This window comes from Vulpes lagopus, chromosome 4 (assembly GCF_018345385.1).
Source record: "Vulpes lagopus strain Blue_001 chromosome 4, ASM1834538v1, whole genome shotgun sequence".
In the NCBI taxonomy this organism is placed as follows: domain Eukaryota; kingdom Metazoa; phylum Chordata; class Mammalia; order Carnivora; family Canidae; genus Vulpes; species Vulpes lagopus.
Window position 1 is genome coordinate 107,553,361 of NC_054827.1, and position 144,179 is coordinate 107,697,539.

General features: G+C 46.0%; 1 protein-coding gene across 1 annotated transcript; it reads left to right on the plus strand.

The window, feature by feature from the left end:
* The first annotated feature begins 37,309 nt into the window (after positions 1-37,309).
* On the plus strand, positions 37,310-80,212 carry FAM174B (family with sequence similarity 174 member B). Its single transcript, XM_041750967.1, has 3 exons — positions 37,310-37,807; positions 63,705-63,836; positions 78,498-80,212. The coding sequence occupies exons 1-3, from the start codon at positions 37,464-37,466 to the stop codon at positions 78,499-78,501; spliced, it is 480 nt and encodes a 159-aa protein (XP_041606901.1). The 5' UTR covers positions 37,310-37,463; the 3' UTR covers positions 78,502-80,212.
* The last annotated feature ends 63,967 nt before the right edge of the window (positions 80,213-144,179 follow it).

Consider the following 144,179-nt stretch of genomic DNA (forward strand, 5'->3'; position numbering starts at 1 on the left):
GATTGATGACTTGGGATGTGGTCTGTGTCCAGTGGTAGAAGGCAGACCTTCTCGCCCATGCTCCTAGACGATACTGTCAATTATGTGTTCCTGATAATGTGCATAGGGGCATCTGTTCAAAACAACACTGGAAGCAGGAAGCAAGAAGCTGATGAGAGGAATTCATCACCCAATGTGGAGATGCCCTCAGAAGACACCTTGACTCCTCTTTCATCTTCCTTGTCTAATACATGTAGAATTGGCTGAGAGTAGGGCTGGCTCCTCCTGCTGAACTCCAAAGGGCAGGAGGCCCAGTGAGTCTGGGTCTCCTAGGCTGCTAGCTTAGAGGGGTGGTGCCAGAAAAGTGAGTGCCAAGATAAGTCATCAGGGGAGGATTCTGTGTAGGCCATGGAATTGGGAACTTGTAGAATCCCAGCCTAATGATAAAGGTGGGAAAAGGAATTCCAGACAGAGATGGATGCCCGGTAGTTATATGGTTACTTAAATGTACCATCTCACATTGTTCTGTATAATTTTCTATATTGTATCTTCTCACAAGATTATTACAGTTTTGAAAGCAGAGTTCTTTTAGAGTGAGTGACTCTTACAGTTTTCTGGTGTGGTGATGGATACATGGAATGAGCTAGATAAAGATGTGTACACTGATTGGCTATGCTTTATTCAGATGGTGAAATGTCCTTCCCTCTAATTATAGCTGACCTTAGTTTTGACCTGTTGGGGCCAAGCTGCAGCCAGGAACACTGTTAATTGATTGCTTTTCACTCCAACTGCTCCTGTGAGATGGACCAGGAGCATTTTATCTATTATAAACCAATGTAGGATTCTGCTGCTTTTCACCTTCTGCTGCTGAGCAGTTGTCAGGCGCCACTGACTCCAACTCAATTGCTGGGCCTCAAATTTATTGGCTGAGTCATTGGCAACCTCTGGATGATTCCCAGTGAGCCAGTCACCCAGAACATGATTTCAAATTAAAAGTTTATATATTGCTTGGAAGGAACATGGTAGTTGTGACCATAGAGGCAGAGAGGGAGAAATGGTAGAGGTTGGCTTCTGGTGGTGATTGGAGTGGGGCATGCAATAGAAATCTTTCCAGCTAGATGGAAGAGCAAAGCTCAGCACATAAATATTTCACTTTGATGCTCATGTAAGATCAAGCTGCAACCCAGAGTTCTCTGATTCCTGGGATAAGCTAGCAGGTGGTGTGCTTTTCAGCGTTGATATGTTTGACTTAGAATATGGGGGATGGAAATGAACCCAGAATGCCACTCTGAAGAGTTATGGGCTGCTTAGGCAGATCTGAGCCCTCTCGAAATCACACTTGCAATGGACACTGTTGGCCATCTTGTTTTAGGGGTCAGCGCTAAGTAAATGGAAATTTCTGTGGTGTGTAGGAATTTCACTTAGTGGAGATTAATTTCTTAAGTATTGCCCTGTCTGAAAAGCCTCTGCTGAGGAGACATGACATTGTAACCAGTGCTTAGTATCTCAAAGAGAATTAACTTATCTGATCACTTTTATTCCTTGGCAGGGCAAGGAGATGGTGGGAGGTGGAGAGAATAGAGGGAAATTAATATTTATTATGGACCTTTGGTGTGCCAGGCACTGTGCCAGCAATAATAGCCACATACTTCACTGAATCCTCAAAAATATGTAGAAGAACTTTTTATGAACTCAGAGGCAGAGGGTTGAGTTAATGACACCTTATTGTTGCTCAACGCAATGTCCCTTTTTGGTTCAGTTATTTTTATACCCTTCTATTTTATCCCCTATGTCCACTCCCCAATCTTCCTGATGGCAACCATTTTAATATGTTTGACATATGTTCTTTTATTTGTATTATTTTTTTATGTTTATATTTTATTTCATTTTTGAGATTTTATTTATTTATTTCAGAGAGAGACAGCATGAGCTGGAAGAGGGGCAAAGAGAGAGGAAGAAGCAGCCTCTTGGCTGAGCAGGGAGCTTGACATGGGGCTTGATCCCAGGACCCTGGGATCATGACCTCAGCTGAAGGTAGATGCTTAAACGACTGAGCCACCCAGACACCCTGGTGTTTATATTTTAAATTTACATTAATGGGTGTGGTAGATAACCTCTTTCATTCTTTTTCTGAGCATTATTTAGAAACCTTTTATTGTGCAAAAATTTCAAAGAGTTTCAAAGTAGAAGAGTGTGATGAACTTCATTGTACCCATCACTCAAAGTGAGATATACCACTTGTGAACAGAGTCAAGTTCAACTGTGGCCAGTTTTGTTTCATTTGTACCACCACCCATTCCCACTGCCCACAGATTACTTTAAAGTAAGTCCCAGCATCGTACTATTCCACTGATAAATATTTTGTATATACCTCTAAAATATAATCATTAAATTATATAATCAATACATATTATCATACCTAAAAATTAGAAATAATCACTTAATATCATCAACTATTCATCATTGTTCAAAAATTTAAAAAATTGAATCAAAATTTGAATAAGATTTTTACATTGTGATTGGTTGATATATCTCTTGTCTCTTTTTATCTATGGTTCTCCCCTCTGTTCCTAAATAGTTATTTATTGAAGATCAGAGTGTTTATCTTCATGAAGTTTTCCAAAGTCTGGTGATTGTATCCCTGTGATGTTGTTTCATGTTGTTCTGCCCTCTGTATTTCCTGCTGATTGGTAGTGAGACCTAGAAACGTGATCAGATTCAGGGGAGAGATACATATATAATATATATAATTATATATATAAAATATAATATATAAATATATAAAAATATAATATATTTTATATATTAAAAATATATATTTTGGCAAGAAATACTTCATAGGTGAAGTTAGGGACTTCTATCAAGAGGTACCTAGTGGGGGATCTCTGGGTGGCGCAGCGGTTTGGCGCCTGCCTTTGGCCCAGGGCGCGATCCTGGAGACCCGGGATCGAATCCCATGTCAGGCTCCCGGTGCATGGAGCCTGCTTCTCCCTCTGCCTGTGTCTCTGCCTCTCTCTCTCTCTGTGTGACTATCATAAATAAATAAAAATAAAAAAAAAGAGGTACCTAGTGTCTAGTTGTCACTGTAATGTTAGTGGTGTTGGTGGGCAATGCCTAGGTCCATGTTTCCTTAGGGATTTCAAAATAATGATAATCTAATTCTGTCATTCTATCTTTGTTTATTAGCTACACTATTTCTGTAAAGAGAAGTTTAACTATCTTGAGATACAGTTTGTATAGGAAAAGCAAGACAGTGTTTGATCCTTTCCTTTTATTTATCAATTTTCTTTTTAAAAATTTTTATTTAAATTCAATTAATTAACATATAACGTATTATTGGTTTCAGAGGTAGAGGTCAGTGACTTATCAGTCATATAACACCCAGTGTTCTTCACATCACATGCATTCCTTAATATTCATCACCTACTTACCCCATCCTCCCATCCACCTCCCCTTAATGACCCTAAGTTTGTTTCCTACAATTAAAAGTCTCTCATGGTTTATCTCTCTCTTTGATTTTGTCTTGTTTTATTTTTTCTCTCTTCCTCTATTTATCAATTTTCAAAATAATGAGCTATTCCCCTAAATATAAATCAATCAAGTTTTAAAAATAAGATTATAAACTCATGTATTTAAACATATTTGATTATTTCATTTGTTTGCAGTTTTCATACTGATATTCAAATTGTCCCATCTTTGGCAAATGGGAGCCTCTATGAGATTTCCTTTTTTAGTCATTGGTGACACTACCTCATTAGTCTTTGAAAGTTCCTTGTTGTCTGGTATGATAAGCTATTCCTGGATCATCTTATATATATTTATTGCCCCAGTCCTGGAGTCAGCCATCTTCAAGGAGCCCTTATTCTGATTAGTGGGAGATTGTATTTAGAGCCCACAGCCTGGGTACCAGGCACATTACGTTTCTATACTTTATCTAAATTGTTGTGCACATCCAGTCTGCTTTTTCCAAGTGCTGTACCATATTCCATAGTGTGTATTCTCTGTGTAGCACAAACCCATTTCTCCAATGTTGGATGGCTGTCAACTTCCTGCTACCACAAAACAACACTACAGTGAGTGTTTTTGAACATGTTCACTCATTGACCTGTATGAGAATCTTTTTTTTTTAAGGCCAATGTTATGATCCCTATTTAATTAGGGAGGTCACCAAGCAAGTAGGAGTGATAAAGAACGTGGGGAAAGAGGAAAGAGGGGGTGCAGAAAGGGGATATGAGGCCTAGGACAGAGTGGGACAGCTCAGGAACTATATTTGCCTGTGTGTCACTTGAGTGGAGGCTTCTCATTCTCCTGTGGTCCTGGTGTCATGGGTTCTAGAGGAAGGACAGAGCAGGGGATGGACCAGCCTTCTCCTGACTCCTCATGGCTGCTCCCCTACCTCTCTTCATTAGTGAAAAGCTCTTAGTGCTCTAAGGCTCATGCCATTGGAATATCTCACAGTTCTATGGCTGTGTTTATCGTCTGTACTTTGGGGTTTCTTCTGTATATTCACTGAGGCCTTGGGCAGGTGACCCCGAGCCTTCTGCAGTCCACTTCTTACCATCATCCTGGCCAATTTCATTATCCATATGGATGACCCACTCTGCATGGTAGCATCTCAGCAAATGGGTCACTTCTGTCCCAACTCTCTTCACTCTCTTCCACTTCAGGTGCCTGTTCTCATTTCCACTCCAAGGGCAGAGGGAACAAGGAAAGCTTGGTGACTAGAAAGACGACCCTTATGGCTACAGCATGGAATGTAGAGCCCATAATGCTAGATGAGGCCCCAGAATTAGACAGGAACCCATCAGTCAGCTTTGTAGGTTATTTTTTTAAAAAATATTTTATTTATTTATTCATGAGAGACATAGAGACACAGGCAGAGGGAGAAGCAGGCTCTCTGCAGTGAGCTTGATGTGGGACTCGATCCCGGGACCCTGGGATCACAACCTGAGCCAAAGGCAGACGCTCAATGACTGAGCCACCCAGGTGTTCCAGCTTTGTAGTATATATTACAGATTCTGGCCTAAAAGAAATAAGAAACTACTGGAAGATTTTACATACAGCAGACAGGGTGTTATGAGTTGGTGATGGTGACATGATCAAATTTTTAGATTGAAAAGATCTCCATGGTTACTGTTGACTTTAAAAGTGAAACAGCTAGTTATTTTTCTCAGCAAATGGGTTTATTTGGGAATAGCAGAGGAATGCAGTTCAGGACAATCAAGCTATAGCAAAAGCCATAGGCAAGCCCAGAGATCAAAGGAGAGGAATGTTACTTTGTAGAGAAAAGGAAGAAGTTGGAGAGGCTAATTTGAATAAAAGTCCATTGGAGGAAAGTAGGAGTTCAGGATGGTGACTATTTCTCATTGGCTGAATTTGTTGCTGGGCAAGGAGAAGTTCTTTCTCCTGCTGAAGGATGAAGTTGACTTCTTCTTCTTCTCCATTTTTTTTTAATTTTAAAAAATTATTTATTTAGTTATTCATTCATTCATTTTTAAAAAGACTTCTTTATTTGAGAGGGTGGGGGCAGAGGGAGAAGGAGACAGAGAATCTTAAGCAGAGTCCTCACTGACTGAGGAGCCTGACTTGGGGCTTGATCTCAGGACCCTGAGATCATGATCTGAGTTGAAGTCGAGTTGGATGCTTAACCTGAGCCACCCATGTGCCCTTTTTAAAAATTATTATTGAAATATTTTAATTCCAGCATAGTTAATGTACAGTGTTGTATTAGTTTCAGGTATATAATATAGTGATGCAACAACTGTATACATTACACAGTGCTCATCATGATAAGTGTATTCTAATCCCCATCACCTATTTCACCCGCCCCCTCACCTCCCTCCCCTCTGGTAGCCGTTAGTTTGTTCTCTATAGTTAAGAGTCAGTTTCTTGAATTGTCTCTCTCTTTTTTCCTTTTACTCATTTGTTTCTTAAATTCCACATGTGAGGGAAATTGTATGGTATTTGTCTTTCTGACTTATTTCATTTAGCATTATGCTCACTGGATCCACTCATGTTGATGCAAATGACAAGATTTAATTCTTTTCTATGGCTGAATAATATTCCATTGTATATGTACCACGTCATCTTTATTCATTCACCCATCAACAGAAACTAGGGTTGCTTCCATAATTGTATAGTAAATATAAATGATGCTGCAGTAAACACAGGGGTGCATGTATCTTTTTGAATTAATGTTTTTGTATTCTTTGGGTAAATACCCAGTAGTGTGATTACTGCATCATGAATATTTCTATTTTTAAGTTTTTGAGAAACTTCCATATTGTTTTCTACAATGGCTGTGCCAGTTTGCATTCCCACCAGCAGTTCACAAAGGATCCTTTTCTCCACATCCTTGCCAACACGTTGTTTCTTGTGTTTTTGACTCTAGCCATTCTGACATGTGTGAGGAGGTATCTCATTGTAGTTTTAATTTGCATTTCCCTCCTAATGAGTGATATTGAGCATCTTTTCATGTGTCTGTGTGTCTTCCTTGGAAGAATATCCATTCATATCTTCTGTTCATTTTTTAATTGGATTATTTGTTCTTTTTTTTTTTTGGTATTGAGTTTTATAAGTTCTTTATATATTTTGGATACTAACCCCTTATTAGATTTGCTCCTGACTCCATTTTATATTTTTAAAAAATATTTTATTTATTTATTCATGAGAGACACACAGAGAGAGAGAGGCAGAGACATAGGCAGAGTGAGAAGCAAACTCCCTGCAGGGAGCCTAATGTGGAATTCGATCCCAGGACCCTGGGATCATGACCTGAGCCAAAGGCAGACGCTCAACCATTGAGCCACCCAGGTGCCCCTCTTGACTCCATTTTATTTTTATTTATTTATTTTTAAAGATTTTATTTATTTATTCATTAGAGACATAGAGAGAGAGAGGGAGAGGCAGAGACACAGGCAAAGGGAGAAGCAGGCTCCATGCAGGGTGCCCTACGTGGGACTTGATCCCGGGTCTCCAGGACCACACCCTGGGCTGAAGTCGGCTCTAAACTGCTGAGCCACCCAGGCTGCTCTTGACTCCATTTTTTTTTTCTTTTTTTTTTTTCTTGACTCCATTTTAAATGAAGTTTCCTTTATTTGGTTTCATACCGCACGTAGAGAATAGGCTGGAAGAAGACAGACAGACACTGCTGGCCAGTGAGGAAACTATTGCCATATCCCAGTGAGAGATGAGGGTGGCTTAGAGCAGGACAGAGATGTTGGTGAACTTGTGGGATCTCTAGGGGAAAAAATCTCCAGGGCCTTTTGCTGGTTTCGAAATGGAAAGAAAGAGTGAGGGAGCAGTCAAGTGTGATTCCCAGTTTTTTAGCTTACCTGACTGGATAGACCAAGGGCTATTCCCTGGGCAGGGGACCACAGGGAATGGGCCAGGCTTGAAGTGTGGTGGTGATGGAGAGGAGTGTTTAGGGCCTAGGGGACCATGGGCACTCTCTGGGATTTTTTGAGTACAAGAAGCCTTTGGAACAAACCATGAAGATTTGTGCCAGGGGTGGATGCTCAGGTCTGGAGCCAAAGGAGAGGTCTGGGCTGCTGAGGGGGAAGTTGGGTATCACGAGCATGTAGTTGGAAATTAAGCTTTGGGTGTGGCTGAGGCACCCTAAGGAGAGCCATCCGGTGAGTCAGCAGAGGGTCTGGGCCCAGCCTGAGGACACCTGTGCTTTGGGGTTGAGTTGAGGAGAAGAATATGCTCAGGGGACAGAAGGAGCTGCCAGAGAGGTAGGGAGAGAGGCAGAGAGCACTGTGTCATGGAGGCCATGAGAAGAATGTGTTTCAAGGAGGGAACCTTGGTCTGCTGAGAGAAAGGGAGAGGTCAGGGCAGAGGAAGAATGAAAAATGTTTACTAAATTTAGCCATGTGGAGTCGTGAGTAAGCTGAGAAAGAGTCATTTCAGTGAGGGGATGGGCCAGAGCCACCGAGGAGACAGAGGGAGGTGAGGAGCCCAGACCCTGAGAAGATTCTGGAAAGGTTCTTGGAGGGTGGATGACTGGAGTGAGCCATGTCCTTTTGTCCTGCCTTAGCCCACCTTCCGACTTCCTCCTGGGGCCTGACCATGACTGCTGAACATCAGCAGTCGCCCAGGGACCTCAGCTGCCCAGCGGGTGCCAGCTAGCACCCCCCTCTGGGAGTTTCCTCACGGGAGGAAAGTACAATCTCATGCACGTGTTCCCAGCCTGAAAGAATGTATAACCCACAGAGAGTATCACCTCCATCATCTCATTTAATCTCCACAAGGGCCTTTTGAGGTAGCACTAGTATCATTCCTGTGTTACAGACAAGGAGACCAGAGCATAGACAGGTTGAGGAACCTGACTTGAGTGACATGCCCAAGTGGCAAAGCTGAGACTGAAGACAAGGTTTCTTACTCCAGACCATGCTCTCAACTGTGGGGATGTGCTTTCTCGTAGCTGCATGGGTGATTTTGTCATGGTTACTGCTGTCGGCCATCTGCAGGGTCACCAGGAGATGTCCTCTTGTGTGTGTCTCCTGTCCTGTCACACACGACCACCCACACAGTACTTCTGACCCCAGATGTGTGGGGCTTCCATCACCAAGCAGGTTTGTGTGACCCCAGTGGGCTGTCCTACAACTTAACTCAATACTGACATGCTCCACAGGGAAACAGGTCCACGGGTTAGGGGCTTAGCCCCATAAGACTGCCCCTTACTTCAGATGTTAATCACAAGTGGTAGTCCTCCTGTTACCCACATCTTTGTCTGACTTCGCCACCAACCAGAGTTTCCTGTGACTTCTTCCCACTTTGGATCTGATTATTTGCTACACCGGCTCCTAGACCTCACGGAAACACTTATGCTTATCAGTTTATTAAAGGACATGATAAAGGAGAAGATGAACAGCCAGATGAAGAGATGCGTAGGGTAAGGTCTGGGATGGTTGAGAGCACAGGGACTTTGTCCCTGTGGATTTGGGGTTCACCACCTTCCCATGGGGAGGTGTTTGCCAATCTAAAAGCTCTCTGAGCCTTGTACTTTTGGGATTTTATGGTGGCTTCATTGCATAGGCATGATCGAACATTGACTCCCATTTTCAGCCCCTGTCCCGTCTCAAGAGAATGAAAAGTCCAAGCTTCTAATCATGGCTGGCTCTGATGACTCCCACCCCTGGTTTTACCCAGGAGCCTACCCAAAGTTACCTCATGAGAACAAAAGACACTCCTATCCCCTGTGGAAATCACAAGGGTTTTAGGAGCTCTGTGCCAGGAACCAGGGGCACAGACCAACATATACATTTTCTATTAGCTCACAGGAGCATTAATGATACAATAATGTTAAATCCCCTTTCAGTGTGGTAGGCATACGGTAGGTACTTAATACAAGCTTTACAATACCTAACAATTCTTTGTGTACTTCATTCAATATGTGTTTTGTGGAGATGGTGTAGGTGGTACGGATACAGATAGTTGATATGAAAGGGAATTTCTAAAACTGTAATTCTACAGTTCCACTTGAAATGCACTGTGGTAGTTCATATACAAAACAATTTTCCAGCTTAGGATCACAGGGGAAAAGTGCTGAGATCAGAGAATCAGACAGCCAGTGTAGGGGAATCAAATTCCATTTCCACAGCTGTAACCACCCGTCAGCCGCAGTGAGGAATGAGCACACTGGGAGTGAATTGTATTTATTGCTGTTCTGTTCAGCGTGATGTCACTAAGGGGGATTGCGAAATCACCCAGTTCCAAGCAGAATAGAAAATCTGTCCAAGTTGTGCAAATGTTATTTAAAATCCTTGCCATCAGTGATGAGATAAGTCCCTGCAGTCACATCAAAGAATAGGATAGTTTTCAAAGATGGTTTTTATTGCTAAGTTGTTACTACAAACATGCTTTCACCCAAATAGAGCAAAGAATATGCAATTTTCTGAAAATCAGGGCTTTGAAAATACATCCCCAGAATATTTATAATTACTGTTAGTGATCTGTTTGTCAGCATTTCAGTATGCATCTTCGGGGGAAAGACCAACCTACCAGCAGAAGCATGTATCAACAATTAGTGGAGCTACTAATTTTTCTTAATTTAATTAAAAAAATCTAATTTAATAAAGAAAATTGCCTGATGGCTTGTACCATTTTTTAAGGATTGAATAAAACTTAGAATTTATTTATGCACTTACATTATCATATTTTAAGCACTAATCTACTACATTGATTAAAACTTTACATATGATGAATAACAGACAATTGTGTTTTCCTCACCAAAATATTGGGGTTAAATAAAAAAAATTAGCACACTGCTATTTTTTCTTAATAATTGCCTGTTAATAAAGAAGATGTGGTTTATGTATACAATGGAATATTACTCAGCCATTGAAATGACAAATACCCACCATTTGGTTCAAAGTGGATGGAACTGGAGTGTATTATGCTGAGTGAAGTAAGTCAATCAGAGAAGGACAAACATTATATGTCCTCATTCATTTGGGGAATATAAATAATAGTGAAAGGGAATATAACGGAAGGGAGAAGAAATGTGTGGGAAATATCAGAAAGGGAGACAGAACATAAAGACTCCTAACTCTGGGAAACGAACTAGGGGTGGTGGAAGGGGAGGAGGGCGGGGGGTGGGAGTGAATGGGTGACGGGCACTGAGGGGGGCACTTGATGGGATGAGCACTGGCTGTTATTCTGTAAGTTGGCAAATTGAACACCGATAAAAAATAAATTTATTATAAAAAAGTCATTGCCTGTCAGTTTAGAACACAGGAAATTCAATTTATTCCAGAGTCTCTACCACCATCACTGTGATCTTGAGAGCTTATTTTAAAATGTGTTGATAATTGCTGACACATACATTATGAAATCAGAATGAAAAGTTGGGGTGATCTATACCTCTCTAGTGTTGCTATTGCTAATATACTTAGTTATACTTAGTTAATACTATCAGTGAACAACTGCAGTTGGTAGGGGCTGAAATCCTTTCTATCAGTCTTATAAAACATTCATTTTAGATTCCAGTAAAAATAACCATCTCTCTACTTTAGATATCTGATGTTTGTTTATTTATTTATTTATTTATTTAATTAAAAAAAGATTTTATTTTTATTTATTCATGAGAGACACACTCATGAATAAATGAGTGAGAGGCAGAGACATAGGCAGAGGGAGAAGCAGACTCCCTGCGAGAAGCCTGATGTAGGACTTGATCCCCAGACCTTGGGATCATGACCTGAGCCAAAGGCAGATGCTCAACCACTGAGCCACCTGCTGTCCCTATTTCATTATTTTTAAAAAGATTTTATTTATTTATTCATGAGAGACACAGAGGCAGAGACATAGGCAGAGGGAGAAGCAGGCTCCATGCAGGCAGCCTGATGTGGGACTCGATCCTGGGACTCCAGGATCATGCCCTGGGCCAAAGGCAGGCGCTCAACTGCTGAGCCACCCAGGCATCCCCCTATTTCATTATTTTTAAAAGGTTTTATTTATTTATTTGAAAGAGAGCATGAATGGGGGGAGGGGCAGAGGGAGGAGGACAAGTGGACTCCCTGCTGAGCACAGAGCCCATTGCAGGGTTCACACACACCCCCATCTCTGCCCCTGCTCCATCCCAGGACTCTGAGATCATTACCTGCCCGAAGTCAGACACTTAATTGACTGAGCCATCCAGGTGTCCCTAGAATACCTAGGTATTTTAAGTGGTACACCTCCTTGTAACATGGCATACAAGGAATGGATGGCTCATGTCTTTATTAAGGGGATTAGTAAAGCTATACTCTATGCTTTAACACCCACTGAGTGCCAGTAACTTGGGTTTACTATCACAATCATCACAACTCCATAAGGAAGGTTTATTGGCTGGGGAAACTGAGCATCAGGATGGGTGAGGAAATTTGCTCAAGATTTCATCACTAAAGTATTCAGAGATATTACTGTAAGATAATCCTACTCTGCTGCTGTTTAACACAGAATGGAGGGGCACCTAGGGGGCTCAGTCAGTTAAGCATCAGCCTTTGTCTCAGATCTCAGGGTCCTGGGATCCCAGGCTTCCTGTTCACTGGGGAGTTTGCTTGTCCTTCTCTCTCTGTCCCCCCCCACCACTATATCTCTGTCTCAAATAAATAAATAAAATAAAAACAGAGAATGGAGCTATTAATCAAGTTGATAAGAAAATAAGAGAAGAAAGGATTGGAAAGGAAGAAATAAAACTTTATGTATGATATAAGTATCTATTTAGATAATCCAGCAGGTCAACCAGTAGTACTAATAAGTGGACTCAGTAAGATTTTGCTGGATAGAAGATCAAATTAAAAAAAAAAAGGTATTTCTCTATACCAGTCATATCCCATTAGAAGTTTCAGTAAGAATAAGATATCATTCATAAGATCAACAAATATCTAAGTATTAGCATATCTGAAAAAACACATGATGTTTCTGGAAAAAAATCATAGAGGATCTTCTATGGAGACACAGTCAGTGCTCTGGATGGGATAATTTAATATTACAGTGATGTCAAATTTCTCTTAATCTGTAAACTCAGTGCAATGCTAATAAAATGCCAGTCAGATTTTTGATTAATTCAATAATCTATAAATGTAAATTTAAACTAATATAAATCATAAAAATTTAAAGAAGAATAAGAGTCCACAAAAAAATGAAAAAGCTCTGAAAAAGAGCAAAGAATGGGGAGAAGTTATGCCCACCATATGTTGGGACAACTTCAAAACCATAATAAAGACAATATGGAATGGAGTTATGGAAGAACAGATAGACTACTGGAACAGAGCGGAAAGCTCTAGAGGGACCCAGGTGTACAGGTTTATTTGGGAACTTAATCCACGAAATCAAGGGGAAGAGGATCGGTTGTCTGATAGAAGGTATTGGAAAAACTAGCTCATTACATAGAGAAAAAAACTGGATTGCACATCACATCACATACAAAGATAGACTTCAGATGAATGAAATATATACTATTTAAAGGTAAAATTACAAAGTTAATAGAAATTTATGTTGGAGAATATTTTTGTGATTCAGGGGTAGAGAAGGACCTTATAGTTCAAACTTTCCAGCTTAAGACATAGCTGATCGTATCAGACTAAAGGACACCACTATAAAGTTAATAGATATCAGGGTGAAGGGAGATATTTGCAATGCCTAAGGGTGACAATGGATTAATATCTAAAATATCCAAGGAATTCCTACAAAACAATAAGAAAAATATAGGAATTTCTATAGAAAAATGGGAAAAGGATCCAAATGCGCAATTTATAGAAGTGGAAGCCAAAAAGGCTACTATGAAAAGATGCTCCAAATCATTAGTTACAAATGTAAACTAGAACAATAAAGAGCTGAAAGTGAGAGAAAGGGGAACACTCTTACACTGCTGGTGGTAATACAAGCTGGTGCAGCCACTCTGAAAAACAGTATGGAGGCTCTTCAGAAAGTTAAAAATAGAGCTACCCTACAACCCAGCAATTGCACCACTAGGTATTTATCCAAAGGATATAAACATAGTGATTCAAAGGGGCACATTCACCCCAATGTTTGTAGCAGCAATGTCCACATTAGCCAAAATATGGAAAGAGCCCAGATGTACATTGACAGATGACTGGATAAAGATGTGGTGTAAATATACAATGAAATATTACTCAGCCATCAAAAAGAAATCTTACCATTTGCAGTGACAGATGGAGCTAGAGTATATTATGCTGAGTGAAACAAGTCAGTCAGAGAAAGGCAAATATCTGATATCACTCAAACGTGAAATTTAAGAAACAAGACAGGTGATAATAGGGGAAGGGAAGGAAAAATAAAATGAGACAAAAACAGAGAGGGAGATAAACCATAAGAGACTCTTAACTATAGGAAACAAACTGAGGGTTTCTGGAGGTGAGGTGGGGGGGATGGGGTAACTGGGTGATGGGCATTAAGGAGGCCATGTGATGGAATGAGTACTGGGTGTTATATGGTGAATCACTAAACTCTACCCCTGAAACTAATAATACACTATTCATTAATTAAATTGATTTTAAATAAAAAAATAGAAAGAGCTGAAAGTGGACATCTATTTGAGGCAAGATTAGACAGCTAGATTATGCCACCTGTTAGCAGGAGTGTGGGGACATAGAGACTCATGCCATGTTGGTGGGAGTGTTAACCTGACAGTCTCAACCAAGGTAAGGCTGTGCATTCCATATGTATATAAATGATCCCACAAGTCCACATGGGGACATGGACAGCAGAGTTCATGATGGTATTGTTTGTGGTTGTGGGGAGCTGGAGGCAACATCCATGGAGGTATGGATGATGCAAAGTGGAACATACATCATGGAATTCTATGTCACAGCCAGAACAAACCAACTAGATGCACATACAGCAACATGGATCATTCGACTTAGATCTGAATGAAATAAAAAACTAATTGAAATCTGTAGCATTATATATTTTTAAAAATTTTTATTTATTGATTTGAGAGAGCAGGAGAGAGAGCATGAGCTGGGTGGGAGTGCAGAGGGAAAGGGAGAAGCAGACTTCCCGCTGAGCCAAAACCCTGACCCATTAGGGGAGGCGCTAGATCTCAAGATTGTTGAGAGGCCCAACAATATCATTAATACACCCTCTCTGCCTTCCCCTGCTGTCCTCACTGTAATGGCTTGTGTCCTAGGCTAGTCTCCTGCTATAGCTTCAAGGGTCCCATTCTCACCTGCTTTCCAAAGCAGGAAAGCAGAGAAGGGGTCAAAAGCTTTTATCTCACAAGCCTGTCTCTTATCATGGAGGGAGAAAAACCTTTCTCAGAAATCCTCTGAGGCCATTCCAGAACCAGATCAAGTGCCCACATTTAAACCCATTGCTGGCCATGATTGTTTTAGGAGTGGGTGTATGACCTAAGTTTATCTACAGAGATCCGATTTGGGGACTTGTGTTAGAGCTCTTGGAGATTAAAGAATTGCTCTTTCCAGTAGGGTTGCTGAGAGGGTAGGATCTCCCAGTTTGGGGGTAGAGCTGTGGCCTGCTCTCTTGGTGGCAAGATGGTGGGCAGAGCCTGCTGAAGAATACATCCAATGTGGAGGAAAGCAGAGGTAAGAGACGGAGTGGGATTTCAATGGTGACACAGTTGGACCTCCTGAATCCAGAAGCGCCTGATGCCTTATTTTCTCCTGGACTTTCTTGTGTTTGAGCTAACAAAATCCTTTTGTGCTCAAGCCCAAGTGAGGGAACTGCTAGGACTCGCTGACTATTGCTCTGAGTACCAAGGATGAAGACCAAACAAATAAAAACAGGACTTGGTATTCTTATAAAAGGAAGCTTACTGTAAAATTAACCCCATGCTAATGTAATTCTAATTATTGTAATATAGGAGTACTGCAATTGAATATCTGTCTTAGGGTTCTTCAGAGAAATAGAATAAAGAGGAGATTATCTATCTATCATCTATCTATCTATCTATCTATCTATCTATCTATCTATCTATCTATCATCTATTGATATCTCCTGTTGAATAGGGTGAGAGACAGATTCGTTGTAAAGAATTGGCTCATGATGAAATTGGCTCATGATGAAGAGCCAATGGCTTGTGGTAGATGAAGAGTCTGACATTCGCAGGGAGGGCAAGCTGGGAGGCTGGAAATTGAGATGGGAGGAGATGTTTAAATCTTGAGTCCAAGGCTGGAAACTCGGACAGAATTTTTGTGTTGCACTCTGGAGGCAGAACTCCTTTTTCTTTGGGGGGATCTCAGCCCCTGCCTAAGGTCTTCAGCTGACTGGATGAGGCCCACGTTGTGAAGGCTAATCTACTTTACTCAAAATCTGCCGATCTAAATGGCAATCCCATCTAATACCTTCAGAGCAGCATTTATGTTGATGTGTGACTGAACAACTGGGCATCAGAACCTAGCCAAGTCAATGCATAAAATGAACCTTCACAGTATAGGCTGAATTGTGTCCCTGCACCCCCGCCACCCGTCATGACCTCCCAATTCCTATGTTGCAGTTCTAACCTCCCATACCTCATTGTCTCCAACCATACTTGGAAATAATGTCTTTAAAGGGGTAATTAAGTTAAACTGAGGTCTTTAGGGTGGATCTTCATCCAATATGACTGGTGCTCTTATAAGAGCATTTGGACATGACATGTGCACACACAGAGGAAGGACCACACTGTGAATACAAGACGAGAAGGTGGCCATCTGCCAGCCAAGGCAGGAGGCCTCGGGAGCAACCAAACCTACTAACATCTTGATCTCGGACTTGTGGCCTCCAGACTGTGAGACAATAAATGTATGTTGTTTGAGCCACCTGCTCTGTGGTACTGGGTTACGGCAGTACTGGTGAACTATTACAATAGCTTGCAGAAACTGAACAGAACTGATCTTTTATGTAGGATTTCTGGGAGCAGCTGGGAGGAGTTGAGAAGAATAGGAAATGGGATTTGATATTCCAGAGCCACTGGGTCCCCTCAGGAGTCTAGGTGGCAGGAACTCTTTGTCAGGGAGGAGGACTCATAGTCTGGGGGTTCTGTAAACCCTGGTTGAATGGGAAGCCCCTTCTTACCCAGCTACCAGGTGCTGGGTAAGAAACCTGGGCTCAGAAAAATCTGGGGTTTTTGGGCTTAGGGCTGGGGCAGCCTCTTGCTTTTCAGAGTAGTAGAAGTTGCCTCTCTTGCCTGAGATAGTAGGAACAGAGGATTTTCCCCATCCCAAGACTGACATTTGGGGAGGGACCCAGTAAATAGTGCTCCCCCTGACCTTGTTTCCTGGGTGGATTTGGGAGTCCACTAATTAGTTTCCCACAGGTGAAAAAGCATGGCAGATGTGTGTGTTTGACCAGTCATACCTTACTAAGATCAAAATGCAAATCTGGTTTGCTCAATTGCAAGTAATGAAAAGCGCATGCTTGGGTGGCTCAGTTGGTCAAGTGTCTGACTTTTGATTTCAGCTCAGGCCATGATCTCAGGGTTGTGAGATTGAGCCCAGCATCCAGCTCTGCACTCAATGTGGAGTCTGCTTGAGATTCCCTCTTTCTCCATCTATACCTACCCCTATTCGTACATACTCTGTCTCTCGCAAATAAATAAATGAATCTTAAAAAAAAACCCCAAGAAACAAGTGGCTGTAAAGTACACAGGAAAGGAGGGCTTCACCTCCAATGGCCTTATGGTAGGACAGGTCCAAACCCTCCCTGTTCCTGAAGGGGGCTTGCTGTCTCCTGCCCTGTGTAGCAATAACAGGGCCAGCCCTGGGCTCCATCACTCCCCAGCTTTAGCCTGACCACTCTCCTCCCCATTTCCCAAGATACCCCATCTCCCTTTGTGCATCCTGTGGCTACATATTCAGAAATCTAGAGAAGTCTCAACCTCATTTGGATGAAAGGAGGTTATGGGCTGAGGTTAAAAACCAAAAAACATTCTCCTTCCTGGCAGACCCAGAGCCCCCTGGAGATTAGTGGGAACTCTAATGGCAGCAAGGAACATTCCCTGAGTACCCCACTGGAAGGAGCATGTTCTGTGGCTCCCAGATGTTTCTCATCTCACTCAATCTACGTACCACCTCATGACAATTGCATTCTTCTCTCTGTTTTACATCAAGGAATCTGAAGCTCAGAGAGGTTGTGTTCAAGGTAAGACAATGTCTGGGTCAGAATTCTCACCCTGCTCTGATCCCAAGCCTTGCTATGGTTTATCCTCTACTTAGAGTTGCTGTCACACGAAGTGAGAGGATCACAGAGCCATGGAAAGGTGGAGTCAGAGGGATGGTAGACCTCAGGGAGATGGGGAGACTGAGATCTGGGGGGGTGGGGTAGGGTGAAGGTGGGGTGAAGGTGGGAAGAGAGGGATATTGGTGGTGGTGAGATGACTTGGCCATTAAGTGACAAAGTAGTCTCCACCTGTGGTGACAAAGCAGACCTGGTGCCCAGGGAAGTGTCTTCTACTCCAAACTGCTTTCTTGGACCTCTGCTTGATCAAGGCAAGACTTGTCAGTATCCCAGATGGTTCTGATCTATAACCAGGACAAGTGTCCAAACCAAGAGGAAAAGACCATTGAGGACTGACAACAAAGACTAGAATTATTTTTGTCATTTTTAAAAAAAGATTTTATTTATTTATTCATGAGAGACACAGAGAGAGAGGCAGAGACACAGGCAGAGGGAGAAGCAGGCTCCATGCAGGGAGCCCGATGCGGACTCGATCCCAGGACTCTGGGATCACACCCTGGGCCGAAGGCAGGCACTCAACCACTGAGCCACCCAGGGATCCCCTGTCATCTCTTAATTAGGCATAAAATAAAACTAGATATAAGTTGTTTATGTTTACAGCTCTTATGCACCTATAAAACCAAAAAAATATAAATTAAAAACAAAAGAAAGTGCATAGGCACAACATCCAAATAAGTTGCATTACTTTGATGGGATTTACGTAAGGCTCTACTACAAATAAACCACAGTTTCTGGCTTAACAATGGAAAGATGTAGTGTTGGGTCTAGTTCTAGAATCTGTTTCTGTATTTTTACTTTAATATTACCCATGCAAAGACTCTCTCCTCATAAAAGCAAGTCACAAATGGTATCAATCACATCAAGGCTGTATTAGCAAATGCTAATTACAGCATTAGCAAATGCTGGCCAATCAGACACTATATAACTAGCCAGTGAACAATTCCCAATTGCTGATTTTAATGAGGTGTTACTGGGTAAATCTGTAGATCCCTCACAGTCACTAAAAGATATGGTTAGCCTTATTAAAATCTCCTTTAAGTGGGATTTCTCTACCCATTTTTGGAATTGTTTTTGGAATGGGAAAAAAATATCCTAACTGTATCATTGGTGCTAATTAGATGCTACAACTGTTGTGAAAAACACAAACTGCAATGTTTCTACAGCTGGTTCCATACTAAGGGTACTTGCTGGTCACTTTGAGCCTGTTCTGCTTCTACTGCCTGGTGCCATGGGAGGACTCAGTTTCCCACCGATCGCCCTGTTGGACTACTTCTGTATCTGTATGTGTGCACTGCCTTTATGTTACAAAACACAAACGCATTCAGTTCTTGCAGTAGGTCTGCACAATAGTTACATCTTAGATTATCAACAGATAGAGAAAGCAAACAAAACTTTTCTCATGCGGAACTGGTGGGTTAGTTGATTAAACATCTGCCTTGGGCTCAGGTCATGATTCCAGGGTCCTGGGATTGAGTCTCGCATGGGGCTCTGCTTCTCCCTTTCTCTCTCCCTCTCTCTGCTGCTCCTCCTGCTTGTGCTCTCTCTGTCAAATGAATAAATAGCATCTTAAAGAAAGAAAGAAAAAAAAAAAGAACTCATTGGTCCTTGACAAGATGTTTGTGGAGCCCAGTTTGAGAAATGCTGGCTAAGAAAAAAACCCATCTGTACCCTTAGGGCAGACATGGATAAAGTGATCTCTTTTTCACATCTCTAAATTCCTGAGAGATTGGGGCTTTAGGAACTGGGGTACCAGCCTGCGCAGGGTAACAGGAGAAGTGATTGTCGGCTCTCAGGTCAGCTGAGAATCTTCCAGGTCTTGCCCTGAGGACAATGGAGGGGTACAAGGGGAATGGAGCACTCTTGACTGCTGACGACAGCTACAGTTAGGGATACTCATTTGGAAAGACCTAGCACAGCTATTAAGAGTTTTAAAGAGTGATGAGCCAGGTGCCCTAAGGCAGAGATTCTCAACTTGGCCACCTATCAGCATCTCCGGTGGAACCCTCTAAAGGGGCTGATGTGTGGTTTCATCACTGGAGATTGGAATTAACTGGTCAGAGGTTGGGCATCAATCTTTATAAAAGTCCCCTGGGGGGTTCTAATGTGCAGCAAGGTGGCTGACCACTGTTTTAAGGGCTGCTTTTTCTGTGTTATAATTACATTTAAGGCCACCTGTATTAATTTATTTAATGGAGCGGAGGGGAGGGGAAGTTGGAACAACCTTTATTGAAGGCCCTGTGTTAACCCTTTCCATGATAATAAATAGAACAATAGTAATAGCGACTAGCATTTATTGAAAGCTCGCTGTGTGCCAGGAGCTCTGTTAACCCCCTTACATCCATTTCATCTTTGTAACATCTCTATGAAATGGATATTATCTCCGTTACACAAATGAGCAAACAAAGGCTCAGCAAGACCAAGGAATTTGCCTTAAATCATTTAGGGACAAATACATGAGTAAAAGTGATAACCTGCCCAAGGTCGTGCAGGAAGGGGGACAGGATTTGAGCTACAGCCAGTAAGCTCTTCTGCTGCTCCAATTAACTGTTATCTCAATGAACAGATTCAACAAATATTTATCGAATATGAACCATGTTATGTGTCTGACATGAGGTTAGATGTTTGAGGATATGAAGATAAGCAAGACAAAATGTGTGCCCTACAATCTTATCAGAGAGACAGCTAATTCCCAAACAATGTGATTGATGCTATTAGGGTGACCAGACACTATATCTGCCCAGGACCCTCTGGTTTTGGCACTAAAAGTCCTGCATTCCTGGCAACTCCTTAGTCCTGGGCAGACCGGGACAGTTGGTTGCCCTAGCTGTCATAGAAGAATGTAAGCCGGCTGTAGTAAGTTTGCACGGGATGATGAGGGGTATGAAGAAAAGATCAGGAAAAGCTTCACAAAGGAGTTTATGTCTATTTGTAGAATGATTAGGAGGGGATTAGTGTCAAGAAAAGTATCCCTGGTTGAACCAGAGAATAGCTCAGGCAATAGCTTGGAGGGGAAGGGACAGCACATGGATTAGTAGAGTTCGGGGTGCATGGAGTTGTGGGTAGATGAAGCTGGGGATGGGGAAGCTAAGGCCAAACTATGGAATTCAGACTTAAGAGGTGAAGTTTACAAGGTTACTCAGCAAGGGAGTGTTATGCTCAATTACATTCGTAAAGGTCACTCTGGTTCTGAAAGTAGAATGGAGATTCACCAGAGGGCAGGAGTCCACCAGATGCTGAGGAACCAGTTGGGAGGATGTTCTGACACAGGTGGGATCTGAAGACAGGAAGGAATGATGACAACATCAATCCTATCTAAAGCCTGTTGATGCCTTGATGTGTACCAGGCACTGTGATGAGCTCTTTATATGTGTTCCCTCATTTAACCCTGACAATGAACTCTTGAGTCATCTGCTGTTTTTATGGTCATATTATAGATCAGGAGGTTCAGACTCAGGTTAAGTTAATCTAGTTTAAAAAGTCACACAAAGAGTAAATGGCAGAGCCGAGGTTCAAACTCTTGCCTCCTGACTTTAAATAGGTATGCTAAACCACGATGTTACCTGATATAAACTCAGTGCGTATCTGTTCATTCAGTTGAGCGACATTTATTGAGCACTCGTTATGTGCCAGGCATATTTCTGGGTGGGGGGGATATAGCTATAAACAAAACAGACACAATTCCTGAATTGATGGATTTTGCATTTATGTATGTGTGCACGTTTGTGTTGGGAAGACAGATAAGCAGATGAATGTGGATGGCTTTGGACTTCATTTTGAGGGAGAAGAGAAGGGGCTTGGCAGTGTGGCAGTGAGGAGGGGGAAGAGTATGGGAAATCCCCTGTGGGTTTCTAGCTTCAGGGAATCCTCAGAGACAGGGAGGTCAGAAGGCAGAAGAGGTCTGGGGGAAAGATGAGAGTCTAGCTTTGGACATGTTTGAGGTTTTTAGAATCAGAAGATCTTAAGGATGGTCATAGGGAAAATTAAGAGAGTCATTTAATGCTCGTGCCATGATTGAGGACCCAGGGAGAGGGTGTTGGGTAGAAACCTTGCAGATTGAGCCACAGGCAGAGGTGCCAGCTCCAGAGAGGGAGACAAAGGTAACAGGGAAGATGCGAAACCTGGAGAGAAAGAGGTCTCAGCCCTCCAGGGAGCAGAGACTTCCAAGAGCCTCACATCCTCAAATGCTGCTTAGAGGTTCAGGGAAGGAGCAACAAGAGATGTTGAAGAACAAGGAGGGAGACATTCAAAAATCAGGGATTATTTTTTTTTTTTTTAAGGCAGGAGTATCTAGCAGAGGACTGATGATCCTGGAGAAAGTGTAGGCAGTTGGTAGAACAAAGCTTTTGAGGGCACGGAGGAGACAGGATCCAGAGTCAAAGTGGAGTGGGGCTCCTGAGTAGGATGGCAGAGCCCTGAGACCCAAGGGGAGCCAGGAAAGGTGGGCGGGGATGGAGAGTAGTTTGGAGAGTAGTTTGTAGAGTAGTTTGTTTGGAAACAGGTCAAAAGGTTGTTTTGAAGCTAGAAGGGTCCAGAGTGCAGTGAGGGGGCATCCATAGAGGGATGGAGGTTTGGAATTCACGCTGTGGGGAATGGGAGAGATGCCACCTGGGACCATCTCAAAACTGATCATTTCCCTGTCCCTGTCCTTCAAATAGCTCTGCCTGGGAATGGAAAGAGGAACTTTTGCAAATGTGAAACCTCATTCAGGCATTCACTGCGAGGTCGCTGATGCCAGTTGTGGGAACCACAGTGAGATAGGCATAGCGGGGTGTCTCTGGATATGGGGGGGTTACTCCCACTTGTAGACCCTGAAAAACACAGAGACAATGGCTGGTGTGTTCTCATCAAGCAGGCTGGAGTCTGCCCCACGGACCCTATTTATTTTATAAACAGTCACCCTGAGGGTGCCCCCCCTGCCCCCCTGCTTTCCTGGCTTGTTCAGTTCTGGCCAGCTGGTCTTCACCTTCCAAGAATCTTCATTTTGAGAAGAAAACAAATGAGTGTGACCTCGATGTGTATGAGACAAATGCTGAACTGCAAAAGGAGCTGGGGACAGATGGTCCAGCACTGGCTCAGAGGTTGGGGCCCTCCCCACATCATGCACCTCAAGACTTTGTGTCCATTGAAGTCCCATAAAAAGTTTCTCTGTGGGTGGCACTCTGTGCTGCAGCATGATTGGCCGGGGGGGGGGGGCAGGGCAGCGGGCGGCGGGGACCTCCATCAGCCAGTATTATGTCATCACTGGTTGTTGGCGGTCTCTCCTAGGGGACACTTGAGAAACTTTGATAGAAATATTTCTCTCTGGCAACAGCCCACTGTTTCCATGGTTTGACAATACTAACCAGATGTAGGCCAGCAAAGAACAGACCTGCCCCAGGGGAAGAAGGCCCACACATGTTCATGTCCAACTCGGGGCAAGTTAGATGGCCTCCCTAGGCCTCTTTTCTCTAATCTTTGAAATGGAACAACCATGTGAGCCCCACTTACCTTCTGGTGTTGTGAGAATGAGTATTTACAGAACTTGGCAAAATGTTGAGTTGCTCCCCCCCCCCCAAGATTTTATTTATTTGACAGAGAGAGAGAGAGGAGAGAGAGATAGGGGGAGAGCACAAGCAGGGGGAGCAGCAGGCAGAGGGAGAGGGAGAAGCAGGCTCCCCACTTAGCAGGGAGCCTGACTTGGGACTCAATCCCAGGACCCTGAGACCATGACCTGAGCTGAAGGCAGATGCTTAACCAACTGAGTCACCCAGGTGCCCACAAAATTTTGAGCTTTTAAGGTGAATAATGATAAAATCCTTTGGAGTATATATTTTAGGCACTAATTAAATAATAAACAAAGCAGAACTTACATGTGATGATGTTAGTTTTGCAGGGGTCTCATACACTCTCACTTGCCATTCTTGGAGGTACACTCATTTAAGAAAAACAGCCCTCTCATCTGATATTAACAGAACTTTTTTTTAAAATGCTATTAAAACATTTTGATCACATGTCATGATAGCGCAGACTGCTGTGTGGGGAAAATTGGACATGTAATAACTGTTGGTTCATTCATTTATTACCATAATATTTAAGAGATCCAGACCCTGTACTATTTTCTTAACGAAAGTGGTATCAAAACATACATATTTTGCAATCTGCTTTTAACATATTTATTATTTATTGTATCATTTAATATATCAGGAACATATTTCAGGATGAAAGATTCTTCCAAAGCATCACTTCAGGTGCCTGGCTGGCTCAGTCAGTAGAGTGTGCAACTCTTGATCTTGGGGTTGTGAGTTCAAGCCCCACATTGGGGGTAGAGATTACTTAAAATATAAATCTTTTTTTTTTAAAGATTATCTATTTATTTATTCATGAGAGACACACAGAGAGAGGCAGAGACATAGGCAGAAGGAGAAGCAGGCTCCTGGTGAGGAGCCTGATGTGGGACTTGACCCCAGGACTCCGAGATCACACTTTGAGCCAAAGGTGGACACTCAACCACTGAGCCAACCAGGCACGCTTAACGTATAAAATCTTAAATAAAAACCCAAACTTTATATTATTTATTTATTTGTTTTACAGATTTTATTTATTTATTCATGAGAGATCACACACACACACACACACACACACACACACACACTCACAGGCAGAGACACAGGCAGAGGGAGAAGCAGGTTCCATGCAGGGAGCCTGATGTGGGACTCGATCCTGGGATGAAGGCAGACGCTCAGCTGCTGAGCCACCCATGTGTCCCAATATGAGGCTTTATTTTTTTTATTTTATAATTTTTTGGGGGGATTGACCTCTTGATACATTATTTTAAATATCAGTCATAAAAAAGCCAGAGTTTGGAAGTCCAGCTATGGCTTATGTCATCTTGCATATTTTATTTTATTATTTTTATTTTTATGTATATTTTTTATTGGAGTTCGATTTGCCAACATATAGCATAACACTCAGTGCTCATCCCATTAAATGCCCCCCTCAGTGACCATCACCCAGTCACCCCATCCCCCTGCCCACCTCCCCTTCTACTACCCCTTGTTCGTTTCTCAGAGTTAGGAGTCTCTTATGGTTTGTCTCCCTCTCTGATATTTCCCATTCATTTTCTCTTCTTTCCCCTATAACCCCTTTAACTATTTTTCATATTCCCCATATGAGTGAAACCATGTAATGTTTGTCCTTCTCTGATTGACTTACTTCCCTCAGCATAATACCCTCTAGTTCCATCCACATTGAAGCAAATGGTGGGTATTTGTCATTTCTAATGGCTGAGTAATATTCCATTGCATATATAGACCACATCTTCTTTGTCCATCAAAAGATGAATGGATAAAAAAGTCTTTAAAATTGTTACATATTAGGGGTGCTTGGGTGGCTCAGTTGGTTGAACATCTGATTCTTGATTTCTGCTCAGGTCATTATCTCAGGGTCGTGGGATTGAGTCCTACATTTGGCTCCACACTGAGAGTGGAGCCTGCTTAAGATTCTCTCTCTCCCTCTGCCCCGCCTTGCCCATCTCCTGCTCATGCACTCCTGCTCACTCTCTAAAAAAAAAAAAAAAAAAAAAAAAAAAAAAAAAAAAATTTGCATATTATTCTACTGTCCTGGTATTCTATTGTTTATTTTAGCAATCTGCTGCTGTTAAACATTATGTTGTCTCTGTCTCTTTATAATCACTAATAGCACTGCCACAGATGTTTTGGTTGCTAGATATCTGTGTTCATTCTTATTTCCTTATCACAAATTCCCAGAGGTGGAATGATATAATGTGTCAATGTTTCACCTGGGGTCAGATTTAGAGACAATAGCTTCAATAGATGTCTCCCAGCTGTTACTTTTTGTGGTTTTGGGTTTAGTCCTACCTAGCTGCATGGATTAAATTTGATCAAAGGAGCACATGCCATGGGCCGGACTTCAGTGGTCTCCACTCCTATGGCAGGGTGGAGGGTATCACCTCACTGTAAAACACAGCCTGGTGATTAGTTCTCAACAGAACATTTTTAACTTATTTTTTTTGAACAAGTCATAAACTCACAAGGTTCAATATTCCAAACATGTGAAAGGGCATAGTCACCATTTTCTCCCCTGCCTCTGTCCCAGCAATCCAGAATCCCTCGGCATAGGTAGGGTGACCAACTAGTCCTGCTTTGCCTGGGACTTTCTAGTTTATACCTGAGAGTCCCTAGCAAACCAGTTGGTTGTCCTAGGTCATAGGCAACAACATTATGAGTCTTGGTGTGTTCTTCTGGAGATAATATGGCAAGAGGGATCTTAGTATTTTATTTTTTAAAAGATTTTATATTTTTCATGGGGGGAGGAGGGACAGGAGAAGAGGGGGAAGGACATGACTCTCACAGTCATGAGATCATGACTTGAACCGAAACCACGAGTTGGACACTTGGGATGCTTGGGTAGTTCAATGGTTGAGCGTCTGCCTTTGGCTCAGGGTGTGATCCTGGAGTCCCTGGATTGAGGAATCAGAGCATCAGGATCAGGGATCCTGATGTGGGCATCAGGCTTCCTGCATGGGGCCTGCTTTCCCCTCTGCCTATGTTTCTGCCTCTTTTTCTGTGTCTCTCATGAATAAATAAATTAAATCTTTTTTTTTTTTTTTTAAAGTTGGACACTTAACTGACTGAACCACCCAGGCGCCCCACATTTGTAGTGGAAAGATCATCACAGGTGACAAGGACCTTGTAAAACACTGTTGTATGACTTCAAGGGGAAGGGAGAACCCATCATAACCTGGAGGCTCAAATCTTATTGTCTATCAGTTGTTTCTAAGCATTTCCAGCTCTGGGTTTGCTGTCATTTTGCAAAAGAAATCTCCCTGTCAGCTTGGGAAAAAGACTCACGGAAACATTGACAATCCGTGGCCCCATTTTCCATAGCTGTGGTTGATCCTAGACTCCATTATCCTTTTGTTTATAATTTATTTTTTTGGTGGAGTTAAAAAAAGCATTTGTGTACCAGGGGCTCAGATTTTATAAATACTCTATTGGCCAAGTTTTCTTTTAGAGTTCCCTCTGTGAATGTAACTGATTTGGGAAAGCCCACATTCAGAGAAAGCATAACACTGCCCTTATCAAGTGTGAACTGAGAAAGACATCGGAAGGCCTTTTCCAGGCTAAAAATAGACCCAGAACTCCGTGTATTTTAGCTTCAGGACTTTCACAAACTGTCTGGCAAAGCAGCACATTATTATTTTATGAATAAGGCACCAACGTTCCTTTTAAATGTTCTAGCTTCAGGCTGTTTAACTTTCATGCAAAAAAAGATGAATTATTTATAAAAATAGGCATGAATATCATATGATGATATGCTCGTTTCTAGGGGGGAGTAAAATGAGCTGCAGCTGGTGCTCGGTCAGCTCCACAGGAAGCGGAGTGCAGGGCAAGTCGAGGGCTGGGCTGCATCCTCCGGAAGGGACTGCCCAGGTGGAGCATGTTCTGTGGGAGGATGGTCAGGTGTCCTCATTCACGCATTCTCTCTCTCTCCTCCCTCTTCCTCTCTCCTCCCCCTCCCCTTCCCCCCTCCCCCTCTCTTTTCCTCCCTCTCCTCTTCCTTCCTTTCTTCCTTCCTCTTTGACTTCTTCCTGTCCTCCCTCCATCACTCTGGCAAACTTCAGAAAGCAGAGTTCAGAGCCCCTTTCTGAAATTGATCGTGGGCAGAAGCTGTTTTATGGGGCTATTTGTAGACACCTCGTTTCCCTGCCTAAGTCTCAGTTTCTCCATCTGGGAAAGGAGGTGATCATTGTAATTCTCTTGTAGGCCTATGCCAAGATGAAATGAGACAACTGGGAAGTGACCTTAGCTTGATTTTATTTAAAAAAAAAAAGTTATTTATTTGAGACAGAGCATGAGTGTGGGAGGTGGGGCAGAGAGAGAGAGGGAGAAGCAGAACCCCCGCTGAGCGGGGAACCTAAAGCTAGGCTCGGTCCTAGGACCCTGGGATAATGACCTGAGTCAAAAGCAGATGCTTCATCAACTGAGTCACCCAGGTGCACCCCTTGCTTGACTTTAAAATGCAAAGTCTTGCATGCTGGGAGCCCTTTTAGAGGCAGGTACTCCAGAGAGCTGCTCACCCTCCTGAGTTAGGTTGGGTGCCCACTTTTATCCTCCCTCTCTTCTCACCTGGGGACTGTAACCATGCTAGAGCTGTGGCATACATGCGTTATCTGTTCTGGTGACCTGCCCGCCCAGTTTCGAGGACACTAACTGACCTGGCATACAGAAGTGAAGGGGAGAGCCAGCTAGTGTGCTCTCTGCCCCTCCTGGCCACTTGGTTGTGGGGTTCTGTGACAGAATGGCTGTGAAGCCAGCTCCCTGCCCCCTGGTGGGGTTACTGCAAGCCTCCCAGCCCACCCAGGAGAAGTGGGAGGAAATCATGCAAGGATGTAACAGTGGGGGTACCTGGGTGACTCAGTGGTTGAGCGTCTGCCTTTGGCTCAGGGCATGATCCCAGGGTCCTGAGATAGAGTCCCATATCAGCTCTCCATGGGGAGCCTGCTTCTCCCTCTGCCTGTGTCTCTGCCTCTCTCTGTGTCTCTCACAAATACATAAATAAAATCTTAAAAAAAATAAAAAGGATGTAACAGCAAGAGAAGTACAGTTCCTTTTATTACATGGGTGACAGAAACTTGTATAAAAGAGCCCATTGTTGAATATGATTTGAACATGACATTTGCGGGTATTCCAGGAGTATGTTTTATGCCAGTGACTGAGACCTGTGCAGAAGGGGTTTTGAACAGGATTCCAGATCCTTCTCCCACTAAGCCAGTATTGCTCTGCCACATGCACTCTGATATTCATGGCACCATGGAGGCTCACAGGACATTTCTAATTGACTAGCAGACAATCTGGAGAGTCTCAGCCTTGGTTAGGAGTGGGACAGACCGGTGCGGGCAGTAGATCAGGCTCTGTCTGCCTGTTGGCACCAACTGGTGTGGCTTCAGACGGTTGCCCGACCCCTCTGGGCTTCAGGCCCCAGGGAGACCGCAGACCACAGAGGTGGCTGCGAGGATTGGAAGACACTGCGAGTGAGGCGAGTCTTACACACAGTAAGCACTCAATAATTGGTTTCCTGTTCACCTCTTGCAGTGGTTGTCTACTGCACTCGAAGCCTATGATCCTCTCTCCCTCACCCCTTTCTCTTAGGTCTGGAAACTTCATTCACTAGTGATGAGATTAGTGACCAAAAGGTCTCATCTGCAAATCAGAATGGCTTTCGTTAAGACCCAAGGCCACATGTCACAAGCTTCTTCATTCCCTACAGTGGCTGGCTCATCACAGGAGCACACACAAATCTACTGCTGTGGAAAAAAGCCTTCCAGATGACATGAGCTCTGCTGGCAGAATAAAGAGAAGGGAAAGCCTGGCCTAGACAGTGTGGGTTGCTTCTCTGGGTTTTTGGCTGAGCCGCATTGGCTTCCAGTCCTTTGTTGTGCATGCCTGTCAGGAGGACGGCTGGTGAGCTGCTTCTCCAAATGGGAGTAGCAATCACTCCCCAAGGCCCACAGGGGACCCCTCCCCAAGCCAGAACTTTCTCCCACAGCCCAAGTGTACGTACCCCTCTCAAGTGCCTAAATTGAGAAACTGAGATGAGGGTAAAGAAGTTCAAGATGATGAATCACCATCTGCAAAATAGGGTTGCTGATGCTTATTTACCCTGGGGGTTGGAAGGTAAGTACAGCTATGCACGTAAAGCTCAATCCACAGTGGCCATCATTTTGAACTTCTTTACCCTCATTACGTCTTTCCTTAAAAATTACTTTCACTAAGGAGTGTTGTGGGGATGAGGTGGTGCCGGAAGGGGCAGTGGCAGCCCTCAGGTTCCTGAGCCCTCCTTTCACGTTTCCCTTACATTCACCCTGATGTTTGATCTCTGGTCATCTGTAAACATTTTCCCAAAGTTATATTAACAAGAGTGATTATCGTGATCAGTTTTAGACAATAAAAGAGTGAAAATATGTACCACATATTTTATATGTGATAAACAATATATGAATACATAATTATATGTTATTACATATAAAATTACAAAATTTATACATGTTTATTTTACAAACTAGAAAATTCTGGTAAGGAAAATATACATGCCCTGTGGCTGCACACTTAGGGGTAGTTACTATTACTATGTTGGTATATTTTCCTTCTAGTCTTTTTTCTCTGGTGCTCCTCCATGTTAAGTTAGCTGTTAGTACCAGAGAACTGAGATTGCCTGTCTTCCAAAGGGTTTGGTTACTTGTCTGAGACCCATTTCCTCTGGGCTGACATGTAAGTAGGTGAGACATGTCTAAAGGTTGTTTCTGCTCTGAATTAAAGATGATATACACACTTATTAACAAAGGTAACTGGCTTTGCCTCTCAGCTACTGACTCTGGAACTGTCCCCAGCAGGAAATCAGAAACTACCCCCCTTGGCTATTGGTGAGCCTTGAAGGTTGGAAAAACAATTTACAGATAAATATTTTCTACCTTGTCAATATTTCTTCTTCATTGCTCTGATATTAATAATTAGCATCTTAGATATTGTGCTAAGCACGTTATGAATACTTTAGTCCTTGCAATACTCTTATGAGGTAGGTTTTCTTATTATCCCTATACTGTGGATAGCAAACAGAGGCTTGGCAGTCTTTTTTTTTTTTTTTTTTTTTTTGAGGCTTGGCAGTCTTAAGCAAGGTTACACAGCTAGTAAATGGTGTACTGGAATTAAATGACTTCTCTTGTGTTTGCTATGAATAAATAAATAAATAAATAAATAAATAAACAAATAAGCATAGATCTGTGTGTGTATATATAAAGCATGTGTATATTAAGAATGTCTATGAGCACCTGGATGGCTCAGTGGTTGAGCATCTGCCTTTGGCTCAGGTTGTGATCCTGGGGTCCTGGGATCGAGTCTTGCATCAGGCTCCCCACAGGAAGCCTGCTTCTCCCTCTGCCTATGTTTCTGCCTCCCTCTCTGTGTGTCTCATGAATAAATAAATGAAATCTTTAAAAAAAGAAAGAATATCATCTATCTACCTATCTTTGTTTGAACTGAGTTATCTCCTAAGAATTTTCATCTATCTAAAGGGAGCATTTGTCATTTTTGGCTACCCCGCATCTGGATGTCCTTATTTTGATGGGCTTCCCAGCATTGTGAATCTTGATGGAAGAGGATCCCACCTTTCAGTAGGAAGCTGTGGGATATACCCTCTCCAGCACCAGGAGCAGCTTGGACAATGAATGATATGTGGCTTAGGTAAATCAATCACATGCTCCAGCCCAGGACTTTGAATTTCCAAGCAAGTGATACAATTCAAGGGCAGTTTAGAATTCACTTTTCCAGCAGTGGTAATGGCAGTGGCATCTATGGTCCAGTAGTTGTGCTGGAGCCGGCACAACATCTGCTGGACAGTGCCACTGATGAGTGGCTGGCTAACTGGATCCTTCCTGGAGTCTGATTTTGACTTTGGTGCTAGCAGCCCAGCCAGAATCACTCCTCTGCTTCCTACCCGTTGGAATGAGAGTTGCAGCCGATGCAGCATCTACTTCTTCCCTTGCTCCTCTCTTAAGAAACTTCCCTCTCCTTTAGTTTATCTCAGGGGGCTGCCCAACCTCAGCTCCAAGGCAGGTCCAGTCCAGTGAGTGCACGGCACTCCCCTGGTGGCACTAACTCACGATGGACCAGTCAGACCTAGAGGAGGGTTTATATGGCATGGTGGAAGAAGGTGCCCTCTTTCTTCTTTCTTCTCCGCTCTATATGGACAAGAGGACATGCCCCCCTGATCACTGATAGTGATCTTCAGGAGGCCACCTTCCTAGGGTTGAAACCAAAACTATGGTAGCAGGGCAGAGCGATTGTTAGGTCCAGGGTCCTCGACATCATGTAGTTGCTGAATCAGCTAATCCTGGAGCATCCCTATCTGGGACTTCTTTTATGTGAGAAGAGATTTCCTTTTTGTTTAAATCAGTTCAAATTGGGTTTTCTGTTTTCCATAGCAGCAAGTATCCTAACTGATCTTGCTTTTTGTCCCCCCCAGAACTGAATCTCTAGGCTCAACCTTTCTCAAACAGTTTTTTAGTCTCAGAATGTTTTGGTTTCTCTCTTTCTTTTCTTTTTTTTTTTTGGTTTCTTTTGATTTCTTTTTGATTTGGTTTCTTTTTGATCTTAATCAAGATGAAGGACCTCAAAGAGATTTTGTGATGTAGGTTATACTTATTGGTATTTATTGCATTAGAAATTAAAATTTTTTTTGAAATTTATTTTATGTTAAGTAATCTCCACTCCCCACCATGGGGCTTGAACTAACGGCCCTGAGATCAAGAGTCATTTGCTCTATGAACTGAGTCAGCCAGGAAACTGCATTAGAACTTTAAAATTGAGAAAACTGGAGTGTCTGGGTGGCTCAGTTGGTTAAGCATCTGATTCTGCCTTTGGCTTGGGTCATGGTCTCAGGGTCATGAGTTTGAGCCCTGTGCCTGGCTCTGCACTCAGCAGAGAGTCTGCTTGAGATTTTCTCCCTCTCCCTCTGTCCCATAAATAAATAAATATTTTAAAAAATTAAATGGAGAAAACTTAAAAATACTTACTAATTCATTTAAAAACAAAACTACAAATACATTAACATGTTAACATCAATAACATTGTCATGAAAAATAACTGCTTTCTCAAAAAAAAATTGAACAGTGGCATTCTTTTAACTTTATTCCTTGCAAATCTCTTTAATGTCTGTCATAAGAGAAGATAGATGAATTTTCATATCTACTTTTGCTTTCAATCTGTTATAATTTGTTGTTTTGGTTGAAGAATATGAAGAAAATCCAGCCTCACTCAGATACATGGTCAAAAAAGGGAGGAGAATTTTAATAGCCTTTTCAGAGAGTATGAACATTCTTCTTTGATACTACACCAAAACTTGCAGCTAGAAGTTTCTTTTTTTGAGATAGAGAGGCAGGGAGTGAGAGAGAGAGAGAGCTAGTGAGCACAGGAGCAGGGGGGAGGCGCAGAGGGAGAGAGAGAATCTTAAACAGTCTCCATGCTCAGCATGGAGACCAATGTGGGGCTGATCCCATGATCAAAACCTGAACCCAAGTTGAGTCAGATGCTTAACCAACTAGGCCACCCAGGTGCCCTGCAACTGGTAGTTTCTTAGAGATCAGTTGCAACATGAAATCTAAAACCATGACAATGAACTTCTGTGCTTTGTTTCATTGAAATCCATTTCTGTACCTCACACTGTGAATGGATCTGTTACCCACATGCCATTTTTAGAACATTGCCCATTGGCCATTTAGAAAAGTTGGCTTGTTGATTTATGCAGATCTTCTAAATTTTTACATATTTCCTTATATAATATCTAAATCAGAAAGCTAATCAGAAAAAGTCTTGAAAGATTGGGAAGCAGTCTAGCTCACTGCAAAAAGCATCCTAATTGACAAGTTTTCTAAGAATTCAAATTTTCACTTGAAGTTTTGAATTTTTTCATTGGCTACAATACTGTCAGTTGTTGTCCTTGAAGTGACAGGCTCATCCTGTTCATTTTTGAGAAAATGCCTGCCAAAGACTAGGTCTGAAAGTTTGTCAAGCACTCTTTTGATTGGAAATGGTATTCTGTGAAAAAACTGGCTGTTTGGTTTGCAACTCTAAGAACTGCACATGTGCTTTTTCTTAAGACAATCATTATGCTTCAGTGTGCAGAAGTGATTTATTCATACTTTCCATTTAACCACATGTTGTATTAAAATGTTCTGTTCTCAGGGGTCAAGATTTAATAATTTCATGGCTAAATCAAGCCAGTGAAACTAGCTGTTTTTTTTTTTTTTAAGCAATTGTGCAGGTTGTGAAGAATACAATTACTATGAGTATAGTTTGTCATGATAAGACACCATCAGTTTTAAGGTTTAAATTTTAATTTAATTTATTTTATTTTAGTTGACATAGTGTTATAGTAGAGTCAGGTGTACAATATAGTGATTCAACACTTCCATACATCATCCAGTGCTCATCATGACACCTGCCCTCCTTAATCCCCATCACCTGTTTCACCCATCCCCCCACTCCATCCCCTCTGGTAACCATCAGCTTGTTCTTTATAGTTAAGAGTCTGTTTCTTGAATTGTCTCTCTTTTCTTAAGATTTCATTTACTTATTCATGAGACACAGAGAGAGAGAGAGAGAGAGAGAGAGGAAGAGACATAGGCAGAGGGAGAAGCAGGCTCCATGCAGGGAGCCCGATGTGGGACTTGATCCCTGGACTCCGGGATCACGTCCTGAGCCAAAGGCAGATGCTCAACTGCTGAGCCACCCCAGGCATCCCTGTCTCTCTTCTTCTTCCCTTCGCTTGTTTGTTTTGTTTCTTAAATTCCATATATGAGTGAAGTCATATGGTATTTGTCTTTCTTACCTTACTTTTCTTAGCGTAATATACTTTAGCTCCATCCATGTCCTTGAGATTGGCAAGATTTCATCTTTTTTATGGAAAAATACTATTCCATTGTATATCAATCAACCTATCCGTCTATCTCACATCTTCTTTATCCATTCATCAATCAGTGGACACTTGGACTGCTTCCATATCTTGGCTATGGTAGATAAGGCTGCTATAAACATTGGGGGGGGGGCATGTATCCCTTTGAATTAGTGTTTTTGTATTCTTTGAGTAAATACCTAATAGTGTGACTGCTGGATTGTAAGGTAGTTCTATTTTTAACTTTTTGAGGAGCTTCCACACTGGCTGCACCAGTTTGCATTCGCACCAACAGTGCATAAAGGTTGCTTTTTTTAAAAAAAAGATTTTATTCATTTATTTATGAGAGACACACAGAGAGAGAGGCAGAGACATAGGCAGAGGGAGAAGAAGGCGGGGAGCCTGACATGGGACTCGATCCAGGACCCCAGGATCATGACCTGAGCCAAAGGCAGATGCTCAACCACTGAGCCACCCAGGTGCATGACAGTTCTTTTTTTCTCCACATCCTTACCAACACCTGTCATGTCTTGTAAGTTGTTGATTTTAGCCATTCTGACAGGTGTGAGGTGATATCTTATTGTAGTTTTGATTTGCATTTCCCTGATAAGTGATGATGAGCATCTTTTCATGTGTCCATTGGCCATCTAGATGTCCTCTTTGGAGAAATAAGACACCACCAGTTTTCATCATCATTGCTTTTGCACCATTAGTGCAAATGTTAACTCCATGAAAAACTCAAATAACATTTTACTATCATAATGGCATTATGTTTCACTTAGAAAATTCCTTGGAAGGGTCTCAGAGACCCCAGGAGTCCACAGACCACATTTTTAGAACTTCTACTATAGGTTACAGTTGATTCTAGAAGCAACACAATATGCTGCCAATTAACTCCCTTTTTCTGAAATCAGCCAGAGTTGGTTTCTGTTTGATGTCACCAGTGTTCCATGTTAAAAATGTCACTGTTTATGGATGGTTGAATCTAAATGTTTAAGGAACTCTAATTTAGGGCAATTTATAAATGTGTCCTTTGTTATAATGATTTGCACAGCAAATAATTAGGAAGGATGAAAGATTCTAAAGTTTCATTTTACTAAAAAAATCTAACATTTATGCTTTTTACAGTATTGGTGTTAAATCAATGTTAAATAATCAAATAAGTCTACATAGGTCCAGGAATTGTGGCAAAATAAGGATAAGGGTACTAATATTTTTCTCCTTTCTAATGAGTGCTTCAAATGATCTTATTGAGCTAAGTATTATTGTCCTTATTTTAGACATTAATACGAACTTAGACTTGCTGGTTAAGTACCTTGGCCAAGGCCACTTATGGTCAAACCTCTCACCCTGGCTGAGGGATTCTAAAGCCCAGGACTCTTTGCTCTACTACATAGGAATTTCTGATAAGGACACAAGTATGAGCCCATGACATAGGAGGTTTATGCCTTTGAAGGTGGTGTTGCAAAGTCATGGGCGTCAGAGATAGTACTTTAAGGAACTTCTTTTATAAATCCTCTCATGGTGATATGATAATGCTGGCTTTCTACCAAAGCAACATTTCTGACATGCCATAAAGTGGTATTTTAGAGTTGGGAGAGATTCTGTCCAAATTTATCACCACTGGCGCATGCCCGAATACTCAACACACATTTCAAATAGCATTCCCTGGGTGCTAACCCGATTATTGCTCATTCCACTAAATCAAAATGAATCACATACAGTGGCAGGCATCTTCTTGGATGGCCCAAATAATCCCTGCTTCCTGATACTCACACCCTTGTGTCATCCCTTCCCCTGTGACCGTGGACAAGAGCTGTAACTTGCCCCCAAACAATAGAATATAGCAAAGGTGTTGGAATGTCACTTCTATGATAAGTGTCATAAGATAGTGACTTCTTCCTTGCTAGCAGACTCTTGGCTTGCATATTTGTACGTTTTAATGAAGCAGCCTGCCACATAGGAAAGCCCCATGTGGTAAGGAACGGAGGGCAGCCTCTTGCCATCAATCAGGGAAGAGCTGAGGCTGTCAGTCCAACAGCCTGGGAAGAGTCGAATCTGGCCAACAGCCACTGATTGAGCTTCGAAGCAGCTCCTTCATTCCCAGTTGAACCTTTGGACAAGACCCCAGCACCTGCTAAGACCAGAGTACACCCATGCGAGAGATCCTAAAACAGAGAACTCAGCTATGTCCAGATTCCTGGCCCACACAAACTGTGAGATAATATATTGTGTGCTGTTTTAAGCCTCAAAGTTTTGGGGTAACTTGTTAGGCAGCAGCAGGTAACTGATACACATTAGTAGCTTTATTTATCTGTGTCTTTCTCTAGCAGGATCAGGAGAGAGCTGTTTGAAGTTAGTTCTTTTCAATGTCTTTACCTGTTCGGCCACCACTACAAAGTATCCTGTCAGGATCCATCTTCAAGGTCAAAGGTGGAAGGTTCTCAGCCTAGTTGCTAATGGTCTAGGAAAGCCCTCTGTGCCCTCCACCAGTACCCACACTGGAACCCTCCGCTACTGTCTTTCTCCACTTAAGCATCATTTAGCTTAAGATGGAAGCAAGTGAATTACTTCTTGGGTCCTTAAAACTTCAGCCTGGGATGGAGATTATTCATCCCCCCAACTGCTGTCCCGCAGCAAAAGTATGAAGGCAGAAGTGCACCTCCCAAGCCATTTCATAAGCAGAGGTGCAACGTGTCTGAAAATTGACAAGAAACTCTTTTGAGAGAAAGAAGGAAAATGGGGAGATGCTAAAATATAATGCAACGCAAGGACACGGGGGCAACCCCTTCCCTCGGGAGGCTTGTTTCGTCGTCTGCAAAGCGGGGGTTTACCTCCAGGTCCCATGGACTTTGGTTCTTGGTCCGCCACAATCTGGGTGGCTGTGAGCTGGCTCTCTGGGTCCCGAATCAACGGTTAAATGAGAATGAAGAAATGCCTGTTTCCTAAAGGGGTTTTGGCTCCAAAGAAAGAAAGAAAGAAGAGGTAAACCCGCAGCACAGCGCTCGCACCGCAGCGAGCCCGCCCGCGGCCGGCCGCCAGGCAGGGGTCCCAGGGCCCGCGGCGGCGCAGCGGGGAGGGCCGGGCCGCGGGGGAGCGGGCGCAGCGCGCACCCGGGCCCGGTGGCCTGCCCCGCCCACGTGGGGCCGCGGCCCGTCGAATGACTCGGTGCAACGTGGTGGCGGCGGCGGCGGCGGCGGCGGCGGCTCGGGTCCTTCCGGGCGCCGCAGCTTCCTGCCGAGCACCGCGCGCCGCGCAGCCGCCTCCGCCGCGGAAGCCCCGGGTGCAGGCCTCGGCGCGGGGGCCCCGCTGAGCCGCGCGCACCCCCGCGGGCCCGGGCCGCCGACCGCACGATGCGCGCCGCGCCGCCCCCGCCGCCGCCGCTGCTGCTGCTGCTGCTCGCGCTCCTGGCCGCGCCCGCCGCCCGCGCCCGCAGAGCCGAGTCCGCGCCGGCGCCGCAGCCCCGACCCGAGCGCCCGCCGCGGCCGTCGGCCGGCCCGGGGCCCGGGAACGCCACCCGCACGGGGTCTGGGGCGCCGGCGGGCGGCGGCGGCGGCGGCTCCAACAGCAGCGGCGACGCCCTGGTGACCCGCCTGTCCAGCCTGCTCCGCGACCTGCCCACCCTGAAGGCGGCCGTGGTCGTGGCGTGCGCCTTCACCGCGCTGCTCATCGCCTGCCTGCTGCTGCGCGTCTTCAGGTGGGTCCGCGCCCGCGCCCGCGCCCGTGCCCTGCCCCTCGGCCCCGCCGCACCCGCGCGCCCGCCGCACCCGCCGCACCTGCGCGCACCGAGGCCCCGCGGGGGAGCGCCCCGGCCTGGCCGCGGGGCCGCCGCGTCGGGTTCGCCCCCTTTAGCTCTCGTGAACACTGGATCCTGTGAGCCCTGCCGCCCCTTAGTGCTAACGGGAGCGCCACCAGTTCTGACGACGAAGCATTCATATTTACACGGAATTTATTTTTATACCCATTTGACAGATGGAGGGAAAAAAAAAAAAAGCCCGGGAGAGGAGGGGTGGTTTATGCAAGTAGACTTAGCGGTGGTGGTAGAATTTGACCCCCCTTACTGTTGTTCCCTCCCTTGCCTCTGAGGCCCCTCAGTGCCCCAGCTGCCTTCTCCCTCTCCCTTCGCTGTGCTACCAGAAAAAGCAGAGTCTAGCGCCCGGTGATGTGCCCAGGACCCGTGCTGGAAGTGCGCTGGGCGCTGGGGATTCCAGCTGGACTCCAGGATGCTTGGTGACCCTGGGTGGTCCCAGCGACTTTCTGTTGGTGGGGGATACCGATGGGGAGGCTCTCCGTGCTCCTGCCTGAGAGCTTGCCCCCCTCGAGACGCACAAGGGCCTGAGGGGTCTTGGAGAGGCTTTTGTGGGTCGCTCAAGTTCAGGGAGAAAGTGTCTGGGCAATGAGGAAGGAGGACCTGGGTCCCTGGAGTAGAGGCAGAGCTACCTGGGATGCCAGGAGGGCGTCCCAGAATGCCTGGGAGATCCTGTTTTTGCAGGAAACGAACCAAATGTATCCTGTTGCTTAGGCGGTGCTGCTGGGAAGTCTGGGTGTGTGTGTCTGTTATTCACTGCCCACCGCCCCATTCCAAGTGTACACAGCGGCCTTTGCTGTTTGATCAGCTGTTGGAGGTTTGGGGCCAGGGGCTGGCTCTCCCCGGGGGAACATTTTCAGCATAGCAGCAGAAACCAGACCTGGAAAGGCAGGGTCTGGAATTATCTGTGGAGGTTTTGCTGTTGCCATGTGATTCCGAGTCAAGGTGTTTCCTTGTGGGTCTGTAGGATTAAATGTCAGAGGTCCTGAGAAAATGGGGAAGGGGGTGCTGTGTTTCCACATCCATCCCCCCATCCCCTGCCCTGGCAGAGCTCACATTCCTCACTGTGTTGGCCTCCTCTATGTGCTTTGGGCATTGAATTGCTGCCCCCTCCTTTGCCCCATCCTTTCCACTGCCCTCACTCCTCTACTTAAAAACTTCAGTAGCTCCCGGTGTAGCTATCACCTGGGTGTGGCATTCAGGGCTCTTACAAACCCGCCCCAGCCCATCTGGCAGCCATCAGCCAGCCCTTCTCAGCCTCCTTGCTGCCACTTGCTTATTTCCTTATGCTCCATGGCGTAAGCCTGTGCTTTCCCACTCCCGGGTCAGTTTCTGTTGCATATCTGCCATGAGGGCACCAAGGCCCAGCTCCCATGCTCCTTCCTCTATGTGGTTTTTGGGACGTCCGAGTGAGGCCCTTGTTTCCTTTTCTGGCCTGCCCCAGCCCTAGCCTTGCGCATCTTCTGCACAACCCTTCTCACGCTGTGCTGGGTGGCTGGGTTTAGTGCCAAGCTCCCATGCTCAGCAGACAGCCCTGGGGGACACGGGTGTCCTGTCCTCCTCGTGTCTTGGTGCCTGATGCCAGCCTGGCATTCAGTGGAGGCACCTTTACTGATTCCGGATTGTTCAGTTGGAGGTGAGCTTTGATGCCTGGAGCAGCTCTGAGCATGGAGGTTTGAAACATTTAGCTCAAAATAGGCCTCCCAGCCTATAAGGCAGTGTGCTTTTTAAGAAGGTATTTGAACTATTTTGCCAGTCTGCTCCTTATTACCCAGGGGTGGAGGAGAAAAGCAAGCAGCATGTGGCCAGATGTGAGCTGCGTGTTTGAGGGGGGCAGGGGGAGCTGATACTCAGCCCTCATTGACTTGTTGGCACAGTGTTGGGAGGAGGCTCTGATTTCACAGAAGCTGGTTATGTTCATGATCTACCTCTTCTTCCAGGGAAGATGCTGTTGTTGGGGTGAGTGTGCAGGTGGACCGCTGCCACTCTAGTTTCTGATGCAGACAGGAACTCCAGCACAGCTGGGAGGGGCCTCAATGATACACATTGAGCAGAGTTAGTTACCCACCCACTAGTTTAGAGAATCTTCTAGAACGTGCCATAAATCTGTGGCTGAGGCAGGGCCCATGCCCCATCTTGCTGTTGGTCTGTACTGTGGCCTTTCCTCTTCCATGGTCCTCAGCAGGGTCAGTTCATCAGGACTCCGGACCACCTGCTGCCCTGGCTGGGTGTCCTGCTTTCCTTTAGTCACTGAGTCCTGGCCATTCCACCCTTGATGTAACCGCGAGGCTTTCTGGCCTGTGCTCACATCTCTCCCCCTATGGTAGTGCCCCCACCTGCCAGCATTTCGGCCTGGCTTGTCTCCCCACTTCTTGTGTCCAAGTCATAGCAAGAGCCTTCATGTACATTGCTGTTCTTGCTGCCAACCCTGTCCCTGCCCATCTTCCATCCCTGGTCTCATCCTTCCTCTGCCCATCTGCACCCCCAAGCACAGCTCCTTAGTCTATGGACGATGCTGGCTTTTCATCAACAGGGCCCTGCCTCGCTCTCGAGCCCCCTAAGTTGGCTCTGCCTGCAGCTCCAGCCCTGCTGGGCTTCCAGAGGCTCTCCAGTGGTATCCCGGGACCTGCATGTCTTGCCCCACTCTGACCCTCTGCCTGGGGTCTCTGCCACCATGACTACAGGGCCAGCTCATTGCCCTCCTCTGTTCCCTCTGAAAAGCTTCCACAAAAAAAAAAAAAAAAAAAAAAAAAAAAAAGAAAAGCTTCCACAGTCAGGGCTCCAGTGCTCGAGCACTGGAGTTTTGAAGTTCCCACGTGTAGTTGTAACAGCCACTGAACATGTGTCCCTCTGCTTTCCAGCCTGGGGGCTCCCAAGAGCAGAGCTGGACCTTGATCATTTTGTGTCTCTCTAACACCAGGTAGCCTCCATGCACATGCTGGCATCTAATGAAGATATTTTTAGCAAATGAATGTTGAACTCGTAAGTAATTTATGTTACCGATACTCCTCAGAAAGTCCTCTGTGACCAAATGCATGGCTGATGCCGGAAGCCTGCGAGGTAGGAATTTGCTTGGATGGTGACCCTCCATTTCCTTAGCAACGCAGACCAGGGAGGAAGAGTATAGTCAGGTTACTGCTTATAAAGCAGCAACCCAAGCCCATTTGTCTTTTCCCTGAAGGAGCTTCCTTGCCAGACAACAGAAACAATGTGGATCCAAGGAAACTATTAAAATTGAAAGCACAGAATATATGTAATAATGAAAAAGATATATACGTTTTAAAAAAGATTTTATTTATTTACTCATGAGAGACACACAGAGGCAGAAACATAGGCAAAGGGAGAAGCAGGCTCCATGCGGGGAACCTGATGCGGGACTTGATCCCAGGACCCCAGGACGCTCAACCACTGAGCCACCCAGGTGCCCCAAGATGTATACTTCTTAATGGAGCAGTTCCATCCCCCAGGTACACATGTTTTTCATGTACTATATCTTTCTTCCAATTTTATTAATTAGAAGAGGAAGCAAAGATGCATGGCTAGTGAAGTTCAGAGAAGTTCTGTTTGGTAGTGAAAATATTTCGATAACCTAAGTATCTAATAATTGGGTCTTGGTTAAATAATTTATGGAAAGTACGCAATACTGTATAGCTCTTAAATATGGTGACTATGGGGGTGCCTGGGTGGCTCAGTCAGTTGGGTGTCTGACTTTTGATTTCAGCTCAGTTCTTGATCTCAGGGTCATGAGTTCAAGCCCCGTGTTGGGCTTCGTCCTGGGCATGGCACCTACTTAAGAGAAATGATGACATTGATCTAATACTATATATTATCAAGTGGAATGGGTTACAAAGCAGCATATTTAGGGCAGCCCGGGTGGCTCAGCGATTTAGCGCCACCTTCAGCCCAGGATGTGATCTTGGAGCCCCGGGATCAAGTCCCATGTCAGATTGCCTGCATGGAGCCTGCTTCTCCCTCTGCCTGTGTCTCTGCCTCTTTCTCTATGTCTTTCATGAATAAAATCTAAGATTTAAAAACAAACAAACAAACAAAAAAACCAAAGCAGCATATTTAGTATGATTTCATTTAAATAATAAACATATGATGAATATGCAAAGAAATTCATGTGTGCATGCACATTTGTGGATGTGGGTAATTATTATTTTTCAGGTCATGTTTTTACATGATCTGAATTTCTGTACAATGGGCATATGTTCATTACTGCTCTCCCTGTCTGTACTGTTGGCTCCTGGCTGTGTCTTTGGATGTGCCTTCCTAAGGACCTGTATGAAAGAGTCTGGGTTAAACATCACAAGTGAATTTTTGGGTCTCAGGGCTGCTCATCCTTGATTTTCTTGAGCCTGTACCAGTCCACCCTCCCTCCTGCAGTGCCCGAGGGTTCTCCTGTCAGAGATGGGAGATGCTTAGTACCATCTGACTTTCTCATTGTTCCAGTTAGGTAGGTGTAATTTGGTCCCATGTTGGTTTGCTTGGCATTTTCTCATTTTCTACTGAGATTGAGCAGCGCCCTCTTTCCTGTACTTATTAATCAAGCACATCTCTCCATCTGCAGAATCCTTGACACCTTTTTCATGTATCTGAATAATTAAAGAATACTGTTTTAAGGCTGGTGGCAAAATGGAAGGAGAGAAAGGCAGTTTGTATGCAGGGTACCCTCTGTGTGTGTGTGTGTGTGTGTGTGTGTGTGTGTGCGTGTGTGTGTGTGCGCGTATGCATGTGTTCACGTGCCCCTTTCACCCATGTCTCTGCACGTGGTTCTGCACAGCTGGCAATGGGGCTGCCCCCCCCAGGTCTGTTACCTGATATGTTTCTTTGAGAGCTAGAAGGAAATCAACAAGGAGGCTGTGTCTAGGAAGTAGAAAACTGCAATTCCTCTCATTTTTTGATGTTTAGAAATATCCAGTGGATTGCATGGAGTTGGGGATGGTACAGTGTAGCCAGGATTGTGCCCCAGGTGCTTTCTCTCTTTCTTTTTTTAAAAAAAGATGTTATGTATTTATTCATGAGAGACACAGAGAGAGGCAGAGACACAGGCAGAGGGAGAAGCAGGCTCCCCACAAGAGCCCAATGTGGGACTCGATCCAGGACTCTGGGATCATGCCCTGAGCCAAAGGCAGATGCTCAACCACTGAGCCACCCAGGTGCCCCTCTCCACCTGCTCTCTGGGGTCCAGCTTTACCCTTCGAGATCTGGAAGGAGTCTGACTTGACTCTCTAGCACCTTACGAGCAGAACAGGGCAGAGACAAGGCAGGGAAACCATTACCTCCACCACGACTCTCCTTTTCCATCCTGGCAAGCCTCTGAGCTCTGCTGCCCAGGCCACATTTCTCCCAGATCTCTGCTGGCTGCTTTCCCAGCCACTTCTTATTTCAAAAGCTTTGTAAAATCCTCTTATGTGGAAGGAGGGTTTTGGTGCTTCCTGGGGGATGGGCGGGCAGTTGAATCCTAGGTGGTCTGACACTGCCTGGCTGTCGCACTTGCATTGGTGGCAGGTGTGCACCGCCACGTCCTGAAGGTGTTGGGACTGCAGAAGCTCATTTACTTTCCTATGCCAGCACTTTGGAAAGGAATAGAGACTTTCCTGCTTATCCCAGATTCTCCCAATTTCCCATCATCTGTGTATTTACACTTATAATAAGAACAAATGTCATTGAGAGAAAACATAGCAGCTTCATACTTTTTGGGATTTGGGGAGACTTAACCATTCTGACATGTTTTTACTTATGGCTTGTTAATATGAGAATATTATTTTATTTTATTTTTTTTAGAAGATTTTATTTTATTCATGAGAGACATAGGCAGAGGGAGAAGCAGGCTCCCCATGGGGATCCTGATGTGGGACTTGATCCCAGAACCCTGGGATCACAACCTGAGCCAAAGGCAGATGCTCAACCACTGAGCCACCTAGGCGTCCCGAGAATATTATTTTAATAAACCAGAGCTTGAAGCGGAGCGTGGTTAGCAAGAGAAGTCACTTTTTATGAGTTCAAGAGAGATTCGGGAGCTTGTGTAGTGTCAGGTTATTTTTTGATGATGTGACCAAGGTTTTATTTTTTATTTTTAATTAAAAAAATTTTTTTTAATTTATTATTTATGATAGTCACAGAGAGAGAGAGAGAGAGAGAGAGGCAGAGACACAGGCAGAGGGAGAAGCAGGCTCCATGCACCGGGAGCCTGATGTGGGATTCGATCCTGGGTCTCCAGGATCGCGCCCTGGGCCAAAGGCAAGCACTAAACTGCTGCGCCACCCAGGGATCCCGTGACCAAGGTTTTGAATTGAGGGAAAAGCTATAGAAGTGAAACCTATTTATCCTGATTTGATTTTAATTTTTAGTGGGTTTTCTGCTTGATTGCTTTTCTCATTTCATTGAGATAAGATGGACGTAGTGCTTTGTAGGTTGGTGGTGGACTGCCTAGTGGTTTGACTTACATTTATTGTGAAAGGATTAGCACGATAAGTTTAGTGAACATCTGTCACCTCACAGAGGTACTAAACAAACAAAAACATTTATTTTTCTTTATGATAAGAACTTTGGGGATCTACTCATTTACCAGCTCTTGGGTACAAAGTACACATCATGTTTACATTACACCCCTGGGACTTACTGTCTTATAACTGGAAGTTTATACTTTTTGGCTGCTTTCATCCAATTTCCCTCCCACATTTAATTTTATATACCACAGAGAAGAAAGAACATTAAATAAATCTAAGACAGCAGAAATACAGATTAAAAAAAGAGTGTAGAGTGGTCCTTTGATTCTGTTTTCCACCAAGTTAAAAAAACAAAGTCATAGCACACAGAGGTTCCCTCAAATTGTTCTCAACCAGCAAGGACTTTTGCCCTCCTGGGGTCACTTGGCAGATATTTTTGATTGTCATGACTTGCAATGAGGGATGCTATTGGCATCTAGTATTTAGAACCAGGGATGATGCAGAACATCATGCAGTGCACAGGACAACCCCTTAACAAAGAACAGTTCAGCCTGAGATGTCAGTAGTGCCAACGCTCCCTGAGAGTCCGGGCTGCAGGCTGTTGGTTGTCTGACGTGAGTAGTTTACTGAGCCTTTCCGGGCTTTCACGGGCTAGTTCTAATTGCAGTACATGCCTCTGAGGCCTATCGGGATTATTTAGAATGACATGGAGTCAACCAAGCCCCTGGCTCCCCGTTAAACAGCTAAGTGTCCTATTATATTTAAAAATACGGATCTGAAAACAGATGTAATTTATACTGGACCTTTTGGTCTTGCTTCTGCCTGTAAATGAGGATACGGCCATATGGCCAAAGTTGTCAGGCAGGTGCATCTGCCTCTGGGCCTCTTTCAAATGTAATTGGTGACTCTTTAACCTGCGTGAGCCTCCCTGGACACGGCGGACCCTGGGTGGAGGAGGTACCTCATGACTACCCTTATAAATGCGCCTGTGAGGAGCTGGCACCTGTCACCTCTTTCTTCTATCAGATTGGAAAGGGAGAAAAAAATCCCTCTTTAATTTAACCCTGAGCCCTCTGCCTTATATGGCTTCTTTACCCGTAAACTCTCATGCCCACGAATGCGTTGGTTTCAAGGGGCTTTGCAAACGCAGATCCTTCTTGGCACACGAGGCACCCCTAGGGTGGGACTCTCTCTGTTAGCGTCTACATAGCACACTCCTGGGTTTAAGGAGAGAAAGCTTCAGGGGTTGTGCTGGTATTTTAGTCTTATGGCTGATGCTCTAGTTCTTATTCTTTGCAGAGGGAATTTCTGGGACCATGAATTTAGAATCATGTTGTCATGGTTTCACTTAAAAAAAAAATCTGTGCTTAATCTAAGGGTGATCTGCCAGGAACCTGGACTTGATATTTATTTTCCCTGGGTGGGGCGAGGGTTAGGGAGAGGAAATCCATGCCCACTGGCAAGTGTGGAGCAGAGAGAGGCTGTAGCACACAGAGTTCTCCTGACCTCCCTCCTTCCACTCCATTGTACAGATGAAGAAACTGAGGCCCTGGAGGGGGAAGGGTTTGTTGAGGTCATCCAGTGAGTTCGTAGGAAAAGCAGAACTAAGGCACAGGTGTTCTGATGCTCAGCTTGGTCCTTTCTGGGCCTCTAAGCTGCGGTGGGCTGGGTTTTGGTCTGGTACAGCTGGGTCTCTCCACCAAGGACCCAGGAGAAAATGTGGCTGAATGGATGGAGATTTCTTTTCACTGTGAGCATAGGGGGCACATGCTATGGGGAACACCCCAGAGGCTAAGGAGCTTCCAGTTCAATCTGGGAGGTGGGATAATGCTCTTGGATGATTCTACTGGGTAGGTAAGAAGGACACCAATTCAATTGGGGAAGGATGTATCAAAAGTAATATTTGCAAACAAAAGTATAAATTGCAAAAGGACGGCCTCAGGTGCTTTGACTGGGGACAGGATGGTCTGGGAAGGAAAATGCGGGAGGAGGAGGATTAGGCTTGGTGCAGGGATAGGATGAGGAAGTTCTTCCAGGACCAGATGGCCAAGCAGGATTTGCCATGGGGAGGGTTGAGGGAAGTGATTGCTTGGAAATGGTGATGATGTGGGACACCTGGGTGGCTCAGTGGTTGAGCGTCTGCCTTTGGCTTGGGTCGTGATCCTGGGGTCCTGGGATTGAGTTCCGCATCGAGGAGCCTGCTTCTCCCTCTGCCTATGGCTCTGCGTCTCTCTCTCTCTCTGTCTCTCTCTCTCTCTGTCTCTCAAGAATAAAGTCTTTAGTATATGTGCTGCCAAAATGAGCACTAAATAAAATCCTTAAAAAAAAAAAAAAAGGAAATGGTGATAATGTTAATAATAGTAGCAGCTGATCCTTATTAAGCCCTTACTGTATAGCAGGCTATGTACTAAATGTTTTCTCTGCATTTCCTCATTCCTATGATCAGTGTGCTGCTGGAGCCTCTTTAATTTACAGATAAGTAAATCGAGGCTCAGAGGATGGAGTCTTGCTCAAGGCCATGCAGCTGGGGAAAGGCCGGGGTCTGACTTTGGAGCCAGCGATCTCTGCCCTTTCCTTTCGCAGCTGGATTTTGATTTTGGAAGATGCAGATTCTAGTTGCAGGATACGGGGACATGTATTGGGTCAGAGGGGCAGATGGAGTAATCCAAGTGCTGCTTTTAGTACTGCCAACCCTGCTAGGGGTTTCATAAGTATTTGCTGAGTGAGTGGCTTATAGTGGGGACTCAGGATGGCCACGGAGATAGGTAGAAGGTGCCGGAAGGACAGGTGGGGAGGACTGGACGCCTGAGTGGATGAAGAGAATGAGGGAGAGGGGAGTGTCAGGGAGTCCCCTGAAGGGCCTGGAGGAGGGGCTAGGGTGAAGGGAGTGGTCAGATAGGGCAGAAGGGGAAGCAGAGGATGGTGTGCTGTGGAACTGCTCACAGAAATGCCAGCTACACATCCGGACATCTGGGCCTGGGGTGAGGAGGTTGGGAACTTCTGTGAGAAGTGACTGTCCCTGAAGTGGGGGTGGTGGCGGTGAGGGTGAAGAGTGACATTCCCACGCCTCCTCTACCATGTGACAGGGACAAGTGGATGCAGAAAGGGTTGCTCATGACATATGTCCCAAAGCATAGTGACCTCAGAGTTTCCAAGCTGTGGTTGGGTCTGCGGGGTCCAAAAGTGTCCCTCTTGGCCATCTTGCCACTGCCCTTGAACCAAGGGAGCCACTTCTAGAGGGCACGTGTTGCATGCCTTGCTTCCCTCACCTGGCACCGCATACAAAAACTAGGAGGACCCAGCCCTTTGCAAACACACCTGGGAGCCGGAGAAACAGGTCTTGGTGTATTTGTTGTAGTCATGTTGCATGTGACTCCTCAAACAGGTTTAAATCCGGGAGTGCTTATTTTGTCTTGAAAGAATGAAAGTTGATGTGTCCCTCAGGTATTGACAGAGGGAAAGAGAAACAAGTGTGGGGAGCAGATGGAGGCCAGAAGCTGTAGCGTTGTTACTGGAGAAAAGCCCTAAGGCTTGTAATTGAGCTCTTTGGGGTTGCGTGGTCCATGTTGTATGATCTGTGCTTATAGGAACTTAAGCGCACCCAGGGCACAATGTGCATTGTGTGCTGGATGCCAGTGTGAGGCTCAGTCAGAAATGGCACCTCTCTGTTAACCCCAAGGGGGTGGTGCCCAAAGGGGAGGGAAGCAGATAGGTTGTATAAATGACTGGTCCCCTTAATCAAATGAACTGCTGGTGAGCAAGTACGAGGAAGACCTCTGGTGAACAGGTGTATCATTCCATCTTGCTGGGCTCATGATCTTTAGTTGAGTTGTTCAATATCACCCATGCTTGGCGTCTGTGACTATGGCCAGGAAAGAGTCAGGTGTTGCAAACTCATGGTCCCCAGGTGAGTTTTTTTTTGTTTTGTTTTGATGTGCACAGTGTTTTTAACAACTGAGATGGTTCAGAAGTCTTTGCATAAAAATCTAGGTCTGCTTCTCTGGACAGATCAGAATATCTGGAAACACAGGGCCTGTGTTCCATGTGACAGTAATGGGGGGCATCCATCTCGGCTGGGGTCTTGAGCATCGTTCCTTTGTCTTTGGCTCTGAGACAGAGGATTGGTTGTCCTGTTTGTTCAAATGTTTGTGTCACACCAGACCTGCTTCCTGGGTTTCCTGTGCCTGTGGGGCTCTGGAGCACTTGAGGTTTTTTTTGACGTGGTGCTTTGAGGCATTGTGCTCACCTGGGATCTGGGTGCTGGAATGGAGGAGCCCCGGCATGGTGGGGAGGGCGCGGTGCTGGCACAGGGGTAAGGTGTGGAGGTGCTTCTGACCATGTATGGATGGTTCTCACTGTGTTCCGGACAGTTTGACCAGAACCGTCCTAGGGCAGGGTCCCTGGTGACCTTGAAGCTCATGCTGCAACTGGAGGAAAAGCTGTGTCTCCTGTAACTGAACGGCAGATGCCCATCTGGAGCAGGACGAGACAAGGTTCATATTGCACTGGGTTCACCACATTCAGTGGCTGGCTTAAACTACCTTATTTTTTTATTTTTTAAAGATTTTATTTATTTATTCATGACACACACACACACACACACACAGAGGCAGAGACACAGGCAGAGGGAGAAGCAGGCTCCATGCAGGGAGCCCAATGTAGGACTCAATCCCGGGTCTCCAGGATCATGCCCTGGGCTGAAGGTGGCGCTAAACCACTGAGCCACCTGGGCTGCCTTTGCTTAAACTACTTTAAAACGAAGGTGTGGGGTGGAGCACAGAGGCCTCCCCCAAGGCAGGGTGGGAAGGAAGGTTGGACTTGGGAATTGTATCCTGACTACCTGCCGTGGTGGGAGGCAGTGGTGGCCTCACCGCTGGAGCTTGGAGTCACCCCTACTGATTGCCCATTCTCCAGGGACCCCGTTGTCATCCCTGCCTCTCCTAGCACTTGCTTCCCTGCAGGGAAGCTGCAAGGTGGTATTAGAATTGGGTTCTTTCTTTCTTCAAGTTTCCTTAGTTTTCTAGGGAAGGCTCAGTTACGTCTTAGGCTCTGGGGCCGCAGGTGCGGGGTAGATATCAGAGTGAAAAATGGGAAAAGCCTCTGACCCCAGAGCAGAAGCCCCACCAGACATGAAGGCTGCATGACCGCTCAGCCAACCACCAGCAGCTGCTTGACCTGGCCTCCCCCTTATTTTGTTCTCATTTTCCTTATTAATTTTTCTAAATGTCAAAGGGGACATATGTCCTCTGTGACAAGTAGTGTGGTTTTGGCCACAGACTGGTCTTTGAGCCAGAGGACCACTTAAAACAAATTGGCTTAAAAACAAAATCAGCCAGGGTGGAGGGAAGGTGTGGCTGTTGGGTTTGACTCCTAAAGTCATGGGATGTGCAGAGGTGACCTGCAGCCTCTGGGCTGAGCAGAGGGGCCTGGGCCAGCTCCAGGGAAGAGCAGGCCTGACTCATGGCTGCTGCATTGAAAAACATTATCTTCGGGGCACCTGGGGGGCTTAGTAAGTTAAGCATCTGCCTTCAGTTCGGGTCATGATCCCAGGGTCGTGCATTGGGCTCCCTGCATTGGGCTCGCTGCTCAGTGGGGAATCTCCTTCTCCCCATCCCTCTGCCTGCTGCTCCCCTCTCCTGCTCTTTCTTTCTCTGTCAAATAAATAAATAAAATCTAAAAAAAAATGTTATACCATTAGTGACTTCAAATTTTTACTTCCCTGTTTGTTCATTTTAAAAATAGGTCGTATATTCACATGGTTCAAAATTCCTGAGAAGCCAGAGAATATATTTTGAATAATCTTCTCACCTCTTATTCCCTCAGCCACCATGCCTCCTTCCCTGGATGCTATCAGTTTCCTGTGAATCTTTCCAGAGGTTTAAAGTGTAGAAATGAATGTAACGTGTGTACATATTCATATAAATATATATGTACCTTTCCTTATTTTTATTTATTTATTTAACTAATTATTTATTCACTTATTTTTTTTTAAAGATTTATTATTTATTTTTTTCATGAGACACACACACACACAGTCAGAGACACAGGCAGAGGGAGAAGCAGGCTCCCCACAGAGAGCCTGATGTGGGATTTGATCCAAGGATCTGGGATCACGCACTGAGCCCAAGGCAGACACTCAACCACTGAGCCACCAGGCATCCCCTTTCCCTATTTTTAATAATAGCTTTATGAGATATAATTCCCATATCATACAGTTTACCCATTTAGAGGGTCCGAGTCATGGTTTTTAGTGTATGCACAGTCACCATCACCTCAGTGGATTTTAGAGGGTTTTCATCACCTTAGAAAAAAGCTCTAAGGCCATGAGCAGAACCTTCATTTACCTCCCAACCCCCAGGCTTGGGTAAACATGCAGTTAGGATTGGTTTCCTTTCATACTCCTCTTTTTCAGAATTTTCCTGGCTGTTCTTACTACGTTTAAAAAATTTTTCCTTCTCTGAGCTTTGGGATCAACTTGCCTAGATTCCCCAGCAAAAATCTGTCAGTATTTTATTGGATTTAATTAAACCTGTAGATTACTTCAGGAGCCCTGACATCAGTATGGAGGTTGAAACTTTCTTGTCAAAAGTACGGCGTGTCCTCTTTTTGTTGACACAGTCATCCTGCTGGTGGCCTCTGGCGGTGGCAGGAGGTGGCAGGCACTCACTGTTGGACGATCAGCTGCCTGAGAATGACGTGGGGACACCAGGTGTCTCGGCTGCATTTCCTGTTCTCCTGTTGGAGGTTCTGGCATGTGGTAGACCTAGATTTGAGTCCCCCTTGTGGGCCAGGTCACTCAGCGCTTTCTGGCTTTTGTGTCCTTGACTCCACGATGCCTTGCTGGCTGGAGGCTCTGTTAAGACCATGCGTGTGATGCCTGGCACTGAGTGTGCCCCATCGTGGTGGCTGCCATTATTGTCACCTCGGTGCAGTGATGAGGCAAGAGGGCCACATGGGTTTCAGAGTTGCATGTAGATGGTGCCCCACAGTGGGGGCGAGGCCCATGAATGGAGATCCCAGGAGTCTGAAGAAGGGGTAAACCTGACTCATGTTGGGTGTCCTGGGGATGTCTCGTCAGGGAAACAGGAAAGCTGTGGCTCCAGGGGGTGATTGGTGGTTGGGGTAGGGAGGTACCATGAGGATTCATCTCTGGAACCCCAACTGAACCTGGCAAGTGGTAGAAATTGATATGAAGTTAGGATTTGGGTGAGTGAGTTGCCCAGAGGCACTTAACAAAGGAAGTGCAGAGCTGAGGTCCAAACCCCACCTTGGGACGTGTAGTCTGTGGATCTTCCCTCTGTGCCCCCAAGCCAACATCTCATTACAAGCTAACCCTTTAAAGGTCTGTGTGGTTGGGTTCCTCTTATGGGGCAGGGCTGGGACAGAAGGCCCCCCTCCTTGCTGGCCTGCTGGGCTCTGATGCTCTGCTCCGGGCCTTCGTGTTTGCACAGGCAGGGCAGGCTCAGTCTCTCTGGGAAACCCACTTCTGACCAGATGCTGAAAGGGCCTTTGAGTAAACAAATCCTCTGGCTTTCGGATTACATTTCAGAGGACAAGAATCTTGAACTTTTCCTCTGTCTTGTTAAAAGTGTGTGTTTTGGCTTGTGTGGAAGGGTCCTTTGTCTCCTAGACCTTCTCTGGTCTTGCCTATTCCTGTGAAGCACAATGTGAGCATTGACTTAAAGCCACCATTTGCCATCTCTTCGTTGAGGCCACTCAGTTTAAAGGGACCTTGTTCCAGGAGGGAGAAATAGTGTCAAGGGGCCGTGCTGGGGAGCACGGCCCAACTGTATCTTTTCCCTTCTTTGATTCTCCAGATCTCCTTCCTTAACCAGAAGCTATATGGCCAACAGTTTGGGCAAGCTGCTGTTCTGCCTGGTGTCCCCCCCACCATGATGGTTGGGTTACCAACTCAGGTCTGACTCTACACCTGGGCCCTAGAACCAGGTGTCTAGAGCCTTCTTCCTTGGGCTGGTGACTGAGAGGAGGGCCGTGTCCACAGGCTGACCTGCTGTCCCCTGAAGAGATGTAGGGGACCTCAGAGTCTTTGTGGCCATGTGGCCTTTGCCTTCTCCTCAGGCCTCATAAACAGCCCTGTGGGAAGGAGTCACTGGGATGTTTGTCTTCTTGGAAAACCTGTTGCCTGGTGGCCCTAAAGCAAAACATTTTGTGATATTGTCACTGAAGCACTTTGTGTGGTTCTTTGTGTCTAGTGCAGGGATGAGTCCCAAGATTTGAAAGGGTTTGATGAAGTGAGAAAATGATACTTACATGTGGAAGTTTTACTATTAGAATGTCAGAAAATCCCAAGATGGTGTGCAGTGTGACAGCACTGGTTTCCCAGCATGCTGTGCCTGCTGCCTGCTTTCCTTCCAGACCCTGTGGCATTCTGGATTCTCTACATTGAGTGTCATAAAAACCCTGGCCCAGATTGGCTTTGGGAGCTGTCAAGGAGGTCTGGCTTTCTAGTAGATTTGGAACTTGGTCTCTTTCTCTCCCTATCTGCCTTCTGCTATGTTGGCTTTCTTTTCCATTTCTAGAAAGTGGCAGGATGGCTTACTTCATTGGGGTCTCAAGGCCAGTGGACAGAACACTTACTGCCCTGTCCTAGCCTTGCTGGCAAAGGCCCATTGGCTCGGATTGGCCCCCACTCCCCACTCTCTTGCTCTGGCCTGGGGATTGTGACACACTTATTGGCTCCAGCTTTGGTCCCGTGTCTACTCCTGGAGCTGGGCGTGTGGTCAGTGGCCAGGCCTCCTCCACCACGGGGCCCTTGTGGGAAGGGGATTCACCCAAGCCACTGAAGACACAGATGCCAAAAGGAAGGCAGAGGTAGCCTGCCTCAAAGGAACTCCTGTCCTCAGGGATCCATGATTTAGAAAGAGTTTATTAGAAGTGTGCACTGATCAATTCCAAGTAGAAATGTGGGAGCTGTGTTAAGTGGAAAGTTGCAGAAAGTCCGATGGGAGAGAGAGTTTCTTGGTGTTAAGGTTGAGTGGGTGTGGAGTCTGGTGGGGGTGCAGAGTGGGGCTGAAGTTGGATGGAGAAGTAGCAAGAGTCAGATGGCACCTTGCCTCTTGGCAGGCATGGGTGGTTCAAGGTGACCATCAGGGAGCTCTGTTCTGGGGTGGCCTTTGGCCGGGGCCATGGGGAATCTACCACCCTGAGCCTCCTTTTCTTCAGTTGTGAAGCATACAGCAGCACCTTCTAGAGTGATTTTTAAGTTTTACACGTGATTGTATATGTAAATGACTTAGCTGGCACCCAGTAAGAGCCCAACTATCATGAACTAGCATTAATTTGAAAAGATGAGGTAGGGTGTCCACACTCGGAGAGGACATAGCAGGACTTGGCGAGGTTATTTAGACTGGAGAGCTGTCCATTTTCTGTTTTCCTACATTCTCTCTCTCTCTGGATGGCCCTGTTCTGCAGCCCCAGGACACAGTCTGTGGGAAAGGCTCATTGATGGTTCAGACATTTCCTCACTTCCTACTTTTGTGCAGCTATGGAAGGAGGGGTCGCCTTCTATGGTGAGAAATATGTGGGGAGCCTCCCATCCTGCTGCCTCCGATGCAGGGTGTACATACGTTGGACAGTGACTGCCCACCCACCTGCCCGCCCATGATGGTACTTGTCCACGGAGGCCTCTGCCAGTGAGTCTGAGGCTCTCCAACTTTACACAGGTCCCAGTTTCCCTGATCACACGTCCAGCAGTGGACAGTGACATTGCTACTTGTTTGTGAAGGGTTTTTGGGTCTCAGAGAGTTGATTGATTGAAATGTAATTTCTTCAGCTCATGAGGTCAAAACTGGCATTTAAAGCACATGTGAGGGCTCTTGCTAATGGCCTTTTGCACTTGTCAGGGTTCTCTAGTGAAAAGGACCAAGAAGATGTATATATCCATAGATCCATCTATCTATCTGTACATCTATCTATCTATCTATCTATCTATCTATCTATCTATCTATTGAGAGATAAATGGGTATATATCAATATGTAACACATGAATTATATCAATATAAATTAATCATTCATATTAATATGATCAATAGATCAATACATATCTTTTAAGTAACTGGCTCATGAATTTGTGGAGGCTGAGAAGTTCCAAGATCTATAGGATGAATAGATCTGCATTCTAGGCACCCAAGAGCCTACAATGACATAAGCTCCCATCGTAAGGCTGGCAGGCTTGAGACCCAAGAAAGCGAATGTTTCAGCTTAAGTCTGAGGCTAGGGAAGAAACAAACAAAAACCAATGTCCCATCCCCAAGGCAGTAGGGAGGAACTCTTACTAGTGGGAGGAGCAGCTTTATAGTCCGATCAGGCCTTCAACTGATTGGATGAGGACCACCACACTAAGGAGGGCAGTCTACTTTTACTTAGTCTGCCAATTCAAATGTTAATCTCATCCAGAATTACCATCACAGACACACCCAGAAATAATGTTTAATGAAATGTCTGGACAGCCCGTGGCCAGTCAAGTTGACATATAAAATTAACCACAATATCTTCTATGTAATCTTGGGGTTTAAAATTCTTTTCTGAGGTCTTGTGGTTGGAATAGTTGGTGTGAAAGCAAGTAGACTGTGGCATTCTAGAGACTGGTGGTGTTTTCCAGCTTCTCCCTTCTCCCTTCTCCCTTCTCCCAGCTTCACTGTTCAGGGGTCTTATTTTAAACTAAATAGGTTGATTTTTTTGGTATATATTTCTTTATTGGAGTCAACTTGCCAACATATAGCATAACACCCAGTGCTCATCCCATCAAGTGCCTCCCTCAGTGCCCGTCACCCAGTCACCCTAACCCCCCGCCCACCTCCCTTTCCACCACCCCTTGTTTGTTTCCCAGAGTTAGGAGTCTCTCATGTTCTGTCTCCCTCACTGATATTTCCCACTCATTTTCTCTCCTTTCCCCTTTATTCCCTTTCACTATTTTTATATTTCCCAAATGAATGAGAACATATAATGTTTGTCCTTCACCGATTCACTTACTTCACTCAGCATAATACCCTCCAGTTCCATCCACGTTGAAGCAAATGGTGGGTATTTGTCATTTCTGTTGGCTGAGGAATATTCCATTGTATACATAGACCACATCTTCTTTATCCATTCATCTTTTGATGGACACCGAGGCTCCTTCCACAGTTTGGCTATTGTGGACGTTGCTGCTATAAACATCGGGGTGCAGGTTTCCTGCCGTTTCACTGCATCTGTATCTTTGGGGTAAATCCCCAGTAGTGCAATTGTTGGGTCGTAGGGTAGCTCTGTTTTTAACTCTTTGAGGAACCTCCATACAGTTCTCCAGAGTGGCTGTAGCAGCTCACATTCCCACCAACCCAGCAAGAGGGTTCCCTTTTCTCCGCATCCTCTCCAACATTTGTGGTTTCCTGCTTTGTTAATTTTCCCCATTCTCACTGGTGTGAGGTGGTATCTCATTGTGGTTTTGATTTGTATTTCCCTGATGGTGAGTGATGTGGAGCATTTTCTCATGTGCGTGTTGGCCATGTCTATGTCTTCCTCTGTGAAATTTCTGTTCATGTCTTTTGCCCATTTCATGATTGGATTGTTTGTTTCTTTGCTGGTGAGTTTGATAAGTTCTTTATAGATCTTGGATACTAGCCCTTTATCTGATAGGTCATTTGCAAATATCTTCTCCCATTCTGTAGTCTTTTAGTTTTGTTGACTTTCTTTTGCTGTGCAGAAGCTTTTTATTTTGATTAAGCCCCAATAGTTCATTTTTGCTTTTGTTTCCCTTGCCTTCATAGATGTATCTTGCAAGAAGTTGCTGTGGCCAAGTTCAAAAAGGGTTTTGCCTGTGTTCTTCTCTAGGATTTTGATGGATTCTTGTCTCACATTAGATCTTTCATCCATTTTGGGTTTATCTTTGTGTATGGTGTAAGAGAATGGTCTAGTTTCATTCTTCTGCATGTGGCTGTACAATTTTCCCAGCACCATTTATTGAAGAGACTGTCCTTTTTCCAGTGGATAGTCCTTCCCACTTTGTTGAATATTAGTTGACCATAGAGTTGAGGGCCCATTTCTGGATTCTCTATTCTGTTCCATTGATCTATGTTTTTGTGCCAGTACCACACTGTCTTGATGATCACAGCTTTGTAGTACAGTGGGAAATCTGGCATTGTGATGCCCCCAGCTATGGTTTTCTTTTTCAATGTTCCCCTGGCTCTTTGGGGTCTTTTCTGATTCCACACAAATCTTAAGATGATTTGTTTCAACTTTCTGAAGAAAGTCCATGGTATTTTGATAGGAAATGCATTGAACATGCAAATTGCCCTGGGTAGCATAGACATTTTCACAATATTAATTCTTCCAATCCATGAGCATGGAATATTTTTCCATTTCTTTGTGTCTTCCTCAATTTCTTTCAAAAGTGTTCTATAGTTTTTAGGGTATAGATCCTTTATCTCTTTGGTTAGGTTTATTCCTAGGTATCTTAAGCTTTTGGGTACAATTGTAAATGGCATTGACTCCTTAATTCCTCTTTCTTCAGTTTCATTGTTAGTGTATAGAAATGCCGCTGATTTCTGGGCATTGATTTTGTATCCTGCCACACTGCTGAATTGCTTTATGAGTTCTAGCAATCTTGGGGTGGAGTCTTTTGGGTTTTCTATGTACAGTATCATGTCATCTGCCAAGAGGGAGAGTTTGACTTCTTCTTTGACAATTTGAATGCCTTTTATTTCTTTTTGTTGTTTGATTGCTGAGGCTAGAACTTCTAGTACTGTGTTGAATAGCAGTGGTGAGAGTGGACATCCCTGTCGTGTTCCTGATCTTAGAGGAAAGACTCTCAGTGTTTCCCCATTGAGAATGATATTTGCTGTGCAGTTTTGGTAGATGGTTTTTAAGATGCTGAGGAATGTTCCCTGTATCCCTGCACTCTGAAGAGTTTTGATCAGGAATGGATGCTGTATTTTGTCAAATGCTTTCTCTGCATCTATTGAGAGGATCATATGGTTCTTGTTTTTTCTGCTGTTGATATGATCTGTCACTTTGATTGCTTTATGAGTGTTGAACCAGTCTTGCATCCCAGGGATAAATCCCACTTGGTTTGGTGAATAATCTTCTTAATGTACTGTTGGATCCTATTGGTCAGTTAGTATCTTGTTGAGAATTTTTGCATCCATGTTCATCAGGGATATTGGTCTATAATTCTCCTTTTTGGTAGGGTCTTTGTCTGGTTTGGGAATTAAGGTGATGCTGTCCTCATAGAATGAGTTTGGAAGTACTCCATCTCTTTCTATCTTTTGGAACAGGTTTTGTAGAATAGGTATGGTTTCTTCTTTAAACGTTTGATAGAATTCCCCTGGGAAACCATCTGGCCCTGGACTTTTGTGTCTTGGGAGGTTTTTGATGATTGCTTCAATTTCCTCCCTGGTTATGGGCCTGTTCAGGTTTTCTGTTTCTTCCTGTTCCAGTTTTGGTAGTTTGGTGTTTTCCAGAAATGCGTCCATTTCTTCTAGATTGCCTAATTTATTGGCATATAGCTGCTCATAATATGTTTTTAAAATCGTTTGTATTTCCTTGGTGTGGGTGGTGATCTCTCCTTTCTCATTCATGATTTTATTAATTAGAGTCTTTTCTCTTTTCTTTTTAATAAGGCTGGCTAATGGTTTATCTATCTTATTAATTCTTTCCTGGTTTTGTTGGTCTCCTGGTTTTGTTGGTCTCTTCCACAGTTCTTCTGGTCTCTATTTCATTGATTTCTGCTTGAATCTTTATTATCTCTTTTCTTCTGCTGCTGAGTGTAGGTTTATTTGCTGTTTTTTCTCCAGTTCCTTTAGGTGCAAGGTTAGCTTTTGTATTTGAGTTTTTTCCAATTTTTTTTGAGGGATGCTTGCATTGCGATGTATTTCCCTCTCAGGACTGCTTTTGCTGTATCCCAAAGATTTTGAATGGTTGTATCTTCATTCTCATTAGTTTCCATGAGTCTTTTTAATTCTTTTCTGATTTCCTGGTTGACCCTTTCATCTTTTAGCAGGATGGTCTTTAACCTCCATGTGTTTGAATTTCTTCCAAATTTCTTCTTATGATTGAGTTCAAGTTTCAAAGCATTATGGTCTTAAAATATGCAGGGAACAATCCCAATCTTTTGGTATCAGTTAAGACCTGATTTGTGACCCAGTATGTGGTCTATTCTGAGAAAGTTCCATGTGTACTTGAGAAGAATGTGTGTTCAGTTGCATTTGGATGTAAAGTTCTGTAAATATCTGTGAAATCCATCTGGTCCAGTGTATCATTTAAAGCTCTTGTTTCTTTGGAGATGTTGTGCTTAGAAGATCTGTCATTTGAAGAAAGTGTGTTGAAGTCTCCCAGTATTAGTGTATTATTATTTAAGTATGTCTTAACTTTGGCTATTAATTGATCAATATACTTGGCAGCTCCCACATTAGGGACATAAGTATTCATGATTGTTAGGTTCTCTTGTTGGATAGACCCTTTAAGTATGATATAGTGTCCCTCTTCATCTCTTATTACAGTCTTTGGGATAAACTTTAATTTATCTGATATGAGGATTGCTACCCCTGCTTTCTTTTGAGGACCATTTGGATGGTAAATGGTTCTCCAACCTTTTATTTTCAGGTTGTAGGTGTATTTGGGTCTAAAATGAGTCTCTTGTAGACAGCAAATAGATGGGTCTTGCATTTTTATCCAGTCTGAAACCCTGCGCCTTTGATGGGATCATTAAGCCCATTCACGTTCAGAGTTACTATTGAAAGAGATGAATTTAGTGTCATCATAATACCTGTTCAGTCCCTGTGTTTGTGCATTATTTCTTTGGACTTCCTCTTTCTTTTACAGAGTCCCCCTTAATATTTCTTACAGACCTGGCTTGGTGGTCACATATTCTTTCAGGTTCTGCCTATCTTGGAAGCTCTTTATCTCTCCTTCTATTCTGAATGAGAGCCTTGCTGGATAAAGTATTCTTGGCTGCATGTTCTTCTCATTTAGGACCCTGAATATATCCTGCCAGTCCTTTCTGGCCTGCCAGGTCTCTGTGGAGAGGTCTGCTGTTAATCTAATATTTCTCCCCATATAAGTTAGGGATCTCTTGTCTCTTGCTGCTTTAAGGATTTTTCTCTTTATCTTTGGAATTTGCAAGTTTCACTATTAAATGTTGAGGTGTTGAACGGTTTTTATTGATTTTAGGAGGGGATTTCTCTATCTCCTGAATCTGAATGCCTGTTTCCCTCCCCAAATTAGGGAAGTTCTCAGCTATGATTTGTTCAAATATGTTTTCTGTTCTCTGTCCCTCTCAGTGCCCTCTGGAACCCCAATTAAATGTATATTTTTCCTTCTGAGTCTCATTTATTTCCCTTAACTTTTCTTCATGGTCTTTTAATTGTTTTTCTCTTTTTTTCTCAGCTTCCTTCCTTGCCATCAACTTGTCTTCTATGTCACTCACTCTTCTACCTCATTAACCCTCGCTGTTAGGACCTCCAGTTTGGATTGCATCTCATTTAATTGATTTTTAATTTTGGCCTGATTAGATCTAAATTTTGCAGTCATGAAGTCTCTTGAATCCTTTATGCTTTTTTCCAGAGCCACCAGGAGCTTTATAATTGTGCTTCTGAATTGGCTTTCTGACATGGAATTGTAATCCAAATTCTGTAACTCTGTGGCAGAGAGTACTGTTTGTGATTCTTTCTTTTGTGGTGAGTTCTTCTTCCTAGTCATTTTGCTTAGTGCACAGTGGCTAAAAATGAATTGTATTGGAAAAAGGAAGAAAAAAAAAAAAAAGAAAAAGAAAAAACAAAAACAAAAACAAGGTGGGGTATCCTCTGGTTCTATATACTGTAAATCCCTCGACTTCCCCTGGAGCTTTCCAGCACTGCTTGGTCAAGAACTTACTCTTCCCCTGTCTTTCCAGCTGGCCTTCTGGGGGAGGGGCCTGCTGTGCTGATTCTCAGGTGTGTGCACCTGGGGGAGCTGCCTCGCCCCTGCCTGGTGCACCGCTAGGTGAGAGCTGTTTACCCCACGAGGCCCCTGTTCCCTGCGGCCCTGCTCCATCCCAGGCTCAGGGTGACACCAGGAGGGACAACTCCCCTGGCAGCGGCCAGCTCTCCAGCCCTGGAGTCAGCTCCCCTGTAACTCCCGCAGCTCCCAGTCCGCGGGAGCCTGGATGCTCGGGGTGTGGGGGGCGCTGGGGTGCGGGGCACTGACCTGCACAGCTCGGGGGCGCCTGGTGGCAGGAGCTCCTCGCTGTCCTGGGCCCTCCCGGCCTCCGCCTGTCCCGGGGGGAGCGCGGGACCTGGGCTGTGTCCCCTGCGCCCTGGGCTCCGGGGCCTGCGCCTGGAACCCCCCCCCGGGGTGCGCAGCCCCCTCCGTGGAGCCGCCGCCTGCCGGACCCGCTGCTCCCGAGGCCCCGCCGGGCGTGCTCCAGCCCTCAGCCACGCTCTCCCGGGTGCACCTCCTCTGTTAGTGACCCGGGAACCTGGGGGCTCCACTGCCCCTCCTGGGGTCCTGCCCGGGTTCCCTGTTAAGGGCAGAACCCGGTGCGGGTTTTTAAAGTTCCTGCTTCCCCGGGGCTGGGCTCTCTTGCCCCGAGGCTCTCGCCGCCCCCTGAGCCCGGCTCCTCGCGGGGCCCCTCCCCCACTGGATTCTTTTTCTTTTTCTTTTTCTTTTTCCGTCTTCCTACCTTGTTAGCGCAAACTCTTCCCTCTGTAGCGTTCCAGCTGTCCTCTCTTTAAATCTCGGGTTAAATTCATAGGTTTTCAGGATGATTTGAAAGTTATCTGGGTAAGTTGGTGGGGACAGGTGACTTGGGGACCCTACTCCTCCGCATCTGGTCCCGCCCCCCAAATAGGTTAATTTTCTCATGACAAGACTATAAACACTCAGAAAGAAGGGAGGTGACTTTATAGTAGGTGATAGGGACCCACTCCCATGAAGCAGAGTTAAAGTCAGAGCTCCTGGACCTTCTTCTAGGGTCAGCTGTCAGTCCTGCCCCAGGGCCAATGACTAAACTAGGTTTTAAGTTCCAAGTGTGCAATGAGGTTTTCAAATCAGATTTTGCATTTTCTAGGCTTCATGATCCCTGGAAAAGAGTTACAAACAGCACTGTGATTCCTTTGTCTGAAACCATCAGTGTGTCTGTCCCTTTTGGCATCCACAGGGGGCTTTTGCAAGTCCTCGGGTTTATGGGACATCTCCTTTTTTAATGTTCAGATGTGTGTTTGGAACGGGTGGCCCAGGAACAGGTGGGGTCAGCAGAAGGGCAAGCCCTGCTCCTTTACAAAGCTACGTTTTGCCAACAGCTCTGAACAGTTGTGAATCATCTGGGTGGATATGTGGGCTGTTTTCTTGACAAAGGTGTGGTATGTGCATCCATGGGAGGGGGTGTTGACTCTAGTCTTGAGGGCTTGGGGACGCAGGTGGTTCCTTGTGGCTTTGTCTTGGGGGACTTGTGGTATATGGAGCAGTTTCTCATTTCTCCCATTCAGTATTGGAGATGGGATTGGTCAGGGATTATGAGTCAGCCAGGGCAGCATGCAAAGGCTTATTTTGCTCTTTTGCGGAAAGGTGGACATAGAAGAAGATTCTGTTGATGGTGAGCATGTAGGACTAGTGGTGTTTACAAGGTTAGCATTTATACTCCTGCACAGAACCTGCTTCTAAAATGCCACTGTCCCAGGGCCACTGGGGAGGCGATAGGCTCTGCCCCTCTTACCTTCTGACTCCAAGCTTGACATTGACCCTGTGCTTTATCTCTTATTTGAAATCCAGGCACTCACACACACCCATGCCCGTGTGTGCATGCGTGTGTGTGTGTGTGTGTGCGTGCACAGAGTGCACGTGCCTCGGGGTAGGACAGATAGCTTTATGATCAGGTGTGGGGATCGTCAGGCTTTATAGCTGGTTTCTTCCTGTCTCTCAAAGTCTCTGCCCAGAGGACCATGAGGAGCAGGTACTATAGGTGGTATATAGGGTGCTTTATGCCAAAGATACAGATGCACATACAGATAAACATATTTTTCTACATAAATGACACTTTCATGTTTTTGGTAAAGCGTAATAGGTAAGACAAGAACAATCTGTTGTCACAAAGAAATTTTGAGAAACCTGAAAGCGAGCTTCTCATTTCCTCATTTTATAAACTCACCGAAGGATTTCTGTATGCTGGGGACAAGGAGATCTTGTGTGTGTCCTGGATGTGGCGGCCACCTGGGAATAGCTTACAGGAGCTATTCTGTCAACAGGAGCATATGATTCGTCAGTGCCCCATTTACGACTTTTTTTGGTGGGGTAAGGGGCTTGGCTGGTTTCTCATAGTATCAGATGTACTCAAAAAGGAGGAGGGACACCATTGAATACAAGGCATTTGGGAAAACATTTGAGATAGTGAAGAAATAAATGCAAAGAGCATCGGTAGTCAGGATAATAGTATTATTCCCAGTGGCGTCATACGCTTTCAGCCATGCCGTGATAAATATTGTATCCTTTGTGAAGAGCAACTAATGCCAGAGGCTGAAAGGCTTGTCTTAGCACTTTCCCTGTGGCCCACAGTGGCCCTTTACCATCCCAGAGGTAAAAGTGTAGTGTTGTAACTCACTATCCTCGTAAATCCTCATGATAGAAACAGTATTGACTTGTTTTTACAAGTCCTTGTCATACGAGAGAGGCTATAGCACTTCTGTTTATTTATTATTATTACTAACGGTAATTTTTGCCAAGAGCTTCCTGTGTATAGGCTCCTTCCATACACGATCTCATTTAATCTTCTCTTGCCTGTGAGGGATAAATACTATTCTTATCCTTTTTTATTTAGGGGGACACTAAGGCTTTGGGTGATGAACTGACTTGTCTGTGATCACACAGGTAGAGGATGCCTAAGCCCTGATCCAGATCCCACCCGGTTACCTGCGGGCACTGCTCTCAATGCTGCCTGGGTCATCTGTGTCATCTGTGTATGCAGTGGTGACACACTGACACAGCAGGGCCAAGATGGGGGTGAGGGAGCAAGGGGGCCGGGGGCAGGTGTGTTACACCAGCAGCGCTGGATCCTGCCTTCATTGAACAATTTGATCTTTTGCTCATCTCAGATTTTCTTTGCATTAATTTTGCCCTCTTAAAAATATTGCATTGGGGATATTATTTATCTTGATGATGGGGCTTTGCAGTACTCAGGGCAGGCATAATCATCTCTACTCTGCAGGTGAGGACCATGAGGACTAGGGGGTCAGGAGTCTGGAGAAGTCCCATGGCCGAAAGGGCGGGAGCTGGGAGGTTTACCAGGGCTTCTGGGAGTGTGTTGGAGGTGGCTACATGACTTACCCTGGGGGATCATAGTTCTCAGGAATGTGTTTCTCTTCTTCCAGGTCGGGAAAGAGGTTGAAGAAGACCCGTAAGTATGACATCATCACTACTCCAGCTGAGCGAGTGGAAATGGCCCCATTGAATGAGGAGGATGATGAGGATGAGGATTCCACAGTATTTGACATCAAATACAGGTATTGGGTGGGGACAAAAGCTTCTTCCTGGGCTCTCAGGCATTGGGGTGGTGGATGGCTCACCTTGGAAAACAACATGAGGCCAGGTGTGGTGTCTGTGTGTCCTTGTGCTTTGGTTACTTGTTTAACCTTGGGACATTCTGTGTATGGAGGGGACCCCTTTGATCCCCTCTTAGAACATACAGCACCCAGAAAGCCAGCAGAGAAATGCTTGCAGAGATGTGGTTATTCCCACTTTCCCCAGATATGAACGCTGGAGAAATCCACTTTGCATGAAGACAAGGAGGGCTGAGTGTCAGACAGAGAGCTTGTCACGTGCTGCCTGGGGGGATCAGGTCCCAGCAGCTGTATGCATTACACACGGTGCACACAAATGGACACTTTTCTTTCAGCTGCTCTAAAACTCATGGCTGAGAGCATGGGATGGGGTGGACCTAAAACGGTGGATGGCATTTACCAATCAGCTCCAAAGGCAGGGGTGTGACCTAAAAAGGTAGCCCATAGTAAAGTCAGAATGACTGTGACTTCAGGGTTGTAGTTAGGTTTTGGGATCCTTTAGGAGTGTCCTCTTGATATATGAGATTCTCATTGTAAGGCTGGGGGTGAGTGTAGTTTAGAGATGAGGGCTCAAAGCCTCAGAGAAGAGGAAGCTGTTTGCCCAATGTTCCAGTTATTACCAACAAAGGGGAGACGCAAATCTGGGCTGGACCCCATCCTGAACTTTCTATGCCAGAGTTCTCCAGAGAAACAGAACCAATAGAAAGATGTATTATAAAGGTCCAAGCCTGAAGGTCTGAGAACCAGGTCCAGGTGAAGGAGAAGACGAGCATCCCAACTTGAAAATGGTCAGCAAGGAAAATGAATTCGTCTTACTTACCTTTTGTGCTACTCAGGCCTCCTACTGATTGGATGAGGCCCACCCACACTAGAGAGGGCAATCTACCTCACTCAGGCTACTGATAAAATTGTTAATCTCCTCAGAAACACCCTCACAGACACACTCAGAATAGTGTTTGGCTAAATATCTGGGCACCCGTTCGCTTGGTCAAGGTGACATGAAAGGTTAACCAGCACACACAGCTTTTCTATACATGAGAAGGCAGGTCCTCCATACCCCTCCTGACTTGTTCTCCATCAGCACAGCCTCCGCTGTTCTTGGCTTTCCTGTATAAATCAATTGTCAGATTCAATAAAACGATGTTTGGGATTTTGACTCCATGCATCAGTTTAAGAGGGAATTGGTCCCTTTATGAGAATCTTCCAATCCATGAATATGGAATGACTGTCATTTGTTTAGGTATTTATCAAAGATTATTTATTTATTTACTTATTTGAGAGAGAGTGAGCGAGAGAGAAAGAGCACAAGCAGGGGGAGCAGGAGAGGGAGAAGCAGGTGTAAGTATATATATGTGTTGTGTGTATTTTTGACTTAAAAATACTATTTTCTTTATCCTCACGTCTGAAAAAAAGGCTGCATTATCATGTTTATATACATACCAATATTAGAAACAGAGTTTGTCAATGAATCACACCTAAATTTTATTAAGAACGCACAGACATTAAAACATGGATTGCTTTTTGTGAGCAACAGAGCAAACTGTTAGCTGTAGTTTGCGTGTTAGGTAAATAGTAGCACTCTTTGAGTAGAATCAAAACAATTGGTGGTATTCATTCATACTGGGACATAATAGACACATCAGAAAGTCAGTGATTGTCCTGGTTTTATTGCTTAGCCATTTTATCTGTCTCACATTCATTGCACAGAAATGAAACCTAATGGGAAGCAAACTATGTCCTTATTATTAGCCACGATGAAGAGGGTCCTGCTGCATCCCACAGGCCAGGAGCATCATACAATAGAGAGCACTTGAGGGCTTAAGTGGATCAATGTACTGTTTTGATTCTGAGACACTGAATAGAATCTCATCCATGCTTAGTGATTGAACCAAAGGTGGAAGCCTTCCATCTCACCAAACAGGAAAAAGACCCTAACAAAGAAATATAACAATCAATATGTGCCGATACTCTATCTTTAGACTCATACTTTAGTGCAAGGTGGAAAAAGGGGCCCTTTCTTGAGTACTTGGATACAGGGGTTATTGTGGTCTGGAGACTGCTGGGTTGATACTGAGGCTGGGATCATGAAAACAAAGTGCATATTGAAACCACCACCAGATTATGAACATTTCCCAGCTCATCTTGGTTCTTCAGACAATGGAGCCAGTGCCTTTCGCAGGCTGACACTTTGTGCTGTATTGACACTGGCACCTTGCTAGCAGTTTTCACATATACTGTAAAGTAGCTCTAGCCACAGCCAGCGTACTCTGCATTATATCTCCAGGACTTGTTTATATCCTAACTGGAAGTTTGTACCTTTTGACCATCTTCACCCAAATCCCGCACCCCCAGCCCTCTGCTTCTGGTCACTTACATATCAGATCTCTTTCTCTATGAGGTGTTTTTGTTTTGTTTTGTTTTGGTTTGGTTTTAGATTCCACACATGAGTCAGATCATATAGTATTAATTTTTCACTGTCTTGCTTATTTCACTTATCATAATGGCTTCAAGGTCCATCCATGTTATTGCAGATGGCCTGATTTCCTTCTTTTTTTATGCTGAATAATATTCTGTTGTGTATATATACCACATTTCCTTTATTATTTTTTTTAAGATTTTATTTATTCATTTCAGAGCTCATGAGCAGGGGCAGGGGCAGAGGGAGATGGGGAAGCAGACTCCCCGCTGAGCAGGGAGCCCGATGCGGGACTCAATCTCAGGACCCTGAGACCATGACCTGAGCTGAAGGCAGAGGCTTAACCATCTGAGTCACTCAGGCGCTCCTATACTGCATTTTCTTTATCTGTACATGTGTTGATGGACACTGGCTGTTTCCATGTCTTGACTATTGTAAGTACTGATGCAGTAATGCAGGGAGGCAGATATCTCTTCAACATAATGATTTTATTTCTAAAAGCAAATGATTAAATTGAACCACCTGGTAGATGTTAAGGTAACAGATTAATACTTTTGTTTTTTGAAAGTCTGAGTTTGCTCCCTGGTCTGATGTAAGGCAAGAGCAGGTAGAAAACTAGGTCTCAGGGCATGCTCTGGAGCATTGTCATTGGCCACTTTAATAATGGGCACTCCACCTCTATCTGACATGACAATAGCATGGAGCCCCTCAATGCATGCTAATTTTTTTTTAGAATTTATTTATTTATTTATGAGAGACACAGAGAGAGAGGCAGAGACATAGGCAGAGGGAGAAGCAGGCTGCCTGCAAGGAGCCAGATGCGGGACTTAATCCCAGGACCCTAGGATCACAACCTGAACCAAAAAGGCAGATGCTCAACCACTGAGCCACCCAGGCACCCCATCCCAGTAAGTTTTTTGCATATTTTTTATTGGAGTTTGATTTGCCAACATATATTATAACACCCAGTACTCATCCCATCAAGTGCCCCACTCAATGCCCGTCACCCAGTCACCCCATCCCCCTGCCCACCTCCCCTTCTACTACCCCTTGTTCATTTCCCAGAGTTAGGAGTTTCTCATGTTTTGTCACCCTCTCTGATTCTTCCCACTCATTTTCTCTCCTTTCCCCTATAATCCCTTTCACTATTTTTCATATTCCCCATGAGTGAAATCATATAATGATTGTCCTTCTCTGATTGACTTACTTCACTCAGCATAATACCCTCCAGTTCCATCCATGTCAAAGCAAATGGTGGGTATTCATCATTTCTAATGGCTGAGTAATATTCCATTGTATATATATGGACTACATCTTCTTTATCCATTCATCTTACAATGGACACCGAGGCTCCTTCCATAGTTTGGGCTGCAGGTGTCTCGGCTTTTCACTGCATCTGTATCTTTGGGGTAAATCCCCAGTAGTGTAATTTCTGGGTCATAGGATAGCTCTATTTTTAACTCTTGAGGAACCTCCACACAGATTTCCAGAGTGGCTGCACCAGTTCACATTCCTACCAACAGTGCAAGAGGGTTCCCCTTTCTCCATATCCTCTCCAACATTTGTTGTTTCTTGTCTTGTTAATTTTCCCCATTCTCACTGGTGTGAGGTGGTATCTCATGTGGCTTTGATTTGTATTTCCCTGATGGCAAGTGATGCAGAGCATTTTCTCATGTGCTTGTTGGCCATGTGTATGTCTTCTTTGGTGGAGCTGTTCTGAAGGATAGAAAGGGAAAGAATACTTCCAAACTCATTTTATGAGTCCAGCATCACCCTAATTCCCAAACCAGACAAAGAACCCACCAAAAAGGAGAATTATAGACCAATATCCCTGATGAACACAGATGCAAAAATTCTCAACAAGATACTAGCCAATAGGCTCCAATAGTACATTAAGGAGATTATTCACCATGACCAAGTGGGATTTATCCCTGGGATGCAAGGTTGGTTCAACACTTGTAAAACAATCAACGTGATAGATCACATCACCAAGAGAAAAAACAAGAACCATATGATCCTCTCAATAGATGCAGAGAGCATTTAACAAAATACAGCATCCATTCCTGATCAAAACTCTTCAGAGTGTAGGGATACAGGGAACATTCCTCAGCATAGTAAAAGGCATCTATGAAAAGCCCACAGCAAATATCATTCTCAATAGGGAAACACTGAGAGTCTTTCCCCTAAGATCAGGAACACGACCGGGATGTCCACTCTCACCACTGCTATTCATCATAGTACTGGAAGTCTTAGCCTCAGCAATCAGGCAACAAAAAGAAATAAAAGGCATTCAAATTGGCAAAGAAGAAGTCAAACTCCCTCTTTGCAGATGACATGATACTACTGTACATAGAAAACCCAAAAGACTCCACCCAAAATTGCTAGAACTCATAGGCAATTCAGCAGTGTGGCAGGATACAAAATCAATGCCCAGAAATCAGTGGCATTCCTATACACTAACAATGAGACTGAAGAAAAAGAAATTAAGGAGTCAATCCCATTTACATTTGCACCCAAAAGCATAAGACACCTAGAAATAAACCTAACCAAAGAGGTAAAGGATCTATACCCTAAAAACTACAGGACACTTCTGAAAGAAATTGAGGAAGACACAAAGAGATGGAAAAATATTCCATGCTCATGGATTGGAAGAATTAACATTGTGAAAATGTCTATGCTACCCAGGGCAATTTGCATGTTCAGTGCAATTCCTATCAAAATACCATGGACTTTCTTCAGAGAGTTGGAACAAATCATCTTAAGATTTGTGTGGAATCAGAAAAGACTCCAAATAGCCAGGGGAACATAAAAAAAGAAAGCCAGAGCCGGGGCCATCGCAATGCGGGATTTCAGGTTGTACTACAAAGATGTGATCATCAAGACAATGTGGTACTGACACAAAAACAGACACATAGATCAATGGAACAGAATAGAGGACCCAGAAATGGGCCCTCAATTCTATGGTCAACTAATATTCGACAAGCAGGAAAGACTCTCCACTGGAAAAAGGACAGTCTCTTCAATAAATGGTGCTGGGAAAATTATACAGCCACGTGCAGAAGAATGAAACTAGACCATTCCCTTACACCACACACAAAGATAAGCCCAAAATGGATGAAAGATCTAATGTGAGACAAGAATCCATCAAAATCCTAGAGGAGTATATAGGCAAACACCCTTTTGGAACTTGGCCATGCAACTTCTTGCAAGATACATCTATAAAGGCAAGAGAAACAAAAGCAAAAATGAACTATTAGGGCTTAATCAAGATAAAAAACTTCTGCACAGCAAAAGAAACAGTCAACAAAACTAAAAGACAACCTACAGAATGGGAGAAGATACTTGCAAATGACCTATCAGATAAAGGGCTAGTTTCCAAGATCTATAAAGAACTTATTAAACTCACCAGCAAAGAAACAAACAATCCAATCATGAAATGGGCAAAAGACATGTCCCAGTAATTTTTAATGCAGGAATTACCTTAAGTACCTAAGGCACCTTGATGTCTCTCCTCCACCACTATTCTAATCCATTTTAGGGGGTAGAGGAAAGACATCAGGAAGGACCTAAGGTCCCATTGGACTCAGGTCCCAGCTAATCCACTTGTGTTAGGCTTCTGTCCCAGATCATTAGCCCTAATGAGCCTGTGTCTGGCAGGCTTGTTGTCCATGCTTGGGTTTCTGTTTCCAGGGCTGCTGGCTTCTCTCTCCTGCCACTTTGGGGACAGCTTCAAAGACAGGTTCTTCTGCAATCCACTGTCACATGATGTGTGACTGTGTCTCCTATATTGCTTAAAAAATATAATTTTATCACTTTTTGTTCATGGTGTCTGGAATTATGGTTGATTTTTTGAAACACTGATTTCTTAAAAAATCCAGAAACCTCACCAAACTCTCATTAATTTTAGTAGTATAAATGGGGATTTGGGGGTTTTCTATGTAGATATATCAACCTGGACTAATGAGAGCCCCCCCCAATCCTTCAACATTTCATCTCTTTTTAAGCCTTTTTGTACTCACTTTTGGCCTCTAAGTCACTGTTAGATAGAAGTGATGATAATAGACATTCTGGCTCTTCTTTTTAAAGATTTATTTATTTACTTGAGAGAGAAAGAGAGAGATAGAGAGAGGAGTAGGGAGGGGCAGAGGGAGAGAATCTCAGGCAGAGCCCAACAAGGGGCTTGATCTCCTGACACTGAGATCTGACCTGATTCTGACCTGAGCAGAAACCAAGAGTCAGACCCTTACCCGACTGCCACTCAGGTGCCCTGTTCCATCTTATTCTTTACCTTAAAGCGCATGCTTTCCATACTGACCACTAAGAGTGGTGGTCACAGTAGGGTGGTAGATAGAATTTCTTTTCTGGGAAGCTTCTCTCTGTTCCTGGTTAGCTAATGTCTAATTTTATTTAAATGCTGTTTCTAGCTCTATTGAGAGGGTCATATCGTTACCTTCAGTCTGTTAAGGTGGTGAAATTACCTTTGTTGGCTTTTCTGATACTAAATTGGCTTTGCATCCATGTGGTAAGATGAGCTTGATTGTGGTTGTGGTACCCAGTCATGCACGCTGCTATCTCCAGTTGGCTGATATTTTGTTTAGGATGCTGTTGGTTCTCTGAGTGACCAAGATTGATTTGTCTTTTTCCTACTTTGCAAGGTCTTGGGTAGGCTTTGTTAAGAGTTTTAGTAGTAGAACAAGTTTTCCTGATAAAAGAAGTTAGGGTGCATTCTTTATTTTCCTTGTCTCTGGACTAGTTTGTGTCAGATTGGAATTATTTATTTCTAAATGTTTAGTAAAACATGCTGAAACCCACTGGAACCTGATGCTTTCTTAGTGTGAAGACTTTTTAAAAACTATTGACGTTTGGTTCAAGTCATGATAGGACTATATAGTCTTTATCTGTTTCTTCTTGGGTCAGTTTTGATGGGTTGTATTTCTTGGACTTTGTCCACATCATCTAAGTTTTCAAATGTATTTCCCTAAAGTTGCTCACAACATTTTCCTATCTTTTTAATCTTGGTAATGTACAGACACAATCCTCTTTCCATTCTTAATAGTTCTTGATTATATTTGCCTTTTCTTGTTTTCCTAGACTTCAGTCTTACTGGAAGTTTAATTTTATTTATCTACACAAAGAACCATGTTTTGGCTTCTTTGATTTGCAACTTCAGTTGGTTTATGCCTTTCTTCTTCTTCTTCCTCCTCCTCCTCCTCCTCCTCTTCTTCTTCTTCTCTTCTTCTTCCTTTCTTCTTCTTCTTCCTCTTCTTCCTCTTCTTCTTCTTTTTCTTCTTCTTCTTCTTCTTCTTCTTCTTCTTCTTCTTCTTCTTCTTCTTCTTCTTCTTCTCTTCTTCTTCTTCTTCCTTCTTCCTCCTTCTTCTTCCTTCTCCTTCCTTCTTCTTCCAGTATTTGTTTGTCTTCCCTCTGTAAAATGCTGAACCCAGCACTTTCCCCAGGCTGCCTGGGGAGGTAGAGAGAATGGAACATACCTGGCAGACGAGACACGGGAGAAAGACCTATGGGAGGCGTGGATGGCTCTTTTACGTGGTGAAGAGGATGAGAAAGGCTACCATCAGGCAGAAAAGCCCCATGACCTCCAGGAGGGCAAGCCCAGGATGGCATAGGAGAAGAGTTGTTGCTTCAGAGAGGGGTTCCTGGCCTAACCTATGTGGCTCAAACCACAGTCCTGAATCCAGCCCCAGAGCCAGTCATCCCTACCGCGGCGGCCCCGGGCCCAGTGCACTTGGTGGCTGTGCAAGGTCCTTGAAATGGCACTGGTTGGGAAGGAGTGAGGTCAGGGGACATGAGGCTATCATGCTGCTGGGGCTCTCATCTGTCATTGTCTCTGGTGGGTTTAGCACCACTGCCAACAGTGAGAGGTGCTCCCATCCTTGAAGCAGGTGGAGGTGAACTTGGCACAGGTGTCTGTTTTCAAGGGATGAGGGATGGATGGCAGGAGAGTTGCTCTTGGTGTGGAGAAGACAGAAGGGGCGGGGGCTCTGCCTCCCTTCCTAAGCTTTCTTCACGTGTGTTCCATTATCTTTTCCAGTGTCTTCCATTGAGCAGTTAGCTCTTAATTTGCAGCTTACTTTCCTGGTGTTAGCATTTATCCCATAATATCTCCATTTGCTGACTCCCATAGGCTTTCTTTGTTGCCAGGTGCTCGCCTGCCTCCCTGTGTGTTGTGCTTCAAGCAGCTCTGGGTAGAAGTTTGTGTTGTTCATGGTTGAAATGATACCAGGATGCGCATGAACTTGGAGCCAGGTCACTAGACACAAGCCTGCTCTGGTCCTCAGTCCCAAAGGTGACGGATGGTTCAGGAAGACGGAGCAAGACCTTTCCTAGTATAGATGTAACGTATGCTGTAGATGTGGCCGATAAGAGAAAGGGAAAATAAAATCACCTGTAATCTCACTGCTTAATGGTAACCACTAGAGTGTGTGTGAGTATGTATCTGTGAATTTTCTTTTTTGTAGAAGTTGGCCCAGGTTACACATGCTGTTTTGAAACCATTTTCCATCAGAACAGCATATTACAAACAACTTTATAGGTCAGTAAGTTTGAAAGAACAAGAATTTTAAGACCAGTTTTATGTTCGCTTTAGTATTTTTGAGAACTTCCTGGTCTGCACCTGATAATCTGCTCACAGGTACTTGTCTTTTTCTGTGTAGATGTAGCTCATCTAAATATTGGGGTTCCCTCCGGGAAACGGGCCATATTTAAATTGGTGCAGCTGAATGGGGACCTTGGGTTACTTTATGTGAGTACAAAGAGGAGAGTTGTGTTCTTCATGCCAGAGCGGTGAGGCAGTAACTCGGTCCATGCTGTTGCATGGCCAGTTCTTTGGTAACATTTTGTGACTTAGAGCCTGGACGCATCAGCCAGGCGGGGAATGAAGAGGAGGTGGCCAAGTGAGGCTTCTGTGCAGAGCCCTCTTGTTAGGCTCTGACGCAACTGGGATGTGCTCATCCTTGAGGTAAGACCCCCGATGTGGTGGTAGGGGTTGGTTTGGGGAGGTGGGGAGGGAAAAAAGTCTGTAGAAGTGTCTTTCCAATTATGCACTTCAGAAGCCTAATTAGAGGAAAGAACTGATGGCTGAACAGATTATGGAGAACCCTGGGGTTTTGGAATGATTCTGGATTTCATGTGGTGTTTTGAGTTCTGGCTCTTTGTGCTTTGAGCTTGGTTGGCCTGGTGTGCAGCTGTGGCTGATATTTTGGGATCCCATGTGCCCCTATGCTTTATTACAGGAGACTTCTGTGCCCCCTCACCACCCCCCCAGGTGAGGCAGATGCTGCCCTTTGTCCTGTCTTCCGTGGGTGGTATAGGTGGCTGTGGCAGGTGCAGCCCAAAGGGAGGCTGCTGGGAGGCTGCGAGACACACTGTTCCTACCTGCATGCTTCCTTCCATTCCCTGTTCCTTTGCCTCTTAGGTCTGGAAAAGCTGTGGCCCGTGGGAATACAGTCATGCATCCTAGAAATGCTTGCTTCCCACCCTCTTGTGGGTAGAGCTTCCTGTGGGAATCTCATTAGAAACCAGTGGGATTTCTGCTGTGATGCCGGGTGCTGTGCCTGGCATCTTGTCTTTGGAACAAAAGGGCATTTGGTGGCTGTTTGCAGCAAGAGGCCCCAGGAGGCTAGGCTGGGAGCAGGAGGAAACAGATTGACTTGCTTGTCCTAGACTGAAACCCCAGGGCTCAGAGTCCCCATGGACACCCATGGCACTTGCTAAGCACACTCAGAGCAGTGACTTCTGCAAGGTTGGACTCGGAAGGCCTTTCTGCCTATCCCATGCTTCCTCATCTTCTGGAATGAGGATTTTAGAGTGAGGAATGGCACTGTTAGGAACATCAACATGTGGACAGCTGTGGAGGCGATGGGTATTGTGAACTTCTGAGGCCTGGAAGGCATCGGTGACCCGCAGGCCCCTACCACCCACTGAGGATGCTGGGGGAGTATCCTACCTGGACCTGAAACAACAAACAGGAGTCCTTCCCGGACCAGTTTGAATGAAGCTCTGTCAGCCCTCTTCCTTACAGGATGCCGAGCTTATATGTGTAAAATGGGCACGTCATGAGACATTTTTGTTTCTTTGAAAAGCCATATTGGGAGTCTAGGGTCAGTTCTTGGTATCATGCACCTCAAAACTCTTTGAGTTTCAGGTCTACGAGGGGAGAACCTATGCAAACAGGAGTAAGTGGGGCAGCCTGGGTGGCTCAGCAGTTTAGCACTGCCTTTGGCCCAGGGCCTGATCCTGGAGACCCGGGATGAAGTCCCACATCGGGCTCCCTGCATGAAGTCTGCTTCTCCCTCTGCCCGTGTCTCTGCCTCTCTCTCTCTGTGTCTCTCATGAATAAATAACTAAAATCTTTAAAAAAAAACAGGAATTTGTGCAGCAATGAAAATTTACTGTTAAGTGAACATGACTTAGTTTCTTGCCTACATGCACATGCACACACACACACACACACACACAGAGTTTATATAGATCTATGTAAGAATCAGGCACAAAGAAAAAACAAAAACAAGAACCCAGCACAAATAATTCTCGCCAGCAGTGGTTTTTAAAAAAATAACTAGCCATATTATTCAGTTGTTCACTTCTCTGTTTGGCGTCCTGGGTTGAAAGCTGGAGGAGTGCTCACAGATAGTGGTGATCCTCCCGTCTGTCTCCATCTCACATATCCTCACAGCCAGGGCCTGGGCTCCTCCCTTTGCTCCTTTGTCATTTATTTCTTGTGGCCGGTGTGCCCTTTCCTGAGGTGTCCCTCACTGCTGCACTGAGAGGTCAGCTGCCAGGGTGCTGGCCAGGGGCTTCTTGTGTTGAGGACTCTTTCTGCTGACAAACAAAGCATGGGAGGGACACGGACAGGTTGGGACACGTCTCTCTCCATGATGGCTATAACCCAGTGTTGTTGGGCAAGAAGGACACTTGGAAGTTTTTGAAGGGAACAGGCATGAGGCATGGCGCCTAACCATGCCTTCACTTCTCAGGGAGCTTCAAAGGAGGATGGGGGTGGGCTCAGCATTAAGACTCTGTTGGATTTATTTTAATGATGAAGCAGGAGTGTCAGTAGTAGTTTGGCTCTTCTGGAGGAGAGAAGGAGGCTAAAAGAGTCCTTTTAAAAATCTTTCCTCAACTGGGTGTTGTATTCTGTGTTGGAAAATTGAATTTAGATTTAAAAAAAATCTCTGCTCACCCTGCACTCCGTGTGTCCAGCTTGGGAGCCTGCTTGTTCCATTGGCCATGAGTGAGGCAGGCTGAGCCCAACCTGCTCTTGGGGAGCTGGTGCTGAGATGAGGAGACAGCAGGAGCACTGACACTTATAAGACAGCCTGAGAACCACAGGGGAGGAAAGAATGGGGTGCTGTGGACAGCCAGGAGGGGTGCTTCTCTTGTGCAAGAAGCTCTTTCCAAAGGAGAGGAAGATGGTGGTGGGTTTGAAAGGAAGCACCCCAAAGCAGATTGAGGGCCAGGGAAGAGCAAGGGCATTGCAGGAGGAGTTAATAGCATGTGTGAAGTGTGCAAGTTTGAGTGAGTGGAGGGAGCACCAGGTGAGCTGCAGCTGCAAGCCTCTGCCCCCCAGCCCCAGAGCTCTCCAGAGGAAAACCCCAAAGCTGCATGACCTTAGGGAGGCAGCAGGATGAAATGAAGAGACGTAGTGTCTGTGGAACTACGGAATCAGAATGGAACCCTGGAACTTCCTGAATCAGAGCATCACTGGAGAGTCTGAAGCTAAACCCACTGCTCAGACTTGCCATGGGGCTCCCCTCCTTCTTGAGAGGCCAAGGAGCTGGTGACCCCTAAAGGCAACTGCATGTGTCCAGAGTGACTGCTCCCCTGTGCAGGTGTGTGGAAGCTCTGTTTTCTCCTTTCTGGTGGCAGCCCTGCAGGTTTAGCTCTGCTGTGGGGGAACCGAGGAATTGTGCTGAGTGTGGTGATTCGTGGGGCGGGGGGGGGGGGTGATCCCTGTGTCTGCTTCATTCTACCACCCACTGTGTGCATTTATTCTATAAGCACAAGTGTGGGGCGCCTGGGTGGCTGAGTTGGTGAAGCATCTACCTTTGGCTCAGGTCATGATCCTGGGGCCCTGGGATCGAGTGCCGCATCCGGCTCTTTGCTCAGTGAGAAGTCTGCTTCTCATTCTCCCTCTACTTCTCCCCCTGCTTGTGCTCTCTCTCAAATAAAATCTATTAAAAAAAAAGATTTAAGTATAGGGGTGTAAATAGCTGCCTGGGAGGATGTGCACTGATAGAGATCCTGGCGGAAAACCCGGGGACAGGCTCTTGTAGCATCCCCAAGATGTGTTGTCCCCACATCAGCAATATTGGCATGTCCATTCATGGTTTGGTCTTTGAAAGCTTTGAAAACTCCCTGTCCCCCGTTTCCCCTAGCCCCCACCACCCCATCCTCAATGTTGGACCTGCAGTGGTGCAGCCTGATAATTGTGGGGAGGCCTGGTGGGAGTCTGAACACTTGAGGTCTGCAGGCTACATCTGTAGAATGGGAGCGGGGGGCGAATACCTGGGCTCCCTGGATGTCAGCCGTTAGGAGGTTACCCCCACCCCAGCCTGGGGGCAGTGCCTGTGGGTGTTGGAGGAAAGCCACCCTGCACGGCTTGGACATGGCTATGCGATTTGCCTTGTTCACCCTCCAGTCTGTTGAGGGAGATACCCTAGTGGCCAATATGAGGATACCCTTATCTGTTTTTTTTTTCCTTGAAGTTTTTATTCAGAAGTAATTTCAAACTTAAAAAAAAGTTGCAAGAACAAAAATAGTATACTCTTTACCCAGATTTTCCTGGTTTCACATTTTGCCTCATTTACCTGGTGATGGCTCTGTGTGTGTGCATATGGATTTTTTTTTTTCTGAACTCATTTGAGGGTAAGTGACATACATCATGTCCCTTTTCCAGCAAATATTTCCTAAAACTAGGATGTCCATGTCCTTTAAAAGACAGTCACCCAATAATGATGATATTTATATTTGGGGTCATGTAACATTTTGAAAAGAAATTCATTATTTTGTAACTTTTGTTAAATCCCCGCTGTTTTTATACGTGCGATTTTGTGATGCCCATGATCCAGCGTGAACAGAGAACGTTGGTGGCTCTGACCTTGCGGATTTCCCCTTCTTTCTTGTATCTCTTTGGATGATTGAGGTCTTGAGTGGATCTGGTTTCCAAGCTTTCTTTCACTTGCTGCATGAATGTTTCTCGTATCCCCACATTGCCTGGTACCGTGTGCTTGGTGCTGGAGGTTAAAGGTGAGGGAGCTCAGACAAGGGTTTTGCCTGCGAGGAGCTCTCATCTCAGCCTAAACGAGTCAGACATGAAGCAGGTAATGACGTAAACCAGGGGTTCGCAAACTATGGCCTGTGGGTCAGATCTGGTGGTCTGCCTGTTTTTGTGTGGCTCACGAGCCAAGATTTTTACATTTCTAATGGTTGAGAAAGAATTAAGAGAAAACTTAACAGTTCACGACATGTACAAATTGTTTACAAATTACATTTCAGTGTCCACAAATAAAGTTTTATTGGAACACTGTCATGCTCAAGCTTTTTTCTTTTCTTTTTCTTTCTTTTAATATTTTATTTAAGTTCAATTTGCCAACATACGGTGTAACACCCAGTGCTTATCCCATCAAAGATTTTTATTTATTTGAGAGAGCACAGGCAGGGAAAGAGGGAGAGGGAGAAGCAGACTCCCTACTGAGCAGGGAGCCAGACATGGGGCTTAATCCCAGGACCCTGAGATCATGACCTGAGCCAATGCAAATGCTCAACCAATTGAGCCACCCAGGTGCCCCTCAAGCATTTTCATACTGTCTGTGGCTGCTTTTGATCCACAAGAACACAGTTGAGTAGTTGTCACAGAGAATGTAGGACCTAGCAAGTGAAAAATACTTACTCTCTGGAGTTTTACAGAAAACTTTTGCTGAGCCCTGATGTAAACACTGGTTGAATTGCTAGGAAGGAAGGATGCAAGGAGAAAAGAAGTTATGTACTAGGGAGTCTGCATAGGGAGCTAGGATCCTGAGGTAGGAGCTGAAGGGAATGAAGGAGTTACCTTCCAAACAGCATGTTCAAAAATCCTGTGGTTGGTGAGTGTGACCTGCAGGCTGGAGACTTTAGGCTCAGAATGGATGCAGGATTCTGCTGAGGGCACTGACTGGTTCTTCCTTTTCTTTCAGGTAAAACCTATTTCCAGCATGTTGGCATCCTGTGGAACGTTGTTCAGCTGCAGCCTGAGGTGTGAAGGATCTGGAATCTGTCTCGTTGGAGGTGTTGAAACCAAAACAAATCTTGTTGATGAAACTCTGGCACAGTTGTGTCGAACATCAGCTCAGAGTGTCACTGTAGGAGTCTCCTCTACCACGCTCTGGAAGCCCCTTTAAAATGCCACCCTTTCCTCCTCAAGAAGGCTTTTGCCTTGCTAAGGGGCAGAGGTCAAAACACTTTGACTTAAAAAACAAGGTAACTGTTGATAAAAGTAAAGAGTAAAGATCAGTAGTTAACAGGAACCTAAAAAAAAAAAAAAAAAAAAGCCCGAAGGATTCAGCTTTTAATTTTCTGCTCTCCTGGATCTACAACATTCTAGATGTCTGACCTTTTGGTGGTCTTCCGGGCTTGGCCAAATTCTGGCCTGCTTTTGGTGATGGCTGTGTGAAAGTTCAAAGTTGAAATGTCGTGAGCTGGCCAGCCCTTGCAGAAATATACTGGTGTTTGTGGCTCCTTTTCTTTCCTTTTTAAAAAGAAGGGTTCAGCAGAATCAGACAGAGCTAATTCACAAAGAATTTTGAATATCAGGGAAAAACCTATATGTATGCGTGTGTACATGTGCATGCATGTGTGTGTGTGTGGGTGTGTGTGTCTGTACACCTAGAATATCTCCCTTTCTGGGGGGAGAAGAGGCAGTATAAGGCAACCTTTCGTTAGGAACATCCTTTGTGTGTTTCTCTGCCCTGTTCTACACTGTTGCTCTTGGTAATGGAATTTTAAAAAATCACTGTGGTGATTCAGATGAATGGGGGTTGGGTTGGCTGGAAAAGGCATAGTGTTGGGGGCCAGGTTTGAAGTTGGTGTAGGCCAGGCTGTCCTGGAAATCCTCCCGGACCCAGGAGGTTACAGCAGCAAGCCTCCTCCTACAGGTGTGGGTGGGGATGGTGGGCGGTGGCTTGTTTCAGAGCTTGTGGGCCCAGACGTCTTTGGGCTTCCAGAAGCAGGGCTGACCTCTCAGGTTGGTGGAGACCTTGCATTTTGCTGTTTCCTAAGGGTTGAGATTATCTGCTGCAGCCAAGCTGCTTCTGCTAAAGCTCTGTTTAGCAGTGCCTTTGGGGTCCTGGCACTCTGTTCTTTGCTTTTTTTTTTTATCCCCTCATTTCTTTTGTGCAGGGTTTGTGCATTTGCCTGTTGGTAGTCTGCCCTGTTGCTTTGGATGAAAACTCTGTAGGCTTCTCTGATTCACCTGTTCTTAGAAGGGCCATCAGGTCTGCTGGGTCCCTGGGTTCCCGAGGCCCCGACTCTTGTGAAGGTGTAATGGCCTCTGCAGGAAAGAGGGGGTGCCCGGGGAGACGGCTCGAGTGGAATGCAGTGCAGAACACACCTGTACCACCGCCTGCCCCTCTGCCCCCTCTGTCTCATGTGTTGGTTTGCTTTCCTTCTGCTCTCCTCCGCCCTGTTTGCCTCCCCTCCACAGGGTACTCCTGGGCCAGAGTGGTGACTCAGGGGGACCAGCCGCCAGCAGCTGGGCACCCTCTGAACCTTGGAACTGGAACCCCATGCGGGAAAGCTGGATTCTTCTGCCTTACACATCAACACCGGGCCACCTGCTGGCTGGCCGAGAGTGACCTTCCAAATTCTTGAGCTTCAGCACTACAGGCTCTTAAATAAAACCCTTTTGGCATGACCCAGGTGTGCATCAGTTTGGATGTTTCCTGAGGAGGCACCAGCGAGGTGCCTTTTGGGGCTCAGGGGTATGGGCTCAAGGCTGGGAAGAGGGCAGAGGTGGGGGGCTCAAGGGGAGATGCCTGGTCTTGGTGTTTAAATTTTTGAAAAGATTTTATTTATTCATGAGAGGCACAGAGAGAAAGAGACACAGACGGAGCGAGAAGCAGGCTCCCTGCACAGAGGCCGACATAGGACTCGATCCAGGACCCCAGGATCATGATCTGAGCCAAAGGCAGATGTTCAACCACTGAGCCACCCAGGCATCCCGGTCCTGGTGGTTTAGAGGACAGCTTAGGAATGCACTCGGGCTGGAGGACAGGAGGACACATGGTGGATGCTTCCAGATGCATGTGTGGTGCATCTGATTATTTCTTGGAGGCTGCCGCTTTGGCAAGAACATACTGAGACCTAATGTGTTTGGAGAATCTTGGGGTATCTCCAGAGAAGAAAGAACCAGTTGTGTCAAAGTGCCAGCTGATTATTGCCTCCTTCTTACCTGGCTTGGCTTCAGCTTGTGAACAGCAGGAACGGGTGGAGTCCAAGCCGGGTCAGCAGGCCTGTGGGTGAGTGCCAGAAAGGATAGCTCATTTGCTTCCATCCCCACGTGGGGTCCTTGGAACTTAGGGAGGAGCTGGCGGCGTGCTCTACCTTACTCTCCCCAGAGAAGCAGCTCACTCACTTCTCTCACAGCTGGAATTGTCAGGGTGGCTTGTCCTCCCAGTGGGGCTGTGGGGAAGCAAGCCCCTTTGGGAAGGTCCCATTGGGTAGGGTCTCCTGGGGGTAGGGGCCTTCAGACACCCAGGGAGGGGCCAGCCTAGTTGGGGGAGAGGAAGGGTGTTCCAGAGTTGGTGGGCCCCAAGAGTTGGCCCGTGCTGCACCCTTGCCTTTTATTTTGGGGAATTCAGTTGGGGATCAGCCCCCACAGTGCCCCTTTTTACACAGACAAAACCGGTCTTTCCCAGTGTGTCATGTGGGGCCTGCAGAGAGCCTGAGGGGAAAGGTGACTCCTAGTGTCAGAGCCCTTCCCCCTACCGCCTGAGTGTTCTTTCAGGAGTATATTCACAGAGCTATTCCCACAGCGTGTGGGATGGGGGAGAAATGGGAGTCTTGATGCCAAAGGACTTTTGTTTTAAAAGATTTTATTTATTCATGAGACACATACACACAGAGGCAGAGACACAGGCAGGACTCGCCCAGGACCCCAGGATCATGACCTGAGCCAAAGGCAGACACTCAACCACTGAGCCACCCAGGAGTCCTGCCAAAGGACTTCTTATAAGGAATTGGCACGTTGTCTCTGAAAGTCTTTGTCTCCTCTCCCTGCCCTCTCCAGTGGGAGTCCTGTGTTTGGATTCCATTTAAATGGAATCAGAGGGAGATGGCCCTGAAGAGCAAGATCCAAGGGATGGGATATACCCGTGCCCCAGACCTGCCAGCGAGACTGTGGTGACCATGTCAGCAGATTGGATATTGGTGTTGCCCTGTCCTGAAGAGGGAAGAGAAGGGAGGAGCGGGGGAGGGGAGAGAGTGGGGAGGAGAGAGGAGGAGGGGAGGGGAATAGAAGGGAGGAGGGGAACAGGAGGGGTAAGGGGAGGAGATAGGGGAGGGGATTGAAGGACTGGAGAGTGGAGGAGAGGAGTGGGGAGGGGAGAGGTATAGGGGAGGACTGGGAGGGAGGGGAGGGAAGAGGATCAGCTCTGGAGCCAGAGGTAGTACTGGGCTCTATGAGGACCCCATGCTGCCTCTCTGTGCCCCCTGCAGCCACCTCCCCCTGGCGCATTTCTTCCTGGAGCAGAGTCATGAATTTGCAGGACCCAACATTGCCTACATTTCTCACCATTAATGGTCTCCTGGGTCTTCTGAGGGTGTTGGGAATTAGGTCTTGTCTTCGGTAGTTAAGTGGTTTCATCCTTTGAGGGTGATGGGCGAGTGAGCTCTGGGGTTGGGGAGGTGTCTGCTGCAACCCACCAGGGCAGAGAAAAGGTCTGCCCCAGCAAACCCCCCAGATGGCTCCTGCTGAGACTGGTGGGACCAGGGCTGACCTTGGGCCTGGCAGTGCTGGCATCTTGAAACATTCTTGTGGCTTTATGGACTCCAGAACATGTGGACTCAAGTGCACATGTGAAATGCAATAATGCACACATTGCATTGTTATTTATTTTTTTTATTATTTTTTGAGAGTAGGGAGGGGCAGAGGGAGAGACGGAATCTTAAGCAGGCTCCATACCCAGTGCAGAGCCTGATGTGGGTCTTGATCTCATGACCCTGAGATCATGACCTGAGCTGAAATCAAGAGTCAAATACTTAACCCACTAAGCCACCCAGGTGCCTCTATTTTGCATTGTTTTGGGGAACCAGACAGACTCCAACATTCCTGAGCTTATCGTGAGCCACACCCTACATTACTACCTGAGTCTTTGGTCCACCAAGTAGCTGGGTGTAAGTCTCCTTGGAAAGTGTACTCTAAACGTGCTGAGGTGAGATACTGTGTTAGGTCTTCTCTGGGTGTGGTTGGTTGGCTTATCAGCAAGCTCTGTTCTCCCAGGGATGGGTCTTTGATGAGCTATGTAGACATGATGGGAACGGAGAGAGCTCTAGTGTGTTGGCAAAGCAGGGTGTCCAGAATCTTGGCTGCAAGGTCTAAGCACTGACCTATCATGGGAGCTGCGGGCAGGTAGGGAGGGTAGTGAGTTTTCCTCCATGTCTACAGGAAAGCCAGCCCAGGTGCTGAGCCTGGTGAGAAGAATCAGGAGGTAGACAGACCCGTAGAGGGGTTCCTGGCCTGGCTGCCAACAAGCTGTATGGGCCTGGCCTCACTCCTTCAATGGCCACCTGGGAGCAAGTCTGCTTCTTTGATTATCGTGATCATTAAAAGAGTAATCTAGCAAAGCACATGCTGCATGTTCCTGGCACGGAGTCACTCAGGAAATTGTCACTGCTGCCACCCCCATCAATGGTAACGTTTGAGTCCTCCCTGTGGGCCAGGTGTGTTTGCATCCATCCAGTCTCTTGTTCTGTTCCTCTGGAGGCCTCTCTGTAGGTGTCAATCCTGGAGCCGACTTGGGGTTCTTCTGTCATTTCCACAGGTCCTGGGCTGCTCCCATCCAGAGCTGCACCTCCTCCCTGGTTCCCCATTAAGAAAACACATTTCATTTTGGCCCAGCACTTTCACAGCCTGGGAGTCCAGCCAACCAGGTGGGAAGGCTGGTGATGGTCTTTGTTTTCTACTTGGAGGCACAGGGCCGGGATGGTTTTGTCGCTGTGCAGGGTTAGCTGGTTAAAGGGGACAGGTCTTGGGTCTGAATCTCCTCCCCTTTCCAGCACTTTCCCCTGAAGGAAGGAGGCAAGGGGGCGTGTTTTCAGAGATCATAGCAGCTTACTCGTGGGATGGCATAAGACATCTGAGCTCTAGGTCAAGGACTCTGGCACCCCACAGTCTAGGGAGCCCCATTCTGGCTGTGGCTTCCTCAGGGGACCTGTTCTCTTCCCTTTCCAGATCCCCTGCTAGAATTCTGTGCCTCAGTGTCCCTGGATCCCAGGACATCCTGCATAGGGCCACATGTGTGCCTGTACCTTGGCTGAAGAGTGGCCAGGGGTGCCTGGGACAAGGGTGTGCAGGCTGGTATGTCCACAAGGGCCCCCCACAATGCAGACCAGGTGGAGATGATAAGAGCAGGGGAGCAGGCTGCTGAACAGGGGCCTGCACTGGAATCCTGACCTGCGTGTGACAAACCTGGGCAGTGGATCGGCTCCATCCATGGAAACTGATTTTGGCTGTGCTTTGGGAAAGATAGTGTTTGGCTTTCATTCTAGTTCTGACCTCCTCAGCATTGTTGTACAACATTAGAACTGATGGTGGGGAGATAAGCAGGTCCGACAAGCCCACTCTAGGTGCCTGTGGGGTTAGGAAGAACCATTTGTCAGATTGTGGAGTCTGGTTCACAGGGGGATCTTCTGTGTTTTTTTTCCTCCAATCAAAGATATAGTAGGGGTGTGCTTTAAGTTTGTCAGTGTTTTGTGATTGCTTTTTTTTTTCTTTTTGTGATTATTCTCTTACATGATGTGAGGCCATGGTTAATTCACTTGGCCTTGACATCAACCCTCATTTTCCAATGTTCTTGCTGTCCCTCCCAATTCTCTCGAGGTCTTGCTGAGGCATCAGGTACTTTTATTTCCTTATTTTACTTGGAGTCACTATCCATGGAAACAATTGCTACAAATCTTCCAGAATAGAAAGTGAACAAGAACAGAGTTGTACTAGCACTGCATAAAGTAATGAAGGAAATGGATAATCTCTCTTCATTTGAAAGCTACCCAAGGGGCATGTCGCTCTGCCTCGAGAATCAGTCTCCCTTTGTCCATGTTCACCCATCCTTGTGGAGAGGCTGTGAGGGGAGGCAGGCCATCCTGGGGACACTTGGCACCTGGCTCGGGCCTTTTGGCTGAGGCAATTCTCAGCTGCCCTGTGTGTGTGTGTGTGTGTGTGTGTGTATGCCTTTTGGCTGAGGCAATTCTCAGCTGCCCAGTGTGTGTGTGTGTGTGTGTGTGTGTGTGTGTGTGTGTGTGAAAGAGAGAGAGAGAGAGAGAGAGAGAGAGAGAGAGAGAGAGAATTGAATGGGATAAGGTGCCCATGGTACATACCTGATAAATGGGATGTCATTGTATTACACATTCAACAGGTGTTCAGGGAACCACAAGGCATGACACAGGGTTTGCTGGGCCACAGAGGTGAATGGAACAGGTATACTTCTGTCATGTAAGGCTTGGAGTAGGACGAGAGGAGGTTTGCACACATCCTCTAAGATGTTTGCGGCAGTAGAGCATCAGCTACAATTTTTTGTGCTTTAAATAGCTTCCAGGCAACACTGTCTTATGAACTCAGGCTCTGAAGCCAGACACAAGGGCTGGTTCTAGTATTTACCATGCATAGGACATGGGGGATGGCTCTTACTTCCCTGTGAGCCCCTCTGCTCACCTGTAAAAGGGGCATAATAATGGCATCTGCCTCATCTGGGCCTTGTGAAGTGGGTGTTCTGTGGTCACCACCAGGCTCAGAGCACTCACATATTAACATATATGGCTCCCCTCGAAAGTAGCTTCTGTTAGTATTTCTGCTTTACAAGCTAGGAAACCAGGGTATGGTAATAGACTTGCCCAACTCCAAAGCCCTGGGTGCTGTGCACAGTGCTGAATCACTACCAGGTGCTGGGTCTCGGTCTGAGCAGGGCTGCCTGGAGGCTAGAGCACAGTTTCAGAGGCACAGAGGATGCTGTCCATGGAGGGCTCTCCTCAGGCTGTTCTTTTTCCCCTGGGCAAAGCGTTTGTGGCAACAGGTGCTTGGTGCTCGGGAATGTGTGGTCCACAGATGTAGCCCCTGGGCAGAGAGGAGAAGTGAGCATGGGGCTGGGGCAGGAGGCTGCAGAAGCACCTTTCTTGATCTGGAAAATGCAGCTCCTCCTCTGGGATGACAAGATTTATTTCCTAAAAGCAGAAGGAGTTCAGCAGTGGAGAAGCAAAGTCAGGTTGGAAGGAAGATCAGACCCGGGTAGAGGGTGTCTTTCTCCTTTACGTCTCCCTCTTCCCATCCTTACTGTGGATCTTACAGTGGGGCCAGCCTCAGGGGGAAGTGGGCCCACTGTCCCAAGGGATCCCACCACACCCTCAGTGTTACTGCCTGTTCCTTAGATGTGGGGATCTTGCCCAGATTTGTTAGGCACCCTGATTCCAACTACTCAGTTCTAGTTTTTTTTTTTTTTTAAGATTTTTTATTTGACAGAAAGAGTGAGCGAGCACAAGCAGGGAGAATAGCAGAGGGAGAGGGAGAAGCAGGTTCCCTGCTGAGCAGGGAGCCTGAAGTGGGGCTCCACTTCAAGACCTTGAGATCATGACCTGAGCCTGAAGGCAGACACTCAGCGGGCCCCAGTTCCATTTCTTTTATGAGCATTTGGGAACTTGGGAGATCCTATGTCCCAATGTTGGCTCTGGAAGAAGTGACTGTATTATAGATACAACCTTGTTTTCCGGTGTCTTCTAGATTCACCTAAACTAGGACTTGGAAGTTATAAGAAAACATTTCAAACTGATTTAAATAGAATTTTGATAAAAAGTGGATGTATTATAAAAGTGATTTTTTTGATTGGTGAAATTTTGGAAGACTGATAATTATAAAGAAGATAAAATACGTTACCCAGAGAATAATAACCCTCAACATTTTGGTGTGTTCCCCTCTGAACATAATCTCTTCCTCCTCCTACTCCCCTTTCCTACTCTTCCTCTTCCACCTCCCTCCCCCTTTTTCTCTCCCTCCTCCCTCCCTCTTTTCTCCCTCCCTCTTTCCCTTCTATCTATCCATCCGTTATTCACTCATCATTTGCAGACATTTATTGAATGCCCACTCATGCCAGGTTCTGTGTTAGTTGAGAGGTTCAGGAAGTGGAGTCTAGGAAAAGACCAGACACATGACCTCCAGGGGTGACAGAGAAGAAAGGATTGTTACAGGCACTGTGAGGTGGGGTAGGGGCTCAGAAGCCCTGATGACCAAGGGACGAGCTCTGCTTGGATGGCGAGTGATTTCTGGACTCCTGCATGGGTGACTTTCACAGTCTTCTCCACAAAATTGGGTCATATTAACTGATTTTTTGGCTTAATATTATGAGCATTTCCAGTGTTACTATTATGTGCATTTCTGGCATCCATAAATATTTAAAACAATTCTTTAAATGAGGGCCTTAGAATTGTATTTTGTAGGATTGCCACCGAATGACCCCATCTCTAACCTATATTGGCAGAAGCTACAGGAACGGAGAGGCCCCATGCCAAATACAAGGAGTGAGGCCTCTGGGGTCTGACCTGACCCCCAAGTAAAGCTCAGATGATGGTTAGTTCCCTTTCCTCTTCCTCTCTTCTCCCTGTTATGTCCCTTTCACTACTTCTGGCTAGAGCCTAGAGGAGGATGGAGCCTGTGTGAGCAAAGAGCTCAGCCTGCCGCAGTCTGTCATTGCTTCCATGTGACCAGCAAGCTTCTGCTGGTGGCCAGACCTGGTGGTCACGGCTGGGCTGTGTGCAGTCCTGACCTCCTGCTGTCCTTCCCCTGGCATACGACCACTCAGTGACCCTCAATGTGGCACGGAGTGGAGCCCATAAAGGGCAGTTGCTGGCCAGGGCAGGTGCAGGCCCAGGGAGTGAGCTGGAGCTCCACACCCATCAGAACCCTCCCAGCTCTGTCCACTCCCCATAGATATGGTTCCCTTTCTCTCTCCTGGGAGCCTCCAGGGTTCTGATGTGCAGATGGGGTTCAGAACCAGTGAGCTCTCTGCCCAGCCTGAAACAGCCATCGTGTGAAATTCGGAATCAATCTTACCCGTTTTCTAGTTGTCCCTGCAGCACGGACTTCAGACACCATCTCTAATACCCTAAGTTCTGTGTCAAAGTTTTATATTTAAAGCCCTTGCATCTGGGCTCTGTGGTATTAATAATTACCCATGGGACTCGGTCCAGGGCCTGGAAAGGTCCAACCCAAAGTCCTCCATACTGGAAGATGGAGCCTTGCTGTGCAGGATGACACCCGGGGACTTGTCGTGTGGGCATTCAGGTCAGATGGGGTGCTGGGGGTGGGGTGGGTCACAGAGTCCAGTGTCCTCGTGCTACACTTCAGGAAACTGGGGCTCACAGAATTTATGGGTATTCCAACTGTTTCTTGACAGGAGGGTAAGGCTCCCTCTGCAGCCAGATCATCTACACTCAGAGCCCTAAGCAAGACTCAGCAGGAAGCCACCAGCCTCCTCTTCCTCCAGGCTACACCTGTGCCTCGTGGTTTTTCCTGCTCCATTTAGGTGAGGGTGCAGACGCGTGAGTCAGTTGGGTGGGCACACCTCATGAGAGTCCAGACCGGGAAGGTGTGACCACTGTACTTTGGGCAGAGAGTGGATTCGGGCCCATCTATATAAAAAAAAACAACAAAAAACGCAGATTCACAATGTGGAGCTACCAAAAGAAGTCAGATGTATCCTGAAAGCAGCTCAGTGGCCAAGGGACCCAGGAGTCTGAAAGCCTCGAACTTCATCCTGAGGGGGACCAGGAAGCACTGTGGAGAGTAGTGACCCTGCCCCACTGGCTGTGGCCAATGCTGGCTTCTGCTGCTGGGGCTCCGCTGCAGGTTTTGCAGTCTGAAGGCCCCACCAGCATGTGCCTGCGCCGGGAGGAGGAGGTGCCAGGGCTGGTGTTCTGTGTAGGAGATGGCAGCCAGGCCCTGGACTGCCAACAGCCAGCCTAGTGGGCCCCACAGGAGGCCCACGTGGGGACTGCTGTGAGGTCCATTGGGCTAAGGCCACACAGCATTGAACATGCATGGGAACCTGCTGCAGGAGCCCAGGTAGGTTCAGCAGGCTTGTGGCCCAAGACTCTGCATTTCCAACAAGCTCCCCAGAGAGGCCAGTGATGCCGGCCCAGGTAAACACGTCCTGAAGAGCAGTGGTTTGGGTTGCTTTTTCCCCATACCTTGCTTCATTGTTGCTCCTCAGCTTTCTGAGGTCACCCCTGACCTGACCCTGCTTCTGCAACGGTCCCCGATACCATGAAGCCTGCTGTATTAGAATCACACGGAGGTTCTGGCCAGACAGTCCCACGTGCTGACTCCACAGACCATCCTCAAGACCCAAGGGCAGAAGGTTATGAGGCTATCCCTGGTGCCCTGAAGGAGCACAGGGACCAAGGAATCGAGTGGGGTGACGGTTTCCTTCCTATGCCCAGGAGGGCCACCTTACTTGGAAGAATGGATTCTCTGCGATGAATTCTCTGCTCCAGGAAGAGACCTTGACATTTGAGAAGCAGCCCGAGAGGAGGGTTTGTTGTCAACCCACGGGGATATGTGGCTCTCTTTGGCGAACATATACATATATATATATATTAGTTTCCTTTTCTTCTTAGCAACCTACAAGTGAAAAACCTCTCCCATTCAGGAAGCGAGGGTCTAGCCCTTGAGGGACCCCTGGACATGGCAGGCACGATTGTCAAAGAGGTGATCGATCTCGCCTTGGTGTCCCAGCTCCAGTCCTAGTGCCTTCCAAGTGTGACACGATCAGGTCTCAGGCTAAAGGGGCCATGGCCGGGACCTGCAGTCATTGCTGTGGCATGGACAGATCGGCACTTGGGCGGGAGAAGAGTTAAAAATGTATAAAGGTGCTACAAGATGCTAGCGTGTGGTGCGAAGAGCTCACTTTTGGGAGAGGAAGACAGAGTGTGGTTTCCCACCGTGTCCAGGGAAATGCTGAGCATGGAGAGGAAGAACAGAGCAAAGTATTTGGAAACTAGCCAAGTAGCCACACAAAATGGCCAGAGGAAGACATAGATGTAGAGGGGAGAAAGAGAAGTTGCCCCCAAAACTTCAGTCACGATAGTTGAAAAGTTAGGAGTTCAAACTTTGCAAGTAGAGGTAAAGAATCATGAACCCCGAGCTAGAGGACTGTAAACTAATTGTTGGGGAGATTTTCAACATTTCAATGTCGCGGGGAGTTTCAGACACTTGCCCCCCCCCCCCGCCCCCGTGCTTCCTTTGTCTGTTGGTGCAAAAGAAAAGGCAAATGGGCAGCCAGGTGGCTGCACAGACTGTGAGTGGGGTCGGGAGGACAGCAGGGTGGTGGGCCCCTGGCCTGACCCCCAGGAGGAAGCGAGCTACTGGACAGGGCAGGTGAGGCCTCACTCCACTGTTAGTGCTGTAGGCTGGGGTGTGTGGGTGGCACCCAGTGGCGCATTTTGGAGTGGCATGCGTCTCCATCCAGTAAGACGTAGAGGCCTTTCCTAGGGCAAGGCCACATGGCCTGAAGTCTCTGTGCACTTGAGAGGACACAGGATGAGTGAGAGGAAGTTTGCATTTGAGAAAAAGCAGCGTGAGTCAAGATCTCCCTGCCTCCCTCCCTCCCTCCAGTGTGCTCACCTGGCACATCTCCCCGAGCCCCAGCTGCCTCTCTCCAGGGTCCCCTGAGGTTCCAGACCTCTCCCAGGCTTCAAGGTCATCCACATCATCTTTGATTCAATGTCTGCCCTCCTCCCCCATCTTCCGGCCTCCAGCCAGCTGCTCCCTCTGGGTTCCTGTCACTTCCTTTCGTCCCCTGCCATTGTCAGCCTTAGTCTCCCTCCTCCCCTCCAGACCCTCTTTCCCCTAGTTTGAGCTCATGCAGAGTCTCCCAACTGCTCTCTCGGCTCCAGCACCACCCCTTCCCCCCAGCTCAGCTTGGCCCCAGGGTCTCTCAATCCCCACCCTTGGATGGGGGGTTGGTCTCAAGCACTCTCTGACCCAGGCGCTTCTGTGGTCAATAAACCTTCACTGGCTCCCCATTGCCAACAGATTAAAAGTCCAAACTCTTTAACTTAGCTTAGGAAGCAATCTGCAGCCTGCTCTGGTTTCTACGGTCCGATCCAGCAGCTAGCTGCCCCCTAGTCTCTGTGCAGGCCTTGTCCTCAAGGGTTCCTGGACACGCCACATGCCCCGCCCCTCCCAGGCAAGGTCCGGTTCCAGCCCCACTTTTACGGGGTGCCCTGGCTTCCCCCCAGGGCCCTATCTCCTGAGAGCTGTCTTCTCCCCGGTGAGATTTAAGATCTAGGGAACTCAGACACAATCCTACCACCATTGTGGGCTTTCTTTGGAGGCCCAGGGGCTTGTGACTGTGAGGTCATGGTTGCCTCCTGCTTTCTCTGTCTTCTGTCCATCTGCGCTCTCTTTACCAGATCATCCTGGATGTCAGGTGCCATCAAAACCCAATCATGTAAAATAGTTGGGGGCAAGGTTTCAACATTTCTGGAGGAGCTGGGGACGCTCCCGAGAGGCCTGACTTTGTGCACCGCAAACACATGCACACACTTTTACAAGGGGTGCCTTGGGCATTCCTGCCTGGAAGCATTCTTTCTGCCCCTCTGCCGCTGGGGAATGTCCCCTTGGCCCAGGTCTGCAGCATCCAGCCTCATACTCTTGCCAATAGTCGTCCTCTTTCTCCCCTGCCCCTCTTGCCTCACCCTGCTCACTCCTACCATCCCTTCCCCCAACCAAAAAAAGCCCCCAGTCCCCCTGTTTGTTGTGTGCTCACCCTCTTCCTTGTACAGCAGGCTCTGGGACCTCACCTGCTGCCACAAGTACGGATCGAAGCCTCTCCAAACTCCTGTGCCTGCCCCCAGCAAATAGCCTGCTTCCTTTAGGGAGGGCCAGCTGGTCTGCTCTTCCCCAGGCCCTTGACAATGCATCTGCAACATCATCAGAGCACTCCCTGGCCCAGCCTTCCCCCTCAACCCTCCAGCTTCTGCGGGGTGAACCCAGACCATTAGTTGTCTTTCTGCTCAGAATGGGGGTCTTGCACTTGGGACAGTGAGGCAGTGACCATTTTTGATAGTGACAATGAGGGTAGTATGAGGACATCGCTGGTAAATGGATCTGGGAGGGTTCTTAAGCCAGAAACGAGTCAACTAGCACTTTACTATAAAGAGTACTCTAAAAGTACCTAGTGAGCCAGGGCCCTGAAAAGCCTTGTATAAAAGGAGGAGACAAAAGAAGAGGAAAATGAAGGGGGGTGAGGAGAAGGACCCCCCAGTATTCCTGAAGGAGGAGGAAGTCCATCACTGAAGCAAAGAGAGGGAGGGGCGCAGCCCTGTAAGCTTGACTGTCTCGAGTCTCTGGGCTTCATAGGGAATGCTGTGATTTCATTCATTCACTCGGAAAAAAAGCGACTGAGCTCTACTCCCATGTCAGGGTGCTGTTTTAGGGGCTGGGAGCACCCTCGTGGACAAAATAGACTTGGCTCGGGTGTCCTTGGGGTTTGGACTAAGCAAAAGGCAGACCTTGAGCCAGGAAAAGTCCCTCCTGTCGGTGAGAACACTAAGGGCTGAAGGCGGTGGTCAGCCCCGAATGGGAGTGGAAGGCAGAGAAGGGACGGGACGGGGAGGAGGCCTGGGAGTGAGGCTTTGGAGAAATGTCCCCAGCCTATCATAGGGATACTATCCCATCAAAGAGCCTGGAGCGCGTTCCCAGGGTCTCACACCCTCCCCAGGCACAGCCACCCAATTCTTAAGAGATCCTCATGGCTCCCCGCAAAGAAAACCGGGGGATAAGATGGTCATGGGTTTTAGTGGTTTCTCATTTTTTTAAGTGTTTGACATCCTCTCATTGAGAAGAGGCCTCCAGCATGGACGCAGCTGATTTCACAGACAGCCTGCATCTGGGTCCAGCTTCATCCCAGAAAAGGGCACAGTGAGAGCTCACTGTAGCGTGGGGAGGGGCTCTGTTTGTGTCTGTCCGTTCCTGTGGGGCACACAGCCCAGTGTCCTTGGGAGGTGACCGCCATGTCCTTTTAGGGAGGTGGCCTGTCAGTAGTTCCTGGGGAGGAAAGACTTCAAGACGGCTGGCTCTTTCTTTGTAGGAACAGTTGGAGGCCCAGGGTGATGTTACCTTCTTTCAGAGAAGACTCTTCTCTGCTCCTGAGAAATGCCTGCTGGCAGGACAGGAGTGGGGCCACCACCATGGTGGCTTGAGGCCTGGGGTTTCCTGGTCAGCCAGAGGCCAGGGAGGTCTGACTCACTCCTAGTTTTCCTTGGTTCTGGGGATGTAACCCTTTGGGGTCAGTGTGAAGGAGGTGGTGGTGGTAAGGGGGTGCTCGTCGGGGCCCCAGGCTACAGTGGGTGTCGCTGGCCTGTGACTTTTGTCCCTGAGCCCATTTGAAGCACAGGTCAGTTTCTGAGCAGATTCTCCTGGAACCTCCAGTGCCCTCAAGGCAAAAGCAGCTTCAAGAGCTGGGTTTACTCTTCTGGGTTTTCTTCTCCGCGACTCTGCTCAATAATTCCTCACTATCTTGTCATCTCTTTGATGCCTTTAAAAAGAGTCTTTTATAATATCTCATCTTTTTTTTTTTAAATAACTGTTTTCTGGGGTTAATTCAATGGCCTCGTGGGCCATTTCCAGCAGCTGAATCCTTAATGACTTCTCTAGGCTCCTCCTGGCCATGGGCTTCTCTTCAGCTTCAGAGAGAGATGCTCACCCTGGGGAAATGGAACTTGGGAGGAAGGCTGGCTGAGCTCTGGGGCAGGGGCTGAGCCTGGTGTATCCTGGCCTTTGAGAGGAGGAAGAGCTAAGGAGGTACAGCCTCAAGCTCAAACGTGCCGGGAAGGCTTGGAGGGTCTGGCATCGGGGCCTTCAAAGGAAGGGAGCCTCCAGCACTGGCATCCTCATTCACCGGCTGGCGCGTATGTATTTCTCCAAGGGTTCTTGGGGACAAGGACAGCCCCCAAGGAGAGAGGAGGAGTGAGGAGTGCTGGAGGGTCCTGCAGACCATAGAGGATCAGTGAGGAGGGATTAAACTGCCTGCAGATATAAAGAGCCAGCATATTTCTAGGGGACTCCTACCTAGGCCTTTAGGTAGGGTATTCTGTGTTTTTCTGAACTTAGGCATTGGTATAGAAAAAGAGGCCCATGTGGAAATCAAATTACATTTATATTTCTTCAAATTCACCTCAATTCTTTTCTCATATATTTATGCCTTTTACATGTACTAAAGGATATATATATATATATATATATGGTGCCTTCTGACTGTGGCTTGTAAGTGATGTGCCAATGACCCCCATCCCCCGCCTCAATTTGCCCTGGGCACATTGTGTTTAGGTCTCTCTTCTTATAAATATCTAATAAGGAAGAAGAGAGAGGCCATGGGGGCTGCTGAGTCCAGAGAGTCTAGCCCATAGTCTAGCCCAGGAGGCTGGAGGTGAGCCCAGGGAGACACGGGGCCAAAAGCTGACTATAGGAATTTCTTTCCTGTTTGGAGTAACTTGCTGTGCAAGCTGCAATATAAGTCATCTCTGCAAACCCCCACACTGCCTGCAAATTTAGAAAATTCTTTGCAGGCATGGTTTAATTACATTTGGAGGTTCCTGCATCTCTTGGTCCTCTGGCGTGCTGGGGGCATGGGTGGGTTTCCTAAGGACCAGACTCTGATTTACCCCTTCTCTCCCGGATGTTCATGTAGCTTCCAACTTCTCATTATAATTAATGCTTTGAGAAACATCCTTTTGCAGGCGTGTTACGACCACCTTCTCTCATCACTTCTAAGGATAGATTCCTGGAAGTGGGATCATGGAGGGCAAAGATTCTTGGTATATAAAATCATCGCTTTTGCTTTTTCTAGGCAGTTCCTCCTACCACTCTGCACTCTAAGGAGCCACATACGATGATGTAAAGCTTGCCCAAGTGCCCCGCATTAATGTACCTTGTCCTGATTCCACACTTCCCACCCCCAAGGTAAACCTCCTGGCTGTCCTGGAGATAGCCCAAGAGGGGAGAGCCCAATATAGCTTCTATATTCCAGGGTGGTAGAGGCGCTGCAGACCTCAGAGGATCAAAGAGGAGGGTGCAGATACTAGGGAGGTATGCCTGCAGGACATGCTCATGTCACCTGGGACAGAAGTCTTCTTTTTTCTTTTTCTAATGATTACCCTTGGCCTTGGAATTTATCAATTTTGGATACCCAGGAAAACCAGGTTTCTGAGCTTTCAGAGGCTGGGTCCTCCTTCCTTCTCCCATTCTCCCATGGCCTCTAGAGGGAAACATGAATTTTGGTGGTGAGCCAGCTGGCCTTTTTGGTATCTGCCTTGGACTGCTTAACTGGCATGGACCCTCTTCAACTTCATAATTCCACACTTCTACTTTCAGTTGGTAAGGAACCCATCGTGATCGATTCATTCATTCATTCATTTCACAAATATTTACTGAGCACCTACTATGTGCCAAGTCCAGTTTGGGGCACTGAGGACAAACCAACCTATAACAACCCCTCCAAGAAACCCTGCTTATGTAGATTTAACATTCTCAGGAATATTCTTGCACGAGGATGCATGTAGGAATCTTTCACTCTCCTAAATAATCAGAGTTGGAATCCCCCCCCCTCCTTGTGCTAGAATCCTGCTCCTTCCCGTCACCTCCCACCCAAGGTTAATTGTTCTTGAGAAACTACCATCCCCTCCAGGACTTGTATTTGCCAGTCTAGGTGGGTAAAGTTTCTTTAGCTTCTATCACTAGCCTTGTGGGGCCGGGCAGCTCCCTCTGTGGGGTAGAGCAGAGCTCCAGGGTGGCATCAGCAGGCTTGCATCCAGGGAGGACTTCAGGGCTGGGGGGTGGGCTGTGAGCTACTCATTGCCGGGGGCTCAGATGCCAGCTAAGAGAACTACAGTCAAAGCTCATTTAGCTGGACGGTTAGAACCCGGGGTCGTGGCATTGCTGGGGTTTAGAGGTCTATCTTCGGAAGGCTGGCAACTGAAAAAAAAGACTTGATGCAGTCACAATATCTTCTGGATACTTTTTTTTTTTTTCCTCTTCTGGATACTTTCATTTGCATTTTCTTTCCATTACATGGATTAAGAAATGGGATGTGTAACATATTTGCATGATTGCAATTTAGCACTTCTCAAGATGTGTAAGTGACTGAGAGCGCCCTTAAGACATGCCTGTCACTTAAGACATGAGGCTGCCTTGCAGGATGGGGGCGACAGGGGGTGGGGTGGGGGTTTGAGGCAGGAGGGCTGGTCTGCAGGACATGTCCCTCTTGCCCAGACCAGGAGGGGCACTAGCTGCAGCTTGGGGGACCACATTATCAGCCCTGCTCCAGGCCACAGTTCTACAGACGGCCAAAGCACACCCTTGTAAGTGTTCCTGCCAGTTTCTAGAAAGGGTCTTCTCCCTGTCCCCTGTCCTCTGACTTCCACTTGAATTCGTGCTGTCCCTGTCAACAAGTGTGAAACACAGCCCCTTCATCTTTGCCCCGGGTAAGCCAATCCACCCCACCCGCCACACCAAGATATTTCTTGGTTTCTTCTGTAGATGTGGCTGCTTCTGTGGCGAGTCACACTGAGCCACATACAGTTTCTGGCAATGTCACCAGTGCCCGCCTCCCCCACACCATTGTGACTCCCCCTCCCCCACTACTACAGGAGGGGAGGGGGAACGTCCTCCTGTGTAGGTACCAGCTTGCTCATCCTCGCCCTTAACGGCACCCAGGAAAGTAGAGGGCTTTCCGTTCATCAAGCCAGCCCCACTGAGGAGGTAATAAAAATGATTAGAACTTTAGGGTCGGGAAAGGTGGCCAGGGGGTCCTCAGCTAGAATCGCTTTCCCAGGACGCAATACACCCGTTGCCTGCCAAATTTGGCTGCGAGCCAGCGCATCGGCAACCATTCTCTGCGGTCTGGATAGGATACGAGGGATGGGTCTGATGAGGGCAAGGCTGGGGCACCATCCTCTCCCCCCACAGAACACAGTCTCCAGGATAGGGGGGAGTCACCTCAGGTCTGGTGAAGCTCCTGTGTCCCAGAGTTAGGCACAGACAGGTGAGGAGGGGGCAAGGGTTGTTTTGCGCCTTCCTAGGGGAAGGTAAGGTAAGAGGGCCATCGGTGCGTCTCCAGGGACACGCTTCTCCATCTGCCACCATGAATACAGAGGGTAGTGAGGATCTCCCCCAGTGCAAGCACATTTTTGGGATATTTTAGTTGAGACTTGGGGAGAGGGTGTATATCAGTTTCTAGCATACAACATGCCAACGCACACTTTGTGTGTGCTTTAAAATGTAAACTCTGAAAGTATCCTGAGGGTTCAGGAAGACATCTTAGCAGCTCTGTCCCCAGCCCAGGGATCCCCCTGCATTCCTACTGGTCCTGATTGGTGCTGTGCTGACAGCAGTAGTTTTCTTCCTAAGACACAATTCTCCCTCAAAGGAGAATTCTAAGGGTGGAGAGCACTGCCTTTCCTTCCAGAATGCCGTGGTTTTTCTCTTCTATACAACACATTTGCATGGTGTCAGTATTCTCCAGGGCCTGGAGGAAGAGCTTGGCAGGAGAGAACTGGTTGGGTCACTGTATTTATTTGAGTGCCTTTTTTGGAGCCCAATAAAGGGTCCCATTGTTTCTAGGAGGTCACTTGAAACATATATGTGGTTCTCTGGCAACCACAATGTCAAGGACTAGTGTGAAGCCGGGCCTCATAGAGCCCTGCTCTAGCTCCAAAGATTCCTATAAACGGCTTCAGACAGAATCAGACAAGGTGTGCCCAGAGCCAAGAAGCAGCTGGCTCAAACTGGAAGAAAGAGCAGAGTCCTACAATAAACTGTTGATACTTATCTATTACATGGCAAGTTCACTGGGGTAAGAACTGGCTGCTGCTTCCATTTTGTATCCAGCTCCCTTTCCAGGAGCTGCCTTTACCTGGGAGACTCTTGGGAGATGTTTGTTGAGTTGAAATCAACAGTCCTCAATTACACATCTCCTTAGAACCAACTTCCAGATCTGCCTTCAAATTCAAATGGAGATATACAAAGCTAAGGTTGACACCTCCAAAATATTTTAGAGCAAGTTCCCTTCATTTTAAATCACCCACCAAAAAATAAATCACCACCTAAGTTTCTCTTTCTGTAGGTTAACAGTACCCAGAATTATACGTAATTGAGTTTTATTAATTTTTCTTGAGTCACTTGTTTGATAAAGGAAAACTCAGGTCTTTGAGATTATGTTAGGATAGGGCAAACTACTAGAACAAATAGACCCAAAATACCATGGCCCAAGGGTAAGAGACATTTAATTTTCACATGATAGTCCAGGGCACACGTCCTGGAGAGTTGGAGACGTGGGAGGAAGTTCTGCTCAATGCATTCCCGTAGGACCCAGGCATAGAATGCTTCTGCCATATTCAACAAATGACTTCCATGGTTGCTCTTCTGATCATCATTCCAGTTCATGGGATGTGGGAAAGCATAGAGCTTTTCCTGGGCTACTTGGAAGTCATGTACCCCTTCTACTCACATTGGGAAGAACACAGTTGCACCCAACATCATGACTGGGAAGCAGGATGGCAGCTCGTCAACCAGACACCTTACAATCTTGGAAACAGAGGATCTGGAAGAGATCTTCAGTGTCTCCTTGTCTGTTGGCCAACCCAGTTACAAGCACTAATCCCTCAGACTCACAGGGCTCTGTGCCCCTATTATGATTTGAAGCTGACTTCCTGATCTGGAACATTGAGGAAGGCTAGGCATCAATCTATGGGAAGGAAACAGGAAGGATCTCTTTTTTCAGACACATTCTTTGTCACTTGACAAAAAAGGATAACACAGAGGAGGGAGAAGATACTTGCATGGGGGAGAGCCCCGGGAGACTGGGATTGGTGCTATCCCCATGCTTGAGTTATCCTAGAGCTCACAGAAGGGTCAGTGATGATGTGACAGGATCCCTGGCCCTGCAGTGATTTGACTTGTAATTGCTGCTTCTGGCTGGCTGTGGTTGTGTTTCTAGAAGGCTAGCTATTGTTTTGTTATTTTGAAGAAAAGGCAGCATCTTTTCTTCAGGCATGGCTGCCCACCCTCTCTTCCCCTTGTGTTCCTTCTCCCCCCATCCCCATCTACCTTCCCATGAACTTTCTCCCACAAACCCTCAGTTCTGGCCTCAGGGGGTTGCTGATTGTTCTTGGACTTGTGTATTCCTGCCCTACTGGACCTGTGTCAGAGCCGATCCCCCATGCATGGATTTCCAGTCACCCTGCCCAGCTCCCACCCCCACTCATACGTGGCTGGGTTGCTGTCTTCCCGGTGGCACCGTAAGCTCCTTGAGTGTTTGGAATCTGTCTTGTCTCCTTGTTTCCTTGAGCTTGCACGCAGTATAGTACATATTCTGTAAATACTTAATATGATGATGGTGGCTTGTGAGAACTTGGGGGACCCTGCACTGGCTTGAGCCGGAGATGAAAGTGACTCTTGGATGTCAGGGACTGATGACAGCCCTCCCATGGGCCGGCCCCTGGTGGCTAGGAGCAGAAGAGGAGAGCATGACAGAAGGAAGGGCTTCTGACTGGGCTCAGCAGTAGTGAGCCCAGATCTGGCAGGGTCAGAGCCTAGTGTGCCACCCGCCACCCCCCGGGGCTTGGGCCAGCAGTCTGAGGGATGTTGCTGCAGACTGACCACCACATTACTGAAAACACTCAGCTCAGTGGGTAGGACCAGTTTCCCAGAAAGATGGGTAGGCAAGGCAAAGCCAGGATGATGAGAATGGCCCTCAGCCTGAAGCAGGGCTGGTGGCAGGACTTTGTGCCACTTTCTCTGCTTCATTCTCTGCCTTTTAGATGATGCTTCATGCCCTGAGAGAGTGAAGACAGGTGCCGGGAGAGGGAGTAGTCACTTAGCTCTTGTGTCCCCAGTGAAAGAATATCAGCTGAACTGTCCTCCTCCAGCTGGAATTTAAAGGAGTCCCAGCTGCCCCTAAACTCTGGTCACTTAGGGACAGGCGACAAGCTTGACTCTATTTGAGACTCGGGGCCTGGGAGCCCAGAATTTCCTGAAGGACATCCCATAGGGTAAATAATCTTTCCTTAGTAGGGAGGAGGATGGGTGCCTGGCATGGGAACAGAAATGGTCTGGAAAACACAGGTGCCCATGCTCCTGCTGTGCAGATTGATCCCTGGCCTGGGTATGGGACATACTCTGAAGTGGCTTCCCTCAGAGTCTCCGTCTCCTCCCAGAGCCTTTCCCACAGGCACTGGCCCCTCACCCCCACCTGGAGCCCCCCTACACCTAAAGAGTGACAGGAAGTATTCAGGGATGAGTGTTGGCAAAATATAAAATCCTGGAATGATATCCAAAGAATGTATGCTGCTGAGACAATCTATGTTGTGCCTTTTTTCCCTCTGGTCCAGATTCCATTATCAAAATTTCCAGCATCTAACCCCCTGACCTGGCAGCTCTGTTGGGGGTCCTGGCTGCTTACAATGACTTAGCACAGAGAAATAGCAGTATGGGAGGCCCGTCTCTAATCCCAATTCTCATGGTTCCTCTTCAACACCCAAGAGGAGGCTGTCAGGGTGCTCGGGGCCCTGTCTCCTAGGGCAGGGCTCCTTAAACCGCCAGCTACCACCCAACAGTGAGCCATGACAGAGTTTAGTGGGTCTTAATAATGTTGAAATGGTAATAGAAAGTACCAGAGTGTACTTCACAAAGTAGGGTAAGTATTGTTTTGTGAAACTTATGGTTCGGCTGTGAGTACACAAGTGGGCGTAATGGTTACCCACATAATAGAGCTTCTTACTGTGGTCCTGGTTCACAAAATATCTTAATTGCCTCTTAGAGGGTCTCAGCGGACCCTGATTAATCCTGGTGTTGTGCAAAGTGAGTGCCAAGCCCAGAATAGGGTGTGGGGCAGGTCCCAGAAGAAGGGGCAAGCCTTCCCATCTGCTTCCTCGACTAGGTGTAGCATGCCCTCTATGCCTCCTCACCCCTTGAGCATCTGAGGTCCTTGGACACAGCCTTTCTGGGCCCAAGGGACTGTCCGGGAGCCCTGTGCTCCATCACATCTTGGAGCGGGTCCTGGGTAAGAGGGGCTGCCCTTTGGTAGTTTGATTAAGAGGGATTCAGTGTAAATGACATGTCCAGGCTTTTCTTCATCTCTAGAATCCATGTGGATCTCTGTGATGCACAAACTAGAAGAGGGGTCTGCTGTAGCTTGGAAGGAGGAGGAAGAAGGAAGAGGAGGCCTGCCTCCTGCCTCCCCTGCTCCACACTTCCCTCCTGTCTTCCTCCGCAGGGGGAGGCAGATTAGAATGGCCAGCCTCTGGGGAGCTGGGACCCTCCTCCTGGACCGGAGCTCATGGTTCATGTCTAAGAGCAGCAGGTAAGGCTTGCTATAAGATACAGGAATAAAAAAGTAAAAAGCCAAGTGGACAGAGGGAGGCTCTGTGCAATTCCCTATGAGTCAAAAAGGAGCCACGAGAGAGGTCTCAGCGGCTGGGGAGGTCTTCTCAGCATAGACATGCCAGCAAGAACCAGGGCTTTGTTGTTATTTTTCCAGACTGAAGCATCTTCAGGTCAGTAGTCGTGGTATACCCAAACCAGAGGCTAACACGTGGGTGAGAAACATTGCTTGGGATAATTTCCAGAAGTATGTTCTTTCTCCAAGTTTTTAAGGTCCAAGTTGGGGATTTATCTTCTGTTCCCACTTTTCTTTTTTTTCTTTTTTTGGTTTGCTCATTTTTGAGTGAGAAGCGGTCTCCATGGGCCCAGTGTTTGTGAGAAGAGGTAGAGAGTGGAAATGTGCTTGACCATTTCCTTCTCAGATGTTGTCTCCATTCTTTAGCAAGGGAACCTGACCTCACTGAGAAGCATGGGTGCCTGCCCTGCTTGTCTGCTTGTACCAGAGAGAACACTCCAAGGGGCTACCACCCCAGGTAGGCATCTGTATGGACTCTGTTTACATTACTCTCTCAAAGTAACCCTTCCTAGGGCTTCTCCTCATCCCAGAATGTGATGACACGGCCACATCCTTAACTGGGTGGCCTGTTCAGAGTCACATCCTTGCAACGTGTGTTCCACAACATGACCTATGCTGATGGAATCCTTCCCAAATATCTCTTCACAACTGAAACGCAGGTGAAGCAAAAGAGAAGGAAAGCAAATCCCGATAAATGGCTTTTTCAAGGGAAGACTGTCCTCCCTTCGTTAGCAGGTGGGGACAGTGCTACAGTCCTGTTTCTGTTTCCTTGGGGAGCCCACGGCTGCCTAGGCTCCACCGGCTGAGACAGAAAAGCCCATGATGGCTAAGCTAAGCCCCAAACTACTTCTAGCTGCTTCTGGCTATATGGGTGCTTTCTCTGGATTTAATCTGGGGGATTCAGAGGAATAGGAGGGAGAAGGGAGCATTGGTCAGCTGGCAACACCAAAGAACCTTCTGAGGCTTTCTAATGACTGGCTTAGCACTTGAAGACTGCTGTTCTGACTTGAACTTATTTCTTAATATTTCCTGTTACTTTTCTCATAGACCTTTGGTCCCATTGACGATTCAGGCCATGCCCTAGGCACCTTAATTCCTCTCTGTGGCCACAGCCACTCCAGTCATCTGAATGTCAGCCTTTCTATCAGGCCGGGGCAGGGGCCCCCTTGCCCTTTCCTGTCCATCACAGAGGTTTTTGGACATTATTACTCTGGCCTCCAGTTCTATCACCACCTCCTGTTCTGGCCTACGTTAGAATCTTGTTTTTTTAAAGCAACAACTTCTGATTGTGAAATAATCTCCACTTTCTGCAGAAAATACAAAAAACGCAGAAAAATAGGAAAAAAAATCATTCATAATCCTGTCCTCGGTCACAGCCATCCTGTACATCTTGGTGGGTTTGTTGTCTGTCTTTTCTTTGTGGGTCTATTATATGTGATAGTTTGTTACAATGATATCATGCTGTCAATATAGTTTCTCACCTTATCCAGGGAAGGTTATAACACAAGTATTTTCCAGATCCGGGCTCTTTCCCAAACCTGATGTTTACTGACCACACAATATCCTACTGAAGGAGGGTGCACTATAATTTCATTGTTTGTAGTTCCCAAAAAGGTTGTGCTCATTTACACCCTCATTAACAGCATAGGGGAGTGCCCACGTCACTTTATCTGTCACTATGGGGTCTGAGATGCAGGCACACAGATGGATTTGGATGGAGGTAATTCCAGTGTGAATGGGAAAGCTGGAGGGTCAGGGCCAGTAGAAGAGCCTTCAATTTTTTTGAGTGTATGTTGTTATGAGGTGGGGATGAAATTTGGTTCCTTCCCCTTCCCAAACAGCAAGATTTCCAGTTTCACTCCTAGATATAATTCAACCATTAGCCATTACTTTCTGGTATTTCCTTTCTCAGATTTAAGTTTTTAAAACACATATAATAGCTTTCAGGACTGTGTGGTTCTACTTCGATTGGACTACAGAATCTTGCATCAGCAGCACACTATTTTAATCAACAACAATATAGTCACATATCTCTTAGGGAAAGTACCTCCTTGATATTCTTTAAACAACTCTTAGCTATTTTCATCTTTTTATTCCCTTCCAAATCAGTTTTTAGGATCTTTCACCAAGTTAAAAAATAATCCCATTGGGATTTAGTTACTTGCATTTCACCTAACAATTACTTTGGCGAGGAATAACAGCATAAATATATTGAATCTTTCAATCCAAGGTTATGTCTTTCCATTCACTTTTCTATTTTATCAATCTCCATAAGGTTTATGTTTTTAATATGGGCATTTAACATTTCTCATTAGTGTTGTTTCTAAATTTTTTCAATCCTCTCACAAATATAATTCCCCCTCTAGATTTTCTGCTTGTTGCTGGAATATCGGGAAGGTATTGATTTGGGAGATTTTGGTATGTTTTATCATGTATCTTGCCACTTCCTTAACACCCTTCCTGTAAATACCAAGAATGTTCCATTTGATGCTCTTCTATTATCTTGATGCGTAGTCATATTATAGTCTACAGATAACACGTTTCCTCCTTTCTAACAGGTATATAGCTGTTGAGCTGTTGTAGAGTGTGAAAGCAAGTTGATGTGTGGTCCTGTTGCCTTGAGGGTTGGATTTCAAAGTTAGGGGGGTTGAATTTATTTTGAAATTTCAAATAACTTGAAAGAATGGCATGTGATTTGGTGGGGGTGGTTATCAAAATGCAGACTGGTTTTAAAAAGCTTGAATAGTGCTGTTCTAGTGTGCCAGATATACAGGATCTGTCATTTCCAGATAGTCCCCCTACTGCGCCGGTTTCTGCTGAATGCTGGGACTAGGTAGGGTTACTACCGATGCTCATTAGGTGCTTTGATAGGCAGTGGGATTGAGACCTTCAAAGGAACGCTGAGAATCACAATAAGGCTATGGGTTGGAAGAGCACAGGATTGAGAAAGCACACACAGGCCAGCAGGATAAATTTTCCCCTGTCCCCAAAAGAGCCATCCAGTAAAAAGCAACCCCAAACAAACCCTTTGGAAGCCTTTCAAAGTTCTAATCATTGTGCCTTACCATCAGCTGTTCTAGAGGATATTTTCCAACTGTTGGTTCATGAACTCTGAGAGGCATTGAATCCATGAGGATTCAAGGAGACAGATACCGAATTTAAAAAACCTTTAAGAATTTTAAAACAATTCCCCCTTAAGGCAGAGTGTGGATGCTCTGTGCATGTATTGGTTGCACCTGTGGGGTAGCTTGGAGAGACTCCATGAGCACCTTCTGGCTTTATGTACTCGGGTGGCCTGTCTCATTGCCAGCTGCCATGGTGCTTTCTGACTACCACACACAGTCGCTACTCTTCTTTTTGGTCCCTCATTGTTTGCAATAGACCCACAATAGACTTGTTAGTTAAAAATAGGAAGCAAAGGGAATCCTGATGCTGGATTACAAGTTACTGCAAAGCGCAAACATGTAACTTATTCTACAGATGTATGCAGGATAATCCCTTTCAGGTCCTCAGGTTGTATTCATCTCATCACTATCCCTCAGTTTGAATAGCATTTTGAAGTACTCTTGCACCAAGAAGTCTCTGACCCCTCAAAAACCATTGTTCAAAAGGAAAATGAACATGCATTTCAGCGAGGCAGGGGGAAAAGCTTTCCTTTGCTGCAGTGTGCTGTATGTGAAATGTGGACTATGTGTGATCATTATCATTTAGAACCAAAACAAAAATTATGAGAGCAAATTCACACAATTAAAAGAATTACATCTTTCTGCAGCTTTGATCTATTTTTCAGGCTGTAACATGTAGTTAGATTTCAGTTTACATCTTTTTGATTCCTCCAAACCAAACACAATATATATTTAAATATATTTGTTGACTGTGCTTTTTCTCTTCTAGCTGGAATCATTCTGAGAACAGGTGTAACCAGATGCCCCCTTAGCCTATAAACACATTTCTGAAATTACTCTAAGATGCTCAATTAACTTTAAGCAAAGTGGTTTCCTGTATCTTCAAGAAATTTGTTTTCTAAAACAAAACAAAAAGAAATACATGTTTTCAAAATATCACCCCAGTAAATAAAAGTGTTGACATGAGGTATGGGGATATTTGTCAAAGTGTGGGAGCAGATTTTGTAATAGCTGATGGAAAGTAGGGCCAGGGCCAGTTGTCTATCAAGGTATTTCTAATCATGACAATGCAGTTATATAATCTGTATAGAGAAGAGCTCAGTGAGCTCAACTATCCCTACTCTTCTACACTGAGGGACTTGTATCTGGTTCATCTCAAAGTGGGTCCAAGTCTTTCATAAATAGGGACATCAGACTACATCCTATGTACCCACACTGGAAATTGTTATCTGATAAATGACAGTTTCTGTATGCCTTGTTTTGATGGTGAAGCACAGACTTCCTATATGCATCAGTACGGGCGTCTGAATTGGTCTCATTCAGCATATATCAAAGCATTTCTTATCAATAGAGCCAAAAGTCAACTCAAGTTACAGCCTTATGCTGTTCCTAAGAGATGTCTCCTCAGGATGATAATCAGCCAATTTGTCTCTAGACCACTGTTTAAATCCTTGTTTCTTGTGTATGACAGGAGCCAAAGAGCTATGCCTGGGATTAAGAAATGACATGGAAACTTAAAAAAAATGAAGAATTCTAAAAGTAAAGCATGAAGTGACTGCTTACTATAAAAATGTCAAAGTAATCTGACACTGTATGTAATATGTGAGCACTCTAGTTGACTAGCTCCCATCCCCTCCCCCCCCTTACAACTCTCCTCCTCAGATCTCAGAAATGGATGCTGGTCCACCATCAAGGACTTATATTATCTGAGATTTTTTTTATGGCAAAGAGAAATTTATGATACCAATGTGATAAGATTAGATGTAGTTTCTGACCAGGAAGATTTTTATTTTTTTCTTGGCTGTAGGCTGGTTCTCGACAGTTCTTACAAAGCCAATGCCAAAGAGTTTAGTTCAAGGAGCCATTACTAGATAGGCAGCGAGGTAAGAAATCCAGCTCTTACGTGTTTACTGGAGAGAGCTGTATGGATCTGCTACAAAACAGCACATGGCCAGTACTCTTTCCTGCATTGTGGTTTCTAATCATCCCACTTACATACCTCAAAAGTTTAAAGGAAGCATAAGAAATGCAGCTCAATGGGATACCATCTATGGTGCTGGCCCCCAAGGAGAAACAAGGTTAGTTTTTATGTTTCAGATGTATCCTATGTATTGCAGCAAAGACTATTCATGCTATTTATGAGTAAGGGGGCTTTTCTGCTTAGATTCATAATTTGTTTCTAGAAAAACAGCTCATGGGAAAGTATTCTCTTTCCCAATTCTAAACAGGCAAGGCCATTCATTGCCTATGTTAAAAAAGAGTCTTAAGATTTAGGTTTTGATACTTAACTTTTTAGTGGAATAAATAGAAATCAAAGATCATTGGAGGAGACCATTTCCCCCAAGCAGACAGAATGAACCACACAAATCTTCTGAGTGTAAATGTAGCTGGTTTCAATTTTCTTTTTTTAATTGAGAGAACCTAGTCTTTCCCCTTTAAAAAACCCATTTGAAAGTCCCTCTTAGTTATGTAGAGTAGTGGGAGCAAGCAGTTGTTTTATATGGATTTAGACTCTTAACAGAACCTTCCTTGACTTGTCCTAAGTCTCCTGGATGCAAAGCTAATTAGGTGAGGAAGTAAATCTACTTGCAGAAGAGCTAGGACCTTCTGGGAAAGACTCCAAACCCTAATTCCTGATATCCGAAGTACTGAGGTCTTTTGGGTTGGATAAAGGTGGGACAAATTCAGGCATTAAAGTATTACCTTGTGAAAAGACTACTGGCCCAGGCTCAATACAAGTAAGGCACAAGGAGAGGTGAGTTGGGAGAAAGAATGGGATCCTAGCACAGCCAATCAGGCACACTGGATGTGCTTTGGAAATAGCAACTGAGTGCATGTGTGGGTGCATGTGCTCCTGTGTATGCTCAAAGCTGGTGCACCCAAGATGGGATTTAACACCAAGGAGGAAGGCCACCTTTTCTTGAAGAAGTCTGCAGCCTGCTCAGGGACCAACCAGGGCATCATCACTGCTGGACCAGCTCAAGTCTGGAGACCTTCCACAGGGTCCATGTTCAATGGTGATACCATGTGGTGGTCAGACCCAATACAGAGAGAGAACTGGTTACACTCCACTTTTCTTTTCCGGTGACATTTGAGAGTCACATAGTCCACCATAGGACAATCAGCCAGAGAAGGGCAAGTCAGAGTGGCACCTGTTGAATCCACTTCTGGAAGCCAAACTTTCTGGCCTCCTTTTTTGTCTGATGAGGTGTTTTTCAAGGACTCCCTCTGGAGAAAGGGTGTTGGGCAAGAATTAAAGACTAATACTAAGCTTTGCACATTCTAGGAGTTGAACCGCTGAGCTGCCTGGGGTCCTAGGCAGGCTGCACAACAGATTTCGCTGGGAGTTTTCTGGGGGCAGACTGTCATTTAGATCCACCCCAAGGAGTGTTGCCTTCCTGCTGTAAATTCCCCCATGATTAGGTGTGCAGCCACAGGTAAGGGGGTATAGGCTATTAAACTGGACACCATGATGGAACTTATGTCTCTGGAGAGATTTCAGAGCACATCCTTACTTGGAGACAAAGGACCCAAGCTTCTTGGGGGGAAAAGACCCAAGCTAGCAGAGCCTCTCTGGGGAGGGGAAGGCACTAGGGGCAGGCACAAAGTAAGTTCAGCTTCCATTTCTGGATTCAGGCTCAAAACCATCCTGGCCTTTCCGAAAACAAATGATAAGACATGTGGAACAGAGAAGGGCCCCCAATAAGCTAACCTAACAGTCAAGGGGCCCAGACTTCCCTGTGCAAGGTTGTCAGTTCTTTGTCATGTGATTGCTGTGTCTGTCTGGCCAGCCTGGGGTCCGTAGTCTCTGGAAGCCCAGTGACCATTCAGAACCTAAGGGGCTGCTTCTGGTTTGCGTCAGCACAGGAGTTATCTGCTGGAGAGGAACCCTTTTAGCTCACATTTTGGAAGGAAGATGGGCAGAAATCATCAGCATCAGACTAGTAAATTAAGCTGCGACAAGCAGGAACTAGAAACTTCTAGAGGTCTGTTCTCCACTTTAACCTTCACTATGCTCACAGAACCCTGGGCATTTTTCCCTCCCACCTCTTAGAATTCTAAGTATGAACTTGAGTCCTTATTTCGTGAAGGTCTGTCTCATCGCTCTAGATTACTGCTTTCCTGTGGGTGGAGATCCTGTCTGTCTGCTAGTCACTTTTTATCTTTACGAAGGCATAGGAAATTGAGGTGTCCCCGCAAACTTTTGGGAGACAATCACCTGTTGATATCCAGGCACAGGGTGGGGAGGTGATGTCTGGGGCCATTTACAGCCACTTCGTTTGGGGTTGAGGGGCCATATGGAGTTAGGGCACATGTGCTCAATGGCAGCTTCAAAGCTATCTCCGGAAGGTACACCCCCTCACTATTAGACTGTTCATACTTCTAGGCCTTCCTTGTCTTGATCAGCTGGGACAGGTGGATAGAGAAAAAGAACAGTGGGGCCTTCCAGGCCCCAGGAGAGTTAGGGCCAGCGAGGGGAGCAGTTGCCATAGCTTAAAGACATCACCCAAATGGATGAGCTTGGCATCTGGTTGAGAGGAAAGCTGGCTGAAGAGAAGGGCAAAGAATAAAGGTGAAATTGGGAGGTCCTGGGGTGAAGTCTGGGAACAATTTCTGCCACCATCTCCGCCATTCCTGCTTTCCTGGTGCTGAGATGAGAGCCCCATCCCTGAGACTCCACAGCCTCATGTTTCATCTGGAGCTGGGGCTCCCAGGTGTCCATGCCCATCAATCAGGTCATGCATGGGCCTTGGGACTAGGTTCCAGGAAGAATCAGTGTACATCAGCCAAATTTATGAAAGTTTCTTTACGTCAAAGATACTAATCACCTGCAAACCAAGAAAGAAAGCACTGAAGCTTAAAGTAGAAGCTTAACGGGTGTTTCTGGCTCTCGGGTTGAACTCTCCCCAATGCTGGACTTGAAAGTCCATTATCCCACGCTAACTGGGGATAAGGTAGGGCCTTGGGCCTGGCTCAGACCCACCAGGAAAGACTATGTTGTTTAGACTGTGGTTTGTCTGTTTCTCCTACCGAGTGGCAAGTGTCTGGAGGAGGGATCTGCCATTTGTCCCTTTCTGCATCCCCACAGCCAGCACCCTGTACCCACCAGATGCATTTGACCAATGCGCAGGGGATGAAAGTGGCTTCAGAGTGGGAGTCCTTCTAGTGCTGTCACCTGGTTTCTTCTATTCAGGCAAATGTGAAATACAATCATGATATATTGCACAGTGCCAGGGCTATGGCACTGGGCCATGGTGTGTGGACTCCTGTCTCTGTGCTTGACGTGTAGGAGGTAGGAAAAATTGAGTTGTGGGGTGAAGAAAAAGCTGATGGGTTTCAGAAAACCATGGACTGCTAGTGCTAGGAGGGCCCCTTCCAGTCCCCCAAGTTCAAAGACCTCATTTTACATTGGAAGCAACTGTGGCCTGGGGTGGGGGGCGGGGGCTGTGCATTTCCTTAGTCTTGAGCAAGCCATCCTGCGGCTGGGTCCAGTGTGCACTGACACCAGGTGTAGCTGACAGGGGCAGATCCTTGTGACCGGGTAGTCACAGCCTACAATGGCTTCCAAGGCTTATGTGCCTCCCACCAGGTGGGGCCAAATTGGTTTTCACCTCTTCAGGCTCTTCAGGCCCAGGCATAAGGGACTTTGAGAGCCTGAGTCAGCAGAGGCAGCTCATTTTTGGTAGCAGGAGGGCTGCCATTTAAGACCAAAGTACAGAGGGGAAGACACAGGAGGACTTACTCCAGAACACTTTACCGTCCAGAGAACAAGCCCTGGACTGGGGAAGAAGTCCCCAGAGGTCAGGTTGGCCTTCTCTCTGATCATCTTCTGGAGCAACTGCTACCTGCTTCCAACCTTGCCAACTGCTGCCAAGCCTGCCTCCCCCTGCCTGCCCCCTGCCCCCTGCCCCCACCAATCTGAGTGGTTCCAGGGACCACACAGATGCTATTCCAGAGGCAGAGGCTGAGGGCCTGGGCAAGATTTGACAAATCAAAGGGCCTCTTATACCCATCGAGTGTGAATAGAAATGGCACTTCGGGGGAAACAGCCAGACTCAGGTGTCACAAGAAGTGACCTTGATCTCTGGGTAAAGGTAGACTTTGGCTGTGTGCATGATGAGAAGCAAGAGTAGATAGATGATCAGACCATGGGGAAATAGGATCAGCCTTGTTCCCAGCATAACACGCTTTTCTGTAGAGATCCCTGTCACTCTCCACAACCTACTTGGCAAGAACAAAGGACTGAATCACAAGGAGAGGGAGTGGTGGTGCTCTTGGCCACTCCACTGAGCCAACAGAAAAAGCACTGGGAAGACTTTTAGCACTAATCGTTCCCCAAGGACAAGTCAGTGCCAGGGACCAGGGGTCCTCATGACCAGGGTCTAGTTGTCCTCTGTGCACCGTGAGGCCCTGCTATTTTGGGGGGGGGGTGTATGGCCTCACCTTGGCTTGGGCCACCTGGTAGAGGGGCAACTGGTTGCAACTCTATCAGCTGAGAAACACCAGTATTGCTTAGGGCAGAATGACCCAGGTCCAAGGAAAAGACATTGTCTCATGCCTGAAGAGATGGGGGTGAGTGGTGGAGGAAGATTCGAGAGGGAGGAAGTTGAATACACGACCTGACTCATTCCTCCAGTGGGGTTTTTAAGAGTGCATCAAGGATGTAGCATTTCCATATAACCTGCCTGCAAAGAACTCGGGCTGTGCTCGCAAATAATGGCTGATCCCCCACTGGGTCACGGTATCCAGTTCTTCCAAACCAGAAACCTCGATGTCATCTTTGACCCCAGGACAGTCAACAAAATCACGTCGGTTGCTACTCCATGGTGCCTTCAAGGTGCCCTTCACTACCTCACGCCCACCTTGCAGTCTCCAGAAGAGTTCCCACCCCAGTGGCTAGGTACCTGAGGTTGTGCACAGGCTCTCAGCTAGTCTCCCAGGCTCCAGGCTCAACCTTTCCAGTCCATTCCATGCACCACTGACAAGCGATTCTCACCCCCCCCCCCCCCCCCCCCCGCCCCCACATCAGCACCCTCCTGCTAGGTTCACAAACCTTTGACAGCTTCCCATTGCCCACAGATTAAAGTCCAAACTCTCTAACTTGGTGTGAGTGACCTGACCGTCGGCAGTCCCCTGCCTCCCCGCTCTCTTGCCTTGTCTTTCTTCTGCAGACAGCCTCCATGCCTGTCTCAATGTTCCTTCCACTGTTCCTGAGCACTTTGTGCCCTGCCCCCACCCCCTGCCTCCCACTCCCCTCACTGTCCCCTTCTCCCTTAAGCATCAAATTTCAGATTTCCTTGAAACCCACCTCTGTAGTCATCCCGCTTTCTTTAGGAATCTTAGGGATGGCTTTGTTCCCTCCTGCTGCCTTCTATGGTTGTCTGTTTGTCCATCTCTCTCCCAAAGACACTGTAAATTCCTTGAGGGCATGGATTGGCCTCAGCCTTGACCGATGGCCTTCAGAAGGCTGCTGTGCCCCAGGACTGGTTCTGGGGGATTGCAACCTGCATTCGGAGAGGGGTGCTTTTTGGATGTGCACTGAAATCCAGTGCAGACTAGAAGAAGCCCAGGTGGAGATGACAGGAGTAGGGAGAAAGGATGAGGGGAAAGAAGAGTCTGGGGTGGCTCCATGTGTTCTTGAGGAACAAGGGGACCCTCTCAGTACCCATCAACAGGGAATACCAATACTGCCCCAGCCCCAGAGTGTGGCCCAAGCAGCCGTCCCTGTCTCTGGGTGGAGGAGCACTCATCACACCGGGCTTCCCGGGAGCCGCGAGGTACCAGGTGGCATGGCTCTGGGTCAGCGGAGAAGCTGGTGTGGCTGGAAATGGTATCGTGGACACAACAGATCCTGTCGCTCTCAGGGGACTGGATGCCTCAGAGCAACAGAGGGCAACCCTCACTATCCAGAGACAAATGGAGAAGAAGAGTGGGGGGGTGCAGATGTGGGTCAGTGGTGGCAGTGCTTCGCCCCCCACCCCCAAGGGCCAGTGGCAATGTGGGGAGGGCCAGAAGATGGCAAATATCTTCTGTCAAAACTAAAAGACTATCGAGTGATTCCTAAGGTCTCACCCTCTTCAAGCTGGAACCAAATGCCGTTCACAGAGGTCCCGAAACCCCAGCCATGCAGGGTGTGGGTGATAACCCGACCTCCTCTGGACTCTCAGGGTCACGGATGGCCTCTGTTGTGGAAGGGGTCGTCTGGGTGCAGACAAGGGGTTGGGATCTGAAAGATGAGGTCCTCTGCCTGGCGGGAAGCCAGGGGAGCTAACCCTGGTCCCCAGGCTGCCGTGCCTACAGCTGTCGTGGGGCTGGGGTGGCACCTTCCCTTCCTCCAGCTCACGCTCACCTCTCCCTGCCCTCTCCCCTCCCACCAGAGCTGCGGGGACCCCAGCTCAGCTGCTGTTCACACCAGCAAATCATAAACGGCGGGGAGAGGCGGGTGGGGAGGTTCAGGGAAGACAGCCATAGAGAAGGATGCGGGTCGAGCCCTCCCACGCCAAGCCTGGCCCCTCTGACACTTTGCTGGGAGCCCAGCTCCCTACACTGGAGAGCAGCAGGAAGCCTCACAGCCTTCCCACCCTTGGAGGGGGGTAGGGGGTGGGGGACATAGGGCGGGAGCTCTCAGATCAGTTCAGATCTGGAACTTTCCTTGGTACCCCTTGACAATAAAAGATTGTAAGGGTGTAAGCCAAATGAGACACACCACCTGTTTTACACAGCACTGTTTTTCATACTGTGGGTCGCAGACCATTAGTGGGTTGTGAAATCAATTTAGTGGTTTACATCCAGCAGTTTAAAACAACAGATCAAAAACAAAACCCTCCGTGTATCGTTTACAGAAAAGGTAAGTGGGTTTCTTCCCTTCAATGGTACATCTATCTATACCTATATCTGTATCTTTATTGTAAATATCTGTACTGGGTGGAGATGAAAAATGAATCTATTTCCATGGTTTGAGGGTCAAAAAAATGGAAGAACATTGGGTTAGGCTAGGATGTCACTGCTGGACCCAGCTGACTCTGAAGGAGCACAGAGAGAGACCAAACCCAAGGCTCAGGTCCTATTGTAGCCTCATGGATCCAACAGCCTGGGATTAGGTGACCACCTTGTTGGGCCCCATCTCGCCTTGAAGTGAGGACATGTGGGGGCCACTGGATGAGCAGGACTGAGACAGAAAAGTCTCCTTTAGAGGACTCTGAGTGTTATCTCTAGCTGTCCAAATATTGTGGCTCTCTAGCACTGTGGCTATTCACGTAAGCTTCTGAGATATACGGACTAGAAAAAGAGCCGGGAAGAACTGGGAAGAACTGGGTAGTGGTGAGGCAGAATGGGAAAACAGGAGTCTGTGGGCAAGTGTCAGCAGCCCTCTGGGTCCTGCTGCTATTTGAGTTAAGGGGACAGACGGGGATAAGCACGTGTCTCAGCTAAAATAATGAAACCCAAGATCTGCTGGAAGAGTTGGAGGTGCCAGTTCTGGAGACCTCTGTCCTGGCAGATCAACCTCAAAGGGCCCTGCTGGGAGACCCTTAGTGAAAGCACTAGGGTCTGGGGGGGTGGGAGGTGGTTGGACAGGTCCCACCCAACTGCTCAGTTAAACCCGTCACCTCATGAATAAATAAAAATCTTAAAAAAAAAAAAACAAAAACAGACCCATCATCTCTGCTAGAAGCAAGCTGCATTGGAGAAAGGGAGAAAGTGTGTAAGACTTTGATCATGCATGGGAAGGAGGCTTCACAAATTAAGGATTAGAGACTAGTGTCCAGGATGCTGAGAGAGAGGAGAAAGAATTTGTGTGTGTGTGTGTGTGTGTGTGTGTGTGTGTGTGTGTTTGGGTTGCTGGTGGTGACGGTGCATGGGTAGGAGGATGATACCCTGTGTGGGGCATCCCTGGATCAGGGTGGTGGGGATGCGACACAAAGACTTGGCATGTTTTACTAAGGAAAAATCCTGTAAGTCTCTAGCACACTACCCTGAATATATACTACATGCTTAATTGGGATGATTTTACCAACGACTGCAGAATTATTTGTGCTTATTAGCTGCTGTGGAGATGAGAAAGAGGGTGAGTCAAAGTTGGTGCCTGGGGTGTGGGTAGCAGGCAAGAATAACTAAAATTGGGATTCCAGTGTGAAATGAGAGCTCTGGCTTTTGAACCTTAGATATAGTGCGTGCGCTCTTTGATTCTTTCAAAACCCCTGGTTCTTTCCCCGCTGAAAACCTTCTTCCCTCATTCTCCCCACCCTTGTACCTTCACATGCTCCTCCCTGCTTCCCAGGGCCACCCCTACCCATCTTCCAGCTTTCAACACCCCTGGCAAAAGGTAGAAAAATTCTCTGGACTAAAAGTAGATAGATGTGGCTCTGGTCTAGTCTAGGCTACTTCCCAGGGCCTGGTCCTGAACCCATGGGAACTTCTGTTTACTCCCATTTGGGAGTAACAAGGAAGGATCCTCACTGGCTCACATTCATTACTGAGATCATGTAAGGCAGCAGAAGCTGTCTGTAAGGTGTCTAGCCCGTTATTGTCATTTCCATCAGCCACAGGGACACCCCAAGGTGGCGGTGACTGCTCAGGAGCAGCCATGTCCCACAACTATTTCCACAAGCACTTCGGAGCACTCTTGTTGCTAGGTGCTATGCCTGGGCTGGGAGGATGCGAGGATGACGGAGGCCAAAACCTTTGCCCTCTAGAAGGGAAGCTTGTCTGGAGTGGGGAAACGTGGAAACAGACATGGGATGGATGGACAGTGCCAACTGGGATGACATCAAGAGTCCAACGGTCTGAAATAGGATTTCACTGTTAGTGTCGCTTTAACATGGGGTGTCCTTTGGAGCTTAGATATGAGTGAGCTTAGTGTGAGTGGGAAACACTTTCTAGACCCTTGGGAGCATCCTTCAGCTGCCTCAAGTGTGGACTTGACTCAACGAAACTATTTCTTCTGGGCAAAGGATCCCATGGAAAGTGGTTGGAGAAAGGAAACTCACTCAGAAACCACATGGGTTAACATTGGTGGCCTTTTATGAAATAGATCTTAGAAAAATCTGAGACAGCACGTGCCTGCCATCTCTCCCCTCTGGTAGTAGGGTAGAGAGTACTGAAGGACTCAACCAGGATTCTTCATCAATGGTTTGCATCCCTTTGTCCCAAATTCTGTGCCAAGGATGCCCCAGGGCACTGCAGCAAGTTCACAAAGAACACCACAGAATATTTGAAAACTTTTGAAGTGAACATAGTGACATTTGCCAGGCGCCATGCTGTAGAGTTGTTTGGACCTAGCTACCTATTCATGGGACCATCTGGGGGCAAGGCAAAGTATCACTGGGACAATAAGGGCATCTTGAGCCGAGAACGTTCAGCAGCCCTTTAAGGGTTTCGTGTTGCATCCGCATGGACACCATCTGACGGACATGTGGCAATATGCCCGCTCGCAGACACCTCTTCTGCGTGTCCCCCACTCAGTTTTATCCCTGGCCAGCTCCTTTGAACTTGCTGTTGCTGATCTGTTTCTATAAAATGGTTGTGCGGTGGTTTGGCAGGAGCTTGATCCTCGTTCACAGCACCTACCAATGGCTCAGGGCCACAGGCCGCCGGGACCCCTGCCTCTTGGGCCCAGGAAGAACCACTCAGCACAGTGGCTAACTGTGTCAGATGGACACAGCAGAGGTTGGCAGGGTTTGCCTGTAAGCCATCTGACAGCAGTGCCTGCAGCCCCTCCCGGCCCTTGTACTGGGCCTCCCCGCCGCAGATGCCAGCCGGCTCCCTGCTCGCTCTTCCCTGCCTCCCATCCTGCGGGCCCCGAGGCTGCCTGTCACCCCAGCACCCCTCCTGGGACTGTGCGCTCTGCCTTCTCCGGGCTTCACTTGACCGTTTGCCTTCAACTGCCGTTGGAACTTTCTCTCTCTAAAATTCTCAGCAGTTGGTGCCCTGGTTCCGCAGCAGCGTGGGCTGGACTGCCAGGCCTCGAGGGCGAGGTCCAGCGCATCGCCCATCCTGTGGGCACCGGGCAGCTCGCGCGCTGGAAGTGCCCGGGGAGGTTGTGAGGACGCAGTTACGAGCTTAATAAAACTCCAGCGTGGGTTCAGGCCGGTCCAGGCCACCATGCCACACCCTCTCGTCACCGCCTGGTCATTTTCTGGGGGGGCTCTCTCTGCCATAGCAGAAGAAAAACTTGATGGAGCAGCCTTGGCAGGCCCAGCAGACAAGATTCGTGGCCCGGGGGACTCTGGCCTCCCTGTGTGGCCCCTGTCCTGCCCCCCTTGGGCTCTTGGATCTTTCCAGGCAGACCACCAGTGGAGTACCTCCAGCCCAGCGATGGGGCAGGGCTGCACAGGGATTGATGTGCTGATTCAATAATCATTTTCCCTCCTCAGGGCGACAGAGGAGACCTACATCTCCAGGGTGGAGGTGTCCCCTTCTCCCTATCCCCCCATACCATTTTAGAGATGGACAGAGGCTTGGCCGCCTCCATTTTTTAAGTACCTTAAATATTTGAAAAAAGAAGAAAAATGCCAAAAATTGGTACAAAAAATTGTAGACGGTATATTCTATTTAAATACTTAATAAAAAAAAAGGCTTCAACAACATTCATATAAATATAGTGGTTAGATTGACCCTCATTTGGAGAGAAGGTTCACTGTGTACGGTTTGAGGTCCTTTGTGAATGAGATTCGGAATGTATGGCACTCCTGGTGCTCTGCTCCCCTTCAGCTCCATGTTAGGTATGGGTGCCCTTGGTGGTGGTGGTGGGTTTCCTCCTGCTGGAGGGTTCCTCCCCACTCTCCTGGGGAGACAAAGGCCTTCAGACCAACACTGTGCCTCTGGGCTGGGGAGTGGAGCCCTCAGGCTGGCCTGGCCTGGACAGGGAGGGTCTCCCTGCTGGGTTGGGCTGAACATCAAACAGAGGGACATACCTGAGCAGTGTCTAGGACACGGTGCCTCCTTCTCCTGGTATCTCCTCCTCTGATCCTCAGACTCATCACTGGGCCAAGGAACTTCTACAAATGGCTTCTCCTTGGGCCTGTGGTGCTTTCAGACCTAAGAAATAGCTTCACCATTAGGGCCAGCTTTCTGCTGGTTTCCTTCTGTGATGATGGCAGCCATCATTTCACCTCATGGCATACCTCTGTTGGCCAGGCATTGTGTAAAGAGCTGAAAATACAGTGATTATTCTCCTGGATGGGCTGAAGGTTGATTTGGGAGAAAAGAAGTGTGTGTGAGTCACGTCCACATAACCATGGGAATGCTTTACTCCAGTTGTGACTGAAGCACAGTGGAGGGGCCGTCCACCCAGTGCTGGGGTTCCTGAGAAGGCTCTGGAACAGAGGGAGCCTGAGCTGAATCCTGATGAAGAAAGGACATAGCCAGGCCTGGAGTGGGCTGTGAGAGAATCCAAGGGATGGGGGCACCCAGCTTGGGCCAAGGCAGAGTGTAACAGAGCCAAGGGTGGAGAAACTGGGGATGCTGAGTATCGAGGGAGCAAGTGGGAGGTGGGTGTACAGAGGGAATGAGAAGGTGGGGGTCTCATCCTGTAGAAACTGGCGAGCAGCAGGAAAGCGAGGGGATCTGGTGGGCGTTTTGGGTGAAACTCTTTGCTGCAATCTGCAGGGACAGGTCTAAGTGAGGGCATGAGTGCAGGCCTTGGCAGTGGATGGGGCAGCAGATGAAGCCCTAAGTGAGGGGCCAGCGAAGGGCAGGGTAGGGCTCAGTGGGAGGAGATGGGTGATTGTATGTGTAGGGGTGGCCCCTGGGGATAAGCCACTGCCTAAGGAAGGAACAGAATTGGTAGGTGGGGAAGAGAATCGGGAGGTGGGGTGACCATGACAAGGTGTCTTGTGGCCTCAGGTGGGGTTGGGGGGATGGGAGTGTGGTCAGACCAGGCTAACCCTGGGCATCAGCACTTACGGGGTTTCTGTCATAAGAGCCAAGGAGGGAGGCAGCTGGGAGGGTGAGAGGAACAGGGGGAGAGGAGAGATCCCTGGGGACAGGTGCATCAGGGACAGGCCGAGGAGCCGGGTGATGGCAGGGGGCCAGAATTGGAGGGAGGAGAGCTTGGTGGAGAATCCAGAGGGCACGGTGGGTGGGCTGTCCCTTGTCCCTCATATGCCCACTCAGACAGTCTGTCCCACCAGCCAGGGCAAGAGCTCTCAGGGCTGGTATCCCCCTACAGTGCCTGCCTCACACTGTGCCTGACACACAGTAGGTACTAAATTATTGTTCCCCTGAATGAAACATAGCACAGAGCCCCGTGAGAGGAGGGCTGAGAGCATCCAGTGGATCCGGCAGTGGAGGCGTTTCTGGGGGAGAGCTGAGAGCGGAAGCCAGATTTCAGCCGAGCAAGAGAGGGATGGAGGAGGCCAATTTTTTGGGTGGAGGTGGGTTAGGTGATGGGTGAGGAAATAGAAGACAAGTCTCTCTATTCTTTCTAGCAGCTTGGCCATGACAGGAAGGAGAGAGAGTGCAAGACTCTTGGTTGAAGCATTTTTTGGAAATTAAAAATAACTTCTATTGGCTTCCCCTGTGCCCCCAAACACTGCCTGTTGCTTATAGAAAAGCTAGGATAAGGAAGCAAAAATATAAAAATCACCTGTAATTCCATCCATTGGCAATGTATACTGTTGAGCCTTGGAGTCATTTCCTGACTTTTTTGTTGTTTTTTAGTAGTAATAGTATCACACAGTACATTCTTATTTTGCATCATACCCTCTTCACGTACTATTTCTCGAATGCCTTCTTCTGTCTGAGCTATTTTTCTTCCAAAATGTCCTTTAAAATTCTACCTAAATGGTCCAAATGGTTCAAAACGCGAAAGATACAAAAGTGATCACTTGCCTCTGAGCTGCTCACTCAGTTTGCCCTGGAGGCAACTGGTATGCCAATAAGGGTATTACCTCCAAACTGGTGACTCAATGCTATTCCAATGCATGCATATTTCAAAATTTGTTTAAATAACTTCTCCTCTTAGATATTTAGACTTTACCTCGTTTTATTTTGCTATCGTGTATAAGGCTATAATGAACATTCTTCTAGCTAAATCCTTGCACACATACCTTATTTTCTTAGAACTATGTTTCCAAAAGTGGAATTTCTGGGTCAGGACGTAGAACCACAACAGAAAGCTTGCAATGCCAGCTTTTACAAAACTCCAAGGAAATCAATGTTCGTTGATGGTCATGCTGTAGAGCATGAGAACATTCGTCTCCCCCCACTTCCCGACCCTCCTCCATCTGTCATATCCACACTCACTTCCTCCACTCAGTGGGTGAAAGCTTTGCGTGAGAGCCCCCAGCCGTTGCTGCGAGCTGCATTTTAGGAGAAACAAATGGCACCATGGGGGACAGTCGGGGGGGCCAGGTGTCGCAAGGGCAGTCCCAAGTTTGGGAAGTGCTGGAGAAAAAATAGGACTGAGTCAAGACACAGGTGGCTGCATGGTCAGTGAGCCCCAAGCCCGGGGACGAGGCCCTTCATTCTCAGAATTTTCAGAAACTCCCTGACCATGAGGAGCGGGAAGCTTTCAGAGAACTGGAGGAACCTATAGGCGAGGTCCAGGAACAACTGGTACATGGGCTGGGCTTCTGTTTGTTGTCCTCCTTTTAAGAGGCAATACTTCGGGTTCTTTACTGACAGCATCTGGGTGCACTGGGAGGGTTTCCAGGAACAAGGTGGAGGGGGGTGAATGGTCTTTTGAGTGAGTGCAATGCCCCTCTCCCTAGACTTTGCCCCTGACATAGGCCTGGAGGGGAGAGCATGTGTCCTGGTGCCCTCAGATGCAGGGCTGCATGATTCCTGATTGCAGAAGGGAGGCGGAGGGCTGCTTGCAACATGTGCCAGCTAGAGCACTGAGGAAACCTGCCATTGCCTCATTGATCTGTTCCCAGCCTTGCAAAATCAGCACTGGAGGGGAAAGCGGGCTGTTGGAGGGGCTGTATATCCTTCTGCATTCACCCTGCCTTAGAGACTCTCTGGAAAGTCCCTGCTTCTACCATGCTGCCCCCCAAAGGGAGTTGCTTCTCTTTGGCCTTTTTTTTTTTTTTCACACTGGGGACACCAGGCCATTTTCCAGACTAGTGTTTTCTTTCTTTTTTTTTGCCCAAAAGAGATACAAAGAAATAATATAATTTGGTTTACGGTATGAAGTTACTTGTCTTGGGTTAGGATTGTTGGAGGTTGCCCTGCCTGGCTGCCAGCTTGACTCTTCAGTTTCTGAGGCCACATTTAACCCGTGCCCACCCCCCACCCAAAGCACTTACCCTCAAGGACTGTCAGCTCCCTTGAAATTCATACCCCAGGGAGCTGGCCAAGGTTGCAAGTCCTCAATCTCTGCAAATTTGGAGTAGGATCTTGCTGCTGCAGCTCACTCGTTCCCCGGTTATTCTGGTGGATAAGTCTTTTCAAATACTGATTTTTTTTTCTCTTCTCTGAGGCCCTGCTTTTTGTCTCAGGTACCATTTCCAGAGCCTGCACCCCAGCTAGGTTCTATATTGGTCTCTGCATTGAGGGTACCAGGGCTGCTATAACCAGTTAGCACAAACCAGGTGGCTTAAAACAACAGAAATGTATTATCTCACAGTTCTGTAAGCCAGAAGTCAGAAGTCAGGGTGTCAGCCAGGTTGGTTCGTTCCAGAGGCTCTGAGGGAGAGAACATTCCATGCCCCTGCTCTCTCTCCTAGCTCCTGGTAGCTGCCGTCCACCCTTGGCTTTCCTTGGTTTATGGATACATCACTCCAGCCTCTGCCTCTGTCTTTATATGGTGTTTTCCTCTCTGTATGTGTCTTTAGGTGTCCTCTCTTCTTCCTATAAAGACAAGAGTCACTGGATTTAGGTCCCATCCCATCCAGTATGATCTCATCTTAGCTAATTACATTTGCAAAGACCCTATTTCCAAATAAGGTCACATTTTGAGGTTCTGGGTGCCCATGGACTTTTGAGGATCACCAGTCTACCCACCACACTGTCTCGGTCTTCAGACCCTTCCATCCACCAATCCACTCCACACACCTTGTCAGAGCCATTTTTCTCAAACTGCGCTTAGCAGGAGAACAGAACACTCCCTCTGAAACCTCCAGTGACTTCCCACTGCCAACAGAGTAAAGTCCTATCTCCTTAGCTCAGCTTTATATGACTCCCCCTAGTCTGGTCCTAACCTTTTTTTTCACATTCCTTTTCCCCACTGTCCTACACACACTCTGCAGTCATACTTGAAAGGTCTCGTATGCCATGGCACGTGCTGGAGGGGCTCTTGCTTCCTGCTCAGGCCTCTGTCCCTTGCCTAGATGCTCTCCTTCTCAAGCATCCAAGTCATGTTAAACCTTTTTACTCTGATAAGGACATGGCTAGCCGGTCGAGGTCACAGGCTCTGCTCTACCCACAGACTGGCTTGATGTGATGAGCCACCGCCCTGCTCTTCACCACCCCTCAGTGTGGAGCGATGCTACTCTCTGCTGGAGTGGCATTTTTACCCCAAGAGGAGCCCATGTCTTATACTTCTTTGTGTCCTTGGATTTGAAAATGATGTACTGAGTCTTGTGGCTTCTTGGCTGCTGTGAGCACACGAGGGATTTAGACCCCAAGTGACTGGGATGCTCATGGTTCAGCGCTTTGACTCCATGCCTGCAACCCCGCGATATATGACACAGATGAAGAGCTCTATGCTGAGATGAAATGAGAGAAGGAGACAATGGCTGCTGCTTTGGGAGTCCAGGGCAGTGGTCTTTCAAAGGAAGAGACAACGGGCAGAACTGGTGCAGGACCGTTCCCTGGGGCTGGGTGCCGAGGGGCACAAGGCTCGGTGGGAAGAGCTGTAGCCCTATCCAGTATCCAGCGGGTACCCTCCTCCAGCCTCCCTGCTGGGGGGCTGGCAAGCAAGATGGCTTGATGGAGGTAGGGCTGGGGAGGGAGGTAAAAAGGAGACCTAGAGTGCAGTGAACAGCAGAGCTTCCAACTCCTTTCACTATCAGATTTCACGGATGCTCCGAAAACTTGAAAGTAACAAGGAGGTCTTCACTCCAATGTTTGATGCTAGTGTCTTTTTCTAGCCTCTCCTAAGTGGCAGTGATCGACCATTGGCAACTGGCTCTTCCATTTCTCTTCCAAAGCACTGGGTCTCTCTGGAGACACACGAGAAATGCAGTTCATCTGGAAGCAGGTTCCTCTAAACTTTCATGGCTCCTGTACTCTGTCTTTTCCCTTCTGCTTATGCCTCAGTTGCATCAAAACCCCACAGGCATTGTCTCTGGGGATCAAGAAGTGACCCACTCAAAAAAGAATATGGTGGAGGTGTAAATAATTGGAGAGTTTGGGCAGATGCTCAAGGTGTGGGTGGCAGGCTGAGCCCTCTGACCTGTGACAATCTGCATTTCAGGTACCAGGATGTTTTGTAACATCAAAATCATAGAAACCACCAGGGCCCTTTCTTGCTGGGTCTTGGCAATACTCCTTCATGTTGTAGGTTTAGAAACTGAGGCTAAAGAAAATAACACGAGGCGAGGAAGAATGCCTGCCCCTGGAAACGTTTATGGACAGCTTGTAATAGTAGCTCTGCTCCTTACTCTGTTGACTCCTAACTCTTCATGCATGGTTTCACCTGGTTGGGTTCAGAAAATATCTATGTTATTGTAAAAGCAGTAAACCCTTGCTTCCATTAAACAATTATATTTTCTTAGACATCTCATCTAAAAGGTTTGCCAGTTTTCTTCCTGACAAATTGCCAATTTGGCTATTTCGGCAGCCAACATTCTACAAAGGGGATGGATTTAGTCAAATTTCCTTTGTCAGTTAAGTATTTTGTGCAGCATATTTGCTTCCAGGTTCTAAAGGCAATTTTGCTCAGGTTCAAATAAAACAAAAAACCCCAATCAAACAAAGAAGAACGACCCAAGTTTGAGTTATTCTTGTCCGTGTACATAAAGAATATACATGAGTTTGAAATGTTTTGAGAATAGGAAAAGGAAAAGGATGATTGTGCTCTTAGGCAGTGATTTTATTTTACTGCTCCCTGATACTGGAATTTACCATCTACCTGGGACAAAAGTACAAAGAACATTTGACACAATGTAAAACATGAAAAGATCTTTCAGTGGGTTAGTGTCCCTGTTGTGACTCAGAATTATTCATTAGATTTTTTTTTAAAAGAATGCACGTGCCTAGGCAGGCTCCATAGCATAGCCCAGTGCCATTGCTCTACCCTAGGAGGTTGAAGCCCACGTAGTCCATTAACATCACTCTCTTGCCAATAGCTGTTTCCATCAACGGGGGCTGGGCTGATCCAACTCTAGTCTTATTTCCGAAACATCCAAGGATTCTAGGTAGTTGCTTCTGTGTTTCTTTTTCCAACTAGACAGTGAATTCCTTGAGGGAAAGGATGATGTCCACTTGGCTTTGCATCTGTAGGGACCAGCTCAGTAATTGGCTCATAAAAACACTCTGATAAAACACAGTGAATTTTTAATGAAGTAATTAAAAAAAAAAGCAAGGTCCTCTATAAATGTTGGACATTATACGCCTCTATTTTGAATGTTTGGTAGGAGTTTGCCCCAGGACTGGGACCCTGACTCCTAGCGGTGCTGCTACCTGGGGATCCAGGACTTAGAGAGGAGATGGAATTCTGATGGAAAGGGTAAAGCTAATGGGAAATTGGGGTGTGGATGTTAGGGACCTACAGCAGCTGTAACAAATTACACCAAGATGAGTGGGTTAAAACAACACAAACTTACCATCTTAACTGTTTTGGAAGTCAGAAGTTCAAAGTGGATTCCCCCTGGGCTAAAATATAGGTGTTAGCAGGGCTGTGTTCCTTCCAGAGGCTCTAGAGAAGAAGACTTTTCTTGCCTTTTTCTGGAGATCCCTGCATCCCTTGACTCATGGTCCCTTCCTCCACCTTCAAAGCTAGCATCTTCAAATCTCTTTCTGATTCTGACCCTGACCCTACTCCTGCCTCCCTCTTTCAACTTATAAGGACACTTGAGATTACACTAGGCTCAACCAGATAATCAAGGATAACTTCCCTATCTCGAGGTTACCTGATTAGCAGCCTAAATTCCATCTAAGATGTCCATGTAATTCCCTCTTTCTATGTAACATATTCACAGGTTTTGGGGAGTAAGGCATGGAGGGCTTCTGGCGGGGAGGCATTATTCTGTCTACCACAGAAGGACACTTGGGGGTCATAGAGTCCAGTGTCCTCGTGCTACTCTTGAGGAAACTCGAGCTCACAGAGTTCCTATGAATTCCAACTGTTTCCTCCATGGGAGGGTAATCTTCTGAGGCCAAATCATCTGCACCTAGAGCCCTAAGCCAGACTCAGTGGGAGGCCACTGGCTTTCTCTTCCTCCAGGTCTTCCTTCTACACCTGTGCCTCGTTGCTTTCCTGCCCTGTCTCGGAGGGGGGCGGGGGGCGTTGCCAAGGTGTGTGTGTGTGTGTGTGTGTGTGTGTGTGTTGGGAGGTATGGTACACCTGACCCATGTCCAGACTGAATGCAGAGTGGTCATTTCATGGGGTCAGAAAATGGATTGGACCCATCCATAAGAGCCCTGTCATTTTGGCAGAAGTGTGAGCTCTTACAGCTGCCAGGTACCTAATTGGGGCATTGAGCTCTGCGAGCAGGGACCCCAAGAGTCTGAAATCCTGGAATTTCCTTCCTAGTGCATCCACAAAGGAGAGAAAGAGGGTGATCACCAACTGGTTGGTTTACAACCGACAGTGATATTGCTGCCAGGTGAGCTGCTATGGGTTTCTCAGCCTGGAGACTGTTGGGCCAGGGCCAGTTCCTGGCAAAAGAGAGTTCCTGCTGCTGAGTGTCCTTTGAGGAAATTCTGGTGATTCTGGCATCAGTGTTCAAGTTTATGGCAGTAGGTAGTCCAGGAGGCACAAGAGCAGGTCTCCCTTCAAGGTCAGGGCCAGAGGAGAAGACACAGGAGGACTTACTGCGTGAGACATCTACTTGGAAAGAGCAAATCATGATCTGGGGGAGCAGATGACCACGGGAGGGGCTCAGGTCTTGTTATTAGAGTCTCCTCCTTCCATGTCATTCCATTCTATGTTGAAGGCTACCCCCTTTACCTTTACCATATAACAAGAGCTGGAAACCCAACAAGACCCTGGCCTTTGGCCAAGGACATGAGGGCCTAAGGACCTTGCTTGGAAAGTGAATTTCTCAGAACTCTGGGAACTTGCCAGTCTTGGGAGGAAGGTGGGGTGGTGCTGAAGGGTAGGTAGACAGGACCACTGAGCAAGGCAGGCCAGGCCTCTGGAGGAGGCTGATGTGGTTCTGTGAAGCACACAGGGGCCAAAGTGTGTGGCTGGGAAAGTCACCTCAGTGTGGGACTCCAGAGCCCCCCTTCATCCCCAGTGGCTGATAGGCAGTGAGAAGAACCCTGACCTGATCCCCAGAGGTGGCAGTAAAGAGAGAAAGTGCCTACCACCCAGGCAAGAGGCCAAGTCCTGGTGTTCAAGCGCCAGGGGATGTTGAGATGACCATAAGCATTTCTTCTTTGAGAGAAAGTCTCTAGCCTGATATGGACCATAAGCCCTAGCATCCCCAAAAGAGACAGAGCTTAGGGCCCAAAAAGGCAGAGGGAGCTTGCAGGAAAATGTGTGGATGAACCCAGGGACAACACTTGGAAATGGGCCAGGGATTTGGCTGAGGCTGAGGCTGAGGCTGGTTGCTCTGGTGATTATGGTAGTCAAGGACGACAGAGGGTTGAGGGGCAGGAGGTGCTTCTGAGGAGACAAGGAAGAACGAGGAGGGGGTATTCATCAGCCTGAGGGACATTTCTTTTGTGGCTGGGTCGGGGTGGCCAGGGATGCTCACCGGGCAGTGAGGATGGAGCCCAGCGATGGAGCCTGGCCTCCACAATGGTGCTGAAAACCTGCCAGCCCTGGGGAGGAGAGAGGCTTGATACACTTTGTCTATACCTCCAGCTGCAGACAAGATGGCAGGGCGCCTGCCTTTCCCAAGGAGAGTCAGTTGAGAAGCACAGGAGCCGTTGCCCCTAGGGCAGCCCCTGGTTCCTACCTGCCTGGGCCTTCGACAGGCTCTCAGAGGTGAGCCCTTCTAGTGGAAATGAGTCCTAAAGAAAGGGCAGATTGCTACCCTGTAAGCACCCTGGACTTGTAGCCACCTGAGGCTCCCGTGCCCGTTCAGAGGCTCAGTAGCAGCTACTTGGTGCCTTGCCAGGCTCCTCTGCCAGCGGTTCCTGGCATGGGAAGGCTGAGAACTAAGATTCTCCTTTGGGAACTTGGTGTTTGGCCCGAAAGTATGCAGTGACCTATGATGGCTCTTTTTCTCTTGGGGCTCCTGACAGCCTCTGAGATGGGCAAACTGGCATAAGAAAACTCAGCAGAAATGGAGGGAAAAGTGAGAGGTAAGGTTTCTGGCTGTAATGAGACTGTGAGGAGGGCAGCCTCTAAGACCCTCTTCCTGGTGGATGAGAGCTGGAGGCGCCCTGGAAAGCCCACCAAGGAAGCCCATGGCCTCTGGGCAAAGAGTGGCCTCTTTGGGACTGATGAGTTCATCTGTATTTGTGTGTTTCTCAAAGGGACCCTTGCCGGCCACTCCGGTGTCGCTGCCTATGAGTGGAGACTGGATCTTGAGCAGAGAATGTCTGCAGGTCCTGGCCTGGCACAAGGAGAATCTCCAAAGTTAGGGGATAAAGTTGGGCATTTCTGGGAGCTGGAGTGGGCCTGGCTGAGACATCCCAGTGGTCAGCATGGTGCTATCAAGTTACGTCTGGTCTCCTGTGAACTAAGAGCTTATGAGAAAGAATTCATTTCTAGAACTTCTGTCCCCAAAGCACGAGTTAAATATCCTGGTTTTTCACCCAGTTATAGGCACAGGGGCTTGATAATGGTCATCAGGTGGTATGTCTGAGAACCTCGTCTGCCAAGACCAGCATCACTATTTTAAAGTTCTAGCATGTATCCAACTGGCTATTGTTTTAGATAAGCTCGAGTATGGTTTGTCAAGGTCTATAACGTAGCCATCAGGATCATTTGTAACCACATCACACGTAGAGATTCATTTGGGAGGTGAATCCACTGTCACTGGATTCAGCATTTTCAATCCAGAGCAGCTTGTGTAAAAAGGCAGAGGGTAGCCGTTAAGCACATGGACTCTGAGCCCCACTGCCTGGGCTTGGGTCCCTACTTGGCCTCTGTGACCACAGGCAAATGCCTTATTCTTTCTGTCCCTTGGTTTTCTCATCTGTAAAATGGGGCTGAATCATAGGATTGCTGTGAAGGTTGAATGAGTTAATAGATGTGAAACGTTAGCACTGTGCTTGGCGGGGCTGAGGACTCCTTGTTAATGACTAATTATTATCCCTAATTTTATTTCAGTTCTTAAAAACTGTATTCCCTTTGTGGGATTCTATAGTTTTTTAAGGAAAATTTATTCCTTTTCCCTGACCTGACAGCATGCCTAGGAAACAAGATGGTTTGTTTTGGGACAGATGATTCTGGCAAGATGTTAGGGATAATATATGGGAATGGAATTTTTCAGTATCTTTTAATCAATACTCAGTATTAAGCCCTGTGTCCTTTATGACAGTGTGAACTTGGTAAATGGTCGATAAATCATTTCAGTACATTCACCAAATCATTTTTGGTTGTTTCTAGGTCCAGAGTCTGGGAAAAACGTCATTGGAGAGTAGCTAGCATGGAGATCCCACAGTTTCCCTCCCTCTACTGTTCAGGTATCCTCTGGAGCTGGGAAACTGGCATATAAAAATAAGATTTTAAAGCTGCAATGGAGTATATTCTGTTTCTTTCAAAATTCTTTTCACATCCTCCCTGGCAGAGAGGCCCACCTGTTCTCCTATCAACAGTGAAGGATATAGTAGCATCGTATAGAGCCTGAGGTCTGTGCTGAGAGCCTGATGGTTGGAGCCACTTCCCTGCCTGTCTCTTCCAATTGATGGGATAGTGTCTATAAAAATGTCTTGATATGAAAAGTGGCAAATTGGCCTTCACAATAAACAGAACTTAAAGTAACATATTTCAAAATTTTAAATCTCAATGAACAAAAGCTATCTCGAATGCTTTCTTTTTCAGGGCAAATTTCTTGGCATTTACACACCTTAAATGTTTTACTATGATCCTGGGTGGGGGGTTGTTATCATAATAAAGAAGCTTTCATTTATATAAATCTTTTGATATATTTGCATCTAACAACTCATTGTACCTCACCCCCAAGAGAGGTGGGGTGCGGGTGTGGAACAGAGGTCCTTATCTTGGAGCTTGCAAATGGAACCTGTTAGATTCCCTCCCCTAACCCGCAACTCCCCATCCTCCCAAACCCTGGGCTGTTAGGTGCTCCTTTGAATGGAGATACAGGAAGGACAACTTCTGAGCTTCTGATGGCTGGAGAAGGGGAGGACCTTAGGGTCCTGTGCAAAACCTGGCCAAGACCCAGTCTGTCCTGGGATGTCCTCTCCCTGAGTTAATGGCATGTGGACTCCCCAGTAGCTGTTGACCCAATTGATCCACTCCATTGTGAGAAACAGACTCTGCTTCTCCAGTGTCCCAAATGGATGTTGGGTGGCAGCGGGGACACGGGACAACAGTTGAAGCTGTGGAGACAGGCTTGTTTATTTTAAAGGAAACTAGAGTGGAATAAGAAAAGAAAGTCCCATCCAGATGATAGTAAACATGATAATGGCTTTTGAGTGCTTATTACCTACCTGGTGCTGGCTACCCAGTGCTCTCATTGGGTATGGATTTCTTAAGTCGCAAACCCAGGTGATTACGGAACACTTCCTACAACTCAATTTGTATCTAGAGCTCTCATTTTGTTGAATAGTGGAAACTTCATTCATGATGATTCAGCCACTCTGAGTTTTCTGAGCATGCTTGGGATGTAGCAGCTTTATTCCTTCGCAGCATATCAGCCTTGTCTCTAGGGATTTGCCCCTGAGATCTGAGAGCCTTAACAGTCATTGGGGCTGCAGAATGGCCAGGGAGAGGGGAGTGGTAGTTTTGGGAGTTATTCCCTTGGGTCCCAACTCTGACAAATTTGGGATGCCTGTGGGCCTTCTCCCTGCCACTTCTGTCTGTGATCATCTTGGCTTCCCCCTCCTAAACCTCCATGAGATGGCAGGCCCTCTGTGTCCATTTTAGCCCTTGGACAGTATTGCTTTGGGCCTGTGGGCATGTTCTCTGGCCTGGCTACTTGCCTTGGTCCCCAGGAGCCCATGTGGGCTTTGGGTCGCTTTTACTGTGCTCTCAGCTTAGGTGCTGGCTTTGCCCTGGCAATACTTCCCCCTCCAAGGTGTAGATGTGGTAGAGGCAGGAATAAGGATACTTCTAGCAAGGTTATTCCAAAACTATTTTTATGCCAGGACTCGGCCTTCCAATCCAATCTCCAAAGACCGTGTTTGGTTTCTCTTTGCACCTTGTCCCTAATAACTCAGCCCTGAAGGCAGTTAAGTGGCCACTGCTGAAAGAAGAGAAGGAGTGGAGGACAATGTTGTAGAGTCATGTGTGTTGCTTGCACTTTCTCATGGCCTCGACTATTCTCATGTGTTTGCCGCATGCTGGTTCTGTGACCAGTAAAGTGGAGGTACACAAAGAGGGAGGGAGGTCGTTTGTCCCCTACCATGAGCTGGGAAATGGCAGACATTTGGTAAATGGTAGAAACATGAGTTTCTTCGCTCAAGCTCCTGGTCTGCCTGGCACCCCAAACCCTGATCTCTACAATGAATGCATTCATGGGGAATCATGCATTCTCTCTTAGGGCCAATATTGCAGGGTCTTGAGCTTTTCCTTATTCTTCAGTGCTCCTTTAAAAGTAATGATTTTTTAACAGCTAGAAGTGTGTACCTCTTAATTTATTTTGCCCACAGCCACCAGTTTGTATTTATGAGTCTGTTTTTTTTTGTTGTGTTTTGCTTCTTTGGGTCCACATATAAGTGAAATTATATGATATATATCTTTCTCTGTCTGACTTATTTTACTTAGTAGAACACCCTCTAGGTCCAACCATGTTGTTGCAAATGGCAAGAACTCATTCTTTTCTATGGCTGATCAGTATTCCATTGTATATACACACACACACACATATATATATATACCACATCTCCTTTATCCATTCATCTATGGATAAACACTGGGTTGCTTCTATATCTTGGCCATTGTAAATAATGATGCAATAAACGTAAGAGTGCATATATTGTTTTGAATTAATGTTTTCATTTCCTTTGGATATATTCCCCAGATTGGAATTGCTGGATCTTACAGTACTTTTAATTTTTTGAAGAACCTCCATATTATTTTCCATAGTGGCTGCATCAATTTACATTCCCACCAACTGCATGGGGGTTCCTTTTTCTCCATATCCTCACAAACACTTGTTATTTCTTGTCTTTTTAATTCTAGTCATTCTGACAGGTATGAGGTGATATCTCATTGTGGTTTTGATTTGCATCTTCCTGATAAGTGATATTTAGCACCTTTTAATGTTTCTGTTGGCCATCTGTATGTCTTCTTTGAAAAAAAATGTCTAGTTGGGCCCTCTGCCCACTTTTTAATCAAATTGTCTGTTTGCTTTTGGTGTTGAATTTTAGAAGTTCTTTATATATTGTGGATATTAACTCCTTATCAGATATATTTATCATTTATCATTTGCAAATATCTTCTCCATTCACTACTTTTTTTTTGTTTTGTTGATGGTTTCCTTCATTGTGTAAAAGCATTTTATTTTGATGTATAAAAGTAAATTTAATGATTAAATTAAAAATCAATTCTCTATAGACTTTCTTAGGAATTTAAAAACATACTCAAAGGATTCAGAAGTCCCAGAAATCCTCTGTGTGCACCCTCTGGTTAGACCTGTCTTTCCTGAAGTAACTGAATTCAAGTTAATAAATGATTTTCTATCCATTCTGTGGTGTTGTGACTTAGTTACTAATTTTTGTAGTATTACTTCCTACTCTTCAAATGCATTGTTGTTAGTTTATATAAGTTTCTATGGGCTAGACTTGGAACCCTAACACAACCAATTGCATTATTTTTTTGGGGAAAATGTGTTCTGATTACTTCATCCAAGGTATAGACATTGTTTTAGAACTCAATCCAATTTTTGGTAGGAAACTTCTTTTATTCTGATATTAAATATCTGAAAATTGTTTCTCTGGCACACAGTTTGAGAAAAATGTGGTATATATATATATGTATATGTATGTATATATATATATATATATATTTTTTTTTTGTCTTAAGAGCTTAGTGCCTGCAATAGTTGTACTATTGAAAAATGCAGGCATGAAGTTGATATAACAGAGTGGATTATAAGAAAAATAGGTTAAGAGAAATGGACCTATTTTCTCCTCCTCAGCTCAGAAAAGAGAGGCTGGCATTGGGTTTCTTTATTTCCTTTTTCTAAGGTTTTTGTTTAGTGTTGATGACTTGTAGTGTGTGTTGTAGGAAAGCCAAAGGGCTTAGGTGAAACTGAACCCCTTAGTGGCAGGTAGAGGAGGCCCACTTTCAACAAGTGAACAGGTCAAGCTGCAGGCTACAGTCCCTCTAAGGCCCTCTAAGGGGATTATAGCTGATGGCTAAAGGTTCTGGGAAGGCAAGAAGGGCTCAAAGAAGATTTGGTGAAAGTGGCACAACCCAATGGCAGCAGGCATTTTCTTCCAAGATGGGGAAAGAAGAGTGGTGTCACAAGGTAAGACTAGTGCCCCGCTGATTGGGGACCTGTGTTTGGCCGCCCATCTGGACCATTTCCACTAGTGTGGAATTTCACTGATTTCTCCAATATTCTGGGGGCACGGAATATACTTGATGGTTCTATATCATGAACTTCTTTCTTCCCCCCCATCACAAGTTGAATGTAGTAGGCATTCTCAATGTATTGCCCTTATGCCCTGGGACATCCTTGACTGTTTTGTGCATCCTTCCCATCCCTCCTGTGGCTTTGGTTAGCTAGGAGTTGACATTCCCCCTCCCAGCCCAGAGTCTGATATGACCCCCCACCCCATTTTTTTTTACATCAACCAGAGGTTTAATAGAAATACAATCAGTATAGGAAAACTCAAAACTACGTAAACCCAAACCAGAATGCCAAGCAGTCAAGGCAAAGGCAGAATTTCCGATCCTTTGACTTAGGTAGTCCCCAAATAAAAACTAATAAAGATGATGAAGAGTGATGTACTTAATAGAGATCTTCTTTAGGGAGCAGTGGGAGCTCTTCTGTCTCTGAATCATAAGACAAAGTCACACCATTTTCGATACTATTGCTCTGTCCAAAACCTAGTGGCTTAGGATAACAGTCATTTATTTTGCTCATGAGTCCGTGATTTGGGCAGGGCTCAATGGGGATAACTTATCTCTGTTCCATATGACAGCTCTGGTGCTCTATTGGGATGGGAAGGTTCACTTTCAAGATAACTTATTCACATGGCTGGCAAGTTGGTGGTGGCTTTCAGTTCATAGATCTCTTAATGGAGCAGTGTGCTTCCTCATAGCGCAGCATTTGGGTTCCAAAGCAAGTGCCCCAAGAGCCAGGAAGTGGAAACTGACATTTTCTTAAGACCTGAGCCTGGAAACTGGCACAGCCTCATTTCTGATATATTTTATTGGTCAAACAGTCACAGAGTCCAGATTCAGGTGGAGGCATCAAAGACCTCACCTATTAGTAAGTATTAACACATTTTGCTGCCATGTTTTCAAACTTCCACATGCATCTTCCATCAAGTTGTGGTGGCTGACAACCTGAGCATGATCTTTGTCTATCCCATTTCCTTCACATTTTATGTTTGCTGTACTACTAAGACCTGTTGTGTTTTCTTTTTAGTTGCTTTTTTTTAATTGTGGCAAAATATACATTATAGTCACCATTTCAATAAATTTAAAATATACAATCCATGGCATTTTCTACATTTACAATTGTTGATTGCAATCATCTCCAATATCATTCCATTCCCCTCTGCCCCTAGCCCCTGGCAATGACTCAGCTGCTTTCTACCTCTGTGGATTTGCCTATTCTGGATATTTCATGTGACTTGAGTTATACAATATATGGCCTTTGTGTCTAGCTTTTCCCACTTAGTGTAATGTTTTCAAGGTTTATCCATGTTATAATGTCAGTATTTTATTTCTTTTTATGGCAGGGTGGTAGTCCATTGTAGGGACACACCGCATTTGATTTATCGATTTACTAGTTAATGGGATTTGAGTTGTTTCCACCTTTTGGCTATTGTGAGTAGTGCTGCTATGAATATTTGTAAGTTTTCGTTTAAATATGTGATTCCAATTCCTTTGGGTGTATGTACAGGAGTGGAATATCTGGGTCATATGGTAATTCTATGTTTAACTTACTGAGGAGCCGCCACACTGTTTTCCATTTTGGCTTCACCATTTCAAATCACCGCAAGGTGATTTCTCCACATCCTCACCAACGCTTGTTAGTTTCTATAAGTGTGAAGTGGTAACTTGTGATTTTGGTTTGCATTTTCCTAATGACTAATGATGTTGAGCATCTTTTCATGCATTTGTTGGTCATTTGTATATCTTTTTAAATGTCTATTCAAGTCCTTTGGCCATTTTTTAATGGGGTTGACTCTTTGTCATTGACCTGTAATTGTTTATTATGTATTCTGGAGCTAGACATTTACTGGGTATATGATTAAAAATATTTTTCTCCCAGTCTGTGGGTTGTCTTTTTTTACTCTCTTTATAGTGTTCTTTGATAAAGTCTTAAATTTTGATAAAGTCTGATTTATTTTTTCTATTTTGTTTTCTATTTCATTGCTGCTTTTGCTGTCCTATCTAAGAATCTGTTGCCAAATTTAAGATCATGAAGATTTATCATGAAGATCTTTGTTTTCTTCAAAGAGTTTTACTTTTAGCTCTTATATTTAGGTCTTTGATCCTTTTTTAGTTAACTTTTGTTTATGATGTGAGGTAAAGGTCCAACTTCATTCTTTCACATATAGCTATCCAATTGTCTAGCTAACACCATTTGTTGAAAGAATGATTCTTTATTAATTGGTCTTGGTACCCTTGTAAAAAAATTAGTTGCCTAAAGATGTATGGCTTATATTCTGGACTCTTAATTCTGTTCCATTGATCTCTATGCCTACTACACTATTTTGACTATTCTTAGCATTGTACTACGTTTTGAAATTGAGATGCATGTGTTCTTCAAATTTCTTCTTTATTTTCAAGGTTGTATTTTTGAGTCCCTTCTGATTTCATATGAATTTTTGGATCATCCTTTCCATCTCTACAAAAAAGTTCACTGAGATTTTTAGTAGAGGTTGAGTTGAATTTTTAGATTGCTTCAGGGAGTATTGCCATGTTAAAATATTGTCTTTTAATCCACGAACATAGGATTATATTTCCATTTATTTAGCTATTTAATTACTTTGAGCAATATTTTGTAGTATTTAGCATACAATTCTTATACCTCCTTGGTTAAATTTAGTCCCTAAGTATTTTATCCTTTTAGATGCTATTAAACATGGAATTGTCTTCTTATTTTCCTTTACAGATTGTTCATTGCAGGTGTATAGAAATACAGTAGATTTATGTGTGTCAATCTTGTAAACTGTAACTTATCTGAATTCATTTATTAGCTCCAATAGTTTTGCATCCTCCCCATGCATTCTGAGCTTTTTCTTCCCAGACTCCTCAGTCCATCCATTGCTTACTCGTCTGCCATTTCCTGCCCCTGGCAGCTGTGGTTAGAACATTTACCTTTGGGTGCTTTTGACAACACCACCCAGAAGTCTGCTTTAACCATGAGAAATTGCCAAGACTAATTCCTCAAGGATCCACCAGCCGGACCAAATCACACAACCACAATTCCTGGAGAATGATACCAACATTTCTTCCTCTTCTGACACCAGCAAGCCACAGTAGGAATGTGTGCCACCATCCCTATTGCTGCTGACGAGCTAGGGAGATAGCAGGTAGGTAAGTTAAAATGCCACAGTGTTCTTTCACAAAAATTTAGTGGCTTCATTTCTCATTTAACATTGCTCTGGTTGTTGTAAGTTTTTGATTAGTTTCCAGAGTTCTGAAAAAGTTGATTCTCAAAGTTTTTGCCACCTTCAAAATTATTTTTTTGGAGTTTCTTACTTTTCCATTTTCAGGGACATCATTTTGTCTGTTGATTTTAGTTCTAAAATATCTCTAAAATTTGGCTTCTTTTTGTCCTTTCCTATTGTCATCTTTCTGGGCTAGGACATCATTTGTCACCTCATTGCAATGCCTTCCTAAGCTGACCCCTTGACTCCCACTCTTGTTTTCCTATAAGCTAGAGTGATGTTTTAAAACACAATTCTGCTTAGGTCACTTATTTGCATAGTGTAAAGACTATGCAAATTTTTTAGAACTTTGTTTTTAGAACAAAGTCCTAAACTTTCATCTTTTCTCCTGCTTTCTGAGCGTTAGCCCCACTCCCCTCTCCAATGGGCTTTGAGTGGAATTTTCCTTGTGCATGAAATGCTTTACCTGCTTTTCATACCAGGGTCTGAAGTAGTGCCAGGCATGTTCACTTTTTAGGTTTCAGCTCAAGCATCACATCCAAGTGGAAAACTTCCTTTCTTGGCCTAGACTTGGCTCCTAGCAACTTGCATTTTTCTTTTCTAGCACTTGAACATTTATTTGTGCAATTATTTGATTAATGCCTATCTCCCTAACTAGACTGGTAAGTTCCACAAATGCTTCGTTTGTTTTGTTACTACATATTGCCAGGGTCTAGCACCATGCCTGCTGTAATGAGTTTAATGGTGGTCCTTCAAAAGATATGTACATTTTCTAATACCCATAACCTGTGGATGTGATCTTATTTGGAAAATGGGTCTTTGCAGATGTAATTAAGTTCAGATTTTGAGATGTGGAGATCATCCTGTATTATTTGGATAGGCTTAAATCCAATGACAAATGTCCTTATAATGGACATACAGGGGAAAAGACAAAAAGAGGAAGCAATAGGACTATAGAGGTAGAGATTTGAGTGATGTGACCACAAGCCAAGTAATGCCAACAGACACTAGAAGCTGGAAGAGGCAAAGAATAGATTCTATCCTAGAGCTTCTAAACAGAGCATGGCCTGCTGACACCTTGATTTTAGACCACTGGCCTCAGAATTGTAAGAGAATAAATTTCTCTTATTTTAAGCTATCCAATGTAAGCCACCTAGTCTCTTTTGTTATTGTTACTTTTTACTTTTTGAAAATTTATTTTTATTATTTTTTATTGGAGTTCGATTTGCCAACATATAGCTAACACCCAGTGTTCATCCCGTCAAGTGCCCCCTCAGTGCCTATCACTCAGTCACCCCATCCCTCCTGCCCGCCTCCCCTTCTACCACCCCTTGTTCATTTCCCAGAGTTAGAAGTCTCTCATGTTCTGTTGCTCTCACTGATATTTCCCATTCATTTTCTCTCCCTTCCCCTTTATTCCCTTTCACTATTTTTTAGATTCCCCGTATGAGTGAAACCATATAATGTTTGTCCTTCTCCAATTGACTTACTTCACTCAGAATAATACCCTCCAGTTCTATCCATGTAAGACACCTAGTCTTTACAGCTGCCACGGAAATGAATACACCTGGCATATGGGTGGTAGGCAGCAAATATTTATTGACTGAATAAACAATAGTAGGAAGTGTTTTAATCATTGGAAGTTGTTGAGCTAAAATAAATGTTTCAGGATTCTGAGCCAAGTCTAGGCTCTGCAAGAGAAGGTGTTGGAATTATTCAGGTATTGTGCTTGTCTAGTTAGGCTAGATTAATACCAGGTTAACCCCCAAGTAGCAGTTAAAGTTTGCTCTCTGCTTATGCTTCATGTCCAACATGGATCTGTGGGGGTAAGGTTGAAGAGTGACACTGCTCCAGATAGCCACTTGGGGATGCAGGCTGACCATCCTGTAGCCACACCATCTAGAACATGTGGCTACTTTAGTCACCACAGAAGGAAAAGGGAGCACCAGGGGACTTCACACCAGTTCCTCTATGCTTCAGTCTGGTAGTGATTCACATTAACCCCAGTCGTAGCACTTTGGCTGTTACTGGTCACCTGAATGTGGCTAACTGGGAGGCCAAAGTGTCTATGGTAGCATGTGGGAATTGGAAGAAGAGTAGGTGTCTCTGCCCTGATGATGTTTGCCAAGAAAGTGGTATTTTATTCTTTTACTTAACACGTATCTATTAAGCGACTATAGTATGTTAAGTATCATACCAGGGTCTGAAGTAGTGCCAGGCATTTGTCCTCCATTGCCATGAAGTTTCAGAAACAGAAAACTGAGTCTGAACCCCAGCTCCTCCATTTCAGTAACTTTAACTCTGAGCAACTTTCCTAAATTCTCTGAACCCCCAGTAAGAGTTTCTTTTGAGAAACTCCCCTCCGTCATGATTCCTCATAGTGTTTTAGGTGAGATTACACTCCCCCCTCATCTCTGGGGTTTAACTGACCTCAAGCAATCCTTGTAAGATATTCCTGTGGCGAGAGTAGTTGAACAGGTGAGCATGTGATCTAAAGGGGGAAAGAAGTTGTCCTTATGGTTGGGGAAAGATGCTCTCCCTGTGGGAATGAGCGAGGAAGCCGGTTGCCCTGTTTGCTACTGGCAGCCATCCCACAAGCCCAAGGCCAGCCAGCCCTGAGATGAAACTACATGGTGGATGACAGAGTCTGGGTTCTTGGGACATCCCTGAGCCATAGGATTAACGTTTGCTGAAGCCTGCACTACTTCTGGAGCTTTCAGTAATGTGAGCCAATAAATTCTCCTGAAAGGTTGATTGCTTCTGTGTTCAGGTTTCTATTCACTGCAGCCGAACTACTCTAGCTGATCCATACCTTCCAATGCTGGTATGAGGACATTTGAGGTCTTCCTGGTTTCAGGTATGATAAGTGATTTTGGACTGAAATCAGGACATTTTGGGAACTACTTTGTAAGATTCTGGATCTTATTTAAGTCTTATGTTCTAGCAGTCTCCCCTGACACCACTCTGGTGGGTGAAGGGGGGTTCCACTTTGTTACTGCCAGGCCTCTGCTGATAACTCCCTGGCAGAGAGGGAAGAGGAAGGAGCACCTCCTTCCGGCTGCCCATGTGGTCTCCTCTGACACTCTAGGGAGGTGGTCTTGTTACCCATGAGCCATAATAACTCCTGGTTCTCCACCAAACCTCCTCTGATACTACCACAGTTCACAGACTGGGGGCAGGGCTTACATAATCAGAAATTTATTTTCTCATAGGTCTTGAGGCTAGAAATCTAGGGTCAAGGTGTCACTGGGTTGGTTCGTCCTGGCACCTTGCTCTTCTGCTTTACATGGCCATCTCCTCCTCCCTGTGTCTTCACATGATATTCTGTGTTGTGTATCTATGTTCTAGTCCCTCTTTTTTTTTTAGATTTTATTTATTTACTTGAGAAAGAGAAAGAGCCTGTGAGCAGGGGGAGGGGCAGAGGGAGAGGGAGCATGAGAATCCCAAGCACACTCCCTGCTGAGTGTGGAGCCTTACTCAGGGCTCCATCACACAACCCTGAGGTCACAACCAGAGCCCAAACCAAGAGTAGGATGCTTAACCAACTGAGCCATCCAGGTACCCCTCTAGTCTCCTCCTCCTCTTCTTTTTTTAAAAAAGATTTTATTTACTTATTCATGACACACACACACACACACACACACACACACACACACACACAGAGGCAGAGACACAGGCAGAGGGAGAAGCAGGCTCCATGCAGGGAGCCCGACGTGGGACTTGATCCTGGGTCTCCAGGATTATACCCTGGGCCGAGGGCAGGCACTGAACTGCTGAACCGTCCAGGGATCCCTAGTCTCCTGTTCTTAAAGGACACTAGCCAAAGCAGATTAGAGCCCATCCCAATGATCTTGTTTCACCTTAATTGCTCTTTAAAAACTATCTCCAAATACAGGGATATTCTGAGTCACTCCAGAGAGAATGGAAGTTTTGTTCCCCATGCAGTCTTTTATGACACTACCATGGTGAGAGGGACAGTGGATGGAGCATCTTGTTATATCCTTTTGAGGATGGTGGTCTAGGTTCCTCATGTGACCTTTGCTGGCATGGGTGGAGTGTGGCCACAAGACGGTTTTTGTTTTTGTTTTTGTCTTTGTTTTTGTTTTTGTGATGTTTGGCAGGCTGAATGGGTTATTGTCTCAAAGTTTTCTGTCTTGCTAGGACACCCCTCTCTTGGTCCTTTGGCTAGACAGAGTATATCTATATATCTATATCTATCTATATCTATATATACAACAAGTTGGTTTTCTGCTACCAACGGCCACAGCTTAATTGGGATAGCCCCCTCCTACAGCTGCAACTCCAGCCTTCTCTAGACTCCAGGAACAATCCTTTCCATGTCCCTTCAGGCCTGTGGTTATGATATTTCTCTGGCGTCTCTAGCTCTGGTGTGCACCACCACCCTGTGTGTTTCTCTTAATTGTACCCACACCTTTAACTGTGACCCCTTTACTAAACTCTCTCCAATTGCTCTGTTCAAATGCTCCATTAGGATCTTGTCATCAAATCAATTGTGTGAATATATTCTGGCCAAGAGATTGGCAGTGTCATATGGAACCTCTTGTGACCATTCCTTAAGAGTTGGCCTCTCCACTTTGTCCTGTCCTCTCCCCTCCTTCTTGGGAAGTGATGCTGCACTCCATCTTGGATGATGAGGCCAGGGGCCACTTAGGATGGCAGAGTGTCATGAGCTGGAAGGAGCCCACATCCTTGAGGGTTGTGTGGAGAAGAGGTGCTGTGCTAGTCCAGAACTGCTGTCAGTACTTACTGGCTGTGGATAGTGGGTGAATTGCTTCATCTCTTTGAAGCTTAGTCTCCTTATCTGTGAAGTGGGTTTTAAAACTAGTTGCGCCACAGGCTTACTAGGAAGATAAAATGAAATGATTTATATACAAATGCCTAGCAAATGCATGCAAACAAAAGGGGTTCAATAAACACTGTGGATTTGCCTTTAATGAAAACTCCAAACCTTTATACTCCTGCAGAGAAGATATACAGCCTATGTTTACTTTCACCAAGGGAATAATAACACCTTAGATTTGCAGTTTACAAAGCACTTTGACATTCATTATCATATTTAATCCATGCAACACCTCTGTGAGGAAGGAGGCAGCTCAGCATGACTGTTCTTTCTTTCTTTCTTTCTTTTTTTTTTTTTTAAAGAAGGAAGAGCCTCAGAAAAGGAATGACTTGCAGAATGATGGTTACCTAACTAGTTAACTAGCAAGTGACAGAATCAGGCCGAGAAATCTCTCCCCCTTCCTTCACCAGAAGGATATAGAGATATGTCCAGTTGAACATCCTTATTGGAAACCTTGTTATATTTTCTATTTAAATTATTAAAAAATGGCCTGTGGTAAATATCAGGCCTCAGACAACAGATTACATGAGGGGCAAGTTTACAAATTGTTCCTTAAAGGAACTTGTTGCACAATCCATACCAGGGCAGCTGGAGAGCTTCTTGAGACGTGAAAACAATGAAGTCCATAGACGATTAGGAAGAAATCAGGGAAGTGCCCTCAGAGTTTGTTGCGCTTGGTATAAAGACATCGTGTGGCTGCAACTATTTTTCTTTCTAGTTGGGAACTCAAGATAAAGAAAGCAGAGAAATCAGAGTGTTATGATTTGCAGCCAGAAAGGAATCTCTAGGTCTTCGCTGATAGTATGAGCCAGGCGATGCCTGCTTTCAGACTGCAGAAAGAAGTGGCACCTGAGCTAAGTGGACTGACAGGCCGACCAAAAGGCCAATACCCTAGAGTTGTGCGCTGCGAGAGGGATACTCACCAGTCAGTTCTGGTTGGAGAACTCTGATTAAACCGTGAACAATTTGTAGCTAAAAATTGGAGGGTGAAGTTTTGAGGGAGCACCTGGCCAATTGTTCCCAGAGTAGCCTTTTCTTAGTAAAATATCCGGAAGCTGTAGAAAGAGAAGAAAACTCACTTCAGTGGAGGGGTTGGGGCTGTGATCAACCTAAAGGCTGTGTTAGGGAAAGCTTCTTGCTCATTGCAAGGAGGGTGGAACTAGCTGGGGGACAGACCACTGGTCTCTGGCAGCTGAGCGCTGCCCAATGCAGCCACACCACTGGGAAGATGGACCTGCTGCTCAGGAGCATTGATCTGGTTGGAGCCTCAGCAAGGTCTGGCCATCGGCTATGTTTCGCTACTCCGCAATTTCTACTCAGTGACTCATACATACTGTCTTCATACCTCTCAGATTTCTGACTCAGTCTCTTCTACATGCCTACCTCCTTGCCTGAATTTACCCTTATTCCCACTGCCAGGACAAACCTCCTGTCTAGGTTGCAGAGGAAGAAGGAGTCACAAAATGGTAAATCTCTCAACTTCACATATCAGACCTGCAAACCTACTTTTATTCTATTCCTGTCTAGATGCCCTGTCTCATATCTAATCTGAAAAGTGCTTAATATTGATACAGGTATATTAACCCATCCTTTACAGAGTCATGTAGAGTTATAGAATCAATCTTTTCTAGCAACCCCCTTGATCTATTCTAGATATCCAGGCGGTCCTTTTTTTTTTTTTTTTCCAGGTAATCCTTTATTTTAGCTTACATTCCCTGTACTGTTCATCCAGGTACCATGTGAAATGTTAGCTGTTACGCAGACTTACCTCCTCCCCTAACTGACCAGGTGCAAAACAATTATCTTATTCAGAACTACCTGGACTAAAGAATTTGTACCTGTTTATTATGATCCTAGGACATGGCTACATTAATTAGTACATCAGCTAAAATAGAGAAACTTGTTGATTGTTCCAAATTTTTGAAATTCTATTGAGGACATTGATGTTGTTTGAAGGAATGCATCCTACCAATACCTCCAGGCAGGATATTATTCTTAGGAATAATATATATTTAAGGGTATGTTTTTTAAGGATTTCATTTATTTATTCATGAGAGATGAGCTATCTGGGTGCCCCTCTTTAGGAATATTTTTTTAAATTAATTTTTATTGGTGTTCAATTTACCAACATACAGAAAAACACCCAGTGCTCATCCCGTCAAGTGTCCACCTCAGTGCCCGTCACCCATTCCCCTCCAACACCCGCCCTCCTCCCCTTTCACCACCCCTAGTTCTTTTCCCCGAGTTAGGAGTCTTTATGTTCTGTCTCCCTTCCTGATATTTCCCAACATTTCTTTTCCCTTCCTTTATATTCCCTTTCACTATTATTCATATTCCCCAAATGAATGAGAACATACACTGTTTGTCCTTCTCCGATTGACTTATTTCACTCAGCATAATACCCTCCAGTTCCATCCACATTGAAGCAAATGGTGGGTATTTGTCGTTTCTAATTGCTGAGTAATATTTAGGAATATTTTTAAGGAGACGTAGTGTATTGAAGATATTAAGGAGTCATACACTTGGAATGATCTAAGTGATAGCTCCAGTCCTGGGTCAGCTACTAAGAGCCTGATTTTTGCATGGGAATATAACCAAGGAAGTACACAGAAGCATCATAGTATGTGGTAAATCTTAGTGGAGATAGGTGTATTGTCTCTGGGTATTGTCATGACTGTCACAACACTGTTACATCCAAAATTTTACCTCTTTCCAAGCACAAGTACATTTTTCTTCATCGATGTACTGTCTACAGGGATCACCATCATTAGTAAGATTGGCATAATTTTTGGCCTATTTATAAGAGTAATGACTTTGAATATTTTTGTCTATTAGGGAATTCGATCTGAAATACTAATACTGAGGAAACACCAAAAATAGTTATAAAAGAGGGGGTAAAGAAGAGAGCTGGGCCAGTTTATATGATCAGGTTGAGTCATGGTCATTACATAGAGTTGTAGCAATCCTGTCCTGGATGTTCATTAACAAATATTAGTCTAAAAGCTATTTGTTGATTAGAATATTCTTGAAAAAAACTATCTTTAGGAGGATTGATTACATGTATGGCTATTATCTGGGGTTTGGCCGTACTGGTAAGAGAGCTGTATTACTAGAGGTAGGATGATTTTACCTTCCGTAAGGCCTAGACAAAGAAAATCAGTATCAGTAGTATTGGTGGCATGACAGGCTAAGTCAGAAGTGTGTGATGTTAAATCAGTAATGAGGAGAAGTATGATTGAAAGGTAGACTAATAAAGGAAAGTGTAGCATATAGAAAAACCCTATTCTAGGGACACCTGGGTGGCTGAGCGGTTGAGTGTCTGCCTTTGGCTCGGGGCATGATTCTGGAGTCCTGGGATCTAGTGATGCTTCCGGCTTCCTGCATGGAGCCTGTTTCTCCCTCTGCCTGTGTCTCTGCCTTTCTCTCTCTGTGTCTCTCGTGAATAAATAAATAAAATCTTAAAAAAAAAAAAGAAAAATCCTGTTCTAATCACCTTGGGTAGAAACTGTCCCCTTCATATGGTCATCAGCTTGTTCTGAATCTCTTGAGTTAGAAGCCAACTTCTATGGACTGCTTCCTTCTGGAAGCCTTCTTTTGGGGAAATCTCAATTTTTTAGTAGATATAACATTCTGATTTTTATCAGACAGATGGTGTCATTTTGATTAACATATTTAAGGATAATTCCTTGTTGTTTGACGGATGTACCAGTAGTTAAGAGCACGTCATAAGGTCTTTTCCAGGGAGATTCAAGGGCAGCTTTCTCTGATGTCTTTTCTAGTACCCTAGATGACCTGTTTTGGGTCAAAGAGGGACTGATTAGGCCATTGGAGGGGGAACAGCAGCCTATGGAATGATTGGACTGAGTGTATTGAGTTAGTCCCTTATAATAATTAGCTTGTAAAAGATGGAAATCAAGTATGGGTGAAGATATTCCTAGTTGCATGGATTTTCCAGGCACCCTTTTACCAAGAGGTGGTGTTTGAGTTCTTAAAGGACAAGAACTCAGGACTATAAGACCTAAAGGTGGTTAGCTACTTTCAGTTTTAATATTTCACATGTTCTTTCTATTTTCCCAGAGGATTGGGACCATAAGGACAACAGAGGTTTTGAGAAAAGAGCAAAGCTTTGTATAATTTACAAGTAATTCTTCCAGTAAAATGTATTCCTCTATCCCTGAATGGGTAAGT

Coding starts and splice junctions, on each gene's coding strand:
- FAM174B (XM_041750967.1), top strand. CDS start 37,464: ATGCGCGCCGCGCCGCCCCCGCCGCCGCCGCTGCTGCTGCTGCTGCTC. Junction 37,808..63,704: donor CTGCTGCTGCGCGTCTTCAG/GTGGGTCCGCGC, acceptor CTCTTCTTCCAG/GTCGGGAAAGAGGTTGAAGA.